Below are 140,106 nucleotides of genomic sequence, written 5' to 3' on the forward strand. Positions count from 1 at the left end.
GGGCTTGGAGCTGGGCAGTGCAATGTGGGCCAGCAGGTGCCTTGGCTGCAGGGTGTTTGGGTGCCATGCTGCTCCTCATGTGTCCTCACTTTCTGCTTCTCCCTTTCCTTCTATCCTAGGTGCTCCTGTGACCCCGAACCATGTCCAGCTGCCAGCCCTGCAACCCTTGCTGCCAGCCCTGTGGCCCCTGCCCGCTGGCCAACAGCTGCAATGAGTGCTGTGTCAGGCAGTGCCAGGACTCCCATGTGGCCATCCAGCCCTCGCCTGTGGTGGTGACCCTGCCTGGCCCCATCCTCAGCTCCTTCCCACAGAACACTGTGGTGGGATCCTCCACCTCTGCTGCTGTGGGGAGCATCCTCAGCTGTGATGGAGTTCCCATTAACTCTGGGGGCTTTGACCTCTCCTGCATCACCAACCGGTACAGTGGCAGCAGATGCCGTCCCTGCTAAATCTACTGGCAACATCCTTGGGCAAGAACCTCCATGACCTGAGGACCTGGTTCTGGGAAGGAGATAGAGCTTTGGGACATTGTAATTAGAGTTTTAAGCCATTGTCTCCTCTCTGCTTTTGCTTTTTCTTTTGCTGTCCATGTCTCCTCAAGCCAGTCCAGTGGAGATTTGCTGTCCTCCCCTCTCTCTGCAAGCGAAGCAGAGGGACATCCCCACTGCTTAGTGGCTGCTCCTCGTGCCCTCTGTGAGCCACTCTGAGTAATTTTTTCTCTACATTCAATAAAGCTGCTTTGCATCCATATTTGGGTCTCTGTGTCCTCCTTCGTTCTGTAACAGCTCCTCCAGCTTGCTCAGGGAAAATAGCTGGAGAAATCAAATGGTGGGATTCCATGTAGTGGATTTTCCTTTGTTCCCTTGGCACTGAAAAGGTCATCCCTGACTTCTCAGCAGCCAAAGGCCATCAGGGGGATTGGCTCTAAATGGTAGCAGGAATGGAGAAGGGAAAAACAATTCCTGTGACCAGCCCACAACCTCATCTCTCCCTTCCCCACCATTCCCTTACCTGGCCTAGTCTCCATGGTATGCAAATAGAAACACAGGCAGATGAGATGCACTCCCTCAGCTCAGGCAGGCAAAGCTGCTGTCCAGACATGCAGGGCTGAGACAATTCACAAGTTGGGATTGATATCAGCCATTCTCAGGGTACATAGTGGTAATTGACTATAGGTTGAGTTTGTGCAAATGACTTAGGGCTCCACTATAAATTCACTTCCTCTTATGGGACAGATGTTATCTGAACATCGTCTTTCCTTTTGAGTGAACCATTGCCCAAAAGTATCAGGTAAAGGATGACAAATTCTGGTGAACAAATGGTCTGCCAGAGACAACCCACAGATCATGAAGTCATAGAATGGTTTGGGTTAGAATGGATTATACACATCATCTAATCCCACCCAGCTGCCAAAATCATAGATGCCTTTATCTAGATCAGAATGTTCCAAGCCCCATAAGTGAGAGACTGGAAGGATTGCTGGCTTAAAATATTTCACGTGATTTTGCATAGAGGAAGAGGCAGCCTGGGCTCTGCCTGAGTGAGGTGATATCTTGATCCATACACCCCACTCTCTGGACCTCTATGCCAACACTTCAGTGGCTGCCAATCCCTGGAAAATCAGAGACAATGCTCCACACCCTACCCCTGCACCCCAGTCTAGCCTCAGAGTGTCCAGATGGCTGGAAGTCCCACTGGGACCCAGAAAAGTTAAAGGGTATTTAATGTGAGACACAAGGCAAACATGTCTTGACCTTACCTGTTCTTGGAATTTCTATAAACTGAACACTATTGGTACCAGAAATGGTAGCTGTGTTTGTTCTTTTCTATTCTTTTTCTGTCTTTCTGTCTTTCTCCTTCTAATTCCCTTTTCAGAACTGTGAGTAAATTAAAACCGGATGTGCTTAGAGTCTGTTAAATTAAATGGATTAAATTAATTATTTGAGAAGTGTTTTGTGTTGATTGGATGATGCATGAAACCTTTTGTCAAAGTTCTTTGATTATCTAAAGTTGCCAGTAAAGGGTTTTTTGATTTTTATGACCTCTTGAGAATATTTTCTTGGTGCTTCTCCCATATGTCTAACTCAGAGTACATGAAAAATCAAAGCCCATTTAAGTGTCACACTGAATGAGATTTTGGGGGCCTTACATTTTAATTGACATGGTGAGCAGGGTACTCTTGAGGTGATGAAGAGATATTTTATATGGAGAGAACTGCTCATTTCAGAATAAAGGAGAAATCCATTTTTACTTGAAACCAATATTCTCCAGCAAAAAAAAAGATCATAGAATCCTGGGTAAAAACTGATCTGATCTGTTATCCATTCACAGAATTGCTAAAAGCTTATGAACCTTGCCCAACCTCATAACGGGGTGTTAAAGGTGGGTAATGTGATTGTTGGCTCTCACAATTAAGGGATGAATATTATGTGTATGTTCAGAGCAGCTTTATTGGTGCATAGTTATGTATTGTGATTTGTTCTCCCCACAGTCCTCTTCCCCCCGCCTTGGACTGTTGCCACTGGACAGTCTTGGTGCTCAGGGCATTTGGGAGGAGGGCAGGCTTCTTACTAGGAGATGTGCCATGACCTGACCTCCAACCAAGTCGCAAAAAAGCAATCTCCTCCAGAAGAAAAGTGGTGAAAAAGGGTTGATGAACAGACTTTGGGAGGGGGCAGGGTTGGCTAATACAACACCAGAGGTATAAAAGGGGGAGTAGCCATTGTGCAGTCACAAAGACTCCCAGTGCTATAGTTTTTCGTTATTCAGACTTCTGTTGTATTTTGTTAGGGTTTAATAAACCTTTGAAATTTTAAAAAGTGAGCGTTACATCTCACAGAGGGATGTGAGCTAAGAAAATTGGCAAAATCTGCAGTTAGCTGTCGAGAAAGCTTGAGCTTTGGCAAAAGATGGGGGAAAACCCCAGCAAGGGAAAAGGTTTGCTATCCTTACCGGTGGAGCTGAGCTCAAGGAGAAATATGTTGTGGAGCAGCAACAGAAAGACCTGATTGAGTTGCAAATTAACTTGGGGGCTGAAACAGTAGCCCACCTCAGGGCAGATCAAGAATAGAATTGCCAGAAGAAGCTAGCCCAAAACCTGAAAAACCAGTTAAACAAACTTGTCCAAAGCCAAAGAGCTTTGGAGTTGCAAATTAACACTGCAGTGTTAATTTGATGGGGAGGATGTGGAGAATGAGTTTTTTTAGCCCTGAGGGAAAGGCGAACCTTCTTGAACACGATGTCACAATCCTCAGCCCTTGTGCGTTTAATGCAGTAAAACCAAACCCTCCATGCATCCTTATCTCCTGTAAAAGCTGAGGAGGCAGAGAGGAGGCAGGACTCCCTGAGCCTGACATCATTCCCCAGATAAGGGGTTTGAGTCAGCAAGGACAACCCTTCTTCACCTACCTTTGCCCCAAACTTTGCTTGCTTGTAAAGACAAAATTAATTTATCAGGAGGCAGAGTACACAGTAATATTATCTCACTCTGCAACAGAATTGGTTATGTTACAAGGGAAAATTTGCAATCGTCCCAAAGAAAATAGAACAGAGAAAGTTTTGAAAATTTCACTTGGGGTTGTCTTGGATTAAGATAATTGAAAGAGCTGGGCACTCTAAAATGAGCAATCTTCCTTTAATTCTAACCAATCCCTTTCCACCAATAAAGAACAAAATATGAGTAGATATATGTGAAAAAAAACCCTGTTTAGTAACAAATGAAACAGCAAAAAATAACAGTAAATTACTGCTACATACAAAATTGCTGAACCTCACATACCCCATGGGAACAAATATGTGAAATTCCAGAAATATCCTTTCCAAGGTAGCTGCATGGCTTGAGGAACAAGGGGAAGATGATATCACATCCTTTCCTTCCAAGATGGCAGGTGACCATGTGGACCTGGGAAAAAAGGGACAGGATACTGGTAAACCCTGCCAGGAAATGCAAGAGTCTGTAGAGCAGTTCTAGTGGCCCATGAAGACTTGCTGGCTCACACAGAGTCTGCACTGCTGCCACTTCCTCCTGCTGTTCATGGGGCTGCCCTGGTGCTGCTGCTGGGCTCTGCTCTGTGCCTGTGGTGAAGGGAAAGGACAGCTCTGTCCACACCAGCACAGGGTGGTTCCAACCCCAGGAACTTGCTCCCTTTTTCACTGCTGGCGAAGTTTTTGAAGTTCATTTCAAAACAGTTTCTAATTGTGAAATGTAGTCTTTACAAGTGGCTATGGTTGTAAATCCAAAGCAACTACCTTCAAAGACAGAATCTCACCTTCACCAAAAGCTGCCATGAAAGAGAAAGAGTCTCTCTTTCTGTATTCTTCTTCCCTGGAGTGGGGGCTAATCCATCTTGACCAGCTTGCCTGGAGCATGGCTGCCTGTGGTGACAGGCAGTACCTGCGAGATTCACCTCCAGGCAGCTCAAAACTGCTACCTGTAGTCTCTCTGAGACAAGGGAACAAAGACAAAAAGAGAACCCAAAAATGAAGAAGCCTCTGCCCAAGCAAGACCAAGAGCCCAGCCAGGCTGTAGACCATAGGGGTGTTTGGTTCACAGGAATGGGGACTGAAACTGCATAGCCTGAATATGGCAGATATTGAGGCCAGGTTGTGATTCACGTCAGCCTCGCATGTCTGGAAGGCAGCTGGACTTTGCCAGGTAATGGAGTGTATGGGGTGCATGTCTCATCTGCCTTTGACCGTGTGTGCTGACCACGGACTGTAGACCAGGTGATGGAGGGGAGGAGAAAGCAGAGGTGAAGTTGTGGGCTGTTCCCAGGACTTTTTTTCCCATCGCTATTGCTATGACACTTCAAAGCCAGGGTCTCCCTGAAGACCATTCTCTGTAGGCTTACCAGGCAAGATTTGGACAGCTCCAAAAGAAAAGGCACGTAGTAAAATTCAAGGCAGGGACTCCCAACATGTGCTTTCTCCAAAGGTTTCCTTGAGTTGACCGGAGGAGTTGCCATGGAAAGAAGGAGGATTTGGAGGCCATGGCTTGGTTGCAAAACAACTTTATTAAGTCTAAAGAAGAAAAGGAGGTGCCTCACACAGAGCACCTGGAAGACCCACTAAGATGCAGTGGAACACCTCTAGGCTGTCCATCTACCTGCCCTAAAGAGGGAGGAAGAGGAAAGGCAACAGGTTCTCCCATGTTGGTCTGGGGAGACACAGATAACAAAAGAAAGAGATAAAGTGGAGAGAGGAGAAGCAGACAGTGGCTGGAAACTCTATTTAAAATGTCCCAAAGATCTATCTCCTTCCCAGAACCAGGTCCTGAGTTCATGGAGGTTCTTGCCCAAGGATATTCCAAGGAGATTTAGCAGGGACGGCATCTGTTGCCACCATAGCAGCTGGTGATGCAGGAGAGGTCAAAGCCCCCAGAGCTGATGGGCACTCCACCACAGCTGAGGATACTGCCAACAGCAGCAGAAGTGGAGGATCCCACGGCAGTGTTCTGTGGGAAGGAGCTGAGGATGGGGCCAGGCAGGGTCACCACCACAGGCGAGGGCTGGATGGCCACATGGGAGTCCTGGCACTGCCTGACACAGCACTCATTGCAGCTGTTGGCCAGCGGGCAGGGGCCGCAGGGCTGGCAGCAAGGGTTGCAGGGCTGGCAGCAGGACATGGCTCGGGGTCACAGGAGCACCTGGCATAGAAGGAAAGGGAGAAGCAGAAAGTGAGGACACATGAGGAGCAGCACTGCACCCAAACACCCTGCAGCCAAGGCACCTGCTGGCCCACATTGCACTGCCCAGCTCCAAGCCCAGGAGCCAGCTGAGCCAAGTGCCAGCCTCTCTCTGTCTGCACAAGACCTTCTCTCCCCTGCTCTCTCCCAGCACAAGCAAGTCCTAGCCCTGGGCTGTGACAGTCCCTGTTAGCTGAAAAAAATGTCTTCAAGCAAGAGCAGCAGGAGAAGAAGGTGGAGAAGAGTTTTCCCACTCACCTGATTCCTGAGGATGAGGAGGTGAGAGAAGTGGATGAGAGCACAGAGACTTGGGCTGCCTTTTATAGCAGTCCTGCACTGCCTCAGGCCTAGCAGTGGCTTTGTGGAAGTAATAATTTTGTGTCCAGCTCATGGCAAATGCAAACCATCCAAGCTAATAATGGGGCTGTGTCCTGGTTTCCTGTATTGCTGCATTTTCATTTCCTGGCTTCAGACGTATGATTTCCTATATGAAAAGCTAATTCTTTAATTGCTGTGATGAGAAGGTCATTGATTTCTGAGGCAGAAAACGTCAACACCAGCAGAATGCTCTGATCAAGGGATGGTGACATCCTTTGTGGGCAGGTGATGTTCACTTGGGTTATTTCTGTTTGAGTTGTTTGTGGTAAAGTTGTCAGGAAAGGGACACCACTCTTCTGCTTCTTGTTCACATGCCTAAGAACTGAAATGTGAGTGGACATGACAGACATTTTGATGTTCTTTCCATCTTCCACTCTTCTTCTTACCTCCTGTTCTCTATGTGTCCCCAGGCCTGTCTAGTGGGGATGTGTTGCCCTCTCTCCCTCAGCATGAGAGGCAGAGGGACACCCTGCAGGATCTCCACTGCATCTTAGTGACTGCTCCTGTTTCTCCCTGAGAGCCACCTCATTTAATTCCATAGATTCATCAAATCCTTTGTCCATCCAAACCTGGGACTCTGAGTCATCCTTGATTCTGTGGCAACACTTCCAGTCTGCATAGTGCAAAAGGTACAGAAGCTGTGGGTGGGAGACCCTGAGTGGATTTTACTTTGTGTCCTTTCCCTTGCAGCTGACAGAGACATCCCTGGCTATTCTGCAGCCAATGGCCATCAGGGAGATCCTGGATGCAGAGTGGCAGCAGTGAACATGAGAAACAATCATCATTGTGAGAGGAACAGCCTGACACCTCATCCCTTCCTTCTCCTCCTTTCCATTACCTGGTCCGTGAGCGTGGTCAAAGGCATGACACCCTTATATCATCTGCACCTCCTCCAGCCCTTCAGTACCTGGCAGGGCCAGCTGCTGTGCAGACATGCAGGGCTGAGGTGATTCAGAAGTTTGGATCAGTATGTGCCACAATCAGGCTGTGCAGAGAAAAGCAATGTGTAACATTTGCCCCTTGTTTCTCTAAGTGTTAAAACAGTGTGGTGGCTTGTAAAAGTTTCCTGAAATTTTTACCTGCCCAGACCTGGGCAGTCTCCCTTGTACCTGACAAGGACCAATCAGTGTCGGACTTTTAAGAATGACTTATTTTTACATCAATGAGAAAGTTTATGTGTCTTTGTGAAACGCATGTAAAGACAAAGAACCCCAGGGAAATCTCTCTTTCCCTTCTGGCCTCTCACAAGGTGACACTGGCCCAGGTCCCTCCAAGCGGCCCGGGAAGGGCAGGGTCGGGCGGGCTCTGATCCAGGGCTCGGGACACCACCGGGCTTTTTTCAACCAGGGGTCCCAATACCCGGGGGAGAAGAGGCTGTTGTTCCCATCCTAGCCCCCAGCACGGGCAGGGAGCCCTGGATCGGCAGCACCCTGCCCTGCTGCTGGCCCGGAGCGGCTCCGAGCGGCCGGGCCGCCCCCGCCCGCACGGCCGGGGCAGAGACAGCCGGGCCCTGCTCTGGCAAAGCCAGCGGCACTCCTGCCTGCTGGGCAGCGTGCAGGGAAGAGCCCCAGCCCGGCGGGAATAAATGCAGGAAATGCCAGGAAACAGCCACGGAGCAAAAACTCATCCCCATTCTCTGGCTGGGCCCTACAATCCTAGCCAGCCCCAGCGTGGCCTTGAAAGATTCTGTATCATAAAACAACTCCCAGCCTGGGCCTGGAAGAGATCACAGAACCATCCGCTGCCCAGGCAATGTATTAACTCTTTCACTGCTCAGAATGACCCTTGCAGACACTTTTTTCTCTCTCCTAAGTGAAAGAAAATGACCAAGATGATGATACACATGGAAACAGCATGAAAACACTGAGGTCAGACAAAGGGAGGAGTGAGATCCCAGTTGAGGGAAGGAGGAGAGGCATGGACTGAAATTTTTCTTTTTTTTTTTTATGCTATGGAGAATAGACTCTTGTTTTCCTATGACACATAAAGAAATGATATGGTGGATTGAATGTTCTAGCTCTAGATATGAGCAGAGGCACTGATGTTAAAGTAAGCAGATGTTGAAATTGGTGTGATCCTGTAAGTTTGAATAGTGAGAAGACTGCTGCTGGTCCCCAGGAAAGAAGAAGAAAAACCTCTGTTTTCAAAGATGAAGTGAGCTTTTATTTGAGCTGTTGTAATCCTTAAAGTATGCCTCATAACTTGTTATGGAACTCAATAATGATTATGAGAAAACTGTGAGTCGAGGAAGGGATTTTTACATAGTGATCAGATCTCCATTCTCTAGGTGGCTGATCAGTGTGACATCAAGGCCACGAGAAGACTGTTTCTTGTGGGGAAATCTCCATAGACTGAAGAGGAAAGACTCCTCTCCCAAGTGAATTGGTGAAAGACTGTTTTGAAGATGGTAAACTGACTGAGTTGTTTTCTGTATTTTTCAGTGTGAAAGAAAAGAAGTGGGGAGGGGGGGGAGGGACAAAAAGTGGTCTAAAGTTTTTTTTTCTGAGTTGTTTTTTTTTCCTTATAGCTTACAGTAATAAAGTTTTTTTTGGGGTGTTTTTCTTTTTTTTTTTTTGGTACCATTTAAAGTTGAGCCTGTTTTGCCTTCTTCTTAATCCTATCTCACAGCAGGAAAATTTCAAATTGGCAAACCAAAACCACTACACTTAATTGGTGTTTCTGTCTGGTTTCAAACTGAAACCAGGACACACAGCTACAACCTCCCTCAAAATGCAATACCACAGAACAAATTTCTTATGCCTGGGAGCACACAAAGTTACCTATAGGATGGGTTTTGCTGTGTGGCTGACTGGCCTACTCTCTGACCAATACTTCTTGGGGGCCCAGTGCCATTGGTAGATTAAGTCCTCTATTACTTGACCAAGAAGGTTTGAAAAAGAGAAAGTGTTGGGCTTATCAGTTGACTGAGGATAGTGATTCTCAAATTACCCTATATAGTGAGAGTGAACTGGTTGCTGCTGCCTTTTGAACACCTGGAGTAAGAGTAGCTTTGAACTATCATACAATAAAGAGAACCATGTGTACTTTAGTTAAAGATACGCATTACACTTCACAAGCATTAACAGCCCTAAGTACAGAAATGACAGAAGCCAGAGAAGCTGCCCTTGAAAATCAAGCAGCAATTGACTGCTTGAGACATAATCAGGGGTGTGAAGAATTTAAAGGGATGTGTTGATTCAATCTTTCCAATAACTCCTGAGTAATAGAAAGAAAAGAAACAATTAAAGAACCCAACCACAAGTGCTACAGAGACAGAAAGACTAGATTTCTCTTGGCTGGTTTTGTGGGTGGAACATCATTTCTCTGTTTTGGGTGGTTAGGATAGTTAAAACAATCTGTTGTACTTACTGTGATGTAATGTAATGTGGTATGATGTTATGTGATGTGGTAGTTATGACCTTTCTCACTTGTTTAATTCAATGCTTACTGCTATGCAGACTATTTCGATATAATAACTGGATATGACACTTTAAAAAAATGGTATTAAAGTCTCAATGTGGGGATTTACTGCTGAACAAATTCCTTTTCTTCAAGAAGTCTTTGCAGCAGTGGGAGATGTTGGAAAATTCTTTTGATTTTAGCACACAGTGTATGATTCTTATATTTATGGTCAATCCTTAGGTTTGTAACAGACATTGCTTAGCACAAATACCAGATGTTAATGTAGCCTAATGCTTCCTCATTTACTTATATCAGAGATTAATATGTTTTAGCCAGTATCTTAGTTCTGAGTACAAGGTTTGTGTGTCAGAGTGAAGAATGATGGAGTAGTATTCTATGACCTGACCACATATTTAGGATACTTTCTCAGAGAAAAGATACCTCAGAAGATCTGGAACCATATCCAGACAAGCTGATGGAAATATTTAACCTATGTGCATGTATTCAAAAAAGTGATGAATATGCATTAGTTCACAGAATACCGTTTACAGAATTAGTTTACAGAATAGAACCTGGTCTGTTATGTTGCTGGGCGTACTTAGAGGAGACATCCCCATGCATCCACCTCTGCTAATAAAAGAAGGTCAGCTTTCTGACACAGGAAGTTGGTTGGAGCATTTATTTCCCAGTTTTTGGTGACAACAAGGCTTTGAGCAGCATGGTCTGGTGGAAGGTGTCCCTGCCCATGGCAGCAGGGTGAACAAGATTGTCTAACATAAACTATGGAATGACTATGATCTATGGCTGTCTATTCAGCAGGGTCCATTTTCCTTTGTCTGTCTTGCAGTCTCCCTTGGGCACAGGTTTGGTCAAATGCTTCAGCTGAGAAGGCATTGCTGGAGAGATTACATCTATCCATACATGGGAGAAATGTGAATTAATAGTGAAGCCGTAAGTCTTCTGCACAAACTCAACCTAAAGTTGTTTACCGCTGCATATCCTGAGTGTAAGGAAAATTAATCCACAAACACCAGAGGTTTATATCCAAAAAGGAGACAGAGGAGTCCTTTTTGCTTTATTCAAATAAAGGGAGAGGCCATGGGACATTCCCCTGGTATCTCTCGAATTTTTGGAGGACGCAGCCTCCGTTTTTATCCTATTTTCCCGGCCTCATTTCCCTCTCTCTTTCCCCAATTGCTGAGGTACTTGAGAGGCACAGACTTCCTGGAAAGCCTGACACATGAGATTCCCCTCTAACCCTTCCTTTTAATTTTTAGTTCTTATAGAATTCATGCCAGGATTGGACTGACCCTAATGGTGCCACTGTTCCAATTTTATGTGTCTCTGCATCTTGGCAGTGCCTTGGGACCCCTGAATTAATGAGGTAATGAAATAAATCTACTCTTTGAATTTCAGCTGTGGTTTGGTGATTTGGACATGTCCATTCACACACCAACCCACTCCTGCTACCCTTTGGATCCTTGGTGCTCCCGATAGCCATTGACTGTGCAGTATCCAGGTATGTTTTTCTAAGTTCCAAGGCAAAAGGGCAAAAAAGTAAAATTCACTGCAGGGTCTATCACCCTGTGCTTCTCCACCTTTTATCCTGAGTAGACTTGCCATGGAAAGAAAGAGAACTTGGAGGCCAAGGCTTGGTTGCGCAATAAATTTAATGACTCAAAAGAGGAAACTGGGGTGGCTTGCAGAGAGCACCAGGAGCAGACAAAAAAAGATACAGTGGAGCTTCTGCAGGGAGTCCATTGCCAAAGAGGGAGGGAGGACAACACGACTCCACTAGGCTGCCCTGAGGAGACATGGGGAGCGAAGGAAAGAAAGAGAACACTAAAAGAAGGGAACAATGCCATGAAACTGTAAAGAAAAAACTCCAAAACTCTGTCTCCTAGCCAGAGCCAGGTTCTGAGGTCCTGAAGATTCTTCCACAAGGATGTTGCCAGCTAAATTAGCAGGGACGACACCTGTTGCCACCATAGCAGCTGGTGATGCAGGAGAGGTCAAAGCCCCCAGAGCTGATGGGCACTCCACCACAGCTGAGGATGTTGCCAACAGCAGCAGAGGTGGAGGATCCCACAGCAGTGTTCTGTGGGAAGGAGCTGAGGATGGGGCCAGGCAGGGTCACCAGCACAGCAGGCGGCTCAATGACCACGTGAGAACTCTGGCACTGCCTGACACAGCACTCATTGCAGCTGTTGGCCAGCGGGCAGGGGCCACAGGGCTGGCAGCAAGGGTTGCAGGGCTGGCAGCAGGACATGGCTTGGGGTCACAAGTGCACCTGGCACAGAGGGCAGAGAGAAGCACAAAGTGAGGACACATGAGGAGCAGCACTGCACTCAAACACTCTGCTGGCTCACATTGCACTGCCCAGCTCCAAGCCCAGGAGCCAGCTGAGCCAAGTCCCCAGCCCCTCTCTGTCTGCACAAAGACCTTCTGTGCCCTTCCCTCTCCCAGCACAAGCAGGTCCCAGCCCTGGACTGTGACAGCCCCTGTCAGCTGAAAGAAATGGTTCTGAAGCAACAGCAGCAGGAGGAGAAGGAGAAGAGTTTTCCCACTCACCTGATTCCTGAGGAGGAGGAAGAGGTGAGAGAAGTAGATGAGAGCACAGAGACTTGGGCTGCCTTTTATAGCAGTCCTGCACTGCCTCAGGCCCAGAGGCACCTTAGTGGAAGTCATAATTTTCTGTCCAGCTCATGTCATATATGTGTCAAATATCCCAGCTAATGGTAGAGGCTGTGTCCTGGTTTCCTGCATTGGTGCCTTTTCATTTCCTGGCTAATTCTGCATGGTTTCCTACATTAAGGGTCATTTCTGTAAGTGCAGGGATGAGGGATTCAAGAATTTCCTGGGCAAAAACAATGCTGAGTGCATTTAGAATGCCTGGAACTTTGGCTTGCAACATCATCTGTGGACAAATGTGTTCATTTGTGTCATTCCTGACAGTTTGTTTTTGTCCAGGTTGTCAGGACATGGGCATCAGTCTCGTGCTTCTTGCCCACATTCCCAAGGACTGCCATGTGAGGGGACATGACATATCATTTTCTCCTGTTTTTTCCATGTCTCCATGATAGTCACTCACTGTTGCACATAGGTCTGCATCTGCTGGGAGGGTTGTACCCTCTTTCTACTTTAACAGTGCTCAGAGAAAAATTGTGTTGTCCTCATTTGGGTCATTGTCTTCCTGTGCAATCTCTGTGCATCCTCTGGAAACACCAGGAGTTGTTGGGGTCTGATCCTTCTCCAGGATACCTGAGTAATGTTCTACTTTTCCACAGTATCTCCTATGTAGAGTTCCCAGAACTTAACATCTTTTCAGTCTGTTCTTGGCTCTTTGCTGACTCTGTGTGAGCATACAGATCTTTGCATTATTCCATGCAGGTGTGTTTGAGCACAAATGCATCATTGGAGTGTTCATGATCTCAGAGAGAAACATGTTCCTTTTGACATCAGGAATGGCACTTGCTGTGGAATCTACAGCTGAATGGTCATGGCTTTAAGCTGGTGGAGAATTAGCACTGTAGTCAGCTTCTGCTTCCTGCACTCTCCAATTCTTGTTTTATGGAAAGGAAGAAAGACCAAGGAAGCCTTTACACTTCTGCAGGTTATCATTCTCTGCATCCCCTTCTGGTGGAATGTTGCTGATGAGTAGGGTGGGACTTAGGCTTCTCCTGTCTGGGCAAATGCCAGATGCAGCCAGATGCTGACTGAGCAGGGCTGAGACCTCCCAGCAACTGGGTCTTGAACAGAAGGAACCCATATCCAGGAACCCAGGTGTTGCTCTGCTGTGAGATGTAGGACAGTTGGATCAACCCACATAGCACAACTGAGTGCTGCTCCCTTCCCTTTAGTGACCTTGCTGGGAACTTTGGCAGATGGTGCTGCCAGGAGGCTTCAACCACATCCAGCATGTTTCCACAGGAGGAGCCCTCAAGCTGAAATTCTAGTTCTTGACCATGAGCAGAGTCACAGCTCCTGCTGTGACACAACTGTGCCTGCATCTGACAACGGACCTCACCAAGCTCAGTTTAGACTCTGACATATGTGTGTCTTCCCAGCTTGACTTGGCACTTTCCTTACCTCCATGAACACTCCTGGCGATCACTGGACATTGTTGAATCTTGAATGCCATCATGAAGCCTCATCCTGACCTTCACTCTCTGACTCATTTCTTGTCTTTCTAATTTGGCTCCAGGCACGTGTAAGACAGAAACCCGAGGCAGAACATGAGCAGGGCATCGTTAAGTTTGTGCACACTTGTAGACCTGGGACCTTACTGGGATTTTGGAGAAAGTTGAGGCGGCTCTCCTGTCTATGGTGTGCAGTGGTTGTGCAGAATAGAGGGCAAAATTTCAACTCTGAACTCCATAAATGCAGTTTTTTGTCACCCTGGGGACCTGCCAGGAAGAATCCTTTGTGAAAGTGCACTGGGAGTTCAAAGAGGCCCAGGGAGAATGTGAAATACTGCAATTCAGATCTCCAGATAAAAACCTTATGGAAATCACCTCAATTAGCTCTGTCTGTTCAACTTGCCACAGACATGAAGTACATCTACCAGGGACTTTAGACTGTTGTATTTTTTGGAACATTTCTTTCCAAATCATACAGCATAATATCTTATTTTAAGATTATTCAAAGTTCCATCTTCCCTTTGTTGAAGCTGAAACTGTTTACATGTTGAATTTGATATTAATTAAATTAAAAATTTTAATACTCTCTTAAACCAGCCTGAACTGGTACTTTCCTTCTGAATTTTTTATTCACCTAAATATACTTTATACTCTCTTGTACCCCTGGTACATGACAAGGTTTTTGTAACAGTGAGGAGATTACAAGAAGATCCCAAACACTGTTCCCATGTTTTACAAAGCCAGGTCCGTACAGCTAAAGAATGGACTCAGTGCTGGCCAAGCCTGAGCTTCTCAGTAACACCAGTCAAGCTTTCATGAAAACATATTTAAGAAAAGGCAAAACACTGCATAGGAAGTGTGGGATGAAGATGAACAGAACCAGTGTGTTACATTAAAAATCCTGCAAACACAAGGATCAGAGAAGAAGGTGGAGGAGGTACCTCTGGTGATGGGAAGGAGATTCTCTGCAGCCCATGGGAGGGGTGGTGGAGCAGATTGACCACCTGCAGCTCATGGAGGACCCCACACCACAGCAGATGGAAATCTGCAGCAGTAGTGTGACCCCTGGAACAGCCTTATCCATAAGGACTGCATCCTGTGGACAGGACTCCCATGGGAGCAGATCTTAAAAGACTTCAGGCTGTAGGATGGTGTAACAGGGCATCTTATCCCCCATAACAGTTTATCTGTTATTTATTAACTGGTCAGATAACTCCAACAGGACAGTCTGAGGCTAAGATCCAGCCAGCCCTGGACTCCTCTCACTGAGAAGGGGTTTAGAGAGGAAGGAGGTCTTCTTGGTACCTCATGACTCAGTGACCAGGCTTCTTTAATAAACTCGGTCTGAAGTTCCCACTCCATCCGAGACAGATCAGCTCATGTTGGTGTAGGGAAAAGTGGGGGAAGGAAGGAGGGACAGAAAGGGACTGTTGTGTTCTTCCCTTTTTTGTTGAATAATTTCTATTCTGAAAGCTTTCTTCTTCTCTTTCCCAGGCACTGATCAGACACTCCCTACTGCACTTCTCCTGATGTTTCTTAGCCTGGACCTCTCTGGTGGCACTCAACCTCCCATTTCTGTCTCTCCAAATTTCTTTTGCAGTGGGCCTTATGGGAATCCCTGTTAGGAAGGGGAGGTAATTTTGATCAAGTGTAGCTAAAACTTGTTTACCACTACAGTGATGTGAATGGCCAAATATTTTCCTTGAGAGGCATTTGACAATTCCTTGGAGTATGCTTCAAATAGCTGAGCAGTGATTACACAAACTCTTAAAGCTCTCTAGTGGTTCTTCCCAGGGATTCAGCGGCCACCCAGGGCTCCTCTGCATGAGCAGTGTCTCAATATTGTACTCTCATGGCTGAAGAGAGTGGTGCTCCTGGGACAAGCAGACTCCCCACTGCCTGCAACTGTTGAGACTGGGCCATCAGAAATTATTTTGGGTTAATGATTCTCTCAGTGATGTCTTTTGATTGAGATCCCACTATCTGCACATTGCTCTGTTGCACCATTGTCATGAAAAAGAAAATCTGCTTCCTTCAAGCCCTGGTCATGAGTACGTTGGTTTTGGGGTCATCTTCACCCCGTGGTTCCCCTGATGACTGGCCCTTTTCAACCAGCAAAGGCATTGCTGAATACAAGTACCTTGATGTAGCTTCCACTGATTCTGATCCAGCTGCCACTCCCACCCCATGTCTGTCAAAGATGAATAAAGTGCTGAAGAAATTGTGGTGAGGAAAGTGTTCTGGTTTAAAAGACAGGTGTTTGACAAGGAAGTATGGAACCTTCATGAAATGGAAAAATGACACTGTCTTTCCAAATTATTATAACTTGGAAATTATGGGGCTTTCATGCAAAGATATGGAAAAAGGAAAGTCACTCTTTACTAGAATATATATATATATATATAAACACACACAAGCAACAACAGCAGCCATACAAACAGAAGGGAAAAACCCAGTAACGGCCTGTTCCTACCCATCAAGCACTTTCCCCTTTGGTGGGCACTGTTGGCTCCTGTCAAGGCAGAGATTCCCTCTCAGCTTCAGGGGGTGCTCTGATGCAAAACTGGGACCTCCCTGGTTGTGATGGTGGCTCAGATGAGGGAAAGGGGCAAAAGGGCTGACTGCCCCAGCACCCACAGGAGCAGTGATCAGTCTTTGACACCATTAAGGGCAGCCTGTACACGCTGGGAAGGGAGGCAGGGCTTTACCACTTTTACCCTACAGAGAAAAGCGCTGGCAGGGGTGTTGATCTGGCTCCCGGCAGCCCTTCATGGGGTGGCCCCAGGGGAGGAAGGGGGAAGGGATGACTTCCACCAGGCATCCAGGTGGACCATACCAGTGTCTCTGTCCCTTGCAAGCAAATGGGCTCACAAGCTGGGAATGGGCAGAGCTCCATGGTAGTATTGAAAAATATAGTGGCACAGGAGAGGTCCAAGGTGAAGAAACACCACATGAGCATCTCTACTCCCAACCCAGCAGAGATGGAACTACCCCCAGTTAATAAATTGATAAAAGCCACACTGCTTCACTACTTCCCTTCCCCCCACAACTCTTTCCTCTCATCTGCTTGTTCCTAGGTGTGTTGGTCAAAGATCCTAGGCCAGGTAATGAAGGAAGGATAGGAAAAGATGAGGTTGTGGGCTGTCCCAAGTCATTGCTCTTTCCCATCCTCATTCCTTAAGCACTTTGGAGCCAAAGTCTCTATTATGGCCTTTGGCTGCCAAGTAGCCTGGGATGTTCTTCATCAGCTCCTAGGGAAAAGGGCACAAAATAAAATCCACTGCAGCCAGCCCCACACATTGCTTTCTCCACCTTTTTTCTGTGCAGACCGGAGGAGCTGTCACAGAACAATAGACGACTCAGAGGCTAGGCTTGAATGCAGCACAATTTTAATAAGTTTAAAGATGAAAAGCAGATGGCTCACAGAGAGCACCTGGAGCAGCCATTAAGTTGGAGTTCCCATATGGTGTTCTCTGCACTGCTTTGGAGAGGAAGGAAGGAAGACAAGACCACACTAGACTGGCCTAGGGAGAGAGGGACATAAAAGGAGTGGAGAGTAGAAGAAGGAAGCGATGGTCCAAAGGTCTAAATACAATGTCCAGAAGCTCTATCTCCTGCCCAAAATCATGCTTTGAGGTCTTGGAGGTTCTTCCCGAGGATATTACTAGCACCTTTAGCAGGGACGACATCTGTTGCCACCATAGCAGTTGGTGATGCAGGAGAGGTCAAAGCCCCCAGAGCTGATGGGCACTCCACCACAGCTGAGGATGTTGCCAACAGCAGCAGAGGTGGAGGATCCCACGGCAGTGTTCTGTGGGAAGGAGCTGAGGATGGGGCCAGGCAGGGTCACCAGCACAGCAGGCGGCTCAATGACCACGTGGGAGCTCTGGCACTGCCTGACACAGCACTCATTGCAGCTGTTGGCCAGCGGGCAGGGGCCGCAGGGCTGGCAGCAAGGGTTGCAGGGCTGGCAGCAGGACATGGCTTGGGGTCACAGGTGCACCTAGCAGAGAAGGAAGGGAGAAGCAGAAAGTGAGGACATACCAGGAGCAGACAACCACCCTGCAGCCAAGGAACCTGCTGGCTCACATTGCACTGCCCAGCTCCAAGCCCAGGAGCCACCTGAGCCAAGTGCCAGCCTCTCTCTGTCTGCGCAAGACCTTCTCTCCCCTGCCCTCTCCCAGCACAAGCAGCATCCAGCCCTGGGCTGTGACAGGCTCTGTCAGCTGAGACCTACAGCCATGAAAGAGCTGGTCTTGAAGCAACAGCAGCATGTGGAGGAGGAGGAGGAGGAGGAGAAGGAGAAGGAGAAGGAGAAGGAGAAGGAGAAGGAGAAGGAGAAGGAGAAGGAGAAGGAGAAGGAGAAGGAGAAGGAGAAGGAGAAGGAGAAGGAGAAGGAGAAGGAGAAGGAGAAGGAGAAGGAGAAGGAGAAGGAGAAGGAGAAGGAGAAAGAAGGAGAAGGAGAAGGAGAAGGAGAAGGAGAAGGAGAAGGAGAAGGAGAAGGAGAAGGAGAAGGAGAAGGAGAAGGAGAAGGAGAAGGAGAAGGAGAAGGAGAAGGAGAAGGAGAAGGAGAAGGAGAAGGAGAAGGAGAAGGAGAAGGAGAAGGAGAAGGAGAAGGAGAAGGAGAAGGAGAAGGAGAAGGAGAAGGAGAAGGAGAAGGAGGCTTCCCACTCACCTGATTCCTGAGGAGGTAAGAGAAGTGGATGAGAGCACAGAGATGTGGGCTGCCTTTTATAGCAGTCCTGCACTGCCTCAGGCCCAGAGGCACCTTAGTGGAGGTAATAATTTTGTGTCCAGCTCATACCAAATGTGCACCATCCCAGCTAATGGTAGAGGCTGTGTCCTGGTTTCCTGCATTGGTGCCTTTTCATTTCCTGGCTAATTCCGCATGCTTTCCTATATGAAGATCCCTTTCCGTAAGTGCTATGATGAGAGGTTCAATGATTTCCTGGGCAGAAAGGTGTCAGCATAGACAGTAGTCTTTATTCAAGGGCTATTGTCATCCCATATATTCCGATGATGTTCACCTGTCTCATTCCTGTGGGTTCGTTTTTGTCCAAGTTGTCAGGAATTAGACATCACACTTGTGCTTCACTTCCACAGGCCTAAGGACTCTACTGTGAGGGGACATGCTCTGTCTCCATAGCAGAGTTCCCAGCTGGTGATGTTTCTTCGCCTTGTATGCATGCATAGATTTTTGTTTAGCTCCATTCAAATATATGTCAGCACATACGTGTGTCAGTCTGAGCCTGGAACCCTCATCCTTAGAGTATGAGTGCAGCTCATGGCCACAGGATTCTCTCCTGGTGTGTCCTTGAGCCCCAGTGAATTGTCAGTTCCACTTATGGAAGGAGCCAATTTACAGCTGAATGGTGCAGCCTTCAACCTTTGCAGAGAAGTGTCCAGAGAGTTAAAACACAGCTCCTTCCTTCTGCACCCTTCCTTTCTTGCTTTATGTTCAGGGAGAAAGGACAATAAATTCTGCTGGCCTCTGAAGGCTGTCATCCCTGAATCCATCCCTTCAGGTGTGGTGTTGCTATCACCAAGCTGGTACACAGCCTCCTCATGTCAGGGCCAATGCAAAATGCACTTCTACAGCTCAGCAACCTGGTGTTAACCCAGAGGTTGAGACCTTTCTACAAGTATGTATTGAACTGAAGGCACTATGTTCATGTGTTGCTCTACTGTGAGGTGTAGGAGAGTTTCTCTGGAGGAGTCAACAGCTTTGAGTCAAACTACTTGGGTTTTCTTGCCCAGGTTTTCTACACCCCCTCCAAAAAACCCTGAATCTCAAGGCCTAGCAATTGTGTTTTGGGAGCTGGAAAATGTGACTTCGGAGAAATGGACAAGTTGCATTTTCTTATGCAGGTCCAGCAGTATTGCACAGAAAGAAATTGTTGTGCACCTACTACAACTCCCCATTCTGCATCCCACTGTGCTGCTTAAGAGTGGAGGAAATAGAAAAATCAGGAATGAAGGAGAGGAAAAGAGTTAAAAAGAAGTGGGAATGGAGTGGAGGCATTTCAGTGTTTTTTTTTTTCCTGATTCTTGCAATAGGATGAATATTCTCCAAGTCTTTTCCTCTGATGGTAATGGGAGTAATCCCACTGTCTTTACCTTAACTCACAACCTTTTCCAAGTTACTTTTCCATGACCCATAAAAGATGGAGAGTGAGACAGCAGCTGGGTGTGTCTGACAGCTGGTTAAGGTCTCTGTTGTTTTGTTAACAATTATGGTTATTAAAAGTGTCTTTAATGTTTTTCATTGACATGGATGTTTTCTGATTTCTATGTGTGGCAGCAGGAGCAAATCTCTTTCTCCCACTGTTCCCCTCAGAGGACATTGGGCAATGCTGTCATTTGGCTTTTGTGCTGTGGGCCTGGGAGCTAGTGGCAGGTTTACAGGCACAGGCAGAACTCAGCACAGCAACCTCCTGCCACAGACACAACTGAACAAATAGACCTTCAAGACTAATGTCAGGCAAAAGCTGTAAAAGGGTGCTGATGGATCTGCTTTCTTTGGCTGCTTCTGGCTATGTTAGAAAACATGTCACATCAGAACACATGACAAAGAAGAAATAGTGGCTTCCTCAGTTGTCTCAATGCCCCTCCACACACTTTTTCCCCCAAAACCATTCATCCCTCTTTACCAGTACTTTCCAACCCATGTGCTCCATGGTCTCTAACAGGTCTTTCAGATAGTCTTAACTGTCTTGTAGCCCCAGATTTCAGAGGTTCAATCATTAGGGCTGCTCCGTATGAGCTCCAGGGTCTCCTGTCCCAGAGGTGCTCTGTCTGATGGGAGCTGGGGGTGACGTGTCTGCAAGACACCCCAGCCCTTCAAATGTGTGCAATGAACGGATGGGGTTGCAGGGGGCACTGCATGGTTGCCAGAGCAGCAGGGGACCTGCCCAAGGTATCCTTGGCTTCCCATGCCCCCTTCTCCAGAACATGGGGGAAGCTGAGGCAGAGACTCTGGGTTCAAGCCAAGGTGATTTCTCCTTCATAGCCATTTTCTGTCTGAGAACTTTTATCCAGCACAGGTTGATCCACAGCAAGTGGAACTCTTCCTTGTATGCTTGAGGACCTCCTGAAACTCCCAGGGCCTCCTGGAGGCAAATCTCTGGTTTTGGTCCACTCTCCATAGATGGGAGAGTTGCTCCTCTCCCACAGCCAGAAGGGGAAATTGTGACAGCCTCCAACACAGTGGGAGTATGGTTTTGGTTCTGTCCTCATGCTCATTTGATCCTGTGAATCCCCTCAGCCCTGCCCTGTCGCAATGGGTGAGGGTGGTAGAGTGCTGTGACCTTCATGGGAAGTGTCTTAGAAGGACACACCAAGGCTCACAGGCAGGTCTGCCTTTGCCCGAGTCATTTCAGCTCCCTTGTAAGAGCTGCTGTGGGTGATGTGGAAGAAAGGGATGGGAATCTTTGTATGGGGTTTCACGTAGATCTTTTATTGTTCTCTCTTGAAGGGGCCCAGGGACAAAGAACTGCCAATGAGGTTTGGGGGATCTGGGATTATAGAGGAAGGACAGGGGGTGGGACAGAGCAAAAGGGCCAATTATCTGAAATTGCAGGGGCAGAACAAAGGGGAAGGGCTGATGGGGTTGTCTTGGTTTGATTTGGGTTTGCTAATTTTAATATATTCAATTTCATTTAGAGATAGGATTTAGGAGCGAAGACAGGGCAGGCTTAAAACTTAAAAGGGTATATAGAAGAAATTTATTAATAACATAGAAAAAAAATGAGAAATTCAGAATAAGATTTCTATATCGTTCCCTCTTCCCCCCCTCACCCTCTATATTTCTTAACAACATACAGAGAACACTTCAGTCAGTTTTCCACTTAAATAATCATTTCAGTTCACTCTAGAGAGAAAAGTTCCTTTTATGGTTTAGGCATAAGGGGTGTCTTCATTTTCACAATTTGAATCTGCCTGGGGGAAAATGTGCAAATTGTGAAACTTCCTCCCATTTCACAGTCTTTCCAGAGCTGTATTATGGGTTATGCCACACACATGGTTATTACTTTTAGGGGCAAGCTGTTCAAAGGCAAAATTTTCTTCATTTCTTTTTCCATTAAATGTCTTCATCCATCTTTCCAGTCTCCAGAACAGAGAGCTGCATTCCCTCAGAGCAAAGGATCTTTTTCCTCAAGAACTTTAACGCCCCCAAGTAGTTTTCCACATTTTAAAGGTATTTCAGTGTATTCCTCTCCTCTCTTAGCCCACAAAAAAGGTTTTTCAGCTACTTATCAGTGGCATCTCTTCAATCTCTTCCCATCTGGAAACTTAGCATTCATGTCACTAACTTCAGTATACTCCTTGCTTTATTCCTCTCATTCACAGGAGCTCAGTAGATCTGCAGTCTTATCCAGGCATTAGAAGGTTAAAATTGCACCCAGAAGGTGAAGCACTGGGCCATGCCATGCTGGCAAACGTGCCAGGGCTTTTCGGGCTGCATGGGCTGTGTGGAGGACATGAAACTGCAAAACCTAGTTGCATTTCCCAGCTGCTTGCACAGCATGGACACCAGAAAAGGTTTTCCTTTCCCCTAGTGACCAGGGCCACCAGCTGAAAACAGGGAGAGGGGGGTTAGGCTGGGTGGAGCCAAGCCGGTGGTTACCTGTTTCTTTGACGGAAGTAAAAAGAGGAAGATTGAATTTACCAGTGTAATTTATGAAAGCGAAATAACTTTTTAATTGGTTACCCGGGCTGTCAGCCACAAAAACAGCCCACCGATTGGTCCCCGCAGCTCACAGAGAAAACTCAGGGAGAGGAAAAAACCCTCCTGTGTTTTCATGCTCCGTGCTCCTCCTCTCAAGCCACCTCTCTCGATGCAAAACCAGCACAGGGTACAGTTTATGCATGCAAATGCAGATCACCCTGGGAAAGATGGGAGGAGGTCTCACAAGGGTTCATTCCCATTGGGAGAGGTGTGAAAATATTGATGTAAGAGCTTTCCCTCCAGGGAAGGGCCACAGCCTCAATCCAGCCTCCTGCCTCCACACTGCCTCTGCGGTTAGAAGCTGGGCAGAAAAAGGCTACTGTGGGGGAGGTGTTTGAAGAGGGCAGGTTGTTGACTATCCCAGGTAATTCCTGTCTCTCGTTCCCTCTTGTGTGACTTCCTGACATAATCATCTCCATATGGTCACAGTTTTTGGGAAGCCAGGGAAGTCTTTGTAAGCTGTAATACAAAAGGCACAAAGTAAAATCTGCAACGGAGTGTCCGCCTTCTTCAAGCTTTTGCCCCAAGATGAATGAAAGAGGTCTCACAAAAGGAAGGAGAAAGCAGAGGGCTGGTTTGGATGCAAAATAACTTTATTAGGAGTCAGGAAGAAAAGGAAGTAGCTGAAAGAGGACACCAGGAGCAGCCACAGGGGTGCAGTGGGGGTTTCCATTTGCTGGGCTTGCAGAGAGATGGAGGGAGGCAAACAAGTCCGACTGGGCTGGCATTGGATGGTGCTGAGAGGAAAGGAAGAGAAGGGAAAAGATTGGAAGAAAACAACAGAAAACCAAGACCACAAATCAAATATTTCAAAGATCCATCTTCAGCGCAGCACCGCATTCTAAAGTCGTAGAGGTTCTTGATCAAGGATGTTGCCAGCAGGTTTAGCAGGGGGGACAACATCTGCTGCCGTAGCAGTTGGTGATGCAGGAGAGGTCAAAGCCCCCAGAGCTGATGGGCACTCCACCACAGCTGAGGATGTTGCCAACAGCAGCAGAGGTGGAGGATCCCACAGCAGTGTTCTGTGGGAAGGAGCTGAGGATGGGGCCGGGCAGGGTCACCAGCACAGCAGGCGGCTCAATGACCACGTGGGAGCTCTGGCACTGCCTGACACAGCACTCATTGCAGCTGTTGGCCAGCGGGCAGGGGCCGCAGGGCTGGCAGCAAGGGTTGCAGGACATGGCTCGGGGTCACAGGTGCACCTGGGATACAAAGAAGGGAAAAGCAGAAAGTGAGGACACATGAGAAGCAGCACTGCACCCAAACACCCTGCAGCCAAAGCACCTGCTGGCACACATTGCACTGCCCAGCTCCAAGCCCAGGAGCCAGCTGAGCCAAGTGCCAGCCTCTCTCTGTCTGCACAAGACCTTCTCTCCCCTGCCCTCTCCCAGCACAAGCAGCTCCCAGCCCTGGGCTGTGACAGCCCCTGTCTGTTGAGACCTACAGCCAGGAAAGAGCTGGTCTTGAAGCAGCAGCAGCAGCAGCAGCAGCAGGAGGAAGAGAAGGAGAAGAGGCTTCCAACTCACCTGATTCCTGAGGAGGAGAAGGAGGTGAGAGAAGTGGATGAGAGCACAGAGACTTGGACTGCCTTTTATAGCAGTCCTGCACTGCCTCAGGCACAGAGGCACCCTAGTGGAAGTCATAATTTTGTGACCAACTCCTGTCAAATGTGCACCATCCCAGCTAATGGTAGGGGCTGTGTTCTGATTTCCTGCAATGTGGCCTCTATTTCCTGGCTTCTGCCATGTGCGTTTATATCTGAAGACTCCTGTAATTGTCGGGATGAGTGCCCTAAAATTTCCAGGATATAAACACATCACAGGAGGCAGAATGCTCAGATCATGGTTTGGTGTCATTCCATGTGTTGCCCGATCCGAAGAAAACACAAACAACCGAAGTCGTTTATGCGGTGCTTTATTGAGGGCCCGGGAGCCTGTGGACTAGCGTCCAGAGACAGAGCCCCATTTGACAGAAAATTCACAGGGTTTTTATATGCTTCTTTACATGATTTCTTCATCTTAACAAATTCTTACTTCATTTTTGATACCTGGTACCATAATCTCTCTGACATTTAAGATTCTGCCAAAAGGCACATTCCCTAGATAAATGGATACACTCCTTAAGATAAGTAATGATTTCTTAACTACACTGCTTACATTACAAAATTTGCTATAAAGTTCATCTGCCGGTTACATGCGGCCTACTAAGCCTTAGCATAACTACTACTAATGTCAACTCATGTCGATTACTAAGGTTTACTATTATTTTAATACAATTTTTTATATCAAAATGGCAACACATGCAGGCAGATGAACCTGTCATTCCTGTGGGTTTGTTTAGGGCAATGTTGTCAAGGCATCACTCTCATTACTCCTGTATAACTGCCCATCTCTCCTACCCTGTACATGCAGAAGGAAACTGGGAAAAAAAAATAAAATTTTTGCCCTACTGTTCTCAGGAAGTGATGGCTGGCAATTCCCTAGGATGCTGGGCTTCCTCATGTGTTGTGGTTGCTGACAAAGGCAAACTTTGGAAATAAGACTGCAGGAATGGGCTCTATGAGGATAGTCCAGTGGCTTCTGCTGTGTCTGACTGAGTCAGGTCCAAGTGTGTCCCAAAAGGACTCAGCACTACCCAAAACTGAGGACATTTGTCACACTGCTACTGACTCTCTGAAAGTGGATTTCGTTAGAACTGATTTGGGCTGGAAAGTCACCTCAAGACCATTTCATTCCACTCCTTCTGCCCTCAACAGATGGGCACTGATGCCACCAAATTAAATCAGTTTTCTCAAAGCTGTGTCCAACCAGGTCTTGCAGAATTGCGGAGTTGAAGAATGAAAAAACCATTCTTGAAAATTTATTACCATGTCTCACCATCCCACTGAGAGGGACATCTTTGTCAGCTCCAAGGGAAAGGGAACAAAGAAAATTGGATTTCAGTGATGGCAATCCTCCTCTTTCTCCACGCCTTTTCCAAAGAGCTAAGTTGAAAAGTTGTCACAACAAGAATAAGTAATCAGAGACTGAGGTTTGAATGCCAAAGAATCTTTATTAACACAAAGAAGAGAAGGATGAGTCTCCCAGAGGTCACCAGGAGCAGCCATTAAGATGCACTGAGGATATGAGATCTGCTGACCTACCAATGGAAGGAGGCCAACAGGTCCCACTAGGCTGGAATTCAGTGGAGGGGACAGGAAAGGAATGGAAGAGATAAATGAGAGGCGTAAGAGCAAAAGGAAACAACAGTCTGAAGCTCTATATCTGATGCCTTAAAATTCCATCTTCATTCCAGCAGTCTGCTCTGAGGTCTTGGTGGTTCTTGGTCAAGGATGTTGTTGGCAGCATCTCTAGCAGGGACGACAACATCTCTCACCATAACCGCGGGTGATGCAGGAGATGTCAAAGCCCCCGGAGCTGATGGGCACTCCCTCAGAGCTGAGGATGCTGCCAACGGCAGCGGAGGTGGAGGATCCCAGCACGGTGTTCTGTGGGAAGGAGCTGAGGATGGGGCCGGGCAGGGTCACCAGCACAGCAGGCGGCTCAATGACGACGGTGGAGCTCTGGCACTGCCTGACACAGCACTCATTGCAGCTGTTGGCCAGCGGGCAGGGGCCGCAGGGCTGGCAGCAAGGGTTGCAGGGCTGGCACTGCTGGCACTTCTCAGGGCACGACATGTCTGGAGCCTGGCGCTGCAGCTGGCACACAGGGCAGGGAGCAAGCAGAGCACACGCACACCTCAGACACAGCCCGCAAGGCACCCCAAACCACACAAGGCCCTGCTGCCTGCCCAGCTCCAGCCTGTGCACGCCCAAACTGGGCATCCTTTGCCTCAGCCCAGCACGCTCCTTGCCAGCTCAGCCAGGCCCAGCCCTGCTCCTGCCTGGGTTCCATGAAAATCAGCAGCTCAGCCCATCCTCAGCCTCTGCCCACAGCACACGCTCTGCCCTCTGCCCACACCACCACCATGGCACAACATTCCCAGATGAACAAGAGGCAGGAAGAAGAACAGGAAAGCTCAGTGCTGTCCTTTAGAGGGAGAAGGAGAAAGGGGTTTGCAACTCACCTGGTTGCCAAGGAGAAGGAGGTGACAGAAGTGGTTGACAGAGCCACGAGTTAGGTTGCCTTTTATCCTGGCCCCACAGTGCCTCAGGGCCCACAGTTCAGGCTGCCTAAGTGACTGTATTCCCACATGATCCCAAATGAACGGAAACAAAACTGGGAACGGTATGGCATGATTTGGTTTTTCCCTCTTCCATGACTCTGCATTTGCTGGCTGACATCATTCCCATTCCCTCAAGGATGTTTCCTATGAGTCCTGGTATGCGAGATTCCAGATTTCCTGTGGGCAAGGATATGGCATTAGGGTTAAAGGATGTGGACTAAGTGTAGAAGGGATTGAAGGGATGTCAGGTGATGCCAGCCCGGGTCATTGTGATGGACATATTTAATGCTGTCAGATTTTTGTAATTCCTGCTCATTAGAAGGGCATCACCTGTTCCCAGCCCTTCCTATGTTTTCCTCAATACGTAAGGGTTCTCTGTGTGGCTTGTCTTCTTAATGAATTCTGTTTTCCCTATTCCTTAGGCTGTACTGTGAATAACAAGATTAATTTTCCCGGTAAAATTTAAAATGTTTAATAAAAAACAAGAAATGACATGCTATAAACCAAAAGTTATATGACAGTGCTTGGCATTCAGCCAAGAGCACACCCTAGCTCAGAAAACACTTCTATCAATGCATCAACATGTTGCATATTCACAGGCTCTCACACATTAATCAAAAACATTCCTTTTACATTTTCTTAGCCGCTCCCCCTTTCATCCTGTAAGTCAACATTTTTTTGTTTCTCTTTGTGGCTGCGTCCTGTCGCGCAATCCCTGAAAACTGATGATCATTAAATTTCTCCCCTGGGGTTCTGTTGTTTGTTGCCACCATCTTCATCCAGATGGGACAATCCAAGAATGTGAAGAATTTCCAGATTATCTTTTACCATTTTTAGTAACTACATGAAAAAACCTCTTACATCACCATGCCATAGTTGAAGAAAAATATACTTATCATACTTCTAAGTTTTGTTAACAGCAGAACTAAAAAAACAATATGCAGACAGCAAAGTTTTCCAACATTATACATATAGTAGTCATTTAAATATTCAATATTATGTAAAATCGTGGGAATAGATATAGGATCATTAAAAGGACAGTAGAAGAGAACAGCATTTTGCTCTGATAGGAATATTATCGCAGAAGAGCACAACCTTTTATATATAATTAAAGGATGTAACTTGGACAAACAAAAGCCATATAAAAGGCTAGCAGGATACCCTCTAAGCTCTGCAAGGCTGAAAAAGCAGAAGTTCTACTAGAAAATGATATTTGGCTTGCTCAAACGTAGCAAATGATGACCAACTACCTAGGAAGGACATCAGCCCCAAGGATAGATACCAAAGAAGCATAGAAGGATTGCTGACAAGAATGGCAACTATGTAAAATAAAGTCCACTTGGGCTCACTTAATGGATATGTAATCAGGGTGTATATGATAAAAAAATCTCTTTACCTGAATGCCTGGTGCACTCAGTTAGAGGATTGATCCCCCGAGTTCCCAAAGGTGGAATGAAGAATTCCTGCTTTCTAATACTCAAAACAGAGTTCTAATTTGCCTGTCTGGCTGATCAAGAATCAATTTTGGCCACTGAGATTGGACAATCTACTTGATCTCCTGTGGATCTGGTGGATCTCTAGCATGCACTGGGACTTTCCTGGGGAAGACCACAGACCCACGGACCAGTCTGGGAAAGAAGTAAGGTGCCATGTGAAAACAAGACCTTCTTTTGGCAATCCTGCATGTATACGATGTGTGCTCTTACAGTTCAGGGCATGAGTTTTTGGCATTCTGGGATGTGATATTTGACTTGGCTTGATCAATTCCTAATAGTTTTGTGTTTGTATTTGTACCAGTATGGTAATAGTTTTGGTCTAGTATTTGGAAATGGATAGTGAACAATCTAAATTGAGCATGGTATATCATCCCCAGGTGGTTAGATTTTTTGGCATCAGAGGAAGTTTGGTGGTTTCTGCATGAACCAGCAAAGGACTCCATAGAAATGTTGTCCTGAATGAGCTCTTTTTTATGTCTGATACCAATACTAACCATGAAACCTCTCAATCCTGCCTGTCTGGGGAGAAGCTGGGTTGAGCATTAAGTGTGAGGGTAGAGGAGGCTGTGGACTATCCCTGGCCTTGCTGTTCTCCATTTGCTGCCATCTTCACCCTCACAGTGATTTCTGTACAGCAGCCAGGGATGTGTTTACCAGCTCCCACGGAAAGGGCAAAAAGTAAAATCCACGGAGGATTGTCCACCCTCAGCTTCCTCTACCATTTGCCCTGCGCTCAATGCAAGAGCTCCCACAGAAGGAAGAATAAAACAGAGGCCATGTTTGGATGCAAAACTACTTTATTGAGACCAAGGTAAAAAAGGCAGAAGCTCACAGGGGAACCAGGGGCAGACATTGAGATACAGCGAGTGTGTCTGTCAGCTGGGCCTGCAGACAGAGGCAAGGAGAGAAGCCAGCAGGTCCCACAAGGCTGGCATTGAGTGGGGCTGACAGGAAAGGAAGGGAAGAGAAAAAGAAGAGAGTGCTAGAAGCAAACAGGAAGCTAGAGACATAAAAGTAATGTTCCAGAGATACATCTTCAGTGCAGCACCACATTCTGAGGTCATGGAGGTTCTTGCCCAAGGATGTTGCCAGCAGGTTTAGCAGGGGGGACAACATCTGCTGCCATAGCAGTTGGTGATGCAGGAGATGTCAAAGCCCCCAGAGCTGATGGGCACTCCGTCACAGCTGAGGATGCTGCCAACAGCAGCAGAGGTGGAGGATCCCACCACAGTGTTCTGAGGGAAGGAGCTGAGGATGGGGCCAGGCAGGGTCACCAGCACAGCAGGCGGCTCAATGACCACGTGGGAGCTCTGGCACTGCCTGACACAGCACTCATTGCAGCTGTTGGCCAGCGGGCAGGGGCCGCAGGGCTGGCAGCAAGGGTTGCAGGACATGGCTCGGGGTCACAGGAGCACCTGGCATAGAAGGAAGGGAGAAGCAGAAAGTGAGGACACATGAGGAGCAGCACTGCACACAAACACCCTGCAGCCAAGGCACCTGCTGGCCCACATTGCACTGCCCAGCTCCAAGCCCAGGAGCCAGCTGAGCCAAGTGCCAGCCTCTCTCTGTGTGCACAAGACCTTCTCTCCCCTGCCCTCTCCCAGCACAAGCAGCTCCCAGCCCTGGGCTGTGACAGCCCTTGTCAGCTGTGACCCACAGCCAGCAAAGACCTGGTCTTGAAGCAGATGCAGCAGGTAGAGGAGGAGGAGAAGTGGTTTCCCACTCACCTGATTCCTGAGGAGGAGGAGGTGAGAGAAGTGGATGTGAGCACAGAGACTTGGGCTGCCTTTTATAGCAGTCCTGCACTGCCTCATGCCCAGAGGCACCTTAGTGGAAGTCATAATTTTGTGACAATCTCATATCAAACATGCACCATCCCATCTAATGGTAGGGGCTGTGTCCTGGTTTCCTGAATTGTGGCCTCTATTTCCTGGCCTCTGAGCTGTGCATTCCTATCTCAACACTTCTGTAAGTGCCGGGACAAGAGCCCCAAGAACTTCCAGGATATAAACACGTCAGAAGAGGCACAGTGCTCGGATCATGGTGTAGTAGCATTCCATGCAGGCACGTGATTCTTCTTGATTCCTCCCTACTGGGTCACCCTTTGGTCAACAGCCCATGCCATTTCTCCACCTCCTTCCTGCTCTTCCCCTCTCTTATGTTTTGCTTCTCTCCAGGACACACAATAAGGACACTTCTCCCAGAAAAGTGCTGCCCTACTTCCCCAGGGTCCCAGCCACATGCTTCTCTTTCTCACCACATGTTCTTACCAATAGTCCTTGGTTGTTTTTACAAGCCCTGCTGGGTTGACTTTGGTTGGATGGCCAGCACCCTCCAGCCACTCTATCACTCCCTCTTCTGATATGAACAAGGAAGAGGAAATAGGAAGGAAAGCAATTAGAATATTAAGATTTGAAGTTTTGCTAAAATATAATCTGAGGATGCTGCATGCACTAGGGCACCGGAAAAAAAAAAAAAAAACCAACCTATTTTTTTTCTCTTTTTCAATCAGAAAATTCTACCTGGCTGCATCCCCGGAAGCAGGGTTTGAGCATATGTAGTGGTGTTAGTTGAAGACAAACATTGCAAATAGCAAATGCCCTGCCTTGATTCTGCTTTCTATTGCTGTTGTGTCTAATTTTATGTCATAAGGCATGGAATATCCCTTTTACTCAGTTTGGGTCAACTCTCTGATGCACTTCCAGGATCTTCCACTACCCCATCTCCTGATGTGGAAGGGATAAACAGTACAAAAGAGTACTACAATCTGGCATCACATGCCCCCTCAGGATACCATGGTTCATTTCTCTTACCCACACTGACACATCCTTGGCCCCAGGAAACCTGGAATCATGCAAGCCAATACTCGGAGTGAGTTATCCTTGGGGAGTGGGAATGATGTTAGCCAGCAAATGCAAAGTTATTGTGAAGGGAAAACTCAACTCATGCCATACCGTTCCAAGAGATGTTTCCATTCATTTGGGATCATGCAGGAATACAGTCACTTAGGCATCACGAGCTACAGGCCCTGAGGCACTGAGGGGCCAGGATAAAAGCCTAACTGGTGGCTCTGTCAACCACTTCTGTCACCTCCTTCTCCTTGGCAACCAGGTGAGTTGCAAACCCCTTTCTCCTTCTCCCTCTAAAGGACAGCACTGAGCTTTCCTGTCTTCTTCCTGCCCCTTGTTCATCTGGGAATGTTGTGCCATGGTGGTGGTGTGGGCAGAGGGCAGAGCGTGTGCTGTGGGCAGAGGCTGAGGCTGGGCTGAGCTGCTGATTTTCATGGAGCCCAGGCAGGAGCAGGGCTGGGCCTGGCTGAGCTGGCAAGGAGCGTGCTGGGCTGAGGCAAAGGATGCCCAGTTTGGGCGTGCACAGGCTGGAGCTGGGCAGGCAGCAGGGCCTTGTGTGGTTTGGGGTGCCTTGCGGGCTGTGTCTGAGGTGTGCGTGTGCTCTGCTTGCTCCCTGCCCTGTGTGCCAGCTGCAGCGCCAGGCTCCAGACATGTCGTGCCCTGAGAAGTGCCAGCAGTGCCAGCCCTGCAACCCTTGCTGCCAGCCCTGCGGCCCCTGCCGCTGGCCAACAGCTGCAATGAGTGCTGTGTCAGGCAGTGCCAGAGCTCCACCGTCGTCATTGAGCCGCCTGCTGTGCTGGTGACCCTGCCCGGCCCCATCCTCAGCTCCTTCCCACAGAACACCGTGCTGGGATCCTCCACCTCCGCTGCCGTTGGCAGCATCCTCAGCTCTGAGGGAGTGCCCATCAGCTCCGGGGGCTTTGACATCTCCTGCATCACCCGCGGTTATGGTGAGAGATGTTGTCGTCCCTGCTAGAGATGCTGCCAACATCATCCTTGGCCAAGAACCACCAAGACCTCAGAGCACGTAGCTGGAATGAAGATGGAATTTTAAGGCATCGGATATAGAGCTTCAGCCTGTTGTTTCATTCTGCTCTTCCTCATGTCATTTATCTCTTCCATTCCTTTCCTGTCCCCTCCACTGAATTCCAGCCTAGTGGGACCTGTGATCCTCCTTCCCTTGGCAGGCCAGCAGGTCACATATCCTCAGTGCATCTTAATGGCTGCTCCTGGTGACCTCTGGGAGACTCATCCTTCTCTTCTTGGTGTTAATAAAGATCCTTTAGCGTTCAAAACTCAGCCTCTGATTTTTTCTTCTTTCTGTGAAAACCCTGGCTCATTGGCAAAGGGGTGAAGGAAGATCAGCACTGCAACTGCTGCATTTCAATTTCTTTTTTTTCTCTTTTCCTTGGGGCTGAGCAATATGTTTCTCTTTGTGTGCATGTTGTGGCATGGTAATAAATTGCCAAGAATTCTTTTTGGATGCCTCAGCACTGAAAATTTGCAAGAGCTGATTGGACACAGCTTTGAGCAAGGTGGTGTAGTGGGGGGCATCAGTGCCCACCTGTTGAAGGGCAGGCGGAGTGGAATGAAATGGCCTTGAAGTGACTTTCCTGACCAAACCATTTCTAATGAAATCCACTTTCACTGTGGCAGCAGCAGTGGGACAAATGTGCTCAGGGTTGGCATTGGTGAATCCCGTTGGGACACACTTAGAGCTGACTCAGTCAGACAAGGCCAGGGCCCCTGGATTTTTCACATAGAGCCCATTACTGCAGCCTTATTTCCAAAGTTTGCCTTTGTGAGTAACCATGACACATGAGGAAGCCCAGCATCCTGGGACATTGCCAACCACCACTCACTGAGAAAAAGATGCCATAAATTTGAATTTTTTTTTCCAAGAATTCTTCTGAATGGGTAAACTTTGGCTTTAGCAAACTGCCTTCAATCAAGCTTCACATTCTTCCTTTTAATTTCATCTTCCCTGTACATTCGAAAACCGGGACTGATAGAGCTGCTTGCTGGGCATCTTCCAGCAGGCCAAAGTCCACCAAGCACAACAGGGAATCCAGCACAGGGCAAGAGCAGAAATGAGCAGCACAAGGGGACATGGATTGTTGACCAAAGACAGACTTATTAGAGGGGCAGCACAACCACAAAGGATACCTGCTGTCCCTGACCCATTCCCATTCTCGGCCCATTCTCGGGCACGTCTACAGGAAGAATGAGAGTGGTGCACAGAGAACTTTGCCAATAATAAACCCAGAGGAATGACACAATTTCATGTCCCTGCATGGAATGACACCAGACCATGATCTGAGCATTCTGCCTACTCTGACGTGTTTATATCCTGGATATTATTTGGCCTCGCATCCCAGCATTTACAGAAGTCTTGAGATAGGAACGCACATGGCAGAAGCCAGGAAATAGAGGCCACAGTGCAGGAAAATGGGGCACAGCCCCTACAATTAGCTGGGATGGTGAATATTTGACATGAGCTCGTCACAAAATTATGACTTCCACTAAGGTGCCTCTGTGCCTGAGGCAGTGCAGGACTGCTATAAAAGGCAGCCCAAGTCTCTGTGCTCTCATCCACTTCTCTCACCTCCTTCTCCTCCTCCAGAATAAGGTGAGAGGGAAAAGTCTTCTACTCCTTTTCCTACTCCTTCTGCTGCTGCTTCAAGACCAGCTCTTTCCTGTCTGCTGATCTCAGCTGACAGGGCCTGTCACAGCCCAGGGCTGGAAGCTGCTTGTGCTGGGAGACGGCAGGGGAGAGAAGATCTTGTGCAGACAGAGAGAGGCTGGCACTTGGCTCAGGTGGCTCCTGGGCTTGGAGCTGGGCAGTGCAATGTGGGCCAGCAGGTGCCTTGGCTGCAGAGTGTTTGGGTGCAGTGCTGCTCCTCATGTGTCCTCACTTCCTGCTTCTCCCTTCTTTCTCTGCTAGGTGCTCCAGTGACCCCGAGCCATGTCCTGCTGCCAGCCCTGCAACCCTTGCTGCCAGCCCTGCGGCCCCTGCCCGCTGGCCAACAGCTGCAATGAGTGCTGTGTCAGGCAGTGCCAGAGCTCCCACGTGGCCATTGAGCCGCCTGCTGTGCTGGTGACCCTGCCTGGCCCCATCCTCAGCTCCTTCCCACAGAACACCGTGGTGGGATCCTCCACCTCTGCTGCTGTTGGCAACATCCTCAGCTGTGGTGGAGTGCCCATCAGCTCTGGGGGCTTTGACCTCTCCTGCATCACCAACTGCTATGGCAGCAGATGTTGTCCCCCCTGCTAAACCTGCTGGCAACACCTCCGGCGACAACCTCCATGACCACACAACATGGTGCTGCACTGAAGATGGTTTTTGGAACAATGAATATGTGCCCTTAGTTTTCTGGTTTTTTGCTTCCACTCTTTTCCCTTCTCTTCCTTTCTTCTCAGCACCACCAAATGCCAGCCTAGTGGGACCTGTTTTTCTCCCTCCATCTCTCTGCAGGCCAGGCAAATGGATACCCCCACTGCACACCTGTGGCTGCTCCTGGTGTCCTCTTTCAGCTACCTACTTTTCCTCTTGACACTCAATAAAGTATTTTTGCATTCAAACCTGGCATTCCACTTTCTCCTTCCATGTCTGCGAACTCCTCCAGTCAGCTCGGGCCAAAATGTGCAGGATGCTTAGGGTGGACACTCCGTGGTGGATTTTATTTTGTGCCTTTTGTATTACAGCTTACAAAGACTGCCCTGGCTTCCCAATAATGGCAACCATATGGAGAAGATGATGTCAAAAGGTCACACCAGAGGCAACAGGAAACACCTATACCTGGGGATAGTCAGCAGCCTCCCCTCTTCAAACACCTCCCTCACATTAGCATTCTTCTGACCAGCTTCTAACCACACAGGCAGTGTGGAGGCAGAAGGTCAGATTGAGCCTGTGGCTCGTCCCTGTAGGTAAAGTCCTTAAGTCAAAACGCTCACAGCTCTCTGTGGAGATAGAGCCCTTGGGTGATCTCTTCCCTTGTTTCAGGTAAGAGAAAAATCTCTTACAGGCTGACACTCATTCCCATATAAATATTCTGCATGCCATTGGCCCATCCACTGTGTTCTGGCAGTGCAGTATCAGAAAAATGGCCCTTTTGCTCTGTCACGTCCCTGCCCTTCCTATATATTACTGGCTCACTCTAATGCAGATGGCAGTTTTATGTCCCTGGATCCTTTAACAGGAGAACAATAAAAGATCTTTGGCAGTTCTATGTCCCTGGATCCCTTAATGAGGGAACAATAAAAGATCTTCATGGAACCCCATTCAAAAATTTCCGTCTCTGTCTTCCACATCGCCCACAGTGTCTCTCACAATAGAGCTGAATTCACTCAAGCAAAGGCAGATCTGCCTGTGTGCCTTGGTGTTTCCTTCTAAGACACTTCCCATGGAAGGACACAGCACTCTGCCACCCTCACCCACCGCAACTGGGCAGGGCTGAGGGGTTTCACAAGATCAACTGAGCATAAGGACATAACAAGAACCATACTCCCACTGTGTTGGAGGCTGCCACTGTTTCCCCTTCTGGCTGTGGGAGATCAGCAACTCTCCCATCTTCCAGCCTCCACCTCCCTGACAGGAACAAATACTTTTCTCCACACACCTCATTATCATTGACAGAAACTTTTTCCCATAGCTTGTAACTCATTACAAAGTCCAGGGTGGCTACATGACACACCCGTGTCCACAGAGCCACCAGAACACTGTAACCTCAAAGCCTTCCCTTTGGGCAGGACCGCAGACCCTGAGAAACAGCTGAGTGCCCCAAGGCTGCCTGGAGGTGGCATCAAGGGCTGGCCTGGCTTTGGGACTGTCCTTGGTGAGACAGGAGTGCCGTGGCCCTGTCCAGGCTGCTGCAGAGAAGGAACAGGGGGCTGAGTGTGTGTGAGTGGCTGGCACTGCTGGGCAGGGCAGTCCCTGCGGGCCTGGCCAGGGCTGGGCTGAGCCGTCAGCTCAGGCACAGCTGTGCACACAGAGCCAGGGGCACTGACACATGGGCAGCCTGCCCAGGTGTGCACAGAGATGAAGGCAGACGCACAGAGCCTGACACACGTGCGCAGGCACACGGCCAGGGGGGTTGCACACAAGTGCTCTGCCCTGAGCACAACCATCCCCGGCCAGGCCAGAGGCTCTCAGGGGCTCTTGCCAGCAGGGCACAAGCACAGGCATGTGCAGATACTGGCACACACTGGGGCACAGCCACACTGCCACACACAGCACTGCACATGGCTGAGCACACGGGCCACAGGCCATAGCAAGGCGTGCCACTGAGGACATGCTGGGGAGCTCTCGTCTTCTCCCACAGTGTATAGGAATTTTTAGTCTAGTACTTTCATCGCCATAGATGACAGAAGGATATTTAGCCCAAGTTCATAGTGTCTTCTCATTCTTTTTCCATCTAGAACCTGACTTCTACTTTACTGACTTTGGTGTATCTTCTCTGGATTTTTCTCCCACTCAAGGGAGGATTGAAGGTCTGCAAGTATTATTAGAGAATTGGAAGGGATAAAGTCTCACATGGAGGATTCAGAGGCTGTGCCAGGCCACACTGGAGCTGTCCAGGATCTCAGGAGACTCAGGCTGTGCTGGGACGGGCTGGCCTCAGAAACAGCAGCGGCTGCTCTGGAAAGGGTGGGAGGAACAGGTGGAGCTCACTCAGCCTCCCTGGGCCCATCCACAGCACCCACTGCCCACGGCCACCCCTCCTCCCTGCCGGACATGGCAGCTTCCCTCCCAGGGCCCGGCCCTGTCCCGCCAGGCCTGCAGAGGAGCCAGGCCAGGCCCTGTGACCTGCACTCCTGACAGAAGAGAAAACAGACCTTGCCTGCCTTTGCTTACTTCAAAATGGGAATTCACAGAGGTGGATCAAATCCTCCAATTGGTTCCTAAGATTGTTAACAACAAACTCAGCCTTCAGTTGGTTCCATTAACTCACACTGGAAGCTCTGAAGGAGAAAACTTCTGTGAATGCTGTCCGTAGATTCCAATTAATGCAAACCCAGCACACCAGGGATGTATTTGTGAGCTCCAATGGAAAAGGCAAAAAGTAAAATCCCCCACGGAGTGTTCACCCTACGCTTGTTCCACCTTTAACCTGGAGAAGAATGGAAGATTTCGCACACGGGGAGGAGAAAGTGGAATGCCAGGTTTGGATGCAAAAAAACTTTATTGAGTGTCAGGAAGAAAAGGAGGTATCTGAAAGAGGAGCAGCCACAGGTGTGCAGTGGGACTGTCCATTTGCCTGGCTTGCAGAGGGATGAAGAGGATCAAAGAGCTCCCACTAGGCGGGCATTGGGTGGGGCTGACAGGAAAGGAAGGAAAGGGAAGTGTGGAAGAAAACAACAGAAAACCAAAGGCACAAATCCATTGTTCCAAAGATCCATCTTCAGTGCAGCACCACATTCTGAGGTCGAGGAGGTTCTTGCCCAAGGATGTTGCCAGCAGGTTTAGCAGGGGGGACAACATCTGCTGCCATAGCAGTTGGTGATGCAGGAGAGGTCAAAGCCCCCGGAGCTGATGGGCACTCCACCACAGCTGAGGATGTTGCCAACAGCTGCAGAGGTGGAGGATCCCACCACGGTGTTCTGAGGGAAGGAGCTGAGGATGGGGCCAGGCAGGGTCACCAGCACAGCAGGCGGCTCAATGGCCACGTGGGAGCTCTGGCACTGCCTGACACAGCACTCATTGCAGCTGTTGGCCAGCGGGCAGGGGCCGCAGGGCTGGCAGCAAGGGTTGCAGGGCTGGCAGCAGGACATGGCTCGGGGTCACAGGAGCACCTGGCATAGAAGGAAGGGAGAAGCAGAAAGTGAGGGCACAGGAGGAGCAGCACTGCACCCAAACACCCTGCAGCCAAGGCACCTGCTGGCCCATATTGCACTGCCCAGCTCCAAGCCCAGGAGCCAGCTGAGCCAAGTGCCAGCCCCTCTCTGTCTGCACAAGACCTTCTGTGCCTTTCCCTCTCCCAGCATAAGCAGCTCCCAGCCCTGGGCTGTGACAGCCCCTGTCAGCTGAGACTAGCAGACAGGAAAGAGCTGGTCTTGAAGCAGCAGAAGCAGCAGCAGGAGGAAGATGAGTAGAGTCTTCCCACTCACCTGATTCCTGAGGACGAGGAGGAGGAGGTGAGAGAAGTGGATGAGAGCACAGAGACTTGGGCTGCCTTTTATAGCAGTCCTGCACTGCCTCAGGCCCAGAGGTACTCTAGTAGAAGTCATAATTTAGTGACCAGCTTATGTCAAATGTGCACCATCCCAGCTAATGGTAGGGTGGTGTCCTGGTTTCCTGAATTGTGGCCTCTATTTCCTGGCTTCTGCCATGTGCATTCCTATCTGAACACTTCTGGAAGCACCAGGATAAGAGCCCTAAAATTTTCCTATATAGGAATACAACAAAGTAGGCAGAATGCTCGGATCATGGTCTGGAGGCATTCCATGAAGGCACATGAAATTGTGTCGTTCCTGTGGCTATGTTTGTGGCAAAGTTGTCCGGGTATCCCTCTTATTATTCTTGTATACCTGCCCATCTCTCCCTCACTACATATGTAGAAGGAAACTGGAAAAAAAAAAACAATTTTGTGCTTTACTGGTCTCAGGAAGTGGTGGCTGGCAATTCCCCAGGAAGCAGAGTTTCCTCATGTTTTGTGGTTGCTGCCAAAGGCAAACTTTGGAAATAAGGCTGCAAGAATGGGCTCTATGAGAAGAGTGCTATGTGTGGCTGAGTTAGCTCTTCCTGTGTCTCGTGAACACTCATAACTGCCCAAGATTGAGCACATTTGTCACACTGCTACTGACTCTCTGAAAGTGGATTCCCTTAGGGATGGGCTGGAAAGTCACTTCAAAGACATTTCATTCCACTCTTTCTGCTTTCAACAGATGGGCATTTATGCCACCAAACTAAACCAGTTTTCTCAAAGCTGTGTCAAACCAGGTCTTGCAGAATTGCAGGATTGAAGAATCAAAAAATCATTCTTGAAAATTTATTACTACGACTCACCACCAGTACAGAGAGGGACACCTTTGTGAGCTCAAAGGGAAAGGGAACAAAGCAAACAGCACTTCACTGGTTGCTGTCCTCCTCTTTCTCCACACCTTTCCCAAAGAGTTGAGTTGAAGAGTTTTCACACAAACAAGGAAAAATCAGAGGCTGAGTTTTGAATGCTAAAGGATCTTTATTAACACCAAGAAGAGAAAGGATGTGGCTCACATAGATGGCACCAGGAACAGACAATAAAGAACACTGGGGATGTGTAATGTCCTGGGCTGTTGAGTTCAGGAGGCCAAGAGGACACATTAGGCTGGCATTGAGTGTTGGGGACAGGAAAGGAATGAAGGAGATAAATGAAGAGGAGGAGGAGAAGAAGGAAACAACAGTCTGAAGCACTAAATTCGATGCATTAAAATTCCATCTTCATTCCAGCTACGTACTCTGAGGTCTTGGTGTTCCTTGGCCAAGGATGTTGTTGGCAGCATCTCTAGCAGGGACGACAACATCTCTCACCATAACCACGGGTGATGCAGGAGATGTCAAAGCCCCCGGAGCTGATGGGCACTCCCTCAGAGCTGAGGATGCTGCCAACGGCAGCGGAGGTGGAGGATCCCAGCACAGTGTTCTGTGGGAAGGAGCTGAGGATGGGGCCGGGCAGGGTCACCAGCACAGCAGGCGGCTCAATGACGACGGTGGAGCTCTGGCACTGCCTGACACAGCACTCATTGCAGCTGTTGGCCAGCGGGCAGGGGCCGCAGGGCTGGCAGCAAGGGTTGCAGGGCTGGCACTGCTGGCACTTCTCAGGGCACGACATGTCTGGAGCCTGGCGCTGCAGCTGGCACACAGGGCAGGGAGCAAGCAGAGCACACGCACACCTCAGACACAGCCCGCAAGGCACCCCAAACCACACAAGGCCCTGCTGCCTGCCCAGCTCCAGCCTGTGCACGCCCAAACTGGGCATCCTTTGCCTCAGCCCAGCACGCTCCTTCCCAGCTCAGCCAGGCCCAGCTCTGCTCCTGCCTGGGCTCCATGCAAATCAGCAGCTCAGCCCAGCCTCAGCCTCTGCCCACAGCACACGCTCTGCCCTCTGCCCACACCACCACCATGGCACAACATTCCCAGATTAACAAGGGGCACAAAGAAGAACAGGAAAGCTCAATGCTGTTCTAGAGAGGGAGAAGGAGAAAGGGGCCTGCAACTCACCTGGTTCCCAAGGAGAAGGAGGTGACAGTAGCAGTTGACAGAGCCACCAGTGCGGCTGCCTTTTATCCTGGCCCCACAGTGCCTCAGGGCCCACAGCTCGTGCTGCATGAGTGGCGATATTCCTGCATGATCCCAAATGAACGGAAACATCTCTGGCAACGGTATGGCATGCATTGCTGTTTCCCTCTACAATGACTTTGCATTTGCTGGATGACATCATTCCCATTCCCTCAAGGACACTTCTTATGAGTGCTGGTATGTGAGATTCCAGGTTTCCTGGGGGCAAAGATGTGTCAGTCTGGTTAAGGTATATGAACTAAATGCAGAAAGGATGGAAAGGATGTCAGATGATGCCAGCCCAAGGCAATCTGGTGGAGTTTTATTATTCTGCCAGATTTTTGTATTTCCTGCTGACTGGTAGGGACTGATCTGCTCCCAGCCCTTCTTATCTTTTGCCCAGCATCTAACAGCTCCACTATGTGACTTTTTTTTTTTAAAGATCCCCCAATGCCCTTCTCCTTAGCCTGCACTGTGAAAAACATTGCTTTCCTTCCCTGAAAAATTAAAAGTGCTTTATCCAGGATAATAAGAGACAAACAATAAACCAAATGATTATACCACCGAGTGCTTGGCATTCAGCCAAAAGCACACCCTAGCTCAGAAAACACTTCTATAATTGCATCAATATGTTGCATATTCCTAGACGGTCGTGACATACTGAAAAGCATTCCTTTTGAGCTCTCATGAATTGCCTCCTCTTTCCATTCAAAAAAATCAACACTTTTTTTGCTTTCCCTTGTGGCTGCGCCTTGTTCTGCAATCCGAGATAATGGATAAAAAAAAAATTTCTTCCCTGGGGCTATGGTGCCCATGACTGACATCTTCATCCAGATAGGATATTCCAAGAAACTAAAGAATGTACTCATTATCTTCTACCATTCTGTATTAGTTACATGGACAAAATTCTTACATCCCCATGCTATAGTCCAAGACAAATATATTTATTATACTATAATTATTAAATTTTCCTAATAGCAGAATTAAACAATGCTATAATCATGCCACAAAATTTTCCTACATTATACATACAGCATTCATTTTAATGTTCGTAGAGGACCTGTAATGTAATACAGGTTTATAACATGCAGCCTCCTTGACACTTGTGCAGCATTGGTGCCCGAGCATGTGGCCTGCTTTGTGTGCTCTGGAGCAGCTCTGCACGAGAGCTCCCCAGCATGTCCTCAGTGCCACACCTTGCTGTGGCCTGTGGCCCATGTGCTCAGTCATGTGCAGTGCTGTGTGTGGCAGTGTGGCTGTGCCCCAGTGTGTGCCAGTATCTGCACATGCCTGTGCTTGTGCCCTGCTGGCAAGAGCCCCTGAGAGCCTCTGGCCTGGCCGGGGATGGCTGTGCTCAGGACAGAGCACTTGTGTGCAACGCCCCTGGCCGTGTGCCTGCGCACGTGTGCCGGGCTCTGTGCGTCTGCCTTCATCTCTGTGCACACCTGGGCAGGCTGCCCATGTGTCAGTGCCCCTGGCTCTGTGTGCACAGCTGTGCCTGAGCTGACGGCTCAGCCCAGCCCTGGCCAGGCCCGCAGGGACTGCCCTGCCCAGCAGTGCCAGCCACTCACACACACTCAGCCCCCAGTTCCTTCTCTGCAGCAGCCTGGACAGGGCCACGGCACTCCCGTCTCAACAAGGACAATCCCAAAGCCAGGCCAGCCCTTGATGCCACCTCCAGGCAGCCTTGGGGCACTCAGCTGTTTCTCAGGGTCTGCGGTCCTGCCCAAAGGGAAGGCTTTGAGGTTAAAGTGTTCTAGTGGCTCTGTGCACACGGGTATGTCATGTGGTCACACTGGAATTTCCTTCTGGGAAAACATTTCTGTCAAACAAAATGAGGCGTGTAGAGAAAGGCCTTTGACGATGTCTGGGAGGTGGAGGCTGGAAGATGGGAGAGTTGCTGATCTCCCACAGCCAGAACGGGAAACCACGGCGGCCTCTACACAATGGAAGCATTGTTTTGGTTCTGTCCTCATTCTCATTTGATTCTCAGAAAACCCTCATCCCTGCCTGTGTGCTTACAAGCTGGACAGAATTAGGCTAATGTGAGCAAGGTGCATGAAGACAGGAGGTTGTGGATTATCTGCAGGCATTCCTGTTTCCTATTCCCTCTCCTACAACCTTTTGACATCATCTTCTCCAGATGTTCACCATTTTGGGGAAGACAGAAATTTCTTCGTGAGTTCCAAGAGAAAAAGAAAAAATTTAAATCCGCCATATTGGGTCCACCATCTCCTTGCTCCATATTTTGTCCTGAGCTGAATGTAAGAGTTCTTACTCAAAGAAGGAGAAAGCATAGCACCAAGTTTTGATGCAAAGCAACTTTATTGAGTGTCATGAAGAAAAGGAGATAGCTGAAAGAGGAGCCCTGGAACACCCACAGTGCTTTCAGTGTTGCTTACCATTTGCATGGCTTGCAGAGGGATAGAGAGAGTCAAACAGGTCCCATTGGGCTGGCTTTGGGTGGGGCTGAGAGGAAAGGAAGGAAAGGGAAGAGTGTGGAAGAAAACAACAGAAAACCAAGACCACAAATCCATTGTTCCAAAGATCCATCTTCAGTGCAGCACCACATGCTGAGGTTGTGGAGGTCCTTGCCGGAGAATGTTGCCAGCAGGTTTAGCAGGGGGGACAACATCTGCTGCCATAGCAGTTGGTGATGCAGGAGAGGTCAAAGCCCCCAGAGCTGATGGGCACTCCACCACAGCTGAGGATGTTGCCAACAGCAGCAGAGGTGGAAGATCCCACCACGGTGTTCTGTGGGAAGGAGCTGAGGATGGGGCCAGGCAGGGTCACCAGCACAGCAGGCGGCTCAATGGCCACGTGGGAGCTCTGGCACTGCCTGACACAGCACTCATTGCAGCTGTTGGCCAGCGGGCAGGGGCCGCAGGGCTGGCAGCAAGGGTTGCAGGGCTTGCAGCAGGACATGGCTCGGGGTCATAGGAGCACCTGGCATAGAAGGAAGGGAGAAGCAGAATGTGAGGACACAGGAGGAGCAGCACTGCACCCAAACACCCTGCAGCCAAGGCACCTGCTGGCACACATTGCACTGCCCAGCTCCAAGCCCAGGAGCCACCTGAGCCAAGTGCCAGCCTCTCTCTGTCTGCACAAGACCTTCTCTCCCCTGCCCTCTCCCAGCACAAGCAGCTCCCAGCCCTGGGCTGTGACAGCCTCTGTCAGCTGAGACCTAAAGCCATGAAAGAGCTGGTCCTGAAGCAGATGCAGCAGCTGTAGAAGAGGCTTCCCACTCACCTGATTCCTGAGGAGGAGAAGGATGTGAGAGAAGTGGATGAGAGCACAGAGATTTGGGCTGCCTTTTATAGCAGTCCTGCACTGCCTCAGGCCCAGAGGCACCTTAGTGGAAGTCATAATTTTGTGACCAGCTCATGTCAAATGCAAACCATCCCAGCTAATGGTAGGGGCTATGTCCTGGTTTCCTGAATTGTGGTCTCTATTTCCTGCCTTCTGCTTTTTGTGTTCCTTTCTGAAGACTTCTGTAAGTGCCGGGATGTGAGGCCCAGGAATTTTCAGGATATAAACCTGCCAGCAGAGGCAGAATGCTCAAATCATGGTCTGGTGGCATTCCATTCAGGCACGTGTACCTGTGTATTTGGGGCAAAGCTGTCGGGGCATCTCTCTCATTACTCTTGAATACCTTTTCATCTCTCCCACCCTGTACATGCTAATAGAAACTGGGAAATGAAAATATTTATGCTTTACTGTTCACAGGAAGTGATGGCTGGCAATTTTTTAGGATGCTAGGCTTCCTCATGTGTTGTGGTTGCTGACCAAGGCAAACTTTGGAAATACTGCAGGCTGCAGGAATGGGTTCTGTGAGAAGAGCCCAGTGGCTTCTGGCATGTTTGGCTGAGTCAGCTCTAAGTGTGGCCCAAGGGGACACAGGACTGCCCATTAGTCACGCTTCTGCTGGCTCTGTGGAAGTGAATTTCATTAGAAATTATTTGGGCTAGAAAGTCACTTCAAGACCATTTCATTCCTCCAGCCCTCAAGAGATGGGCATTGATGCCCCCAAATTAAATCAGTTTTCTCAAAGCTGTGTCCAACCATGTCTGCAGAATTGTAGGGCTGAGCAATCAAAAAAGCATTCTTGAAAATTTATTACCATGACTTAGCACCCCCACAGAGTTGGACATCTTTGTCACCTCCAAGTCTAAAGGAGCGAACAAAATTGCATTTCAGTGATTGTAATGCTCCTCTTCCTCCACGCCTTTGGAAATGAGCAAACTGGTATAGTTGTTACATAAAGAAGGCGATATCAGAGGCTGTAGTATGAATGCAAAAGAACCTTTATTAAGTCAAAGAAGACTGCCCCTTTACAAAGGGCAGCACAAGGCAGCCAGTAAGATGCATATGGGATGTCTGATGTCCTGGCGTGCTGAGGAAAGGAGGGCAACAGATCCCATTAGGCTGGCATTGAGTGTTGGGGACAGGAAAGGAATGAAGGAGATAAATGGAGAGGAGGAGGAGAAAGAAGGAAACAACAGTCTGAAGTTCTATATCCGATGCCTTAAAATTCTATCTTCATTCCAGCTACGTGCTCTGATGTCTTGGTGTTCCTTGGCCAAGGATGATGTTGGCAGCATCTCTAGCAGGGACGACAACATCTCTCACCATAACCGCGGGTGATGCAGGAGATGTCAAAGCCCCCGGAGCTGATGGGCACTCCCTCAGAGCTGAGGATGCTGCCAATGGCAGCGGAGGTGGAGGATCCCAGCACGGTGTTCTGTGGGAAGGAGCTGAGGATGGGGCCGGGCAGGGTCACCAGCACAGCAGGCGGCTCAATGACGACGGTGGAGCTCTGGCACTGCCTGACACAGCACTCATTGCAGCTGTTGGCCAGCGGGCAGGGGCCGCAGGGCTGGCAGCAAGGGTTGCAGGGCTGGCACTGCTGGCACTTCTCAGGGCACGACATGTCTGGAGCCTGGCGCTGCAGCTGGCACACAGGGCAGGGAGCAAGCAGAGCACACGCACACCTCAGACACAGCCCGCAAGGCACCCCAAACCACACAAGGCCCTGCTGCCTGCCCAGCTCCAGCCTGTGCACGCCCAAACTGGGCATCCTTTGCCTCAGCCCAACACGCTCCTTGCCAGCTCAGCCAGGCCCAGCCTTGCTCCTGCCTGGGCTCCATGAAAATCAGCAGCTCAGCCCAGCCTCAGCCTCTGCCCACAGCACACGCTCTGCCCTCTGCCCACACCACCACCATGGCACAACATTCCCAGATGATCAAGGGGCACAAAGAAGGGCTGCAAAGCTCACTGCTGTCTTTTAGAGAGAGGAGGAGAAAGGGGCCTGCAACTCACCTGGTTCCCAAGGAGAAGGAGGTGACAGAAGTGGTTGACAAAGCCAGCTGTTAGGCTGCCTTTTATCCTGGCCCCACAGTGCCTCAGGGCCCACAGCTCGTGCTGCATGAGTGACGATATTCCTGCATGATCCCAAATGAACGGAAACATCTCTGTTGGAACGGTATGGCATACATTGATTTTTCCCTCTACAATGACTTTGCATTTGCTGGATGACATCATTCCCATTCCCTCAAGGACACTTCTTATGAGTGCTGGTATGTGAGATTCCAGGTTTCCTGGGGGCAAAGATGTGTCAGTCTGGTTAAGGGATATGAACTAAATGCAGAAAGGATGGAAAGCATGTCAGGTGATGCCAGCCCAGGGTACTCTGCTGGAGTTTTATTATTCTGCCAGATTCTTGTATTTCCTTCTGACTGGTAGGGACTGATCTGCTCCCAGCCCTTCTTATCTTTTGCCCAGCATCTAACAGCTCCACTATGTGACTTTTTTTCTTTTAAAGATCCCTCAATGCCCTTCTCCTTAGCATGCACTGTGAAAAACGTTGTTCTTCTTCCCCGAAAAATTAAAAGTGCTTTATCCAGGATAATAAGAGACAAACAATAAACCAAAAGATTATACCACCGAGTGCTTGGCATTCAGCCAAGAGCACACCCTAGCTCCGAAAAGACTTCTATAATTGCATCAACATGTTGCATATTCCTAGGTCGTTGTGACATACTGAAAAGCATTCCTTTTGAGTTCCCCTGAACTGCCCCCTCTTTCCATTCATAAAATCAACACTTTTTTTTTTCTTTTCCCTAGTGGTTCTGTCTTGTTGTGCAATCCGAGATAATGGATGAACAATAAATTTCTTCCCTGGGGCTATGGTGCCCATGACTGACATCTTCATCCAGATAGGATATTCCAAGAAACTAAAGAATGTCCTCATTATCTTCTACCATTCTGTATTAGTTACATGGACAAAATTTTTACATCTCCATGCTATAGTCCAAGATAAATATATTTATTATACTATAATTATTAAAATTTGCTAATAGCAGAATTAAACAATGCTATAATCATGCCACAAAATTTTCCTACATTATACATACAGCATTCATTTTAATGTTCGTAGAGGACCTGTAATATAATACAGGTTTATAACATGCAGCCTCCTTGACACCTGTGCAGCATTGGTGCCCGAGCATGTGTCCTGCTTTGTGTGCTCTGGAGCAGCTCTGCACGAGAGCTCCCCAGCATGTCCTCAGTGCCACGCCTTGCTATGTCCTGTGGCCCATGTGCTCAGTCATGTGCAGTGCTGTGTGTGGCAGTGTGGCTGTGCCCCAGTGTGTGCCAGTATCTGCACATGCCTGTGCTTGTGCCCTGCTGGCAAGAGCCCCTGAGAGCCTCTGGCCTGGCCGGGGATGGTTGTGCTCAGGGCAGAGCACTTGTGTGCAACGCCCTTGGCCGTGTGCCTGCGCACGTGTGCCGGGCTCTGTGCGTCTGCCTTCATCTCTGTGCACACCTGGGCAGGCTGCCCATGTGTCAGTGCCCCTGGCTCTGTGTGCACAGCTGTGCCTGAGCTGACGGCTCAGCCCAGCCCTGGCCAGGCCCGCAGGGACTGCCCTGCCCAGCAGTGCCAGCCACTCACACACACTCAGCCCCCAGGTCCTTCTCTGCAGCAGCCTGGACAGAGCCACGGCACTCCCGTCTCACCAAGGACAATCCCAAAGCCAGGCCAGCCCTTGATGCCACCTCCAGGCAGCCTTGGGGCACTCAGCTGTTTCCCAGGCTCTGTGCTCCTGCCCCATGGGGAGGCTTTGAGGTTAAAGTGTTCTAGTGGCTCTGTGCACACGGGTATGTCATGTGGTCACACTGGAATTTCCTTCTGGGAAAACATTTCTGTCAAACAAAATGAGACACGTAGAGAAAGGCCTTTGATGATGTCTGGGAGGTGGAGGCTGGAAGATGGGAGAGTTGCTGATCTCCCACAGCCAGAAGGGGAAACCACGGCGGCCTCCAACACAATGGAAGCATTGTTTTGGTTCTGTCCTCATTCTCATTTGATTCTCAGAAAACCCTCATCCCTGCCTGTGTGCTTACAAGCTGGGCAGAATTCGGCTGATGTGAGCAAGGTGTATGAAGTGCGGAGATTGTGGATTATCTGCAGGCATTCCTGTTTGCCATTCTCTCTCCTACAACCTTTTGTCATCATCTTCTCCAGATGGTCACCATTTTGGGGAAGGCAGAAATGTCTTCGTGAGCTCCAAGAGAAAAGGAAAAAATTAAATCCACCATATTGGGTCCACCATCTCCTTCCTCCATCTTTTGTTCTGAGGTGAATATAAGAGTTCCCACACAAAGAAGGAGAAAGCAAAGTGCCAGGTTTGGATGCAAAACAACTTTATTGAGTGTCATGAAGAAAAGGAGGTAGCTGAAAGAGGACACCAGGAGCAGGCACAGGGGTTACAGTGAGGCTGTCCATTTGCCTGGCATGCAGAGGGATGGAGAGAATCAAAGAGCTCCCACTTGGCTGCCATTGGGTGGAGCTTACAGGAAAGGAAGGAAAGGGAAGTGTGGAAGAAAACAACAGAAAATAAAGACCACAAATCCATTGTTCCAAAGATCCATCTTCAGTGCAGCACCACATTCTGAAGATGTGGATGTTGTTGCCGGAGAATGTTGCCTGCAGGTTTAGCAGGGGGGACAACATCTGCTGCCATAGCAGTTGGTGATGCAGGAGAGGTCAAAGCCCCCAGAGCTGATGGGCACTCCACCACAGCTGAGGATGCTGCCAACAGCAGCAGAGGTGGAGGATCCCACCACGGTGTTCTGAGGGAAGGAGCTGAGGATGGGGCCAGGCAGGGTCACCAGCACAGCAGGCGGCTCAATGGCCACGTGGGAGCTCTGGCACTGCCTGACACAGCACTCATTGCAGCTGTTGGCCAGCGGGCAGGGGCCGCAGGGCTGGCAGCAAGGGTTGCAGGGCTGGCAGCAGGACATGGCTCGGGGTCACAGGAGCACCTGGCATAGAAGGAAGGGAGAAGCAGAATGTGAGGACACATGAGGAGCAGCACTGCACCCAAACACCCTTTAGCCAAGGCACCTGCTGGCCCACATTGCACTGCCCAGCTCCAAGCCCAGGAGCCAGCTGAGCCATGTGCCAGGCTCTCTCTGTCTGCACAGGACCTTTTCTCCCCTGCCCTCTCCCAGCATAAGCAGCTCCCAGCCCTGGGCTGTGACAGCCTCTGTCAGTTGAGACCTACAGCCATGAAAGGTCTTGTCTTGAAGCAGGTGCAGCAGCTGTAGAAGAGGCTTCCCACTCACCTGATTCTGGAGGAGGAGAAGGAGGTGAGAGAAGTGGATGAGAGCACAGAGATTTGGGCTGCCTTTTATAGCAGTCCTGCACTGCCTCAGGCCCAGAGGCACCTTAGTGGAAGTCATAATTTTGTGACTAGCTCATGTCAAATGCAAACCATCCCAGCTAATGGTAGGGGCTATGTCCTGGTTTTCTGAATTGTGGTCTCTATTTCCTGCCTTCTGCTTTTTGTGTTCCTTTCTGAAGACTTCTGTAAGTGCCAGGATGCGAGGCCCAGGAATTTTCAGGATATAAACCTGCCAGCAGAGGCAGAATGCTCAGATCATGGTCTGGTGGCATTCCATTCAGGCACATGTACCTGTGTATTTGGGGCAAAGCTGTCGGGGCATCTCTCTCATTACTCTTGAATACCTTTTCATCTCTCCCACCCTGTACATGCTAATAGAAACTGGGAAATGAAAATATTTATGATTTACTGTTCACGGGAAGTGATGGCTGGCAATTCCTTAGGATGCTAGGCTTCCTCATGTATTGTGGTTGCTGACCAAGGCAAACTTTAGAAATACTGCAGGCTGCAGGAATGGGTTCTGTGAGAAGAGCCCAGTGGCTTCTGGCATGTTTGGCTGAGTCAGCTCTAAGTGTGGCCCAAGGGGACACAGGACTGCCCAACACTGGCCACATTAGTCACGCTTCTGCTGGCTCTGTGGAAGTGAATTTCATTAGAAATTATTTGGGCTAGAAAGTCACTTCAAGACCATTTTATTCCACTCCTCCTGCCCTCAAGAAATGGGCACTGATGCCACCAAATTAAATCAGTTTTCTCAAAGCTGTGTCCAACCATGTCTGCAGAATTGTAGGGCTGAGCAATCAAAAAAGCATTCTTGAAAATTTATTACCATGACTTAGCACCCCCACAGAGTTGGACATCTTTGTCACCTCCAAGTCTAAAGGAGCGAACAAAATTGCATTTCAGTGATTGTAATGCTCCTCTTCCTCCACACCTTTGGAAATGAGCAAACTGGTATAGTTGTTACATAAAGAAGGCGATATCAGAGGCTGTAGTATGAATGCAAAAGAACCTTTATTAAGTCAAAGAAGAAAAGGATGACCTTTACAAAGGGCAGCACAAGGCAGCCAGTAAGATGCATATGGGATGTCTGATGTCCTGGCGTGCTGAGGAAAGGAGGGCAACAGATCCCATTAGGCTGGCATTGAGTGTTGGGGACAGGAAAGGAATGAAGGAGATAAATGGAGAGGAGGAGGAGAAAGAAGGAAACAACAGTCTGAAGTTCTATATCCGATGCCTTAAAATTCCATCTTCATTCCAGCTACGTGCTCTGAGGTCTTGGTGGTTCTTGGCCAAGGATGATGTTGGCAGCATCTCTAGCAGGGACGACAACATCTCTCACCATAACCGCGGGTGATGCAGGAGATGTCAAAGCCCCCGGAGCTGATGGGCACTCCCTCAGAGCTGAGGATGCTGCCAACGGCAGCGGAGGTGGAGGATCCCAGCACGGTGTTCTGTGGGAAGGAGCTGAGGATGGGGCCGGGCAGGGTCACCAGCACAGCAGGCGGCTCAATGACGACGGTGGAGCTCTGGCACTGCCTGACACAGCACTCATTGCAGCTGTTGGCCAGCGGGCAGGGGCCGCAGGGCTGGCAGCAAGGGTTGCAGGGCTGGCACTGCTGGCACTTCTCAGGGCACGACATGTCTGGAGCCTGGCGCTGCAGCTGGCACACAGGGCAGGGAGCAAGCAGAGCACACGCACACCTCAGACACAGCCCGCAAGGCACCCCAAACCACACAAGGCCCTGCTGCCTGCCCAGCTCCAGCCTGTGCACGCCCAAACTGGGCATCCTTTGCCTCAGCCCAGCACGCTCCTTGCCAGCTCAGCCAGGCCCAGCCCTGCTCCTGCCTGGGCTCCATGAAAATCAGCAGCTCAGCCCAGCCTCAGCCTCTGCCCACAGCACATGCTCTGCCCTCTGCCCACACCACCACCATGGCACAACATTCCCGGATGAACAAGGGGCAGGAAGAAGGACAGAAAAGCTCAATGCTGTTCTAGAGAGGGAGAAGGAGAAAGGGGCTTGCAACTCACCTGGTTCCCAAGGAGAAGGAGGTGACAGAAGTAGTTGAGAGAGCCACCAGTGAGGCTGCCTTTTATCCTGGCCCCACAGTGCCTCAGGGCCCACAGCTCGTGCTGCATGAGTGACGATATTCCTGCATGATCCCAAATGAATGGAAACATCTCTGGCAACGGTATGGTATACATTGCTTTTTCCCTCTACAATGACTTTGCATTTGCTGGCTGACACCATTCACTTTCCCTCCAGGGCACTCTTATGAGTGCTTGTATGCGAGATTCCAGGTTTCTTGGTGGTAAAGATGTGTCAGTCTGGTTAAGACATATGAAGTAAATGTAGAAGGTATGCAAAGGATGTCATGTGATGCCAGGCTGCTGCACTCTGATGAAGATTTATTATTCTGCCAGATTTTTGTAATTCCTGCTGACTGGGTGGGCCTCATGTGCTCCCAGCCCTTCCTGTCTTTTGCCCAGCACCAAACAGCTCCCTCTAGGTGACATGTCTTCGTAATGAACCATCTTTACCCACATATTCAGGCTGCAGCCATCATGAGACTCATGTAACACTGGTGCCCGCGCATGTGGCCTGCTTTGTGTGCTCTGGAGCAGCTCTGCACGAGAGCTCCCCTGCATGTCCTCAGTGGCACGCCTTACTATGTCCTGTGGCCTGTGTGCTCAGTCAGGTGCAGTGCTGTGTGTGGCAGTGTGGCTGTGCCCCAGTGTGTGCCAGTATCTGCACATGCCTGTGCTTGTGCCCTGCTGGCAAGAGCCCCTGAGAGCCTCTGGCCTGGCCGGGGATGGCTGTGCTCAGGACAGAGCACTTGTGTGCAACGCCCCTGGCCGTGTGCCTGCGCACGTGTGCCGGGCTCTGTGCGTCTGCCTTCATCTCTGTGCACACCTGGGCAGGCTGCCCATGTGTCAGTGCCCCTGGCTCTGTGTGCACAGCTGTGCCTGAGCTGACGGCTCAGCCCAGCCCTGGCCAGGCCCGCAGGGACTGCCCTGCCCAGCAGTGCCAGCCACTCACACACACTCAGCCCCCAGGTCCTTCTCTGCAGCAGCCTGGACAGGGCCACGGCACTCCCGTCTCACCAAGGACAATCCCAAAGCCAGGCCAACCCTTGATGCCACCTCCAGGCCTCAGCTGTTTCTCGGGGTCTGTGCTCATGCCCCATGGCGAGGCTTTGAGGTTACAGTGTTCTGGTGGCTCTGTGGACATGGAGGAGTCCTGTGGCTTGTCTGGCCTTTGTCCTGAGCCACGAGCTCTGGGAAATGATTTCCGTCAAATAAAATCGGGCATGTGGATACAAGTAATTTACTATGTAAAATCTTGGAGATAGATACAGGGACATTTAAAGGGCAGTAGAAGGCAACAGCATTTTGTTCTGATAAGAGCAGTATTGCTGAACAACACCACCGTTTATATGTACATAAAGGATGTAACTAGGAATACCAGAAGTCACGCAAAAGGCAAGTAGGATACCCTCTCAGCTCTGCATTCTGACAAATCTTCGTTCTTCTTGAGAATGATATTCGGCTTGCTCAAACATAGTAATTTAGGACCAGCTACCTAGGAAGGACATCAGCCCCGAGGAGAGATCTGAAAAAAGCATCGAAGTATTGCTGACAAGAATGGCAACTATGTAAAATAAAGTCGACTTGGGGTCACTAATGGATATGTAATCAGGGTGTATGTGATAAAAAAATCTCTTTACCTGAATGCCTGGTGCACTCAGTTAGAGGATTGATCCCCCGAGTTCCCAAAGGTGGAATGAAGAATTCCTGCTTTCTAATACTCAAAACATTTTTTGCCTGTCTGACCGATCAAGAATCAATTTTGGCCACTGAGATGGGACAATCTACTTGATCTCCTGTGGATCTGACGGATCTCTAGCATGCACTGGGACTTTCCTGGGGAAGACCACAAACCCACGGACCAGTCTGGGAAAAGAACTAAGGTGCCATGTGAAAACAAGACCTTCTTTTGGCAATCCTGCATGTATATGATGTGTGCTCTTGCAGTTCAGGGCATGAGTTTTTTGGCATTCTGGGATGTGATATTTGACTTGGCTTGATCAATTCCTAATAGTTTTGTGTTTGTATTTGTACCAGTATGGTAATAGTTTTGGTCTAGTATTTGGAAATGGATAGAGAACAATCTAAATTGAGCATGGTGTATCATCATGGTTAGATTTTTTGGCATCAGAGGAAGTTTGGTGGTTTCTGCATGAACCAGCAAAGGACTCCATAGAAAAGTAGTCCTGAATGAGCTCAATTTTATGTCTGATACCAATACTAACCATGAAACCTCTCAATCCTGCCTGTCTGGGGAAAAGCTGGGTTGAGCATTAAGTGTGAGGGTAGAGGAGGCTGTGGGCTATCCCTGGCCTTGCTGTTCTCCATTTGCTGCCATCTTTGCCCTGATAGTCATTTCTGTAGAGCAGCCAGGGATATGTTTACCAGCTCCCACGGAAAGGGCAAAAAGTAAAATCCACGGAGGATTGTCCACCCTCAGCTTCCTCCACCATTTGCCCTGCGCTCAATGCAAGAGCTCCCACAGAAGGAAGAATAAAACAGAGGCCATGTCTGGATGCAAAACTACTTTATTGAGACCAAGGTAAAAAAGGCAGAAGCTCACAGGGGGAACCAGGAGCAGACACTAGGATACAGTGAATGTGTCTGTCAGCTGGGCCTGCAGACGGAGGCAAGGAGAGAAGCCAGCAGGTCCCACCAGGCTGGCATTGAGTAGGGCTGACAGGAAAGGAAGGGAAGAGAAAGAGAAGAGAGTGGCAGAAGGAAACAGGAAACTAAATGCATAAAAGCAATATTACAAAGATCCATCGTCGTTCCAGCAGCATGTTGTGAGTTAGTGGAGGTTCTTGCCCAAGGATGTTGCCAGCAGGTTTAGCAGGGGGGACAACATCTGCTGCCATAGCAGTTGGTGATGCAGGAGATGTCAAAGCCCCCAGAGCTGATGGGCACTCCGTCACAGCTGAGGATGCTGCCAACAGCTGCAGAGGTGGAGGATCCCACCACAGTGTTCTGAGGGAAGGAGCTGAGGATGGGGCCAGGCAGGGTCACCACCACAGGTGAAGGCTGGATGGCCACATGGGAGCTCTGGCACTGCCTGACACAGCACTCATTGCAGCTGTTGGCCAGCGGGGTGGGGCCGCAGGGCTGGCAGCAAGGGTTGCAGGACATGGCTCGGGGTCACAGGAGCACCTGGCATAGAAGGAAGGGAGAAGCAGAATGTGAGGACACAGGAGGAGCAGCACTGCACCCAAACACCCTGCAGCCAAGGCACCTGCTGGCCCACATTGCACTGCCCAGCTCCAAGCCCAGGAGCCAGCTGAGCCAAGTGCCAGCCTCTCTCTGTCTGCACAAGACCTTCTCTCCCCTGCCCTCTCCCAGCACAAGCAGCTCCCAGCCCTGGGCTGTGACAGCCCCTGTCAGTTGAGACCTGCAAGCAAGAAAGAGCTGGTCTTGAAGCAGCAGCAGGAGGTAGAGGAGAAGTGGTTTCCCACTCACCTGATTCCTGAGGAGGATGAGGAGGTGAGAGAAGTGGATGAGAGCACAGAGACTTGGGCTGCCTTTTATAGCAGTCCTGCACTGCCTCAGGCTCAGAGGCACCTTAGTGGAAGTCATAATTTTGTGACCAGCTCGTCAGATGCAAACCATCCCAGCTAATGGTAGGGGCTATGTCCTGGTTTCCTGAATTGTGGCCTCTATTTCCCGGTTTCTGCCGTTTGCGTTCCTATCAGAAGACGTCGGTAGATGCCGGGATGCGAGGCCCCAGAATTTCCTGGATATAAACACGTCAGAAGAGGGACAATACTCGGATCATGGTCTGGTGGCATTCCATGCAGGCAATTGATTCCTCCCTACTGGGTCAGCCTTCGGTCAACAGCTCATGCCTGTTTGTCCCTCACTTACTTTTTCTTCCCCTATCTTGTGTTTTGCTTCTCTCCAGGAGCCACAATAAGTTCACTTCTCCCAGAAAAGTGCTGTCCTACCTCCCCAGGGCCCCAGCACATGCTACTCTTTCTCCTCACATGTTCTTACTGACAATCCTTGGTTGTTATTACCAGCTGTGCTCGGTTGACATTGCTTGCATGGCTAGCACCCTCCTGCCACTCTATCACTCCCCCTTCTGAGGTGAACAAAGAAGAAAAAATGGGAAGGAAAACAATTATAATATCTGGATTTGAATATTCGCTAAATTATAATCTGTAGATGGTGCATGCACTAGTGCACTGGAAAAACCTATTTTTTTTCTCTTCTTCAATCAGAAATTTCTATCTGGCCACTTCCCTGGATGCAGGGCTTGAGCACATGTACTGGTGTTCCTTAAAGGCAAACATTGGAAATACCAAATGCCCAGACTAGTTTCTCCTTTCTGTTGTAATTGAGTGAAAGTTCATGTCATAAGCCATGTAATATCCCTTTTACTCAGTTTGGGTCAACTGTCTGATGCACTCCCTGGATCTTGCCATCCCCCAGCTCCTGATGGGGAAGGGAATGTGGAGAGACAGGGCTGATGGTGTGTGAGCCCTGCTCAGCAGGAGCCAAAGGACTGAGTGTTACCAGCACCTTTGGAACACCCAGCACAGAGCACAGCCCTGCCAGGGCTGCTGTGGGGAACATGAACTGCATGTCAGCCAGAGCCAACACACCCACAAGCCTTGGCTGGCTCCAGGGGCATCCAGCTCTCTGTGTTTGAGACATTCCCATCAGCCCTTATCTCCCAGATTTGTCCACTGGGATGGGACACAGTCTCTTCCTGGCCAGGCCAATGCTACCACTCAGACTGGTGCTGAGTGAGGTGGGGACCAAAACTTACAACAAAAAAATGAGGGGATGGACCTGAAGGGATCAGGGTACAGATATAGTCCTGCTCTGAGTGGTAGCATAGATGTCATGGGTGACACTGGGATAGACAAAAAGCCGTGGACAATTTTAAGTGTTTCAGCACCAGAAATTCCAGAAAATATTGTCTTAGCTCTCCTTGCTCAGCCACTAATTTGTAACGTTCTACATTGCTTCTACTCCAATCATTACATATATAACTTCTATCCTTAGGTTTGATTTTTAATTCACTTCAGGTCCTGCAGAAGCAGAGGTGCTCTGAACAATGAGATGTGGTCATGGAAAGCTCCAACTATCAGTCCATAGAGGCCAAACCCCATTGTACTGAGTACCAGGAATGAACACAGTGTTGTCTCCAGGCTCCGTGGATTCAATGCTCTTGCCCTCTATTCCCTTCAGCAGACACTCAAAGAATCAAGGTCCTGGCATTCAGCTTTTTCCTGCTCTAATCCCCAAACCTCCTGCTCACCCAGACATAAGAGCAAGCTCTGAAACTGGGCTACCAATCATTAATGTGTCCCCATAAATCCCCAAGGATTCCTCCAGGGAAGTCAGGTGCCCCAAGCACAGCTCCAGCAACATCTTGGTGGCCCCTGAGGCTCTGGACTGCAGTCAACACTTGGACTAGGAAGCACTATCCAAGACTTCTACTTTCCTTGCTAGGATCCAGGATATTGTTGTCTCTTGACATCACTCACAATGCAGCAATGCATGAATCCAATTGCTCAGTGTGTAGTTACACACAAGGACTTTCCCCTGTGCAAAACACGCCACATGTAGGACAGCAGCACTCGGGGATGTGTTCACACAAGTGCACAAGCACATGGATGTGCAGACACTCACAGACACTGTGGTTCAGGCAGGAGTGCAGCAAGAACCTCAGAGACTCTGCAGGCAGAGATAGAATCCAAAGATATTTAAAGAAAAGGAAAAGGCACACGGTAAAAAGGGAGCGAAAGGGTGATCAGAGAAACATGGTAGGGCCAGAAAGGATAAGGCCCTTCAAGATAGAAGGAACATAAAAAGTACAATAAAGGACCAGAGTCTGGCATTGCCTCGCACCTCAGGATAACGTGGTTCATTTCCCTTCTGCCCACAGTGACACATCCTTGGCCTCCAGAAAACTTGGAATTTCACATACCAGCATGAAGATAAAAATTTTCCTAGAGGAAATGGGAATGCTGTCAGCCAGCAAGTGCAAAGTCATTGCAAAGGGAAAAACCAACTCATGCCATACCGTTCCAACAGTTTTGTTTCCGTTCATTTGGGATCATGCAGGAGTATCGTCACTCATGCAGCATGAGCTGTGAACCCTGAGGCACTGTGGGGGCAGGATAAAAGGCAGCCTCACTGGTGACTCTGTCAACCACTTCTGTCACCTCCTTCTCCTTGAGAAGCTGGTGAGTTGCAGGCCTTTTCTTCTTCTCCCTCTAAAGGACAACCTTTAGCTTTCCAGCCCTTCCTCCTGTCCCTTGTTCTTCTGGGAATGTTGTGCCATGGTGGTGGTGTGGGCAGAGGGCAGAGCGTGTGCTGTGGGCAGAGGCTGAGGCTGGGCTGAGCTGCTGATTTTCATGGAGCCCAGGCAGGAGCAGGGCTGGGCCTGGCTGAGCTGGCAAGGAGCGTGTTGGGCTGAGGCAAAGGATGCCCAGTTTGGGCGTGCACAGGCTGGAGCTGGGCAGGCAGCAGGGCCTTGTGTGGTTTGGGGTGCCTTGCGGGCTGTGTCTGAGGTGTGCGTGTGCTCTGCTTGCTCCCTGCCCTGTGTGCCAGCTGCAGCGCCAGGCTCCAGACATGTCGTGCCCTGAGAAGTGCCAGCAGTGCCAGCCCTGCAACCCTTGCTGCCAGCCCTGCGGCCCCTGCCCGCTGGCCAACAGCTGCAATGAGTGCTGTGTCAGGCAGTGCCAGAGCTCCACCGTCGTCATTGAGCCGCCTGCTGTGCTGGTGACCCTGCCCGGCCCCATCCTCAGCTCCTTCCCACAGAACACCGTGCTGGGATCCTCCACCTCCGCTGCCGTTGGCAGCATCCTCAGCTCTGAGGGAGTGCCCATCAGCTCCGGGGGCTTTGACATCTCCTGCATCACCCGCGGTTATGGTGAGAGATGTTGTCGTCCCTGCTAGAGATGCTGCCAACAGCATCCTTGACCAAGAACCACCAAGACCTCAGAGCACGTAGCTGGAATGAAGATGGAATTTTAAGGCATCGGATATAGAACTTCAGACTGTTGTTTCCTTCTGCTCTTCCTCCTCTTATTTATCTCTTCCATTCCTTTCCTGCTCCTTCCACTCAATGCCAGCCTTATGGGACCTGTTGGCCTCCTTTCCTCAGCAGGCCAGGACATCAGACATCCCCACTGTACTTTAGCGACTTCCTTATGCTGCCCTCTGGGAGCGTCATCCTTTTTTCCTTTGACTTAATAAAGCTTCCTTTGCATTCAAAATTCAGCCTCTGATTTCTCCTTCTTTCTGTGAAAAATCTTCTATTTTGCTCATTGGCAAAGGGGTGGAGGAAGATCAACACTGTAACTGATCCAGTGCAATTTTGTTTTCCCTTTCCCTTGGGGCTGACCAATATGTTCCTCTTTGTACGAGTGTTGAGGAATGGTAATGAATTGTCAAGAATTATTCTTCGATGCCTCAACATTGGAAGATTGCAAGAGCAAATTGGACACAGCTTTGAGCAAGCTGGTGTATTGGGTGGCATTAGTGCCCACATTTTGAAGGGCAGGAGGAGCGGAATGAAATGGCATTGAGGTGGCTTTCCTGATCAAATCATTTGCAATGAAATCCACTTTCACAGAGGCAGTAGCAGTGCTCAGGGTTGGCATTGGTGAATCCCCTTGGGACACACTTAGAGCTGACTCAGTCAGACAAGGCCAGGGCCCCTGGGTTTTTCACATAGAGCCCATTACTGCAACCTTATTTCCAAAGTGTGCCTTTGTGAGCAACCATGATACATGAGGAAGCCCAGCATCCTAGGGAATTGTCAACTATCATTTCCTGTGAACAGTAAAGCATAAATATTTTCATTTCCCAGTTTCTTTCAGCATGTACCATGCGAGAGAGAGAGACAGGTATACAAGAGTAATGAGAGGGATGCCCTGACAGCTTTGCCGCAAATAAACCAACAGCAATGACACAGGTTCATGGGCCTGCATGAATGCATCCAGACCATGAACCGAGCATTCTGTCTACTCTGACGTGTTTGTATACTGGAAATTATTTGGCCTCTCATCCCAGCACTTACAGAAGTCTTCAGATAGGAACGCAAATGACAGAAGGCAGGAAATAGAGGCCACAATTCAGGAAACCGGGACACAGCCCCTACCATTAGCTGGGATGGTGCACATTTGACATGAGCTGGTCACTAAATTATGACTTCCACTAAGATGCCTCTGGGCCTGAGGCAGTGCAGGACTGCTATAAAAGGCAGTCCAAGTCTCTGTGCTCTCATCCACTTCTCTCACCTCCTCCTCCTCGTCCTCAGGAACCAGGTGAGTGGGAAGCCTCTTCTCTTCCTGCTGCTACTGCAGGTGCTTCAAGACCAGCTCTTTCCTGCTTGCAGATCTCAAATGACAGGGGCTGTCACAGCCCAGGGCTGGGACCTGCTTGTGCGCTGGATGAGGGCAGGGGAGAGAAGGTCTTGTGCAGACAGAGAGAGGCTGGCACTTGGCTCAGCTGGCTCCTGGGCTTGGAGCTGGGCAGTGCAATGTGGTCCAGCAGGTGCTTTGGCTGCAGGGTGTTTGGGTGCAGTGCTGATTCTCATGTGTCCTCACTTTCTGTTTCTCCATTCCTTCTATCCTAGGTGCTCCTGTGACCCTGAGTCATGTCCTGCTGCCAGCCCTGCAACCCTTGCTGCCAGCCCTGCGGCCCCTGCCCGCTGGCCAACAGCTGCAATGAGTGCTGTGTCAGGCAGTGCCAGAGCTCCCACGTGGCCATTGAGCCGCCTGCTGTGCTGGTGACCCTGCCTGGCCCCATCCTCAGCTCCTTCCCACAGAACACTGTGCTGGGATCCTCCACCTCTGCAGCTGTTGGCAACATCCTCAGCTGTGGTGGAGTTCCCATCAGCTCTGGGGGTTTTGACCTCTCCTGCATCACCAACTGCTATGGCAGCAGATGTTGTCCCCCCTGCTAAACCTGCTGGCAACATCCTTAGGCAAGAAACTCCACAACCTCAGAACATGGTGCTGCACTGAAGATGGATCTTTGGAACAATGGATTTGTGCCTTTGGTTTTCTGTTTTTATTTCCCACTCTTTTCCCTTCTCTTCCTTTCCTCTCAGCACCACCCAATGCCAGCCTAGTGGGTGCTCATTGCCTCTCTCCATCCTTCTGCAAGTCAGGCAGATGGACAGCCCCACTGCACCCCTGTGGCTGCTACTGGTCTCCTCTTTCATCTGCCTCCTTTTCCTCCTGAAGTTCAATAAAGTCGTTTCGCATCTAAACCTGGCATTCCACTTTCTTCTTCTTTGTGTGCGAACTCTTACGTTCTTCTCTAGGTTAAAGGTGGAACAAGAGTAGGGTGAACACTCCGTGGGGGATTTTACTTTTTGCCTTTTCCATTGGAGCTCACAAATACATCCCTGGTGTGCTGGGTTTGCATTAATTGGAATCTACAGACAGCATTCACAGAAGTTTTCTCCTTCAGAGCTTCCAGTGTGAGTTAATGGAACCAACTGAAGGCTGAGTTTGTTGTTAACAATCTTAGGAACCAATTGGAGGATTTGATCCACCTCTGTGAATTCCCATTTTGAAGTAAGCAAAGGCAGGCAAGGTCTGTTTTCTCTTCTGTCAGGAGTGCAGGTCACAGGGCCTGGCCCGGCTCCTCTGCAGGCCTGGCGGGACAGGGCCGGGCCCTGGGAGGGAAGCTGCCATGTCCGGCAGGGAGGAGGGGTGGCCGTGGGCAGTGGGTGCTGTGCCTGGGCCCAGGGAGGCTGAGTGAGCTCCACCTGTTCCTCCCACCCTTTCCAGAGCAGCCGCTGCTGTTTCTGAGGCCAGCCTGTCCCAGCACAGCCTGAGTCTCCTGAGATCCTGGACAGCTCCAGTGTGGCCTGGCACAGCCTCTGCATCCACCATGTGAGACTTTATCCCTTCCAATTCTCTAACAACACTTGCAGACCTTCAATCCTCCCTTGAGTGGGAGAAAAATCCAGAGAAGATACACCAAAGTCAGTAAAGTAGAAGTCAGGTTCTAGATGGAAAAAGAATGAGAAGACACTATGAACTTGGGCTAAAAATCCTTCTGTCATCTATGGCGATGAAAGTACTAGACTAAAAATTCCTATACACTGTGGGAGAAGACGAGAGCTCCCCAGCATGTCCTCAGTGGCACGCCTTGCTATGGCCTGTGGCCCGTGTGCTCAGCCATGTGCAGTGCTGTGTGTGGCAGTGTGGCTGTGCCCCAGTGTGTGCCAGTATCTGCACATGCCTGTGCTTGTGCCCTGCTGGCAAGAGCCCCTGAGAGCCTCTGTGCTGGCCGGGGATGGTTGTGCTCAGGGCAGAGCACTTGTGTGCAACGCCCCTGGCTGTGTGCCTGCGCACGTGTGCCGGGCTCTGTGCGTCTGCCTTCATCTCTGTGCACACCTGGGCAGGCTGCCCATGTGTCAGTGCCCCTAGCTCTGTGTTCACAGCTGTGCCTGAGCTGACGGCTCAGCCCAGCCCTGGCCAGGCCCGCAGGGACTGCCCTGCCCAGCAGTGCCAGCCACTCACACACACTCAGCCCCCAGGTCCTTCTCTGCAGCAGCCTGGACAGGGCCACGGCACTCCTGTCTCACCAAGGACAGTCCCAAAGCCAGGCCAGCCCTTGATGCCACCTCCAGGCAGCCTTGGGGCACTCAGCTGTTTCCCAGGCTCCGTGATCCTGCCTCAGGAGGAGGCTTTGAGGTTACAGTGTTCTGGTGGCTCTGTGGATATGGCTGAGTCCTGTGGCTACTCTGGCCTTTGTCCTGAGCCATGAGCTCTGGGAAGTGGTTTCTCTCAAACAGAATGGGATGTGTGGAGAAAAGTGTTTGTTCCTGTCTGGGAGGTGGTGGCTGAAAGATGGGAGAGTTGCTCCTCTCTCACAGCCTGAAGGGGAAACAGTAGCAGCCTCCAATACAGTGTTGTTGGTTCTGTCATGCTCATTTGATGTTGTTAAACCACTCAGCCCTGCTCTGTCCAGGTGGGTGAGGGTGGTCGAGTGCTGGGTCCTTCCATGGGAAGTGTCTTAGAAGGACACACCAAGGCACACAGGCAGGTCTGCCTTTGCCTGAGTGACTTCAGCTCTCTTGTAAGAGTCACTGTGGGTGGAAGAAAGAGACCAAAATTTTTAAATGGGGTTCCATGAAGACCTTTTAAACTTGTCTCATGAAGACATCCAAGGACATAGAACTGCCATCTGTGTTTGAGAGATTCAGGAATATATAGGAAGGGCAGGAGGTGGGAGAGAGCAAAAGGGCCATTTATCTGATACTGCACTGGTAGAACACAGTGGACAGGCCAATGGCATGCACAATATTTATATGGGAATGAGCATCAGCCTGTAAGAGATTTTTCTCTTACCAGGAACAAGGGAAGAGATCACCCAAGGGCTCTATCTCCACAGAGAGGTGTGAGCATTTGGATTTAAGGATTTTCCCTCCAGGGAAGAGTCACAGCCTCAATCCAACGTTCTGACTCTACACTGCATGAGTGGTTAGAAGCTGGGCAGAAGAAGGCTAATGTGAGGGAAGTGTTTGATGAGGGGAGGTTGATTATCCCCAGGTATAGGTGTTTCCCATTGCCAGTCATGTGAACTTTTGACATTATCTTCTCATGATGGTCGCCATTTTAGGGTAGTCAGTGTAGTCTTTGCAAGCTCCAATACAAAAGGCACAAAGTAAAATCCACCACGGAGTGTGCACCCACAGCATCCTGCAAATTTGGCTTGAGCTGAATGGAAGAGTTCCCACAAAATGAAGGAGAAAGCAGAGGGCCAGGTTTAGATGCAAAAGAATTTTATTGAGTCTCAGGAAAAAAAGGAGGTAGCTGAAAGAGGACACCAGGAGCAGCCACAGGTGTGCAGTGGGGCTGTCCATTTGCCTGGCCTGCAGAGATATGGAGAGAGGCAAACAGGTCCCACTGGACTGGCATTGGATGGTGCAGACGGGAAAGGATAAGAAGGAAAGGGAGTGGAAGAACACAACAGAAAAGCAAAGGCACAAATCCATTGTTCCAAAGATACATCTTCAGTACAGCACCGTCTTCTGAGGTCATGAAGGTTCTTGATCAAGGATGTTGCCAGCAGCTTTAGCAGGGGGGACAACATCTGCTGCCATAGCAGTTGGTGATGCAGGAGAGGTCAAAGCCCCCAGAGCTGATGGGCACTCCACCACAGCTGAGAATGTTGCCAACAGCAGCAGAGGTGGAGGATCCCACGGCAGTGTTCTGTGGGAAGGAGCTGAGGATGGGGCCGGGCAGGGTCACCAGCACAGCAGGCGGCTCAATGACCACGTGGGAGCTCTGGCACTGCCTGACACAGCACTCATTGCAGCTGTTGGCCAGCGGGCAGGGGCCGCAGGGCTGGCAGCAAGGGTTGCAGGACATGGCTCGGGGTCACAGGAGCACCTGGAATAGAAGGAAGGGAGAAAGACAAAGTGAGGACACATGAGGAGCAGCACTGCACCCAAACACCCTGCAGCCAAGGCACCTGCTGGCCCATATTGCACTGCCCAGCTCCAAGCCCAGGAGCCAGCTGAGCCAAGTGCCAGCCTCTCTCTGTCTGCACAAGACCTTCTCTCCCCTGCCCTCTCCCAGCACAAGCAGCTCCCAGCCCTGGGCTGTGACAGCCTCTGTCAGCTGAGACCTACAGCCAGGAAAGAGCTGGTCTTGAAGCAGCAGCAGGAGGAAGAGGAGAAGAGGCTTCCTACTCACCTGATTCCTGAGGAGAAGGAGGTGAGAGAAGTGGATGAGAGCACGGAGACTTGGGCTGCCTTTTATAGCAGTCCTGCACTGCCTCAGGCCCAGAGGCATCTTAGTGGAAGTCATAATTTAGTGACCAGCTCATGTCAAATGTGCACCATCCCAGCTAATGGTAGGGGCTGTGTCCTGGTTTCCTGCACTGTGGCCTCTATTTCCTGGCTTCTACTATGTGCATTCCTATCTCAAGACTTCTGTAAATGCTGGGATGAGAGGCCAAAAATTTCCAGGATATAAACATATCAGAGTAGGCAGAATTCTCAGATCATTGTCTGGATGCATTCCATGCAGACACATGAAATTGTGTCATTCTTCTGGGTTTCTTATTTTCAAAGTACTCTGTGCATGACTCTCATTCTTCCTGTCGAGGTAGCCGTTTCTCGCATCTCTCTGTTACATCCCCCAAGTTTTTCTGTGCAGCCTTTTTACCCAGGCTATTTTGGGAATGGGTCAGGGACAGCAGGTATCCTTTGTGGTTGTGCTGCCCCTCTAATAAGTCTCTCTTTGGTCAACAATCCATGTTCCCTTTTGCTGCTCATTTAGGCTCTTGCCCTGTCCTGGATTTCCTGCTGTTCTTGGTGACTTTGGCCTGCTGGATGATGCCCAGCAAGCAGCTCTATCTATCCCAGTTTTCGAATGTACAGAGAAGATAAAATCTAATGGAAGAATGTGAAGCTTGACTGAAGGCAGTTTGCTAAAGCAGAAGTTTACCCATGCAAATAAATTCTGGGGAAAAAAAAATCAAATTTATGGCAACCTTTTCTCAGTAAGTGATGGTTGGCAATGTCCCAGGATGCTGGGCTTCCTGCTGTGTCATGGTTGCTCACAAAGGCACACTTTGGAAATAAGGTTGCAGTAATGGGCTCTATGTGAACAATCCAGGGGCCCTGGCCTTGTCTGACTGTTTCAGCTCTAAGTGTGTCCCAATGGCATTGACCAATACCAGCCCTGAGCACAGTTGATCCACTGATGCTACTTCATTAGAAATGGTTTGGCCACCCACTACACCAATTTTGTCAAAGCTGTGCCAAACCATGTCTTGCACACTTTCAGTGTTCAGGCATCCAAAAATTATTCTTGACAATGTCTTACCATGCTCACCACACTCACACAGAGAGGAACATCTTGTTCAGCCCCAAGGGAAAGGGAACAAAGAAAATTGCACTGCTATGTTTGCAATGCTCTCCTTTTTCCATCCCTTTGACAATGAGTAAGCTGGAATTGTTGTTACAATTAAGTTAAGGAGAAATGAGAGGCTGAGTTTTGAATGCTAAAGAACCTTTATTAAGTCAAAGAAGAAAAGGGTGAGGCTCCCAGAGGGCAGCACAAGGAAGCCACTAAGGTACAGTGGGGATGTCTGATGTCCTGGCCTGCAGAGGGCAGGAGGCCAACAGGTCCCACTGGCATTGAGTGGAGGGGACAGGAAAGGAATGGAAGAGATAAATGAGAGGAGGAAGAACAGAAGGAAACAACAGTCTGAAGCTCTAAATCCAATGCCTTAAAATTCCATCTTCATTCCAGCAACGTGCTCTGAGGTCTTGGTGGTTCTTGGCCAAGGATGTTGTTGGCAGCATCTCTAGCAGGGACGACAACATCTCTCACCATAACCGCGGGTGATGCAGGAGATGTCAAAGCCCCCGGAGCTGATGGGCACTCCCTCAGAGCTGAGGATGCTGCCAACGGCAGCGGAGGTGGAGGATCCCAGCACGGTGTTCTGTGGGAAGGAGCTGAGGATGGGGCCGGGCAGGGTCACCAGCACAGCAGGCGGCTCAATGACGACGGTGGAGCTCTGGCACTGCCTGACACAGCACTCATTGCAGCTGTTGGCCAGCGGGCAGGGGCCGCAGGGCTGGCAGCAAGGGTTGCAGGGCTGGCACTGCTGGCACTTCTCAGGGCACGACATGTCTGGAGCCTGGCGCTGCAGCTGGCACACAGGGCAGGGAGCAAGCAGAGCACACGCACACCTCAGACACAGCCCGCAAGGCACCCCAAACCACACAAGGCCCTGCTGCCTGCCCAGCTCCAGCCTGTGCACGCCCAAACTGGGCATCCTTTGCCTCGGCCCAACATGCTCCTTGCCAGCTCAGCCAGGCCCAGCCCTGCTCCTGCCTGGGCTCCATGAAAATCAGCACCTCAGCCCAGCCTCAGCCTCTGACCACACCACCACCATGGCACAACATTCCCAGATGAACAAGGGGCAGGAGGAAGATCTGGAAAGCTCAATGCTGTTCTAAAGAGGGAGGAAGAGAAAGGGGCTTGCAACTCACCTGGTTCCCAAGGAGAAGGAGGTGACAGAAGTGGTTGACAGAGCCACCAGTGAGGCTGCCTTTTATCCTGGCCCCACAGTGCCTCAGGGCCCACAGCTCGTGCTGCATGAGTGACGATATTCCTGCATGATCCCAAATGAACGGAAACCTCTGTTGGAACGGTATGGCATGAGTTGGTTTTTCCCTCTGCCATGACTTTGCACTTGCTGGCTGACAGCATTCCTATTCCTTCAAGGATAACTTACTCTGAGTGCTGGCATGCTTGATTTCCATGATTTCCTAGGGACAATGATTTGTCAGTGTGGGTAAGAGAAATGAACCATGGTAACCAGAGGGGGCAGGTGATGCCAGACTCTGGTCCTCTTTTGTATTTTTTTGTTCCTTCTATCTTGAAGGGCCTCATCCTTTCTGGCCCTACCATGTTTCTCTGATCACCCTTTCGCTCCCTTTTTACCGTGTGCCTTTTCCTTTTCTTTAAATATCTTTGGATTCTATCTCTGCCTGCAGAGTCTCTGAGGTTCTTGCTGCACTCCTGCCTGAACCACAGTGTCTGTGAGTGTCTGCACATCCATGTGCTTGTGCACTTGTGTGAACACATCCCCGAGTGCTGCTGTCCTACATGTGGCGTGTTTTGCACAGGGGAAAGTCCTTGTGTGTAACTACACACTGAGCAATTGGATTCATGCATTGCTGCATTGTGAGTGATGTCAAGAGACAACAATATCCTGGATCCTAGCAAGGAAAGTAGAAGTCTTGGATAGTGCTTCCTAGTCCAAGTGTTGACTGCAGTCCAGAGCCTCAGGGGCCACCAAGATGTTGCTGGAGCTGTGCTTGGGGCACCTGACTTCCCTGGAGGAATCCTTGGGGATTTATGGGGACACATTAATGATTGGTAGCCCAGTTTCAGAGCTTGTTCTTATGTCTGGGTGAGCAGGAGTTTTGAGGATTAGAGCAGGAAAAAGCTGAATGCCAGGACCTTGATTCTTTGAGTGCCTGCTGAAGGGAATAGAGGGCAAGAACATTGAATCCACGGAGCCTGGAGACCACACTGTGTTCATTCCTGGTACTCAGTACAATGGGGTTTGGCCTCTATGGACTGATAGTTGGAGCTTTCCATGACCACATCTCATTGTTCAGAACACATCTGTTTCTGAAGGACCTGAATTGAACCAAAAATCAAAGCTAAGGATATCAGCTATACATACAATGGTTGGAGTAGAAGCAATGTAGAAAGTTAATAATTAGTGGCTGAACCACTAGAGGTAAGGCAATATATCAAATGTCTGATATTGTTGTTTCAGGATGGGTAGATGGGATATTGTTAAAGTGAAGAAACTGTAACAGGATCTGGGCCCTGAAAGCAGCTGGAACCAGGCTGAACAATTGCCAAGGGGCCAGAGAGGCTGGCAACAGGACAAAGGTCAAAAGTTGAAAATGAGGAAGACTCCCTGTCTTCATCTTAGAAGACCACTGACCCATTTCAAACACCAAAATTTAAGGAAAGAACTGTTCAAGAATAAAAGGACTTTGAGTTAATTTTAATACGAAGTGGGAGTAGTTGGGGTTAGGCAATGTATATGTTTAGGTGTTTTGGGTAATTATATGAATATGTAAGACTTTGGTGGATACAAGGCAAGAGCCCCATGTATTTTGCACATCCCTTAGGAGATTTCTCCCGGGTGTGCGGGGTGTCATAATAATCATACAACTTTCTAACTTTAACTAGTTGGAGAGTCTTTGCTTTTGCATCAGAAGGGCCATGCCTGGTCACTGCTCTGTGTGGAGAGTCAATTGGTCTCTGCATGGTATGAGGAAGAAAGGCCATTCCTAGTACCTTTGTCTACTTCTTCAGAAAGGGATCAGAGTTTGGCCTAAAGAAACATGTTCTGTGCTGCCTGGAAAAGTGAGTCAGCCTTGTGTCAGAGAAGTGTCAATCCTCAAAGGGACAAATTTCCATCCATTCCCATGTGAAGTTGCAGAGAGTTGCCTGACTCAGGTGTCCCACTACAGCTTTTCCTCTTTGGCAGCTCTCACCCAGAGCACTCTCTTTTTCCAAATCACATCTGATTAAATGCCTCCATTATGGAGGGAAATGGATTTGTTTCACCTACCACAACTGTCCAACACTACCCATAAGGGTTAATGCAGACTGTATCAATCTCTGCCACTCCCTGGAAGGAGGTAGTGTGAAGATTGGTGTTGGCTCCTTCTCCCAAGGAGTCAAAGCTCTTGACTGTCCCACTGCCCCCCAGAACATCCATCCTACCACTCAGAGCAAGACAATATCTGTACCCTGATCCCTCCAGTTCCATCCCCTCATTTTCTGTTGTAAGATTTTGGTCCTCATCTCACTCAGAACCAGTCTGAGTGGTAGCATTGGCCTGGCCAGGAAGAGACTGTGTCCCATCCCAGTGGACAAATCTGGGAGATAAGGGCTGATGGGAATGTCTCAAGCACTGAGAGCTGGATGCCCCTGGAGCCAGCCAAGGCTTGTGGGTGTGTTGGCTCTGGCTGACATGCAGTTCATGTTCCCCACAGCAGCCCTGGCAGGGCTGTGCTCTGTGCTGGGTGTTCCAAAGGTGCTGGTAACACTCAGTCCTTTGGCTCGTGCTGAGCAGGGCTCACACAGCATCAGCCCTATCTCTCAACATATCCTACACATAAGGAACTGGGGTAGTGGAAGATCCATGGTGTGCATCAGACAGTTGACCCAAACTGAGTAAAAGGGATATTACATGGCTTATGACATGAACTTAGACATAACACCTACAGAAAGGAGAAACTAGTCTGGGCATTCGTTATTTGCAATGTTTCTCTTCAAGGGAAACACTACTACAAGTGCTCAAGCCCTGCATCCCGAGAAGTGGCCAGATAGAAATTTCTGATTTAAGAAGCCAAAAAAAGGGGGTTTTTTTCCCAGTGCCCTAGTGTATGCACGATGTTCAGATTATATTATAGCGAATATTCAAATTCGTATATTCAACCTGATTTCCTTCACATTTTCTCTTCCTTGTTCACCTCAGAAGGAGGAGTGATTGAGTGGCTGGAGTGTGCTGGCGATCCAGTCAGAGTAAACCCAGAACAGCTGGTAATAACAACCAAGGATTGTCAGTAAGAACATGTGGTGAAAAAGAGCAGCATGTGGCTGGGGCCCTGGGGACGTAGGGCAGCACTCTTCTGGGAGAAGTGTCCTTGCTGTGATTTCTGGAGAAAAGGAAAACACAAGAGAGGGGAAGAGCAGGAAGGAGGAGGAGAAACGGGCATGGGCTGTTGACTGAAGGCTGACCCAGTAGGGAGGAATCAAAACGTATCACCCACCTGCATGGAATGACACCAGACCATGATCTGAGAATTCTGCCTAATCTGACGTGTTTATATCCTGAAAATTTTTGGCCTCTCATCCCAGCACTTACAGAAGTCTTCAGATAGGAACGCAAACGGCAGAAGCCAGGAAATAGAGGCCACAGTGCAGGAAACCAGGACACAGTCCCTACCATTAGCTGGGATGGTGCACATTTGACATGAGCTGGTCACTAAATTATGACTTCCACTAAGATGCCTCTGGGCCTGAGGCAGTGCAGGACTGCTATAAAAGGCAGCCCAAGTCTCTGTGCTCTCATCCACTTCTCTCACCTCCTCCTCCTCCTCAGGAATCAGGTGAGTAGGAAACCACTTCTCCTCTTCCTCCTGCTGCTGCTTCAAGACCAGCTCTTTCCTGGATGTAGGTCTCAGCTGACAGGGGTTGTCACAGCCCAAGACTGGGAGCTGCTTGTGCTGGGAGAGGGCAGGGGAGAGAAGGTCTTGTGCAGACAGAGAGAGGCTGGCACTTGGCTCAGCTGGCTCCTGGGCTTGGAGCTGGGCAGTGCAATGTGGGCCAGCAGGTGCCTTGGCTGCAGGGTGTTTGGGTGCAGTGCTGCTCCTCATGTGTCCTCACTTTCTGCTTCTCCCTTCCTTCTATCCTAGGTGCTCCTGTGACCTCGAGCCATGTCCTGCTGCCAGCCCTGCAACCCTTGCTGCCAGCCCTGCGGCCCCTGCCCGCTGGCCAACAGCTGCAATGAGTGCTGTGTCAGGCAGTGCCAGAGCTCCCACGTGGCCATTGAGCCGCCTGCTGTGCTGGTGACCCTGCCTGGCCCCATCCTCAGCTCCTTCCCACAGAACACCGTGGTGGGATCCTCCACCTCTGCAGCTGTTGGCAACATCCTCAGCTCTGGTGGAGTGCCCATCAGCTCTGGGGGCTTTGACATCTCCTGCATCACCAACTGCTATGGCAGCAGATGTTGTCCCCCCTGTTAAACCTGCTGGCAACATCCTCGGACAGAAACTTCCACATACTCAGAGCATGCTGCTGGAATGAAGATGGACCTTTAGAACATTTCTTTTATGCCTTTAGCTTCCTGTTTGTTTCTACCACTCTCTTCTCTTTCTCTTCCCTTTCTTTCCTGTCAGCCCCACTCAATGCCAGCCTAGTGGGACCTGCTGGCTTCTCTCCTTGCCTCCGTCTGCAGGCCCAGCTGACAGACACATTCACTGTATCCTAGTGTCTGCCCCTGGTTCCCCTGTGAGCTTCTGCCTTTTTTTCCTTGGTCTCAATAAAGTAGTTTTACATCTAAACATGGCCTCTGTTATATTCTTCCTTCTGTGGGAGCCCTTGCATTGAACAAATGGTGGAGGAAGCCGAGGGTGGACGATCCTCAGTGGATTTTACTTTTTGCCCTTTCCGTGGGAGCTGGTAAACACATCCCTGGCTGCTGTACAGAAATCACTGTGAGGGTGAAGATGGCAGTAAATGGAGAACAGCAAAGCCAGAGATAGCCCACAGCCTCCTCTACCCTCACACTTAATGCTCAACCCAGCTTCTCCCCAGACAGGCAGGATTGAGGGGTTTCATGGTTAGTATTGATATCAGACATAAAATAGAGCTCATTCAGGACAACATTTCTATGGAGTCCTTTGCTGGTTCATGCAGAAACCACCAAACTTCCTCTGATGCCAAAAAATCTAACCACCTGGGGATGATATACCATGCTCAATTTAGATTGTTCACTATCCATTTCCAAATACTAGACCAAAACTATTACCATACTGATACAAATACAAACACAAAACTATTAGGAATTGATCAAGCCAAGTCAAATATCACATTCTAGAATGCCAAAAACTTATGCCCAGAACTGCAAGAGCACACATCATATACATGCAGGATTGCCAAAAGAAGTCTTGTTTTCACATGACACCTTACTTCTTTCCCAGACTGGTCCGTGGGTCTGTGGTCTTCCCCAGGAAAGTCCCAGTGCATGCTAGAGATCCATCAGATCCACAGGAGATCAAGTAGATTGTCCCATCTCTGTGGCCAAAATTGATTCTCGATCAGCCAGACAGGCAAATTAGAACTCTGTTTTGAGTATTAGAAAGCAGGAATTCTTCATTCCACCTTTGGGAACTCAGGGGATCAATCCTCTAACTGGGTGCACCAGGCATTCAGGTAAAGAGATTTTTTATCATATACACCCTGATTACATATCCCTTAGTGAGCCCAAGTGGACTTTATTTTACATAATTGCCATTCTTGTCAGCAATCCTTCTATGCTTCTTTGGGATCTATCCTCGGGGCTGATGTCCTTCCTAGGTAGCTGGTCCTCAATTGCTACGTTTGAGCAAGCCAAATATCATTTTCTAGTAGAACTTCTCTTTGTCAGGCTTGCAGAGCTGAGAGGGTATCCTGCTTGATTTTTGCATGACTTTTGTTTGTCCAAGTTACATCCTTTAAATATATATAAGAGGCTGTGCTCTTCTGCGATACTGTTCCTATCAGAGCAAAATGCTGTTCTCTTCTACTGACCTTTTAATGTCCCTATATCTATCTCCATGATTTTTTGTAGTATTGAATATTGAAACGAATGCTATATGTATAATGTTGGAAAACTTTGCTGTCTGCATATAGTTTATTTTAGTTCTGATATTAACAAAACTTAGAAGTATGATAAGTATATTTTTCTTCAACTATGGCATGGTGATGTAAAAGGTTTTTTCATGTAGTTACTGAAAATGATAAGAGATAATCTGGAAATTCTTCACATTCTTGGATTGTCCCATCTGGATGAAGATGGCGGCAACAAAAAACAGAACCCCAGGGAAGAAATTTAATGATCATCAGTTTTCAGGGATTGCGCGACAGGACGCAGCCACAAGGAGAAACAAAAAAATGTTGACTTACAGGATGAAAGGGGCAGTGGTTAAGAAAATGTAAAAGGAATGTTTTTAAATACTGCATGAGAGCCTGTGAATATGCAACATGTTGATGCATTGATAGAAGTGTTTTCTGAGCGAGGGTATGCTCTTGCTTGAATGCCAAGCACTATGTCTTATAACATTTGGTTTACAACCTGTCATTTCTTGCTTTTTATTAAACATTTCAAATTTTACCAGGAAAGTGAACTTTGTCATTCACAGTGCAGGGCAAGGAGGAAAGCAAAGAGGGATCATTAAGAAGACATGCCACATAGTGGAGGCATTAGGTGTTGAGGAAAAGACTGAAATAACTGAGAGAAGATGAGACCCTTCAAAAAACCAGGAATTACAAAAATATGGCAGCATTATAAATGTCCATCACAATGACCCGGGCTGGCATCACCTGACATCCTTTCCATCCCTTATACATTTAGTCCATATCCCATTCCCATATTGACACATAATTGCCCCTAGGAAACCTGGAATCTCACATACCAGCACTCATAAGAAGTGGCCTTGAGGGAACGGGAATGACGTCAGCCAGCAAATGCAAAGTCATGGCAGAGGGAAAAAGCAACTCATGCCATACCGTTCCAACAGAGGTTTCCGTTCATTTGGAATCATGCAGGAATACTGTCACTCATGCAGCACGAGCTGTGGGCCCTGAGGCACTGTGGGGGCAGGATAAAAGGCAGCCTCACTGGTGGCTCTGTCAAACACTTCTGTCACCTCCTTCTCCTTGGGAACCAGGTGAGTTGCAAGCCCCTTTCTCTTCCTCCCTCTTTAGAACAGCATTGAGCTTTCCAGATCTTCCTCCTGCCCCTTGTTCTTCGGGGAATGTTGTGCCATGGTGGTGGTGTGGTCAGAGGGCAGAGCGTGTGCTGTGGGCAGAGGCTGAGGCTGGGCTGAGCTGCTGATTTTCATGGAGCCCAGGCAGGAGCAGGGCTGGGCCTGGCTGAGCTGGCAAGGAGCGTGTTGGGCTGAGGCAAAGGATGCCCAGTTTGGGCGTGCACAGGCTGGAGCTGGGCAGGCAGCAGGGCCTTGTGTGGTTTGGGGTGCCTTGCAGGCTGTGTCTGAGGTGTGCGTGTGCTCTGCTTGCTCCCTGCCCTGTGTGCCAGCTGCAGCGCCAGGCTCCAGACATGTCGTGCCCTGAGAAGTGCCAGCAGTGCCAGCCCTGCAACCCTTGCTGCCAGCCCTGCGGCCCCTGCCCGCTGGCCAACAGCTGCAATGAGTGCTGTGTCAGGCAGTGCCAGAGCTCCACCGTCGTCATTGAGCCGCCTGCTGTGCTGGTGACCCTGCCCGGCCCCATCCTCAGCTCCTTCCCACAGAACACCGTGCTGGGATCCTCCACCTCCGCTGCCGTTGGCAGCATCCTCAGCTCTGAGGGAGTGCCCATCAGCTCCGGGGGCTTTGACATCTCCTGCATCACCCGCGGTTATGGTGAGAGATGTTGTCGTCCCTGCTAGAACAACATCCTTGGGCAAGAACCTGCAGAATCTCAGACCTGCTGCTGGAATGAAGATATAGTTTTGGAACACTGGATTTAGACTTTTTGACTATTACTTCCTTCTCCTACTCTCTCCTCTCTCTCCCCTTCCCTTCCTTTCCCCACCACCCAATGCCAGCCTAGTGCGACTGTCTGCTCCCCCTCTATTTGTCTCTCTGTCTCCAGGCGAGGCCGCTGGACGCGCCCTTTGCATCTTTGTGGTTGTTCCCGATGCTGTCTGTGACCTACCTGCTTTTCTTCTTCAGACTCAATAAAGTTCTTTTGCATTCAAATGTGGGCCATGGATTTCTCCTTCTTTCTTGCACAACTCTTGCAGTCGCCTCCGGAGTGCCATGAATAAACAGAGAGTGAGATTGATATCTATGTGTTTTCCATGTGCCCTTTTCCCTTGGAGCTGATAAAAAGACATCCTTGACAATGAGGGTGGTGAAGTACTAGAAAAATTGCTCCGAGAAATTTTGTATTTCTCATTCCATGAAATGTTCAGGGCAAAATTGCTCAGGAATTAGAACCACTTGGTTTGGTGGATGTAGTCAATGCCACATTTGTGGGGTGGCTGTGGATTTGAAAATGACATAAAAATACTATTTAGCTCCCCTTGCAGCCCAAATGTTTTACTTCACTGAGTTGCCCCACTTGAACAACCACAACACCATGGGGGAAAGGGAAAGAGTAAAATTTTTTACATACTACATGGAGGAGGTTGAAGCAACGCTGGGGCAGAGATGCAATAGTAGGAACATTGTTCCCCTTAGGCTCAGTCCTTGCTGGCACAGCTCCTCTTTGCTCCCGTGCCCAAGGTCATCTGTGAGAGGGCCACCAAGCCTCTCTAAACACCAGCATTGTTTCTACACAGATTGTGCTTCTTCAAACACAGAATAAAACAACAGTAGGCATCCTTTATAGTTTCTTTCGATTCAACTGGAGCTGACTTTGTCACACGAGGGGGGAGCCACTGAAATGTTTTCCTGAATCCCAATTCTTTCAGCCTCCTGCCCTAGATGACAAACTTCAGCACTTTGTCACAAGAGGGAAGGTCCATCACTGTGTGAAAAACAATTGAATAAATAAAATGTCTAACAGCCACACTGTGGTACAGGCTTAATACAAGGTGAACGTAGCTTTTAATAACCTTAGAAAAATGGTAATAGTGGTCCTTCTGTAATGATGGAAATTGCCCGTTTTCCTCCTTGAAAGAGGAGCTGTGTTTTTGCCTTTGGGTCCTGAATGATGTGGCGCTGCTTTCCTGGACACAGTTGCCAGGAGATCTGCAAGTCCTGCTGCTTGAACACTAAAAAGAGTCCATAGATTTTCACTGCCCCACTGCCACCCAGAACATCCTTGCTACCTCTCAGAGCAGGACAATATTTGTACCCTGATCCCTCCAGTTTCATCCCCTTATTTTCTGTTCTAAGATTTTGGTCCCCACCTCACTCAGCACCAGTCTGAGTGGTAGCATTGGCCTGGCCAGGAAGAGGCTGTGTCCCACCCCAGTGGACAAGTCTAGGAGATAAGGGCTGATGGGAATGTCTCAAACACAGAGAGCTGGATGCCCCTGGAGCCAGCCAAGGCTTGTGGGTGTGTTGGCTCTGGCTGACATGCAGTTCATGTTCCCCACAGCAGCCCTGGCAGGGCTGTGCTCTGTGCTGGGTGTTCCAAAGGTGCTGGTAACACTCAGTCCTTTGGCTCGTGCTGAGCAGGGCTCACACAGCATCAGCCCTGTCTCTCAACATTCCCTTCCCCATCAGGAGCTGGGGGATGGCAAGATCCAGGGAGTGCATCACACAGTTGACCCAAACTGAGTAAAAGGGATATTACATGGCTTATGACATGAAATTAGAAAGAAATGCAACAGAAAGGAGAACCAAGGCTGGGGATTTGTTATTTGCAATATTTGTCTTCAAGGAATACTACTACATGTGCTCAAGTCCTGCTTCCTGGGATGTGGCCAGTTAGAACTTCCTGATTGGATGGAAAACAACTAAAAAGAAGTGGCATCTTTCTTGTGTTTTTTTCTGGTTTACTATTGTGCACACGATGTTTTGATAATGTTGTAGTAAAAATACATATTGTAACATTCTAGTTGATTTCCTTCCTATTTTCTCTTCTTTGTTAAGATCTGAAGGGGGAGTGATAGGGTTGCTGGACTGTGCTGGCCATCTAGCCAAGGTCAACCCAGCACAGCTGGTAATAACAACCAAGGATTGTCAGTAAGAACATGTGGTGAGAAAGAGCAGCATGTGGCTGGGGCCCTGGGTAGGTAGGGCAGCACTTTTCTGGGAGAAGTGTCCTTACTGCGGGTCCTGGAGAGAAGCAAAACACAAGACAGGGGAAGAGCAGGAATGAGGACGAGAAATGGGCACAGGCTGTTGACCGAAGGCTGATCAAGTAGGGAAGAATCAAGAAGAATCACGTGCCTGCATGGAATGCCACCAGACCATGATCCGAGCATTCTGCCTCTTCTGACGTGTTTCTATCCTGATAATTCTTGGGGCTTTCATCCTGGCACTAAAACTAAAAGGCTCTCAAAGACAGAAACCAAAAATGAAAAGGTAGCAAAGTAGGAAACCAGGACACAGCCCCTACCATTAGCTGGGATGGTGCACATTTGACATGAGCTGGTCACAAAATTATGACTTCCACTAAGGTGCCTGTGGGCCTGAGGCAGTGCAGGACTGCTATAAAAGGCAGCCCAAGTCTCTGTGCTCTCATCCACTTCTCTCACCTCCTCCTCCTCCTCAGGAATCAGGTGAGTGGAAAGCATCTTCTCCACCTGCTGCTGCTGCTGCTGCTTTAAGACCAACTCTTTCCTGGCTGTAGGTCTCAACAGACAGGGGCTGTCACAGCCCAGGGCTGGGAGCTGCTTGTGCTGGGAGAAGGCAGGGGAGAGAAGGTCTTGTGCAGACAGAGAGAGGCTGGCACTTGGCTCAGCTGGCTCCTGGGCTTGGAGCTGGGCAGTGCAATGTGGGCCAGCAGGTGCCTTGGCTGCAGTGTGTTTGGGTGCAGTGCTGCTCCTCATGTGTCCTCACTTTCTGCTTCTCCCTTTCCTTCTATCCCAGGTGCTCCTGTGACCCCGAGCCATGTCCTGCAACCCTTGCTGCCAGCCCTGCGGCCCCTGCCCGCTGGCCAACAGCTGCAATGAGTGCTGTGTCAGGCAGTGCCAGAGCTCCCACGTGGCCATTGAGCCGCCTGCTGTGCTGGTGACCCTGCCTGGCCCCATCCTCAGCTCCTTCCCACAGAACACCGTGGTGGGATCCTCCACCTCTGCTGCTGTTGGCAACATTCTCAGCTGTGGTGGAGTGCCCATCAGCTCTGGGGGCTTTGACCTCTCCTGCATCACCAACTGCTATGGTGGCAGCAGATGCCGTCCCTGCTAAAGTTGCTGGCGATATCATTGGGCAAGAACTTTGAAGAACTCAGAATGTAGTGCTGGAATATCGCTGGAATCTTTTGAACATTAAGTTTATTTTGCTCACTTACTGTTGCCCTCTCCCACTCTGTTCCCTTTCTCTTGTAAACCTTTCCTATCAGCACTGCCTAGAGGGACCTGTTGGCTTCTCTCCCTCCCTCTCTCTGCAGGCCATGCAGTGGGACTCCCCCACTGCTCCCTAGTGGGCTCTTCAGCTGCCCTCCGTGAGCCTCCTCATGTTCTTCTTTTGACTCAATAAAGTTGCTTTGCATCCAAGCCTTAGACTCTGATTCTCTTTTCATCTGTGGCAACTTCTTCCAATAAGCTGAGAAGAAAATGCAGAGAAGAAGAGGTTGGGGCTCACTACAGTGCAGTTTCCTTTTTGCCCTTTCTTGTGTGAGCTGATGAAGGCATCCCTGGCTCCTCCATAGAAATGGCTGTCAGGGTGAAGAGGACAGGGAGTAGAAAACAGCATGGCCTGGGATAGCCCACAGCCTCTGCTCTTCTCACACCATCCTCACCTTTAATGTTTATCCCAGGTTCTGTCCAGATAGACAGTACTAAAGGGTTTCATGGTTAGTATTGGTATCAGCCACACAGAAGAGTTGATTTGGTACAATTTTCTATGGAGTTTATTGCTGGTTCATCCATCATGGCCAAACTTCTTCCATTGTCAGACAAGGGAACCAAGTGTGGCAGTTATTACAATGGCTCCTTTAAGTTTTCCACTACCCATTTCCAAAGATCTTGTGGTTCGATACAGGCCTCGAGTCTCAAGGACTGAACAGGCAGACAAGCATGGCAAAAAAAAGCTGGATCACTTAGTCAGGTGAGCCACTGAATGCTCAATTTGAGACTGGGGATCTGTGAAGAGATGGGACCCTTGTGCCTGAAGGAATTAGAAAAATCTGGCAGCATTGAAAATTCCCAGAGACTGCAAAAGGCTGGCATGACCATCTCTTTGAATCCCCTCTGTGTTTGATTTCTGCCTTCTGCATACACTGACACATCCATATCCACGGAAATCATGGACTCGTACATACCAACGCTGAGGAGTGTTTGTTATTGCAATGACGAAAGCCAGGAAATGCAAAGTCATGGCAGAGGGAAAAATCAACTCATGCCATACCGTTCCCAGAGATGTTTCCGTTCATTTGGAATCATGCAGGAATATCGTCACTCATGCAGCACGAGCTGTGGGCCCTGAGGCACTGTGGGGCCAGGATAAAAGGCAGCCCAACTGGTGGCTCTGTCAACCACTTCTGTCACCTCCTTCTCCTTGGGAACCAGGTGAGTGGCCGACCCCTTTCTCCTTCTCACTCTAAAGGATAGCATTGAGCTTTCCAGCCCTTCTTCCTGCCCCTTGTTCATCTGGGAATGTTGTGCCATGATGGTGGTGTGGGCAGAGGGCAGAGCGTGTGCTGTGGGCAGAGGCTGAGGCTGGGCTGAGCTGCTGATTTTCATGGAGCCCAGGCAGGAGCAGGGCTGGGCCTGGCTGAGCTGGGAAGGAGCGTGCTGGGCTGAGGCAAAGGATGCCCAGTTTGGGCGTGCACAGGCTGGAGCTGGGCAGGCAGCAGGGCCTTGTGTGGTTTGGGGTGCCTTGCGGGCTGTGTCTGAGGTGTGCGTGTGCTCTGCTTGCTCCCTGCCCTGTGTGCCAGCTGCAGCGCCAGGCTCCAGACATGTCGTGCCCTGAGAAGTGCCAGCAGTGCCAGCCCTGCAACCCTTGCTGCCAGCCCTGCGGCCCCTGCCCGCTGGCCAACAGCTGCAATGAGTGCTGTGTCAGGCAGTGCCAGAGCTCCACCGTCGTCATTGAGCCGCCTGCTGTGCTGGTGACCCTGCCCGGCCCCATCCTCAGCTCCTTCCCACAGAACACCGTGCTGGGATCCTCCACCTCCGCTGCCGTTGGCAGCATCCTCAGCTCTGAGGGAGTGCCCATCAGCTCCGGGGGCTTTGACATCTCCTGCATCACCCGCGGTTATGGTGAGAGATGTTGTCGTCCCTGCTAGAGATGCTGCCAACAACATCCTTGGCCAAGAACCACCAAGACCTAAGAGCAGACTGCTGGAATGAAGATTGATTCTTTAAGGCATCGGATTTAGAGCTTCAGACTGTTGTTTCCTTCTTCTCTTCCTCTTCTCATTTATCTCTTCCATTTCTTTCCTGGCCCCTCCACGAAATGCCAGCCCAAGGGGACCTGTGGGCCTCCTTCCTTCCCTCAGCAGGCCAGGACATCAGACATTCCCACTGTATCTTAATGGCTGCTCCTGGTGCCCTCCATGAGCCTTCTCCTTCTCTTCTTTGGACGCAATAAAATTCTTTTGCATTCAAACCTCTGATTTCTCATTCTTTCTCTGACAACTATTCAACTTAACTCTTTGGAAAAAGGGTGGAGAATGAGGAGGATTGCAACTTCTGAAGTGCAATTTTCTTTGTTCCCTTTCCCTTGGAGCTCACAAAGATGTCCCTCTCTGTGGGGATGGTGAAGGTATGATACTAAATGGTCAAGAATGGTTTTTTGATTGTTCAACCCTGCAATTCTGTAAGACCTGGTTGGACACAGCTTAGAGCAAACTGATTTATTTCGGTGGCATCAGTGCCCATCTGTTGAGGGCAGGAGGAGTGGAATCAAATGGCCTTAAAGTGACTTTCCAGCCCACATCAGTTCTAATGAAATGCACTTTCACAGAGTCAGCAGAAGTGTGACAAATATGCTCAGTGTTGGGCAGTCCTGTGTCCCCTTGGGGCACACCTTAGAGCTGACTCAGCCAAACATGGCAGAAGCCACTGGACTCTTCTTATAGAATCCATTCCTGCAGCCTTATTTCCAAAGTTTGCCTTTGTCAGCAACCACAAGACATGAGGAAGCCCAGCATCCTAGGGTATTGCCAGCCATCACTTCCTGAAAACAGTAGGGCATAATATCTATTTTTTTCCTGATTTGCCTTCAGCATGTACAGCAGGAGAGATGAGCAGGTATACAAGAGTAATGAGAGGGATGCCATGAAAGCTTTGCCACAAATGAACCCACAGGAATGACACAGGTTCATGTGCCTGCATGGAATGCATCCAGACAATGATCTGAGCATTCTGCCTACTCTGACGTGTTTATATCCTGGAAATTTTTGGTCTTCTCATCCCAACATTTGCAGAAGACTTCAGCTAGGAATACACATGGCAGAAGCCAGGAAATAGAGGCCACAGTACAGGAAACCAGGACACAGCCCCTACCATTAGCTGGGATGGTGCACATTTGACATGAGCTGGTCACAAAATTATGATTTCCACTAAGGTGCCTCTGGGCCTGAGGCAGTGCAGGACTGCTATAAAAGGCAGTCCAAGTCTCTGTGCTCTCATCCACTTCTCTCACCTCCTCCTCCTCCTCAGGATTCAGGTGAGTGGGAAACTTCTTCTCCTCCTCTTCCTTCTCCTCTGCTGCTGCTGCTTTAAGACCAGCTCTTTCCTGGCTGTAGGTCTCAACTGACAGGGGCTGTCACAGCCCAGGGCTGGGAGCTGCTTGTGCTGGGAGAGGGCAGGGGAGAGAAGGTCTTGTGCAGACAGAGAGAGGCTGGCACTTGGCTCAGCTGGCTCCTGGGCTTGGAGCTGGGCAGTGCAATGTGGGCCAGCAGGTGCCTTGGCTGCAGAGTGTTTGGGTGCAGTGCTGCTCCTCATGTGTCCTCACTTTCTGCTTCTCCCTTCCTTCTATGCCAGGTGCTCCTGTGACCCCGAGCCATGTCCTGCTGCCAGCCCTGCAACCCTTGCTGCCAGCCCTGCGGCCCCTGCCCGCTGGCCAACAGCTGCAATGAGTGCTGTGTCAGGCAGTGCCAGAGCTCCCACGTGGCCATTGAGCCGCCTGCTGTGCTGGTGACCCTGCCTGGTCCCATCCTCAGCTCCTTCCCACAGAACACCGTGGTGGGATCCTCCACCTCTGCTGCTGTTGGCAACATCCTCAGCTGTGGTGGAGTGCCCATCAGCTCTGGGGGCTTTGACCTCTCCTGCATCACCAACTGCTATGGCAGCAGATGTTGTCCCCCCTGCTAAACCTACTGGCAATATCCTTGGTCAGGAACCTCCTCGACCTCAGAATGTGGTGCTGCACTGAAGATGGATCTTTGGAACAATGGATTTGTGCTCTTAGTTTACTGTGGTTTTCTTCCACATTCTTCCTTTTCTTCCTTTCCTCTCAGCGCCACCCAATGCCAGCAAAGTGGGAGATTTTTACCTCTCTCCATCCCTCTGTAGGCCAGGCAAATGGACAGCCCCACTGCAACCCCTGTGGCTGCTCCTGGTGTCCTCTTTCAGCTACCTCCTTTTCTTCCTGACACTCAATAAAATTCTTTTGCATCCAAACCTGGCATACCATTTTCTCCTTCTTTGTGTGAGAACTCTTGCATTCAGCTCAGGCCAAAAGATGCAGCAAGCTGAGGGTGGACCCACTGTTGTGGATTTTAATTTTTTCCTATTCTCTTGGACCTCACAAACATATTCCTGTCTTCCCCAAAATGGTGAACATCTGGAGAAGATGATGTCCAAAGGTTGTAGGAGAGGGAATGGGAAACAGGAATGCCTGCCGATAATCCACAACCTCCTCACTTCATACACCTTGCTCACATCAGCCGAATTCTGCCCAGCTTCTAACCACACAGGCAGAGAGGAGTGGTTTCTGAGAATCAAATGAAAATGAGGACAGAACCAAAACAACAATTCCATTGTGTTGGAGGCTGCTGTGGTTTCCCCTTCTGGCTGTGGGAGATCAGCAACTCTCCCATCTTCCAGCCTCTATCTCCCAGACATCGTCAAAAGCCTTTATCTACATGCCCCATTTTGTTTGACAGAAACCTTTCCCCAGGAGAAAAGTCCAGTGTGACCACAGGACTCAGCCATATCCACAGAGCCACCACAACACTGTAACCTCAAAGCCTCCATGTGAGACAGGAGCACAGAGCCTTGGAAACAGCTGAGTGCCCCATGGCTGCCTGGAGGTGGCATCAAGGGCTGGCCTGGCTTTGGGATTGTCCTTGGTGAGACGGGAGTGCCATGGCCCTGTCCAGGCTGCTGCAGAGAAGGAACTGGGGGCTGAGTGTGTGTGAGTGGCTGGCACTGCTGGGCAGGGCAGTCCCTGCGGGCCTGGCCAGGGCTGGGCTGAGCCGTCAGCTCAGGCACAGCTGTGCACACAGAGCCAGGGGCACTGACACATGGGCAGCCTGCCCAGGTGTGCACAGAGATGAAGGCAGACGCACAGAGCCCGACACACGTGCGCAGGCACACGGCCAGGGGGGTTGCACACAAGTGCTCTGTCCTGAGCACAACCATCCCCGGCCAGGCCAGAGGCTCTCAGGGGCTCTTGCCAGCAGGGCACACGCACAGGCATGTGCAGATACTGGCACACACTGGGGCACAGCCACACTGCCACACACAGCACTGCACCTGACTGAGCACACAGGCCACAGGCCATAGCAAGGCGTGCCACTGAGGACATGCTGGGGAGCTCTCGTGCAGAGCTGCTCCAGAGCACACAAAGCAGGACACATGCTCGGGCACCAGTGTTACATGAGTCTCATGATGGCTGCAGGCTGAATATGTGGGCAAAAATGGTTCAGCAAGAAGACATGTCACATAGAGGGAGCTGTTTGGTGCTGGGCGAAGACAGGAAGGGCTGGAAGCACATGTGGCCCACGCAGTCAGCAGGAATTACAAAAATTTGGCAATATTATAAATCTCCACCAGAGTATGCCAGCCTGGCATCACCTGACATCGTTTGCAAACCATGTACATTTACTTCATATCCCTTACCCACACTGACACATCCATGCCCCCAGGAAACCTGGAATCTCACATACCAGCACTCCTAAGAAGTGCCCTTGAGGGAATGGGAATGATGTCAGCCAGTAAGTGCAAAGTCATTGCAGAGGAAAAAACCAACTCATGCCATACCGTTCCAGTAGAGGTGTTTCCGTTCATTTGGGAATCATGCAGGAATATCGTCACTCATGCAGCACGAGCTGTGGGCCCTGAGGCACTGTGGGGCCAGGATAAAAGGCAGCCTCACTGGTGGCTCTGTCAACCACTTCTGTCACCTCCTTCTCCTTGGGAACCAGGTGAGTGGCCGACCCCTTTCTCCTTCTCACTCTAAAGGATAGCATTGAGCTTTCCAGCCCTTCTTCCTGCCCCTTGTTAATCTGGAAATGTTGTGCCATGATGGTGGTGTGGGCAGAGGGCAGAGCGTGTGCTGTGGGCAGAGGCTGAGGCTGGGCTGAGCTGCTGATTTTCATGGAGCCCAGGCAGGAGCAGGGCTGGGCCTGGCTGAGCTGGGAAGGAGCGTGCTGGGCTGAGGCAAAGGATGCCCAGTTTGGGCGTGCACAGGCTGGAGCTGGGCAGGCAGCAGGGCCTTGTGTGGTTTGGGGTGCCTTGCGGGCTGTGTCTGAGGTGTGCGTGTGCTCTGCTTGCTCCCTGCCCTGTGTGCCAGCTGCAGCGCCAGGCTCCAGACATGTCGTGCCCTGAGAAGTGCCAGCAGTGCCAGCCCTGCAACCCTTGCTGCCAGCCCTGCGGCCCCTGCCCGCTGGCCAACAGCTGCAATGAGTGCTGTGTCAGGCAGTGCCAGAGCTCCACCGTCGTCATTGAGCCGCCTGCTGTGCTGGTGACCCTGCCCGGCCCCATCCTCAGCTCCTTCCCACAGAACACCGTGCTGGGATCCTCCACCTCCGCTGCCGTTGGCAGCATCCTCAGCTCTGAGGGAGTGCCCATCAGCTCCGGGGGCTTTGACATCTCCTGCATCACCCGCGGTTATGGTGAGAGATGTTGTCGTCCCTGCTAGAGATGCTGCCAACAACATCCTTGGCCAAGAACCTGCAGAATCTCAGACCTGCTGCTGGAATGAAGATATAGTTTTAGAACACTGGATTTAGACTTTTTGACTATTACTTCCTTCTCCTACTCTCTCCTCTCTCTTCCCTTCATTTCCTTTCCCCACCACCCAATGCCAGCCTAGTGCGACTGTCTGCTCCCCCTCTATTCCTCTCTCTGTCTCCAGGCCAGGCCGCTGGACACGCCCTTTGCATCTTTGTGGTTGCTCCCGGTGCTGTCTGTGACCTACCTGCTTTTCTTCTTCAGACTCAATAAAGTTCTTTGGCATTCAAACATGGGCCATGGATTTCTCCTTCTTTCTTGCTCAACTCTTGCATTCACCTCTGGAGTGCCATGAATAAGCAGAGATTGAGATTGATATCTATGTGTTTTCCATGTGCCCTTTTCCCTTGGAGCTGATAAAAAGACATCCCTGACAATGAGGGTGGTGAGGCACTGGAAAAAGTTGCTCCGAGAAATTTTGTATTTCTCATTCCGTGAAATGTTCAGGGCAAAGTTGCTCAGGAATTAGAACCACTTGGTTTGGTGGATGCAGTCAATGCCACTTTTGTGAGGTGGCTGTGGATTTGAAAATGAAATAAAAATGCTATTTAGCTCCTCTTGCCGCCCAAATGTTTTACTTCACTGAGTTGCCCCACTTGAACAACCACAACACCATGGGGGAAAGGGAAAGAGTAAAATTTTTTACATACTACATGGAGGAGGTTGAAGCAACGCTGGGGCAGAGATGCACTAGTGGGAGCATTGTTCCCCTTAGGCTCAGTCCTTGCTGGCACAGCTCCTCTTTGCTCCCGTGCCCAAGGTCATCTGTGAGAGGGCCACCAAGCCTCTCTAAACACCAGCATTGTTTCTACACAGATTGTGCTTCTTCAAACACAGAATAAAACAACAGTAGGCATCCTTTATAGTTTCTTTCGATTCAACTGGAGCTGACTTTGTCACACGATGGGGGGAGCCACTGAAATGTTTTCCCTGAATCCCAATTCTTTCAGCCTCCTGCCCTAGATGACAAACTTCAGCACTTTGTCACAAGAGGGAAGGTCCATCACTGTGTGAAAAACAATTGAATAAATAAAATGTCTAACAGCCACACTGTGGTACAGGCTTAATACAAGGTGAACGTAGCTTTCAATAACCTTAGAAAAATGGTAATAGTGGTCCTTCTGTAAAGATGGAAATAGCCCGCATTCCTCCTTGAAAGAGGAGCTGTTTTTGCCTTTGGGTCCTGAATGATGTGGCGCTGCTTTCCTGGACACAGTTGCCAGGGGATCTGCAAGTCCTGCTGCTTGAACACTAAAAAGAGTCCATAGATTTTCACTGCCCCACTGCCACCCAGAACATCCTTGCTACCTCTCCGAGTAGGACAATATCTGTACCCTGATCCCTCCAGTTCCATCCCCTTATTTTTTGTTTTAAGATTTTAGTCCCCACCTCACTCAGCACCAGTCTGAGTGGTAGCATTGGCCTGGCCAGGAAGAGGCTGTGTCCCATCCCAGTGGACAAGTCTAGGAGATAAGGGCTGATGGGAATGTCTCAAACACAGAGAGCTGGATGCCCCTGGAGCCTGCCAAGGCTTGTGGGTGTGTTGGCTCTGGCTGACATGCAGTTCATGTTCCCCACAGCAGCCCTGGCAGGGCTGTGCTCTGTGCTGGGTGTTCCAAAGGTGCTGGTAACACTCAGTCCTTTGGCTCGTGCTGAGCAGGGCTCACACAGCATCAGCCCTGTCTCTCAACATTCCCTTCCCCATCAGGAGCTGGGGGATGGCAACATCCAGAGAGTGCACCAGACAGTTGACCCAAACTGAGTAAAAGGGATATTACATGGCTTATGACATGAAATTAGAAACAAATGCAACAGAAAGGAGAACCAAGGCTGGGGATTTGTTATTTGCAATATTTGTCTTCAAGGAATACTACTACATGTGCTCAAGTCCTGCTTCCTGGGATGTGGCCAGCTAGAACTTCCTGATTGGATGGAAAACAACTAAAAAGAAGTGGCATCTTTCTTGTGTTTTTTTCTGGTTTACTATTGTGCACACGATGTTTTGATAATGTTGTAGTAAAAATACATATTGTAACATTCTAGTTGATTTCCGTCCTATTTTTTCTTCCTTGTTAAGCTCAGAATGGGGAGTGATAGGGTTGCTGGACTGTGCTGGACATCTAGCCAAGGTCAACCCAGCACAGCTGGTAATAACAACCAAGGATTGTCAGTAAGAACATGTGGTGAGAAAGAGCAGCATGTGGCTGGGGCCCTGGGTAGGTAGGGCAGCACTTTTCTGGGAGAAGTGTCCTTACTGCGGGTCCTGGAGAGAAGCAAAACACAAGACAGGGGAAGAGCAGGAATGAGGACGAGAAATGGGCACGGGCTGTTGACCGAAGGCTGACCCAGTAGGGAGGAATGAAGAAGAATCACGTGCCTGCATGGAATGCCACCAGACCATGATCCGAGCATTCTGCCTCTTCTGACGTGTTTCTATCCTGATAATTCTTGGGGCTTTCATCCTGGCACTAAAACTAAAAGGCTCTCAAAGACAGAAACCAAAAATGAAAAGGTAGCAAAGTAGGAAACCAGGACACAGCCCCTACCATTAGCTGGGATTGTGCACATTTGACATGAGCTGGTCACAAAATTATGACTTCCACTAAGGTGCCTGTGGGCCTGAGGCAGTGCAGGACTGCTATAAAAGGCAGCCCAAGTCTCTGTGCTCTCATCCACTTCTCTCACCTCCTCCTCCTCCTCAGGAATCAGGTGAGTGGAAAGCATCTTCTCCACCTGCTGCTGCTGCTGCTGCTTTAAGACCAACTCTTTCCTGGCTGTAGGTCTCAACAGACAGGGGCTGTCACAGCCCAGGGCTGGGAGCTGCTTGTGCTGGGAGAAGGCAGGGGAGAGAAGGTCTTGTGCAGACAGAGAGAGGCTGGCACTTGGCTCAGCTGGCTCCTGGGCTTGGAGCTGGGCAGTGCAATGTGGGCCAGCAGGTGCCTTGGCTGCAGGGTGTTTGGGTGCAGTGCTGCTCCTCATGTGTCCTCACTTTCTGCTTCTCCCTTTCCTTCTATCCCAGGTGCTCCTGTGACCCCGAGCCATGTCCTGCAACCCTTGCTGCCAGCCCTGCGGCCCCTGCCCGCTGGCCAACAGCTGCAATGAGTGCTGTGTCAGGCAGTGCCAGAGCTCCCACGTGGCCATTGAGCCGCCTGCTGTGCTGGTGACCCTGCCTGGCCCCATCCTCAGCTCCTTCCCACAGAACACCGTGGTGGGATCCTCCACCTCTGCAGCTGTTGGCAACATCCTCAGCTGTGGTGGAGTGCCCATCAGCTCTGGGGGCTTTGACCTCTCCTGCATCACCAACTGCTATGGTGGCAGCAGATGCCGTCCCTGCTAAAGTTGCTGGCGATATCATTGGACAAGAACTTTGAAGAACTCAGAATGTAGTGCTGGAATATCGCTGGAATCTTTTGAACATTAAGTTTATTTTGCTCACTTACTGTTGCCCTCTCCCACTCTGTTTCCTTTCTCTAGTAAACCTTTCCTATCAGCACTGCCTAGAGGGACCTGTTGGCTTCTCTCCCTCCCTCTCTCTGCAGGCCATGCAGTGGGACTCCCCCACTGCTCCCTAGTGGGCTCTTCAGCTGCCCTCCGTGAACCTCCTCATGTTCTTCTTTTGACTCAATAAAGTTGCTTTGCATCCAAGCCTTAGCCTCTGATTCTCTTTTCATCTGTGGCAACTTCTTCCAATAAGCTGAGAAGAAAATGCAGAGAAGAAGAGGTTGGGGCTCACTACAGTGCAGTTTCCTTTTTGCCCTTTCTTGTGTGAGCTGATGAAGGCATCCCTGGCTCCTCCATAGAAATGGCTGTCAGGGTGAAGAGGACAGGGAGTAGAAAACAGCATGGCCTGGGATAGCCCACAGCCTCTGCTCTTCTCACATCATCCTCACATTTAATGTTTATCCCAGGTTCTGTCCAGATAGACAGTACTAAAGGGTTTCATGGTTAGTATTGGTATCAGCCACACAGAAGAGCTGATTTGGTACAATTTTCTATGGAGTTTATTGCTGGTTCATCCATCATGGCCAAACTTCTTCCATTGTCAGACAATGGAACCAAGTGTGGCAGTTATTACAATGGCTCCTTTAAGTTTTCCACTACCCATTTCCAAAGATCTTGTGGTTCGATACAGGCCTCGAGTCTCAAGGACTGAACAGGCAGACAAGCATGGCAAAAAAAAGCTGGATCACTTAGTCAGGTGAGCCACTGAATGCTCAGTCAGAGACTGGGGATCTGTGTAGAGATGGGACCCTTGTGCCTGAAGGAATTTGAAAAATCTGGCAGCATTGAAAATTCCCAGAGACTGCAAAAGGCTGGCATGACCATCTCTTTGAATCCCCTCTGTGTTTGATTTCTGCCTTCTGCATACACTGACACATCCATATCCACGGAAATCATGGACTCGTACATACCAACGCTGAGGAGTGTTTGTTATTGCAATGACGAAAGCCAGGAAATGCAAAGTCATGGCAGAGGGAAAAACCAACTCATGCCATACCGTTCCCAGAGATGTTTCCGTTCATTTGGAATCATGCAGGAATATCGTCACTCATGCAGCACGAGCTGTGGGCCCTGAGGCACTGTGGGGCCAGGATAAAAGGCAGCCCAACTGGTGGCTCTGTCAACCACTTCTGTCACCTCCTTCTCCTTGGGAACCAGGTGAGTGGCCGACCCCTTTCTCCTTCTCACTCTAAAGGATAGCATTGAGCTTTCCAGCCCTTCTTCCTGCCCCTTGTTCATCTGGGAATGTTGTGCCATGGTGGTGGTGTGGGCAGAGGGCAGAGCGTGTGCTGTGGGCAGAGGCTGAGGCTGGGCTGAGCTGCTGATTTTCATGGAGCCCAGGCAGGAGCAGGGCTGGGCCTGGCTGAGCTGGCAAGGAGCGTGCTGGGCTGAGGCAAAGGATGCCCAGTTTGGGCGTGCACAGGCTGGAGCTGGGCAGGCAGCAGGGCCTTGTGTGGTTTGGGGTGCCTTGCGGGCTGTGTCTGAGGTGTGCGTGTGCTCTGCTTGCTCCCTGCCCTGTGTGCCAGCTGCAGCGCCAGGCTCCAGACATGTCGTGCCCTGAGAAGTGCCAGCAGTGCCAGCCCTGCAACCCTTGCTGCCAGCCCTGCGGCCCCTGCCCGCTGGCCAACAGCTGCAATGAGTGCTGTGTCAGGCAGTGCCAGAGCTCCACCGTCGTCATTGAGCCGCCTGCTGTGCTGGTGACCCTGCCCGGCCCCATCCTCAGCTCCTTCCCACAGAACACCGTGCTGGGATCCTCCACCTCCGCTGCCGTTGGCAGCATCCTCAGCTCTGAGGGAGTGCCCATCAGCTCCGGGGGCTTTGACATCTCCTGCATCACCCGCGGTTATGGTGAGAGATGTTGTCGTCCCTGCTAGAGATGCTGCCAACAACATCCTTGGCCAAGAACCTGCAGAATCTCAGACCTGCTGCTGGAATGAAGATTTAGTTTTGGAACACTGATTTTAGACTTTTTGGCTATTAATTCCTTCTCCTGCTCTCTCCTCTCTCTTCCCTTCCTTTCCTGTCCCCACCACCCAATGCCAGCCTAGTGGGACTGTCTGCTCCCCCTCTATTCCTCTCTCTGTCTCCAGGCCAGGCCGCTGGACCCGCCCTTTGCATCTTTGAGGTTGTTCCCGCTGCTGTCTGTGAACTCCCTGCTTTTCTTGTTGAGACTCAATAAAGTTCTTTTGCATTCAAACTTGGGCCTTGAATTTCTCCTTCTTTCTTGCTCAACTCTTGCAGTCTCCTCAGGAGTGCCATGAAAAAGCAGAGAGTGAGACTGATTTCTATGTGTTTTCCATGTGGCCTTTCTCTTGGATATGATAAAGAGACATCCCTGACAATGAGGATGGTGAGACACTGGAAAATGGTTCCCTGAGAAATTACATATTTTCCATGCCATTAAGTGTTCAAGGCAAAATTACTCAGGAATTTTAAGCACTTCATTTGCTTGATGCAGTCAATGCCACTTTTGTGGGGTGCCTGTGGATTTGAAAATGAAATAAAAATGCTATTTAGCTCCTCTTGCCGCCCAAATGTTTTACTTCACTGAGTTGCCCCACTTGAACAACCACAACACCATGGGGGAAAGGGAAAGAGTAAAATTTTTTACATACTACATGGAGGAGGTTGAAGCAACGCTGGGGCAGAGATGCACTAGTGGGAGCATTGTTCCCCTTAGGCTCAGTCCTTGCTGGCACAGCTCCTCTTTGCTCCCGTGCCCAAGGTCATCTGTGAGAGGGCCACCAAGCCTCTCTAAACACCAGCATTGTTTCTACACAGATTGTGCTTCTTCAAACACAGGATAAAACAACAGTAGGCATCCTTTATAGTTTCTTTCGATTCAACTGGAGCTGACTTTGTCACACGAGGGGGGGAGCCACTGAAATGTTTTCCCTGAATCCCAATTCTTTCAGCCTCCTGCCCTAGATGACAAACTTCAGCACTTTGTCACAAGAAGGAAGGTCCATCACTGTGTGAAAAACAATTGTATGAATAAAATTTCTAACGGCCACACAGTGGTCCAGGAATAAGCAGGGGTGAAACTAACTTTCAATAACCTAAAGAAAAATGGTAATAGTGCTCCTTCAGCAAAGATGGAAATTGTCCAAACTCCGCCTTGAAGAGGAGTGGTGTTTTTGCCTTTGGGTCCTGAATGATGTGGTGCTGCTTTCCTGGACACAGTTGCTGGGAAAACCTTGATCAGGGGGATCTGCAAGTCCTGCTGCTTGAACACTAAAAAGAGTCCACAGATGTTGACTGTCCCACTGCCACCCAGAACATCCATGCTACCACTCAGAACAAGACAATATCTGTATCCTGATCCCATCAGGTCCTTCCCCTCATTTTTTGTCGTAAGATTTTGGTCCCGACCTCACTCAGCACCAGTCTGAGTGGTAGCATTGGCCTGGCCAGGAAGAGGCTGTGTCCCATCCCAGTGGACAAGTCTAGGAGATAAGGGCTGATGGGAATGTCTCAAACACAGAGAGCTGGATGCCCCTGGAGCCAGCCAAGGCTTGTGGGTGTGTTGGCTCTGGCTGACATGCAGTTCATGTTCCCCACAGCAGCCCTGGCAGGGCTGTGCTCTGTGCTGGGTGTTCCAAAGGTGCTGGTAACACTCAGTCCTTTGGCTCGTGCTGAGCAGGCCTCACACAGCATCAGCCCTGTCTCTCAACATTCCCTTCCCCATCAGGAGCTGGGGGATGGCAAGATCCAGAGAGTGCATCAGACAGTTGACCCAAACTGAGTAAAAGGGATATTACATGGCTTATGACATGAAATTAGAAACAAATGCAACAGAAAGGAGAACCAAGGCTGGGGATTTGTTATTTGCAATATTTGTCTTCAAGGAATACTACTACATGTGCTCAAGTCCTGCTTCCTGGGATGTGGCCAGTTAGAACTTCCTGATTGGATGGAAAACAACTAAAAAGAAGTGGCATCTTCCATTTTTTTCTGGATTACTGCTTTGTTCAAAATCTTTTGATTATGTTAGAGCAAATATTCAACTTTTAATAGTCTATTTCTTTTCCTTTCTATTTTCTCTTCGTTGTTAAGCTCAGAAGGGGGAGTGATTGAGTGCCTGGAGGGTGCTGCCCATCCAACCACGGTCAATCCAGCACAGCTGGTAATAACAACCAAGCATTGCCAGTAAGAACATGAGGGGAGAAAGAGCAGCATGTGGCTGGGGCCCTGGGTAGGTAGGGCAGCACTTTTCTGGGAGAAGTGTCCTTACTGCGGGTCCTGGAGAGAAGCAAAACACAAGACAGGGGAAGAGCAGGAATGAGGACGAGAAATGGGCACGGGCTGTTGACCGAAGGCTGACCCAGTAGGGAGGAATGAAGAAGAATCACGTGCCTGCATGGAATGCCACCAGACCATGATCCAAGCATTCTGCCTCTTCTGACGTGTTTCTATCCTGATAATTCTTGGGGCTTTCATCCTGGCACTAAAACTAAAAGGCTCTCAAACACAATGCTCGGAAACCAAAAATGAAAAGGTAGCAAAGTAGGGAAGCAGGACACAGCCCCTACCATTAGCTGGGATGGTGCACATTTGACATGAGCTGGTCACAAAATTATGACTTCCACTAAGGTGCCTGTGGGCCTGAGGCAGTGCAGGACTGCTATAAAAGGCAGCCCAAATCTCTGTGCTCTCATCCACTTCTCTCACCTCCTCCTCCTCCTCAGGAAACAGGTGAGTGGGAAACTTCTTCTCCCTCTACCTTCTGCTGCTGATTCAAGACCAGACCTTTCCTGGCGGTGGGTCTCAACAGACAGGGGCTGTCACAGCCCAGGGCTGGGAGCTGCTTGTGCTGGGAGAAGGCAGGGGAGAGAAGGTCTTGTGCAGACAGAGAGAGGCTGGCACTTGGCTCAGCTGGCTCCTGGGCTTGGAGCTGGGCAGTGCAATGTGGGCCAGCAGGTGCCTTGGCTGCAGGGTGTTTGGGTGCAGTGCTGCTCCTCATGTGTTCTCACTTTCTGCTTTTCCCTTCTTCTATCCCAGGTGCTCCTGTGACCCCGAGCCATGTCCTGCAACCCTTGCTGCCAGCCCTGCGGCCCCTGCCCGCTGGCCAACAGCTGCAATGAGTGCTGTGTCAGGCAGTGCCAGAGCTCCCACGTGGCCATTGAGCCGCCTGCTGTGCTGGTGACCCTGCCTGGCCCCATCCTCAGCTCCTTCCCACAGAACACCGTGGTGGGATCCTCCACCTCTGCTGCTGTTGGCAACATCCTCAGCTGTGGTGGAGTGCCCATCAGCTCTGGGGGCTTTGACCTCTCCTGCATCACCAACTGCTATGGTGGCAGCAGATGCCGTCCCTGCTAAAGTTGCTGGCGATATCATTGGACAAGGACTCTGAAGAACTTAGAATGTAGTGCTGGAATATAGATGGAATTTTTTGAACATTCCATTTATGTTGTTCTCTTCCAGTTGCCCTGTCCCACTCTGTTCCCTTACTCTAGCATACCTTTCCTATCAGCACTGCCTAGAGGGACCTGTTGGCTTCTCTCCCTCCCTCTCTCTGCAGGCCATGTGGAGGGACTCCCCCACTGCTCCCTAGTGGGCTCTTCAGCTGCCCTCCATGAACCTCCTCATGTTCTTCTTTTGACTCAATAAAGTTGCTTTGCATCCAAGCCTTAGCCTCTGATTCTCTTTTCATCTGTGGCAACTTCTTCCAATAAGCTGAGGGGAAAATGCAGAGAAGAAGAGGTTGGGGCTCACTACAGTGCATTTTCCTTTTTGCCCTTTCTGTGTGAGCTGATGAACGCATCCCTGGCTCCTCCATAGAAATGGCTGTCAGGGTGGAGAGGACAGGGAGTAGAAAACAGCATGGCCTGGGGTAGCCCACAGCCTCTGCTCTTCTCACACCATCCTCACATTTAATGTTTATCCCAGGTTCTGTCCAGATAGACAGTACTAAAGGGTTTCATGGTTAGTATTGGTATCAGCCACACAGAAGAGCTGATTTGGTACAATTTTCTATGGAGTTTATTGCTGGTTCATCCATCATGGCCAAACTTCTTCCATTGTCAGACAATGGAACCAAGTGTGGCAGTTATTACAATGGCTCCTTTAAGTTTTCCACTACCCATTTCAAAGATCTTGTGGTTTGATACAGGCCTCGAGTCTCAAGGACTGAACAGGCAGAAAAGGACGGCAAAAAAGCTGGATCACTTAGTCAGGTGAGCCACTGAATGCTCAGTCTGAGACTGGGGATCTGTGAAGAGATGGGAACCTTGTGCCTGAAGGAATTTGAAAAATCTGGCAGCATTGAGAATTCCCAGAGACTGCAAAAGGCTGGCATGACCATCTCTTTGAATCCCCTCTGTGTTTGACTTGTGCCTTGTGCACACACTGACACATCCATATCCACGGAAATCATGGACTCATACATACCAACACTCAGGAGTGTTTGTTATTGCAATGACGAAAGCCAGGAAATGCAAAGTCATGGCAGAGGGATAAACCAACTCATGCCATACCGTTCCCAGAGATGTTTCCGTTCATTTGGAATCATGCAGGAATATCGTCACTCATGCAGCACGAGCTGTGGGCCCTGAGGCACTGTGGGGCCAGGATAAAAGGCAGCCCAACTGGTGGCTCTGTCAACCACTTCTGTCACCTCCTTCTCCTTGGGAAACAGGTGAGTTGGAGGCCCATTTCTCTTCTTCCCTCTCTAGGACAGCGTTGAGCTTTCCAGCCCTTCTTCCTGCCCCTTGTTAATCTGGCAATGTTGTGCCATGGTGGTGGTGTGGGCAGAGGGCAGAGCGTGTGCTGTGGGCAGAGGCTGAGGCTGGGCTGAGCTGCTGATTTTCATGGAGCCCAGGCAGGAGCAGGGCTGGGCCTGGCTGAGCTGGCAAGGAGCGTGCTGGGCTGAGGCAAAGGATGCCCAGTTTGGGCGTGCACAGGCTGGAGCTGGGCAGGCAGCAGGGCCTTGTGTGGTTTGGGGTGCCTTGCGGGCTGTGTCTGAGGTGTGCGTGTGCTCTGCTTGCTCCCTGCCCTGTGTGCCAGCTGCAGCGCCAGGCTCCAGACATGTCGTGCCCTGAGAAGTGCCAGCAGTGCCAGCCCTGCAACCCTTGCTGCCAGCCCTGCGGCCCCTGCCCGCTGGCCAACAGCTGCAATGAGTGCTGTGTCAGGCAGTGCCAGAGCTCCACCGTCGTCATTGAGCCGCCTGCTGTGCTGGTGACCCTGCCCGGCCCCATCCTCAGCTCCTTCCCACAGAACACCGTGCTGGGATCCTCCACCTCCGCTGCCGTTGGCAGCATCCTCAGCTCTGAGGGAGTGCCCATCAGCTCCGGGGGCTTTGACATCTCCTGCATCACCCGCGGTTATGGTGAGAGATGTTGTCGTCCCTGCTAGAGATGCTGCCAACAACATCCTTCATCAAGAACCACCAGGGCACACTGCTGGAATGAAGATTGATTTTTTAAGGCATCGGATGTAGAGCTTCAGATTGTTATTTCCTTTTCTCTTCCTCCTCTCTCATTTATCTCTTCCATTTTTTTCCAGCCCCCTCCACTCAATGCCTGCCTAGTGGGACGTGTTGTCCTGCTTCCCTCAGCAGGCCAGGACATCAGATATCCCCACTGCATCTTAGTGGCTTGTTTGTGCTGCCCTCTGGGAGCCCCATCCTTTCCTTCTTTGACTTAATAAAGCTTCTTTTGCATTCAAAACTCAGCCTCTCCTTTCTCCTTCTTTCTGTTCCAACTGTTCCAGCTTGCTCCTTGGCAAAGGGATGGAAGAAGAGCATTGCAAAAGCAGCAGTGCGATTTTCTTTGTTCTCTTTCCCTTGGGGCTGAACAAGATCTTCCCCTTTGTGTGAGTGTGTTGAGGCATGGTAATAAATTGTCAAGAATAATTTTTGGATGCCTAAACACTGAAAGTGTTCAAGACATGGTTTGACACAGCTTTGTGAAAACTGGTGTAGTGGGTGGTCAAACCATTTCTAATGAAGCAGCAGCAGTGGAACAACTCTGCTCAGGGTTGGCATTGCTGAATCCCCATGGGACACACTTAGAACTGACAGAGTCAGACAAGGCCAGGGCCCCTGGATTCTTCACATAGAGCCCATTACTGCAACCTTATTTCCAAAGTGTGCCTTTGTGAGCAACCACGACACATGAGGAAGCCCAGCATCCTGGGACATTGCCAAACATCACTTACTGAGACAAGGATGTCATAAATTCGGGGTTTTTTTCCAAGAATTCTTCTGCACAGCTGAAGTTTTGCTTTAGCAAAGTGCCTTCTATCAAGCTTCACATTCTTCCATTTAATTTTATCTCCTCTGTACATTCGAATAATGGGATTGATAGAGCTGCTTGCTGGACACCATCAAGCAGACCAAAGTCACCAAGCACAGCAGGGAATCCAGCACAGGGCAAGAGCAGAAATGAGCAGCACAAGGGAGCATGGATTGTTGAACAAAGAGGGACTTATTAGAGGGGCAGCACAACCACAAAGGATACCTGCTGTCCTTGATCCATTTCCAAAATAGGCTGGGTAAAAGACAGCACAGATAATCTTGGGGGATGTAACAGAGAGACGCAGGAGGCACCGGTACGTCTACAGGAAGAATGAGAGTGATGCATAGAGAACTTTGAAAATAAGAAACTCAGGGGAATGACACAATTTCATGTGCCTGCATGGAATGCATCCAGACCACGACCGGAGCATTCTGCCTACACTGATGTGTTTATATCCTGGAAATTATTTGGCCTCTCATCCCAGCACTTACAGAAGTCTTCAAATAGGAACGCACATGGCAGAAGGCCGGAAATAGAGACCACAGTGTAAGAAACGAGGATACAGCCCCTACCATTAGCTGGGATGGTGCACATTTGACATGAGCTGGTCACTAAACTATGACTTCCACCAAGATGCCTGTGGGCCTGAGGCAGTGCAGGACTGCTATAAAAGGCAGCCCAAGTCTCTGTGCTCTCATCCACTTCTCTCACCTCCTCCTCCTCCTCAGGAATCAGGTGAGTGGGAAGCATCTTCTCCACCTGCTGCTGCTGCTGCTGCTGCATTAAGACCAGCTCTTTCCTGGCTGTAGGTCTCAGGTCTCAGCTGACAGAGGCTGTCACAGCCCAGGGCTGGGAGCTGCTTGTGCTGGGAGAGGGCAGGGGAGAGAAGGTCTTGTGCAGACAGAGAGAGGCTGGCACTTGGCTCAGCTGGCTCCTGGGCTTGGAGCTGTGCAGTGCAATGTGGGCCAGCAGGTGCCTTGGCTGCAGGGTGTTTGGGTGCAGTGCTTCTCCTCATGTGTACTCACATTCTGCTTCTCCCTTTCCTTCTATGCCAGGTGCTCCTGTGACCTGAGCCATGTCCTGCAACCCTTGCTGCCAGCCCTGTGGCCCCTGCCCGCTGGCCAACAGCTGCAATGAGTGCTGTGTCAGGCAGTGCCAGAGCTCCCACGTGGTCATTGAGCCGCCTGCTGTGCTGGTGACCCTGCCTGGCCCCATCCTCAGCTCTTCCCCACAGAACACCGTGGTGGGATCCTCCACCTCTGCTGCTGTTGGCAACATCCTCAGCTGTGGTGGAGTGCCCATCAGCTCTGGGGGCTTTGACCTCTCCTGCATCACCAACTGCTATGGCAGCAGATGTTGCCCCCCCTGCTAAACCTGCTGGCAACATCATAGGGCCAGAACATCCAAGACCTCTGGACATGATGCTGTACTGAAGATGGATCTTTGAAATAATGGATTTGTGCCCGTAGTTTTCTGTTGCCTTCTTCCACTCCCTTCCCTTCTATTCCTTTCCCATTAGCACCACCCAATGCCAGCCCAGAGGGACCTGTTTGCCACCCTCCATGTCTGTGCAGGCCAGGCAAATGGACAGCCCCATTGCACCCCTGTGCCTGCTCCTGGGCTCCTCTTTCAGCTACCTCCTTTTCTTCCTGAGACTCAATAAAATTCTTTTGCATCCAAACTTGGCCTTCTCCATTCTCTGTCCTTGTGTGCGAACTTCACCATTCAGTTCATGGCAAAGGCATAGGATGCTGATGGTGCACACTTCGTGGTAGATTTTACTTTATGCCTTTTGTATTAGAACTCTTAAAGACTGCCCTGGCTTCCCAAAAAAGGTGACCATCATGAGAAGATGATGTCAAAAGGTCACACCACAGGCAATGGGAAACACCTATACCTAGGGATAGGCATCAACCTCTTCTCATCAAACACCTCCCTCACATTAGCCTTATTCTGCCCAGCTTCTAACAACACAGTCAGTGTGGATTGAGGCTGTGGCTCTTCTCTGGAGGGAAAGTCCTTAAGTCCAAATGCTCACACCTCTCTGTGGAGTCCTTCTAAGACACTTCCCATGGAAGGTGGCAGCACTCTACCACCCTCACCACCGTGACAGGGCAGGGCTGAGGGGTTTCACAGCATCAATGGAGCGTAAGGTCAGAACCAAAACCACTGTGTTGGAGGCTACTATTGTTTCCCCTTCTGGCTGTGGGAGAGGAGCAATTCTCCCATCTTCCAGCCACCACATCCCAAACTGCAAAAAACACTATTCTCCACAAACCTCTTTGTGTTTGACAGAAACCTTTTCCCATAGCTCTTGGCTGAGGAAAAGTCCAGTGTGACCACAGGGCTCCCCCATGTCCACAGAGCCACCAGAACACTGTAACCTCAAAGCCTCCCCATGGGGCAGGAGCATGGACCCTGGGAAACAGCTGAGTGCCCCAAGGCTGCCTGGAGGTGGCATCAAGGGCTGGCCTGGCTTTGGGATTGTCCTTGGTGAGACGGGAGTGCCGTGGCCCTGTCCAGGCTGCTGCAGAGAAGGAACTGGGGGCTGAGTGTGTGTGAGTGGCTGGCACTGCTGGGCAGGGCAGTCCCTGCAGGCCTTGCCAGGGCTGGGCTGAGCTGCGAGATCAGTCTGATTCTGGGGGTCTGTGAAGAGATGGGACCATGGTGCCTAAAGGAATTTGAAAAATCTGAGAGCATTAAAATTTTCCGGGGACTTCCCCAGACTGGCATGACCTATCTCCTTTGAATCCCCTCTGTGTTTAATTTGTGTCTTCTGCATACTCTGACACATCCATATTCACAGAAATCATGGACTCGTATCATACCAACACTCAGGAGTGTTTGTTATTGCAATGATGTAAGTCAGCAAGTGCAAAGTCATTGTATAAGGAAAAACCTACTCATGCCATACCGTTCCCAGAGATGTTTCCGTTCATTTGGGATCATGCAGGAATATCGTCACTCATGCAGCACGAGCTGTGGGCCCTGAGGCACTGTGGGGCCAGGATAAAAGGCAGCCTCACTGGTGGCTCTGTCAACCACTTCTGTCACCTCCTTCTCCTTGGGAACCAGGTGAGTTGCAAGCCCTTTTCTCTTCTTCCCTCTCTAGGACAGCATTGAGCTTTCCAGCTCTTCTTCGTGCCCCTTGTTCATCTGGGAATGTTGTGCCATGGTGGTGGTGTGGGCAGAGGGCAGAGCGTGTGCTGTGGGCAGAGGCTGAGGCTGGGCTGAGCTGCTGATTTTCATGGAGCCCAGGCAGGAGCAGGGCTGGGCCTGGCTGAGCTGGGAAGGAGCGTGCTGGGCTGAGGCAAAGGATGCCCAGTTTGGGAATGCACAGGCTGGAGCTGGGCAGGCAGCAGGGCCTTGTGTGGTTTGGGGTGCCTTGCGGGCTGTGTCTGAGGTGTGCGTGTGCTCTGCTTGCTCCCTGCCCTGTGTGCCAGCTGCAGCGCCAGGCTCCAGACATGTCGTGCCCTGAGAAGTGCCAGCAGTGCCAGCCCTGCAACCCTTGCTGCCAGCCCTGCGGCCCCTGCCCGCTGGCCAACAGCTGCAATGAGTGCTGTGTCAGGCAGTGCCAGAGCTCCACCGTCGTCATTGAGCCGCCTGCTGTGCTGGTGACCCTGCCCGGCCCCATCCTCAGCTCCTTCCCACAGAACACCGTGCTGGGATCCTCCACCTCCGCTGCCGTTGGCAGCATCCTCAGCTCTGAGGGAGTGCCCATCAGCTCCGGGGGCTTTGACATCTCCTGCATCACCCGCGGTTATGGTGAGAGATGTTGTCGTCCCTGCTAGAGATGCTACCAACAACATCCTTGACCAAGAACCACCAGAGCACACTGCTGGAATGAAGATTGATTTTTTAAGGCATCGGATGTAGAGCTTCAGATTGTTATTTCCTTTTCTCTTCCTCCTCTCTCATTTATCTCTTCCATTTTTTTCCAGCCCCCTCCACTCAATGCCTGCCTAGTGGGACGTGTTGTCCTGCTTCCCTCAGCAGGCCAGGACATCAGATATCCCCACTGCATTTTAGTGGCTTGTTTGTGCTGCCCTCTGGGAGCCCCATCCTTTCCTTTTTTGACTTAATAAAGCTTCTTTTGCATTCAAAACTCAGCCTCTCCTTTCTCCTTCTTTCTGTTCCAACTGTTCCAGCTTGCTCCTTGGCAAAGGGATGGAAGAAGAGCATTGCAAAAGCAGCAGTGCGATTTTCTTTGTTCTCTTTCCCTTGGGGCTGAACAAGATGTTCCCCTTTGTGTGAGTGTGTTGAGGCATGGTAATAAATTGTCAAGAATAATTTTTGGATGCCTAAACACTGAAAGTGTTCAAGACATGGTTTGACACAGCTTTGAGAAAACTGGTGTAGTGGGTGGTCAAACCATTTCTAATGAAGCAGCAGCAGTGGAACAACTCTGCTCAGGGTTGGCATTGCTGAATCCCCATGGGACACACTTAGAACTGACAGAGTCAGACAAGGCCAGGGCCCCTGGATTCTTCACATAGAGCCCATTACTGCAACCTTATTTCCAAAGTGTGCCTTTGTGAGCAACCACGACACATGAGGAAGCCCAGCATCCTGGGACATTGCCAAACATCACTTACTGAGACAAGGATGTCATAAATTCGGGTTTTTTTTCCAAGAATTCTTCTGCACAGCTGAAGTTTTGCTTTAGCAAACTGCCTTCTATCAAGCTTCACATTCTTCCATTTAATTTTATCTCCTCTGTACATTCGAATAATGGGATTGATAGAGCTGCTTGCTGGACACCATCAAGCAGACCAAAGTCACCAAGCACAGCAGGGAATCCAGCACAGGGCAAGAGCAGAAATGAGCAGCACAAGGGAGCATGGATTGTTGAACAAAGAGGGACTTATTAGAGGGGCAGCACAACCACAAAGGATACCTGCTGTCCTTGATCCATTTCCAAAATAGGCTGGGTAAAAGACAGCACAGATAATCTTGGGGGATGTAACAGAGAGACGCAGGAGGCACGGGTACGTCTACAGGAAGAATGAGAGTGATGCACAGAGAACTTTGAAAATAAGAAACTCAGGGGAATGACACAATTTCATGTGCCTGCATGGAATGCATCCAGACCACGACCGGAGCATTCTGCCTACACTGATGTGTTTATATCCTGGAAATTATTTGGCCTCTCATCCCAGCACTTACAGAAGTCTTCAAATAGGAACGCACATGGCAGAAGGCCAGAAATAGAGACCACAGTGTAAGAAACGAGGATACAGCCCCTACCATTAGCTGGGATGGTGCACATTTGACATGAGCTGGTCACTAAACTATGACTTCCACCAAGATGCCTGTGGGCCTGAGGCAGTGCAGGACTGCTATAAAAGGCAGCCCAAGTCTCTGTGCTCTCATCCACTTCTCTCACCTCCTCCTCCTCCTCAGGAATCAGGTGAGTGGGAAGCATCTTCTCCACCTGCTGCTGCTGCTGCTGCTGCATTAAGACCAGCTCTTTCCTGGCTGTAGGTCTCAGGTCTCAGCTGACAGAGGCTGTCACAGCCCAGGGCTGGGAGCTGCTTGTGCTGGGAGAGGGCAGGGGAGAGAAGGTCTTGTGCAGACAGAGAGAGGCTGGCACTTGGCTCAGCTGGCTCCTGGGCTTGGAGCTGTGCAGTGCAATGTGGGCCAGCAGGTGCCTTGGCTGCAGGGTGTTTGGGTGCAGTGCTGCTCCTCATGTGTACTCACATTCTGCTTCTCCCTTTCCTTCTATGCCAGGTGCTCCTGTGACCTGAGCCATGTCCTGCAACCCTTGCTGCCAGCCCTGTGGCCCCTGCCCGCTGGCCAACAGCTGCAATGAGTGCTGTGTCAGGCAGTGCCAGAGCTCCCACGTGGTCATTGAGCCGCCTGCTGTGCTGGTGACCCTGCCTGGCCCCATCCTCAGCTCTTCCCCACAGAACACCGTGGTGGGATCCTCCACCTCTGCTGCTGTTGGCAACATCCTCAGCTGTGGTGGAGTGCCCATCAGCTCTGGGGGCTTTGACCTCTCCTGCATCACCAACTGCTATGGCAGCAGATGTTGCCCCCCCTGCTAAACCTGCTGGCAACATCATAGGGCCAGAACATCCAAGACCTCTGGACATGATGCTGTACTGAAGATGGATCTTTGAAATAATGGATTTGTGCCCGTAGTTTTCTGTTGCCTTCTTCCACTCCCTTCCCTTCTATTCCTTTCCCATTAGCACCACCCAATGCCAGCCCAGAGGGACCTGTTTGCCACCCTCCATGTCTGTGCAGGCCAGGCAAATGGACAGCCCCATTGCACCCCTGTGCCTGCTCCTGGGCTCCTCTTTCAGCTACCTCCTTTTCTTCCTGAGACTCAATAAAATTCTTTTGCATCCAAACTTGGCCTTCTCCATTCTCTGTCCTTGTGTGCGAACTTCACCATTCAGTTCATGGCAAAGGCATAGGATGCTGATGGTGCACACTTCGTGGTAGATTTTACTTTATGCCTTTTGTATTAGAACTCTTAAAGACTGCCCTGGCTTCCCAAAAAAGGTGACCATCATGAGAAGATGATGTCAAAAGGTCACACCACAGGCAATGGGAAACACCTATACCTAGGGATAGGCATCAACCTCTTCTCATCAAACACCTCCCTCACATTAGCCTTATTCTGCCCAGCTTCTAACAACACAGTCAGTGTGGATTGAGGCTGTGGCTCTTCTCTGGAGGGAAAGTCCTTAAGTCCAAATGCTCACACCTCTCTGTGGAGTCCTTCTAAGACACTTCCCATGGAAGGTTGCAGCACTCTACCACCCTCACCACCGTGACAGGGCAGGGCTGAGGGGTTTCACAGCATCAATGGAGCGTAAGGTCAGAACCAAAACCACTGTGTTGGAGGCTACTATTGTTTCCCCTTCTGGCTGTGGGAGAGGAGCAATTCTCCCATCTTCCAGCCACCACATCCCAAACTGCAAAAAACACTATTCTCCACACACCTCTTTGTGTTTGACCGAAACCACTTCCCATAGCTCTTGGCTGAGGAAAAGTCCAGTGTGACCACAGGGCTCCCCCATGTCCACAGAGCCACCAGAACACTGTAACCTCAAAGCCTCCCCATGGGGCAGGAGCATGGACCCTGGGAAACAGCTGAGTGCCCCAAGGCTGCCTGGAGGTGGCATCAAGGGCTGGCCTGGCTTTGGGATTGTCCTTGGTGAGACGGGAGTGCCGTGGCCCTGTCCAGGCTGCTGCAGAGAAGGAACTGGGGGCTGAGTGTGTGTGAGTGGCTGGCACTGCTGGGCAGGGCAGTCCCTGCAGGCCTTGCCAGGGCTGGGCTGAGCTGCGAGATCAGTCTGATTCTGGGTGTCTGTGAAGAGATGGGACCATGGTGCCTAAAGGAATTTGAAAAATCTGAGAGCATTAAAATTTTCCGGGGACTTCCCCAGACTGGCATGACCTATCTCCTTTGAATCCCCTCTGTGTTTAATTTGTGTCTTCTGCATACTCTGACACATCCATATTCACAGAAATCATGGACTCATATCATACCAACACTCAGGAGTGTTTGTTATTGCAATGATGTAAGTCAGCAAGTGCAAAGTCATTGTATAAGGAAAAACCTACTCATGCCATACCGTTCCTAGAGATGTTTCCGTTCATTTGGGATCATGCAGGAATATCGTCACTCATGCAGCACGAGCTGTGGGCCCTGAGGCACTGTGGGGCCAGGATAAAAGGCAGCCTCACTGGTGGCTCTGTCAACCACTTCTGTCACCTCCTTCTCCTCGGGAACCAGGTGAGTTGCAAGCCCTTTTCTCTTCTTCCCTCTCTAGGACAGCATTGAGCTTTCCAGCTCTTCTTCGTGCCCCTTGTTCATCTGGGAATGTTGTGCCATGGTGGTGGTGTGGGCAGAGGGCAGAGCGTGTGCTGTGGGCAGAGGCTGAGGCTGGGCTGAGCTGCTGATTTTCATGGAGCCCAGGCAGGAGCAGGGCTGGGCCTGGCTGAGCTGGCAAGGAGCGTGCTAGGCTGAGGCAAAGGATGCCCAGTTTGGGTGTGCACAGGCTGGAGCTGGGCAGGCAGCAGGGCCTTGTGTGGTTTGGGGTGCCTTGCGGGCTGTGTCTGAGGTGTGCGTGTGCTCTGCTTGCTCCCTGCCCTGTGTGCCAGCTGCAGCGCCAGGCTCCAGACATGTCGTGCCCTGAGAAGTGCCAGCAGTGCCAGCCCTGCAACCCTTGCTGCCAGCCCTGCGGCCCCTGCCCGCTGGCCAACAGCTGCAATGAGTGCTGTGTCAGGCAGTGCCAGAGCTCCACCGTCGTCATTGAGCCGCCTGCTGTGCTGGTGACCCTGCCCGGCCCCATCCTCAGCTCCTTCCCACAGAACACCGTGCTGGGATCCTCCACCTCCGCTGCCGTTGGCAGCATCCTCAGCTCTGAGGGAGTGCCCATCAGCTCCGGGGGCTTTGACATCTCCTGCATCACCCGCGGTTATGGTGAGAGATGTTGTCGTCCCTGCTAGAGATGCTACCAACAACATCCTTGACCAAGAACCACCAGAGCACACTGCTGGAATGACTGATTTTCTAAGGCATCGGATGTAGTGCTTCAGGCTGTTGTTTTCTTCTTCTTTTCCCCATCTCCATTTATCTTTTCCCTTCCTTTCCTGTCCCCTCCACTCAATGCCAGCCTTATGGGACCTGTTGGCCTCTTTCCCTCTTCAGGCCAGGACATCAGACTTCCCCAATGCATCTTGGTGGCTACTCCTGGTTTCCACTCTGAGCCTCCTCCTTTTCTTCTTTTACTCAATAAAGTTCTACTTGCATTCAAATCCATATTTTCTGATTTCTCCTTCTTTCTGGGACAACTGTTCCAGTTTGCTCTTTGGCAAAGAGGTGGTGGAACAAGAGCATTGCAATCTCTGCAGTGCAATATTCTTTGTTCCTTATTGTTGCTGTAAGGCTAGGAAGCAGCAGAAGAATACAGCAGCAGAGGATTCGTCCAGAAAATTGGACAATCTATTTATTGCAGAAGTAATCACATTTTTATAGACTGGTTTGCAGAACCAAGAATTGAATTAAGCTCATTGGTCCAAGGTAGGTAACAGCTCTTGTAAACCTTCTTCTACCTAAACTTCATGTTTCTCATGCACTCCTCCTGTCCACAGCTGCAGTTGCTAGGTTTTTTTATTAATTCTTTCCTTTCTGTTTTTGTTTGTGTAACTTGGGAAAACTCAAACTGTTTGTTTCCCATGACTCTCACTAATACCCACACCTTACCCCTTGCAGCTGACAAAGGTGTCCCTCTCTGTGAGGGTGGTCAGACATTGGATCAAATTGCTTAGAATGCTTTTGAATACCTCAACCCTGGAAGTTTAGCCAGACCTGGCTGGACACAGCTTTGAGCAAACTGGTTTATTTGGTGGTATCTGTGCAATCCTGTTGAGGGCAGGAGGGGTGTAATCAAATGTTCTTTAAGAGTCTTTCCTGCCCACACCATTTCTAATGAAATCCACTTTCATAGAGGCAGTAGCAGTGTGACAAATACTGTCATTGTAGGGCAGTGATGAGTCCCCTTGGGATACAGTTAGAGCCAACTCAGTCAGACAATGCAGTAGCCTCTAGATTCTTCTTCATACAGCCCATTCCTGCAGCCTTATTTCCAACATTTGCCTTTGTGAGCAACCACAACACATGAGGAAGCCCTACTTCTTGGGAAATATCCAGGATGCACTTCATGAAAACAGTAGGTCATAATATCTTCTTTTCCCCAGTTAACTTTTGCATTCTCAGGGAGGGAGAGGTGGGCAGGTATACAAGAATAATGAGAGTCATGCCCAGAGAACTTTACCACAAACAGACCCACAGGAATGACACAGTTTGATGTCACATGCCTGCATGGAATGCATCCAGACCATGATCCGAGCATTCTGCCTCCTCTGACGTGTTTATATACTGGAAATTCTTGGGGCTCCCATCCCAACACTTACAGGAACGCAAATGGCAAAAGGCAGGAAGTAGAGGCCACAATTCAGGAAACCAGGACACAGCCCCTACCATTAGCTGGGATGGTGCACATTTGACATGAGCTGGTCACAAAATTATGACTTCCACTAAGGTGCCTCTGGGCCTGAGGCAGTGCAGGACTGCTATAAAAGGCAGCCCAAGTCTCTGTGCTCTCATCCACTTCTCTCACCTCCTCCTCCTCCTCCTCAGGAATCAGGTGAGTGGGAAGCATCTTCTCCACCTGCTGCTGCTGCTGCTGCTTCTGCTGCTTCAAGACCAGCTCTTTCCTGGTAGTAGGTCTCAGGTCTCAGCTGACAGGGGCTGTCACAGCCCAGGGCTGGGAGCTGCTTGTGCTGGGAGAGGGCAGGGGAGAGAAGGTCTTGTGCAGACAGAGAGAGGCTGGCACTTGGCTCAGCTGGCTCCTGGGCTTGGAGCTGGGCAGTGCAATGTGGGCCAGCAGGTGCCTTGGCTGCAGGGTGTTTGGGTGCAGTGCTGCTCCTCATGTGTCCTTGCGGGGGTGTGGAGCCGCTTGTGGAGGAATGGCGAGGGGATTAGCCAGACAATCTATGTGATTGATAAAGCATAATCCCACTTTATTGAGAGCATCAGACAGTTTTAAAGCCCAAAATAGCATAAATCAGCATTATTCATATTAGTACAATCTTATTGGTTTTTACTATGTACGCATTCTCTTATTATTGGTTATTGCAAGTGTGAGATAATCACGACTACTGAATTTCTAGTCAAAAAGCATACGTGCTACCTCGCTGCTCATCTTGGCTTCTACTTCCCTTATTCTTATACTTATTGTTATATAGCATCCGTCCCAGGGTTATACCTTGCTTGCTACATGCTTCCCTGGAAGTTAAGGCCTTGATTGAACAATGGACATATGTATTCTTATCGACTAACTCTGCAAATTATGCTAGCTGTATTGCTTTTGCAAAAGTCTCTTAAAAGGAAACACTGCTGCTCAGCAAAATCTGCTTAAGAGCAAGGCCTAGCTACTACTTAGCAGGAGCTGGTCTCCTGCAACAAGGCCTCAGCCGAGCCATATCCACATTTGTGTCCATGGCTTTCTAACCAATTCTCAACATGTCCTCATTTTCTGCTTCTCCCTTCCTTCTATGCCAGGTGCTCCTGTGACCCCAAGCCATGTCCTGCTGCCAGCCCTGCAACCCTTGCTGCCAGCCCTGCGGCCCCTGCCCGCTGGCCAACAGCTGCAATGAGTGCTGTGTCAGGCAGTGCCAGAGCTCCCACGTGGCCATTGAGCCGCCTGCTGTGCTGGTGACCCTGCCTGGCCCCATCCTCAGCTCCTTCCCACAGAACACCGTGGTGGGATCCTCCACCTCTGCTGCTGTTGGCAACATCCTCAGCTGTGGTGGAGTGCCCATCAGCTCTGGGGGCTTTGATCTCTCCTGCATCACCAACTGCTATGGCAGCAGATGTTGTCCCCCCTGCTAAACCTGCTGGCAACATCCTCAGGAAAGAACCTCCATGACCTCAGAACGTGGTGCTGTACTGAAGATAGAATTTTGGGAAAACGCATGTAGGGCTTCTGACTGTTTTTTTCTTCTTCTCCTTTCTTCTCTTTCTTGCATTGCTTTCCAGGAGGTAACACTCAATGACAGGCTATTGGGACCTACTGGTTTCTGTGCCTCCCTCTCTCTGCAGAACAACAGATGATCACTCCCACTGCACCTTAGTGTCTGCTCCTGGTGCTCTCAGAATCCACTCCTTGCTTAGATCCAATAAAGTTTTTTGCATCCAAGGCTTGGACTCTGATTCTCTTTCCATCCATGTCAACTTTTTCAGTGAGCTCAGGGCAAAAATTGGAAGAAGCTGAAGTTGTCACTCCGTACAGGGGATTTTACTTTGTGCCATTTCTATTGGGGCTCACAAACATATCCCTCACTACTCCACTGCAACTACCATGGAAGGAAGATGGTTCCCAAACTTTACAGGAAGGGTGGGTGAAAGGGGGTGGATGGGGATCAGAAGTGCTTGTGGATAGCCCACAATCTCTTGTTTTCTGGCACTTCACTCACATTTACTGCTCTGCCCAGCTGCTCTCCAGACACACAGGACTGAGGGGTGTCAAGGCTTAGGTTTGGCATCACCCACACAGGAGAGCTGATTGGGTTGGACTGTTCTGTGAAGATGTTTGCAGGTGAATGTACCAATGAAGGAAGCTGTAATCCCAGGAGGAGCCTGCGTCAGAAAAGATTTCTTGCAGAAATGTCCACTGGACTTGAGAGACAGCCAGAATGGAACCAGTCCTGCTGGCAGGATTTCTTCCCCTGTTGGGGAGTTGCCCTTGAGTATTCTGTTCTTGAACAAGTGTATCCCTTGGAAATGATCCTCTCTTTCCATGGGACTACTAGAATGAAAGAGGCCCCATCCTTTTCCTTGCAATCCTTGAACTGCTGAAAATCCGGATGGAGTTTTCCAAAACTTTTGCTTCTGAGAGAGAAAGGCTTCGCACCTTCACTCATAGCACAGGTTTTCCAGCTCTTTGGTCATCTCTGATATATGCAGGAGGATTGCAGTGGCTGCTGGATTGATATTTGACAGCCTCTGAGACAGACTCACCTAGAAAAACTGCATGAAGATGCATCTTTAGGCAAAACACTCTGGTGCCTTTCTGAAGAAGCAAAAGAAGGATGTGAGACTGGCATCCGAAAAACCGAGAAATGAGCTTCAAACACACCTGGTTCCCAACGAGAAGGAGGTGACAGAAGTGGTTGACAGAGCCACCAGTTAGGCTGCCTTTAATCCTCAGGGCTCACAGTCTGTGGTGTCACAAGTAAGTAACAAATTTCCAGCACAATTCAAATGAACAGAAACATCACCTAGAATGGTAGAGCATGAGTTGGTTTTTCTCTCTACAATGACTTGGCATTTCCTAGCTTACATCATTTCCATTCCCTCAAGCATACTTCTTCTGAGGGCCGGTATGTGAGATTCCAGGTATCCTGGGGGCACAGATGTGTCAGTGTGAGTAAGAGACATGAACTGAGTGCAGAAGGGATGCAAAGGATGGCAGGTGATGCAAGCCTGGGGCACTGAGGTGGAGATTTATAATGCTGCCATATTTTTGTATTTCCTGCTGACTAATAGGGCCTGATCTGCTCCCAACCCTTCCAGTCTTTCGCTCAGAAACAAACAGCTCCACTTGTGGAGCTCCACTTGTATACCTTGTCTTTTTTCTGAACCCTCTTTGCCCTCCTCCTCAGCCTGCTCAGTTCTTGAGACTCGTGTAGCATTGGTGCCCGCGCATGTGTCCTGCTTTGTGTGCTCTGGACCAGCTCTGCACGAGAGCTCCCCAGCATGTCCTCAGTGGCACGCCTTGCTATGGCCTGTGGCCCGTGTGCTCAGCCATGTGCAGTGCTGTGTGTGGCAGTGTGGCTGTGCCCCAGTGTGTGCCAGTATCTGCACATGCCTGTGCTTGTGCCCTGCTGGCAAGAGCCCCTGAGAGCCTCTGGCCTGGCCGGGGATGGTTGTGCTCAGGGCAGAGCACTTGTGTGTAACCCCCCTGGCCGTGTGCCTGCGCACGTGTGCCGGGCTCTGTGCGTCTGCCTTCATCTCTGTGCACACCTGGGCAGGCTGCCCATGTGTCAGTGCCCCTGGCTCTGTGTGCACAGCTGTGCCTGAGCTGACGGCTCAGCCCAGCCCTGGCCAGGCCCGCAGGGACTGCCCTGCCCAGCAGTGCCAGCCACTCACACACACTCAGCCCCCAGTTCCTTCTCTGCAGCAGCCTGGACAGGGCCACGGCACTCCAGTCTCACCAAGGACAATCCCAAAGCCAGGCCAGCCCTTGATGCCACCTCCAGGCAGCCTTGGGGCACTGAACTTTTTCCCAGGCTCTGCGCCCCTGTCTCACGGGGAGGCTTTGAGGTTGCATGTTCTGGTGGCTCTGTGGACATGGGGGAGTCCTGTGACTACTCTGGACTTTGTCCTGAGCCACGAGCAATGGGAAAAGGTTTCTGTCAAACAAAATGAGGCATGTGGAGAAATATTTGACCATATCTGGGTGGTGGAGGCTGGAAGATGGGAGAGTTGCTCATCTCCCAGAGACAGAAGGTGAATCTGTGACAGCCTCCAACATGGTGGCACTATGGTTTTGGTTCTGACCTTATGCTTAGTTGATCCTGTGAAACCCCTGAACCCTGCCCTGTTGCAGTGGGTGAGGGTGGTAGAGTGCTGTGTCCTTCCATGGGAAGTGTCTTAGAAGGACACACCAAGGCGCACAAGGCAGGTCTGCCTTCAACTGAGTGATTTCAGCTCCCTTGTGAGAGACACTTCGAATCAGGGCAGAAAAGGATGGGAGTGTTCTTGCAGGGTTCCATGTGGATCTTTTATTGTTCTCTCACAAAAAGGTCCAGGGACAAAGAACTGCCAAATGCCTTTGAGGGAAATGGAATTACATACGAAAGGCAGGGGACTGGGATGAGCAACAGGGTCAATTAGCTGAGGTTACCTAGGCAGAACAAAGTTGAAGGGCCAATGGGATACAGAGTATTTATATGGAAATGAGTGTCACTGTGGAAGAGATTTTTCTCTTCTAATGAACAAGGGAGGAGATCACCCAAGGTTTCTTTCCCCTGGAAGACAGGTGTGAGCATTTTGGCTTAAGAGCTTTTCTTCCAGGGAGAGACAATACCTCAATCCGGCCTTGTGCCTCCACACTGCCTCTGGAGTTAGAAGATGGGTAGAAGAAGCCTAATGTGAGGGAGGAGTTTGCAGAGAGGACTATGTGGACTCTCCCCATGCATTGCTATTTCCCATTCCCACTTGAGCGACTTTTTGACATAATCTTCTCTGTATATTCACTATTTTCAGAAAACCAGGGCTGTGTTTGTGAACTCCAGCAGAAAAGGCATAAAGTAAAATCCACCACAGAGTCTCCACCCTCAGCTTCCTGCACCTTTTACCCTGAACTGAATGAAAGAGTTCTCACAAAAGAAAGAAGAGAGCAGAGGGCCAGGTAGGATGCAAAACAATTTTATTGAGTGTCAGGAAGAAAAGGAGGTAGCTGAAACAGGACACCAGGAGCATCAACAGGGATGCAGTGGGGCTGTCCAATTGCCTGGTCTGCAGAGAGATGGAGAGAAGAAAACAGGTCCCACTGGGCTGGCATAGGGGAGTGCTGACAGGAAAGGAATAGAAGGGAAGAGAGTGAAAGAAAACAACAGAAAATCAAGGGCACAAATTCATTGTTTCAAAGATCCATCTTCAGTACAGCACCACATTCTGAGGTCATGGAGGTTCTTGCCCAAGGATGTTGCCAGCAGGTTTAGCAGGGGGGACAACATCTGCTGCCATAGCAGTTGGTGATGCAGGAGAGGTCAAAGCCCCCAGAGCTGATGGGCACTCCACCACAGCTGAGGATGTTGCCAACAGCAGCAGAGGTGGAGGATCCCACCACGGTGTTCTGAGGGAAGGAGCTGAGGATGGGGCCAGGCAGGGTCACCAGCACAGCAGGCGGCTCAATGGCCACATGGGAGCTCTGGCACTGCCTGACACAGCACTCATTGCAGCTGTTGGCCAGCGGGCAGGGGCCGCAGGGCTGGCAGCAAGGGTTGCAGGGCTGGCAGCAGGACATGACTCAGGGTCACAGGAGCACCTGGGATAGAAGGAAGGGAGAAGCAGAAAGTGAGGACACATGAGGAGCAGCACTGCACCCAAACACCCTGCAGCCAAGGCACCTGCTGGCCCACATTGCACTGCCCAGCGCCAAGCCCAGGAGCCACCTGAGCCAAGTGCCAGCCTCTCTCTGTCTGCACAAGACCTTCTCTCCCCTGCCCTCATCCAGCGCACAAGCAGCTCCCAGCCCTGGGCTGTGACAGCCCCTTTCTGCTGAGACCTACAGCCAGGAAAGAGCTGGTCTTGAAGCAGCCGGAGAAGGAAGAGGAGGAGAAGAGGTTTCTCACTCACCTGATTTCTGAGAAGAAGGAGGTGAGAGAAGTGGATGAGAGCACAGAGACTTGGACTGCCTTTTATAGCAGTCCTGCACTGCCTCAGGCCTACAGGCACCTTAGTGGAAGTCATAATTTAGTGACCAGCTCATGTCAAATGTGCACCATCCCAGCTAATGGTAGGGGCTGTGTCCTGGTTTCCTGCACTGTGGTCTCTATTTCCGGCCTTCTGCCATGTGCATTCCTATTTGAAGACTTCTGTAAATGTTGGGATGAGAAGACCAAAAATTTCCAGGATATAAACACGTCAGTGTAGGCAGAATGCTCAGATCATGGTCTGGATGCATTCCATGCAGACACATGACATCAAGCTGTGTCATTCCTGTGGGTCTGTTTGTGGCAAAGTTCTCTGGGCATCACTCTCATTATTCTTGTATACCTGCTCTGGGATAAATAGATATTTTTGCCCTTCTGTTTTCAGGAAGGGATAGCTGGCAATTTCCCAGTAAGCAGGGCTTCCTCATGTGTTATGGTTGCTCACAAAGACACACTTTGGAGATGAGGCTACAAGAATGGGCTCTCTGAAAATATTCCAGTGGTTCCTGCATTGTCTGTCTGAGTCAGCTCCAGCGGTGTCCCAAGGGTACTGAACAGTGCCCAATACTGAGCACATTTCACACACTGCTGCTGCTTCTGTGAAAGTGGATTTAATTAGAAATGGTTTGGCCTGGAAAGACACTGCAAGATTGTTTCAGTCCCCTCCTGCTACGGTATGCAGATGGGCACTGATGCCACCTGCTAAAACAGTTTGCTCACAGCTGTGTCCAACCAGGTCTTATACACTTCCAGTTCTGAGGCAAGCAAAAACCATTCTTGATAAATTATTACAATGCCTCAGTACCTTCACAGAGAGGAAAATCTTTGCCATATGCAAGGGATAAGGAAGAAAGAAAATTAGCGTGCAGGGATTCAGTGCTGTGCATTGCCCAGGCTTTGCCAATGAGGAAACTTGAAAAGTTGTCACAAAAAGAAATAACAAAGAGAAATACGAGGGTGAGATTGGAAGGAAAAACCACTATATTGACTTAAAGAAGAAAAGGAGGAGGCTCAAGGAGGAAGGTAAAGGTAATCATAAAAAATGCAGTGGCAATGTCTGACATTGTAACGTGACAAGAGAAAGAGACCAAGAGGTCCCACTAGACTGATATTGAGTTGCAGGGGACAGGAAGGGAATGGAAAAGATAAATGAGTGGATGAAGAAAGAAGGAAACAATAGTCTGAAGCTCTATATCCGATGCCTTAAAATTCCATCTTCATTCCACCAACGTGCTCTGAGGTCTTGGTGGTTCTTGGCCAAGGATGTTGTTGGCAGCATCTCTAGCAGGGACGACAACATCTCTCACCATAACCGCGGGTGATGCAGGAGATGTCAAAGCCCCTGGAGCTGATGGGCACTCCCTCAGAGCTGAGGATGCTGCCAACGGCAGCGGAGGTGGAGGATCCCAGCACGGTGTTCTGTGGGAAGGAGCTGAGGATGGGGCCGGGCAGGGTCACCAGCACAGCAGGCGGCTCAATGACGACGGTGGAGCTCTGGCACTGCCTGACACAGCACTCATTGCAGCTGTTGGCCAGCGGGCAGGGGCCGCAGGGCTGGCAGCAAGGGTTGCAGGGCTGGCACTGCTGGCACTTCTCAGGGCACGACATGTCTGGAGCCTGGCGCTGCAGCTGGCACACAGGGCAGGGAGCAAGCAGAGCACACGCACACCTCAGACACAGCCCACAAGGCACCCCAAACCACACAAGGCCCTGCTGCCTGCCCAGCTCCAGCCTGTGCACGCCCAAACTGGGCATCCTTTGCCTCAGCCTAGCACGCTTCTTGCCAGCTCAGCCAGGCCCAGCCCTGCTCCTGCCTGGGCTCCATGAAAATCAGCACCTCAGCCCAGCCTCAGCCTCTGCCCACAGCACACACTCTGCCCTCTGCCCACACCACCACCATGGCACAACATTGCCAGATGAACAAGGGGCAGGAGGAAGAGCTGGAAAGCTAAAGGCTGTCCTTTAGAGAGAGGAGGAGAAAGGGGCCTGCAACTCACCAGCTTCTCAAGGAGAAGGAGATGACAGTAGTGGTTGACAGAGCAACCAGTGAGGCTGCCTTTTATCCTGGCCCCACAGTGCCTCAGGGCCCACAGCTCGTGCTGCATGAGTGACGATATTCCTGCATGATCCCAAATGAACGGAAACAGCTCTGGGAACAGTATGGCAAAAGTTCGTTTTTCCCCCTGCCATGACTTTGTATTTCCTGGCTTATGTCATTGCAATAACAAACACTCCTCAGCGTTGGTATGTACGAGTCCATGATTTCCGTGGATATGGATGTGTCAGTGTGTGCAGAAGGCACAAATCAAACACAGAGGGGATTCAAAGAGATGGATCATGCCAGCCTTTTGCAGTCTTTGGGAATTTTCAATGCTGCCAGATTTTCCAAAATCCTTCAGGCACAAGGGTCCCATCTCTTCACAGATCCCCAGTCTCAGACTGAGCATTCAGTGGCTCACCTGACTAAGTGATCCAGCTTTTTTGCCGTCCTTTTCTGCCTGTTCAGTCCTTGAGACTCGAGGCCTGTATCAAACCACAACATCATTGAAAATGGGTAGTGGAAAACTTAAAGGAGCCATTGTAATAACTTCCACACTTGGTTCCATTGTCTGACAATGGAAGACGTTTGGCCATGATGGATGAACCAGTAATAAACTCCATAGAAAATTGTACCAAATCAGCTCTTCTGTGTGGCTCATACCAATACTAACCATGAAACCCCTTAGTACTGTCTATCTGGAATGAACCTGGGATAAACATTAAATGTGAGGATGATGTCAGAAGAGCAGAGGCTGTGGGCTATCCCAGGCCATACTGTTTTCTACTCCCTGCCCTCTTCAACCTGACAGCCATTTCTATGGAGGAGCCAGGGATGCCTTCATCAACTCACACAGAAAGGGCAAAAAGGAAACTGCACTGTAGTGAGCCCCAACCTCTTCTTCTCTGCATTTTCCCCTCAGCTTAATGGAAGAAGTTGTAACAGATGTAAAGAGAATCAGAGGCTAAGGCTTGGATGCAAATCAACTTTATTGAGTCAAAAGAAGAACATGAGGAGGTTCATGGAGGGCAGCTGAAGAGCCCACTAGGGAGCAGTGGGGGAGTCCCACTACATGGCCTGCAGAGAGAGGGAGGGAGAGAAGCCAACAGGTCCCACTAGGCAGTGCTGATAGGAAAGGTATGCTAGAGCAAGGAAACAGAGTGGGAGAGGGCAACAGGAAGAGAAAAACATAAATGGAATGTTCAAAAAAATTCCATCTACATTCAAAGTTCTTCAGAGTCCTTGTCCAATGATATCGCCAGCAACTTTAGCAGGGACGGCATCTGCTGCCACCATAGCAGTTGGTGATGCAGGAGAGGTCAAAGCCCCCAGAGCTGATGGGCACTCCACCACAGCTGAGGATGTTGCCAACAGCAGCAGAGGTGGAGGATCCCACCACGGTGTTCTGTGGGAAGGAGCTGAGGATGGGGCCAGGCAGGGTCACCAGCACAGCAGGCGGCTCAATGGCCACGTGGGAGCTCTGGCACTGCCTGACACAGCACTCATTGCAGCTGTTGGCCAGCGGGCAGGGGCCGCAGGGCTGGCAGCAAGGGTTGCAGGACATGGCTTGGGGTCACAGGAGCACCTGGGATAGAAGGAAAGGGAGAAGCAGAAAGTGAGGACACATGAGGAGCAGCACTGCACCCAAACACCCTGCAGCCAAGGCACCTGCTGGCCCACATTGCACTGCCCAGCTCCAAGCCCAGGAGCCAGCTGAGCCAAGTGCCAGCCTCTCTCTGTCTGCACAAGACCTTCTCTCCTCTGCCTTCTCCCAGCACAAGCAGCTCCCACCCCTGGTGTGACAGCCCCTGTCAGTTGAGACCTACAGCCATGAAAGAGCTGGTCTTGAAGCAGCTGAAGCAGCAGCAGGTGGAGAAGATGCTTCCCACTCACCTGATTCCTGAGGAGGAGGAGGTGAGAGAAGTGGATGAGAGCACAGAGACTTCGGCTGCGTTTTATAGCAGTCCTGCACTGCCTCAGGCCCAGAGGCACCTTAGTGGAAGTCATAATTTTGTGACCAGCTCATGTCAAATGTGCACCATCCCAGCTAATGGTAGGGGCTGTGTCCTGGTTTCATACTTTGCTGCCTTTTCATTTCTGGTTTCTGTGTTTGAGAGCCTTTTAGATTTAGTGCCAGGATGAGAGCCCCAAGAATTATCAGGATAGAAACACGTCAGAGGAGGCACAATGCTCGGATCATGGTCTGGTGGCATTCCATGCAGGCACGTGATTCTTCTTCATTCCTCCCTACTGGGTCAGCCTTCTGTCAACAGCCCGTGCCATTTCTCCACCTCCTTCCTGCTCTTCCCCTGTCTTGTATTTCGCTTTTCTCCAGAAATCACAGCCAGGACACTTCTCCCAGAAAAGTGCTGCCCTACCTCCCCTGGGCCCCAGCCCCATGCTTCTCTTTCTTACCACATGTTCTTACTGACAATTCTTGGTTTTTATTACAATCTGTGCTGGGTAGACCTTGGTTGGATGGCCAGCACCCTCCAGCCACTCAATCACTCCCCCTTCTGAGGTGAACAACAAAGAGAAAATGGGAAGGAAAAGAAATAGACTATTAAAAGTTGAATATTTGCTCTAACATAATCAAAAGATTTTGAACACAGTAGTATACCAGAAAAAAAGGAAGATGTCACCAATTTTTTTTCTCTACTTATAATCATAAATTTCTATCTGCCCACATCCCAGGAAGCAGGGCTTGAGCACATGTACTGGTGTTGCTTGAAGACAAATATTGCAAATAACAAATGTCTAGCCTTGTCTCTTCCTTTCTCTAGCTCTTCTTTAAAATTTCATGTCACATGGCATGAAATATCCTTTTACTCAGTTTGGGTCAACTGTCTGATGCACTCCCTGGATCTTGCCATCCCCCAGCTCCTGATGGGGAAGGGAATGTTGAGAGACAGGGCTGATGCTGTGTGAGCCCTGCTCAGCACGAGCCAAAGGACTGAGTGTTACCAGCACCTTTGGAACACCCAGCACAGAGCACAGCCCTGCCAGGGCTGCTGTGGGGAACATGAACTGCATGTCAGCCAGAGCCAACACACCCACAAGCCTTGGCTGGCTCCAGGGGCATCCAGCTCTCTGTGTTTGAGACATTCCCATCAGCCCTTATCTCCCAGATTTGTCCACTGGGATGGGACACAGCCTCTTCCTGGCCAGGCCAATGCTACCACTCAGACTGGTGCTGAGTGAGGTAGGGACCAAAATCTCAAAACAAAAAATGAGGGGATGCAACTGAAGGGATCAGGATACAGATATTGTCTTGCTCTGAGTGGTAGCATGGATGTTCTGGGTGGCACTGGGACAGTCAAGATCTGTGCAATCTTTCTAGTGTCCAAGCAGCAGGACTTGCTGATCCCACGATCAAGGTGTTCCCAGCAACTGTGTCCAGGAAAGCAGCACCACATCATTCAGGACCCAAAGGCAAAAACACCACTCCTCTTTCAAGGAGGAAATTGGGCAATTTCCATCTTTGCAGAAGGACCACTATTTCCATTTTTCTTAAGGTTATTGAAATTTACGTTCACCCCTGTCTTAAGCCCTGGACTACTGTGATGCTGTTAGAAATTTAATTCATCCAATTGTTTTTCACACAGTGATGGACATTCCCCCTTGTGTCAAAGTTCTGAAGTTTGTCAGCTGGGGCAGGAGGCTGAAAGAATTGGGATTCAGGGAAAACATCTCAGCGACTCCTGCCATGTCTGACTGTGACTGATCCAACAGTATCCAAATAAACTATAAAGGATGCCTAGTGCTGTTTTATCCTCTGCCTGAAGAAGCACAATCTGTTTAGAAACAATGCTGGTGTTCAGGGAGGCTTGGAGGCCCTTTCAGAAATTATATTGGGCACGGGAGCAAAGAGGAGCTGTGCCAACAAGGACTGAGCCTAAGGGGAACAATGCTCCCACTAGTGCATCTCTGCCCCAGCGTTGCTTCAACCTCCTCCATGGAGTGAGATGCCTTGCCACCAGAGTTTTGTGGTTGTTCAAGTGGGGCAATTCAGTCAACTCAAACATTTGGGCTGCAAGGGGACCTAAACAACATTTTTATTTCATATCCAAATACACCACACAAAAGAGGCATTGCCTGCATCCACCAAACCAAGTGCTTCAAATTCCTGAGCAATATTACCTTGAACACTTCATGAGATGGAAAATATGTAATTTCTCAGGGCATCATTTTCCAGTGCCTCACCACCCTCATTGTCAGGGATGACCCTTTATCAGCTCCAAGGGAAAGGCCACATGGAAAACACATAGAAATCAGTCTCACTCTCTGCTTTTTCACTCCTAAGGAGACTGAAACAGTAGTGCAGGAATGAAGTAGAAATCCAAGGCCCACCTTTGAATGCAAAAGAACTTTATTGAGTCTGAAGAAGAAAAGCAGGTAGGTCACAGACAGCAGCGGAAGCAACCACAAAGATGCAAAGGGCGGGTCCAGCGGCCTGGCCTGGAGACAGAGAGAGGAATAGAGGGGGAGCAGACAGTCGCACTAGGCTGGCATTGGGTGGTGGGGACAGGAAAGGAAGGGAAGAGAGAGGAGAGAGCAGGAGAAAAAAGTAATAGCCGAAACGTCTAAAGCCAGTATTCCATAATTGTATCTTCATTCCAGCAGTGTCCTCTGGTGGTTCTTGGTCAAGGATGTTGTGGGCAGCATCTCTAGCAGGGCCGACAACATCTCTCACCATAACTGCGGGTGATGCAGGAGATGTCAAAGCCCCCGGAGCTGATGGGCACTCCCTCAGAGCTGAGGATGCTGCCAACGGCAGCGGAGGTGGAGGATCCCAGCACGGTGTTCTGTGGGAAGGAGCTGAGGATGGGGCCGGGCAGGGTCACCAGCACAGCAGGCGGCTCAATGACGACGGTGGAGCTCTGGCACTGCCTGACACAGCACTCATTGCAGCTGTTGGCCAGCGGGCAGGGGCCGCAGGGCTGGCAGCAAGGGTTGCAGGGCTGGCACTGCTGGCACTTCTCAGGGCACGACATGTCTGGAGCCTGGCGCTGCAGCTGGCACACAGGGCAGGGAGCAAGCAGAGCACACGCACACCTCAGACACAGCCCGCAAGGCACCCCAAACCACACAAGGCCCTGCTGCCTGCCCAGCTCCAGCCTGTGCACGCCCAAACTGGGCATCCTTTGCCTCAGCCCAGCACGCTCCTTCCCAGCTCAGCCAGGCCCAGCCCTGCTCCTGCCTGGGCTCCATGAAAATCAGCAGCTCAGCCCAGCCTCAGCCTCTGCCCACAGCACACGCTCTGCCCTCTGCCCACACCACCACCATGGCACAACATTCCCAGATGAACAAGGGGCAGGAAGCAGGGCTGGAAAGCTCAATGCTGTCCTTTAGAGAGAGGAGGAGAAAGGGGCCTGCAACTCACCTGGTTCCCAAGGAGAAGGAGGTGACAGAAGTAATTTGCAGAGCCACCAGTGAGGCTGCCTTTTATCCTGGCCCCACAGTGCCTCAGGGCCCACAGCTCGTGCTGCATGAGTGACGATATTCCTGCATGATCCCAAATGAATGGAAACATCTCTGGGAACAGTATGGCATGAGTTGGTTTTTCCATCTGCCATGACTTTGCTTTTGCAGACTTAAATCTTTGCAATAACAAACACTCCTGAGCGTTGGTATGTACTAGTCCATGATTTCTGTGGATATGGATGTGGAAGTGTATGCAGAGGACACAAATCAAACATAGAGGGGATTCAAAGGAGATAGGTCATGCCAGCCTGGGGCAGTCGCAGGGAAATTTTAATGCTCTCAGATTTTTCAAATTCCTTTAGGCACCATGGTCCCATCTCTTCACAGACACCCAGAATCAGACTGATCTCGCAGCTCATCCCAGCCCTGGCAAGGCCTGCAGGGACTGCCCTGCCCAGCAGTGCCAGCCACTCACACACACTCAGCCCCCAGTTCCTTCTCTGCAGCAGCCTGGACAGGGCCACGGCACTCCCGTCTCACCAAGGACAATCCCAAAGCCAGGCCAGCCCTTGATGCCACCTCCAGGCAGCCTTGGGGCACTCAGCTGTTTCCCAGGGTCCGTGCTCCTGCATCAGGGGGAAGGCTTTGAGGTTACAGTGTTCTGGTGGCTCTGTGGACATGGGGGAGCCCTGTGGTCACACTGGACTTTTCCTCAGCCAAGAGCTATGGGAAAAGGTTTCTGTCAAACACAAACAGGTGTGTGGAGAATAGTGTTTTTTCCAGCTTGGGAGGTGGTGGCTGGAAGATGGGAGAATTGCTCCTCTCCCACAGCCAGAAGGGGAAACAATAGTAGCCTCCAACACAGTGGTTCTGGTTCTGACCTTACGCTCCGTGGATGCTGTGAAACCCCTCAGCCCTGCCCTGTCACGGTGGTGAGGGTGGTAGAGTGCTGCCACCTTCCATGGGAAGTGTCTTAGAAGGACTCCACAGAGAGGTGTGAGCATTTGGACTTAAGGATTTTCCCTCCAGAGAAGAGCCACAGCCTCAATCCAGTCTTCTGCCTCCACACTGCCTGTGTGGTTAAAAGCTGGACAGAAGAAGGCTAATGTGAGGGAGGTGTTTGGTGAGGGGAGGTTGATGACTATCCCCAGGTATAGGTGTTTCCCATTGCCTGTCGTGTGACCTTTTGACATCATCTTCTCATGATGATCATCTTTTTTGGGGAGTCTTTGTGAGTTCTAATCCAAAAAGCATAAAGTAAAATCTACCACGAAGTGTGCACCATCAGCATCCTACGCCTTTGCCGTAAACTGAATGGTGAAGTTTGCACACAAGGACAGAGAATGGAGAAGGCCAAGTTTGGATGCAAAAGAATTTTATTGAGTCTTGGGAAGAAAAGGAGGTAGCTGAAAGAGGAGCCCAGGAGCAGGCACAGGGGTGCAATGGGGCTGTCCATTTGCCTGGCCTGCAGAGACATGGAGGGTGGCAAACAGGTCGCGCTGGGCTGGCATTCGATGGTGCTGATGGGAAAGGAAGAGACAGAAAGGGAGCAGAAGAAGATAACAGAAAACTACAGGCACAAATCAATTATTTCAAAGATCCATCTTCAGTACAGCATCATGTCCTGAGGCCATGGAGGTTCTGGCCCTGTGATGTTGCCAGCAGGTTTAGCAGGGGGGGCAACATCTGCTGCCACCATAGCAGTTGGTGATGCAGGAGAGGTCAAAGCCCCCAGAGCTGATGGGCACTCCACCACAGCTGAGAATGTTGCCAACAGCAGCAGAGGTGGAGGATCCCACAGCAGTGTTCTGTGGGAAGGAGCTGAGGATGGGGCCAGGCAGGGTCACCAGCACAGCAGGCGGCTCAATGACCACATGGGAGCTCTGGCACTGCCTGACACAGCACTCATTGCAGCTGTTGGCCAGCGGGCAGGGGCCGCAGGGCTGGCAGCAAGGGTTGCAGGACATGGCTTGGGGTCACAGGAGCACCTGGGATAGAAGGAAGGGAGAAGCAGAAAGTGAGGACACATGAGGAGCAGCACTGCACCCAAACACTCTGCAGCCAAGGCACCTGCTGGCCCACATTGCACTGCACAGTGCCAAGCCCAGGAGCCACCTGAGCCAAGTGCCAGCCTCTCTCTGTCTGCACAAGACCTTCTCTCCCCTGCCCTCTCCCAGCACAAGCAGCTCCCAGCCCTGGGCTGTGACAGCCCCTGTCTGTTGAGACCTACAGCCAGGAAAGAGCTGGTCTTGAAGCAGCTGAAGCAGGATAAGGGGAAGGAGAAGAGATTTCCCACTCACCTGATTCCTGAGGAGGAGGAGGAGGAGCTGAGAGAAGTGGATGAGAGCACAGAGATTTGGGCTGCCTTTTATAGCAGTCCTGCACTGCCTCAGGCCCAGAGGCATCTTGGTGGAAGTCATAATTTAGTGACCAGCTCAAGTCAAATGTGCACCATCCCAGCTAATGGTAGGGGCTGTGTCCTGGTTTCCTGCACTGTGGTCTCTATTTCCGGCCTTCTGCCATGTGCGTTCCTATTTGAAGACTTCTGTAAGTGCTGGGCTGAGAGGCCAAAAATTTCCAGGATATAAACACGTCAGAGTAGGCAGAATGCTCCGGTCATGGTCTGGATGCATTCCATGAAGACACATGACATTGTGTCATTCCTCTGGGTTTCCTATTTTCAAAGTTCTCTGTGCATCACTCTCATTCTTCATGTAGACATGCCCGTCTCTCCTGCGTCTCTCTGTTACATCCCCCAAGATTATCTGTGCTGTCTTTTACCCAGCCTATTTTGGAAATGGGTCAGGGACAGCAGGTATCCTTTGTGGTTGTGCTGCCCCTCTAATAAGTCCCTCTTTGGTCAACAATCCATGCCCCCTTGTGCTGCTCATTTCTGCTCTTGCCCTGTGCTGGATTCCCTGCTGTGCTTGGTGACTTTGGTCTGCTTGATGGTGTCCAGCAAGCAGCTCTATCAATCCCATTATTCGAATGTACAGAGGAGATAAAATTAAATGGAAGAATGTGAAGCTTGATAGAAGGCAGTTTGCTAAAGCAAAACTTTACCCGTGCAAAAGAATTCTTGGAAAAAAAACCACATTTATGACATCCTTATCTCAGTAAGTGATGTTTGGCAATGTCCCAGGATGCTGGGCTTCCTCATGTGTCGTGGTTGCTCACAAAGGCACACTTTGGAAATAAAGTTGCAGTAATGGGCTCTATGTGAAGAATCCAGGGGCCCTGGCCTTGTCTGACTCTGTCAGTTCTAAGTGTGTCCCACAGGGATTCAGTAATGCCAACCCTGAGCAGAGTTGTTCCACTGCTGTTACTTCGTTAGAAATGGTTTGACCACCCACTACACCAGTTTTCTCAAAGTTGTGTCAAACCATGTCTTGAACACTTTCAGTGTTTAGGCATCCAAAAATTATTCTTGACAATTTATTACCATGCCTCAGCACACTCACACAGACAGGAACATCTTGTTCAGTCCCAAGGGAAAGGGAACAAAGAAAATTGCACTGTTGCTTTTGCAATGCTCTTCTTCTTTAATCCCTTTGCCAAGGAGCAAGCTGAAACAGTTGGTACAGAACTAAGGAGAAAGGAGAGGCTGAGTTTTGAATGCAAAAGAAGCTTTATTAAGTCAAGGAAGAAAAGGATGAGCCTCCCAGAGGGCAGAACAACGAAGCCACAAAAGTACAGTGGAGAGGTCTCATGTCCTGGCCTGCTGAGGGAAGGAGGCCAACAGGTCCCACTGGGCTGGCATTGTATGGAGGGGGCAGAAAAGGAATGGAAAAGACAAATGACAGGAAGAAGAACAGAAGGAAACAACAGTCTGAAGCTCTATATCCGATGCCTTAAAAAATCAATCTTCATTCCAGCAGTGTGCTCTGGTGGTTCTTGGCCAAGGATGTTGGTGGCAGCATCTCTAGCAGGGACGACAACATCTCTCACCATAACCACGGGTGATGCAGGAGATGTCAAAGCCCCCGGAGCTGATGGGCACTCCCTCAGAGCTGAGGATGCTGCCAACGGCAGCAGAGGTGGAGGATCCCAGCACGGTGTTCTGTGGGAAGGAGCTGAGGATGGGGCCGGGCAGGGTCACCAGCACAGCAGGCGGCTCAATGACGACGGTGGAGCTCTGGCACTGCCTGACACAGCACTCATTGCAGCTGTTGGCCAGCGGGCAGGGGCCGCAGGGCTGGCAGCAAGGGTTGCAGGGCTGGCACTGCTGGCACTTCTCAGGGCACGACATGTCTGGAGCCTGGCGCTGCAGCTGGCACACAGGGCAGGGAGCAAGCAGAGCACACGCACACCTCAGACACAGCCCGCAAGGCACCCCAAACCACACAAGGCCCTGCTGCCTGCCCAGCTCCAACCTGTGCACGCCCAAACTGGGCATCCTTTGCCTCAGCCCAGCACGCTCCTTCCCAGCTCAGCCAGGCCCAGCCCTGCTCCTGCCTGGGCTCCATGAAAATCAGCAGCTCAGCCCAGCATCAGCCTCTGCCCACAGCACACGCTCTGCCCTCTGCCCACACCACCACCATGGCACAACATTCCCAGATGAAAAAGGGGCAGGAAGAAGGGCTGGAAAGCTCAATGCTGTCCTAGAGAGGGAGGAAGTGAAAGGGGCCTGCAACTCACCTGGTTCCCAAGGAGAAGGAGGTGACAGAAGTTATTGACAGAGCCACCCATGAGGCTGCCTTTTATCCTGGCCCCACAGTGCCTCAGGGCCCACAGCTCGTGCTGCATGAGTGACGATATTCCTGCATGATCCCAAATGAACGGAAACATCTCTGGGGACAGCATGGCATGAGTAGGTCTTTCCTCATAAAATGACTTTGCGTTTCCGGACTTACATCATTGCAATAACAAACACTCCTGAGCGCTGGCATGCACGACTCCAAGATTTCTGAGGATATGGATGTGTCAGTGTATGCAGAAGACACAAATTAAACACAGAGGGGATTCAAAGGGTATAGGTCATGCTAGTCTGGGGCAGTCTCCGGGAAATTTAAATGCTCTCAGATTTTTCAAATTCCTTCAGGCACAAGGTTCCCATCTCTTAACAGAACCCCGGAATCAGACTGATCATCTAGTGTCTCACCTGACTAAGTGATAAAGCTGTTTTGCCCTCATCATCTGCCTTCTCAGTTCTTGAGACTCATGTAACACTGGTGCCCGCGCATGTGTCCTGCTTTGTGTGCTCTGGAGCAGCTCTGCACGAGAGCTCCCCAGCATGTCCTCAGTGGCACGCCTTGCTATGGCCTGTGGCCCGTGTGCTCAGCCATGTGCAGTGCTGTGTGTGGCAGTGTGGCTGTGCCCCAGTGTGTGCCAGTATCTGCACATGCCTGTGCTTGTGCCCTGCTGGCAAGAGCCCCTGAGAGCCTCTGGCCTGGCCGGGGATGGTTGTGCTCAGGACAGAGCACTTGTGTGCAACCCCCCTGGCCGTGTGCCTGTGCACGTGTGCCGGGCTCTGTGCGTCTGCCTTCATCTCTGTGCACACCTGGGCAGGCTGCCCATGTGTCAGTGCCCCTGGCTGGGTGTGCACAGCTGTAGAAATGCTGGACAGTGCTTCCTGCTCCATGATTTGATAGAAGTCCAGGCCTCAGTGTGCCCATTGTAGGTTCTGCAGTTTGACTTGGGACACTGGGCCTCCCTGGCTGCTCAGATCACTTCTCCTCCAGTTGGTTCCAAAGACCCTGGTCATTGTTTCACATGGAGAATGAAATTATCTCTGCCCAGACTGCACAAGTGAAGGCATTGCACACTCTGCTTTTCCTTCTTCAGAAAGGCATTTGATAGTTTTTTCTTCATGGCATTCTTCTAGGAGACCCAACACTGTCTGTGAAATGTGTTTGCAGCTCAAAGGGAATAGGTACAAAACAAAATCTGCTGCATATTTTTTCACCCTCTGCTTTTACCAGTTTTTCCCCTGAGCTCACAGGAAGGGTTCCCAGAGAAGGAAGAAAAACATGGAGCCATCAGTTTGGATGCAAAAGCAATTTTATTGAGTTTAAGAAGAAGATGACGAGGCTGACAGAGGGCACTAGGAACAGCCACTACAATGCAGTAGGGATGTCTGTCTGCTTGGCCAGCAGAGATAAAAATGCCAACAGGTCCCACAGGGCTGACATTGGGTGGAGGTGAAAGAACAGAGGGAAGAGAAAGGGTAGATATTGCCAAAAAGCAAGAAAAAGCAAACAGCCTAAATATACAACATTCCAAAGATCCATCTTCAATTCAGTACCGTGTTCTGAGGCCTTTGACTCCACACCCTAATGTTCTAAAGGGCACTTCCAGCAGATTTAGCAGGGACGACATCTGCTGCTACCATAGCAGTTGGTGATGCAGGAGAGGTCAAAGCCCCCAGAGCTGATGGGCACTCCACCACAGCTGAGGATGTTGCCAACAGCAGCAGAGGTGGAGGATCCCACCACGGTGTTCTGTGGGAAGGAGCTGAGGATGGGGCCAGGCAGGGTCACCAGCACAGCAGGCGGCTCAATGGCCACGTGGGAGCTCTGGCACTGCCTGACACAGCACTCATTGCAGCTGTTGGCCAGCGGGCAGGGGCCGCAGGGCTGGCAGCAAGGGTTGCAGGGCTGGCAGCAGGACATGGCTTGGGGTCACAGGAGCACCTGGCATAGAAGGAAGGGAGAAGCAGAATGTGAGGACACACGAGGAGCAGCACTGCACCCAAACACCCTGCAGCCAAGGCACCTGCTGGCCCACATTGCACTGCCCAGTGCCAAGCCCAGGAGCCAGCTGAGCCAAGTGCCAGCCTCTCTCTGTCTGCACAAGACCTTCTCTCCCCTGCCCTCTCCCAGCACAAGCAGCTCCCAGCCCTGGGCTGTGACAGCCCCTGTCAGCTGAGACCTACAGCCAGGAAAGAGCTGGTCTTGAAGCAGCAGCACCAGCAGCAGCAGCAGCAGGTGGAGAAGATGCTTCCCACTCACCTGATTCCTGAGGAGGAGGATGAGGAGGTGAGAGAAGTGGATGAGAGCACAGAGACTTGGGCTGCCTTTTATAGCAGTCCTGCACTGCCTCAGGCCCAGAGGCACCTTACTGCAAATCATAATTTTGTGAGCAGCTCATGTCTAATGTCCACCATCCCAGGTAATGGTAGGGACTGTGTCCTGGTTTCCTGCACTGTGATGTCTTTATTTCCCATCTAATTCTATGTGCTTTCCTCTCTGAAGTCTTCTGTAAGTGCTACGATGAGAGGCTGAAGAATTTTCAGGATATAAACACAACAGCTTAGGCAGAATGCCCAGATGATGGCATTGCATGTGGTCAGTTGATGTGAACCTGTGGCATGTCAGTGTTGTTTTTTGGTGCTAAAATTTTCAGGGAATGTGAACTGCTCTCATTCCTGTATATAAATTGCTTTCATGTGAGGGGATATTAAGCATCCTTTTCTGTTTTTCTCTTTGACTCTCTGTGCCAGTCAGTCATTGCTGGACTGACCCCATTGATACATCAAACACTGCTCTCAGGAAAATTCAGCCAGTCTCATTTGCCTCAACCTCTTCCTGTGCAGTCTCTGTTGGTCAGCTGTGAACACCAGCAAGGAGTCTGTGACCTTGTCTTTGACTGGTATACCTGGGTCCTCTCCTGACAGAATTGCTCCCAACATTTCTTCAGCAGAGTTCTGAGTTTCTGGTATTTTTACGGCCTTCTATGAATATAGTGAGTTTTGCATGGCTATATGCAGGATTGCATAAGCCCAAATGAGTCTGTGAGTGTGTCTGTGTGTGTGATCCTCATCCTGAGGGCAGGATTCTCTCAGTCAAGAGGGAGCAGAGGGGAACTCCAGCATCAGCTGGCATCACCACACTGGGAAACCACCCACTGTCTCTCCTTTTGAGTTTTCATTAAAATCAAGCTTCCTGGCAAAATGTTTTGGCCACTGCCAGATGCAGCCTTTCATCTGCAGGAGCTCCAACTGCCTGCTCTGATTCCTGCCAAGTTCTGCTGTTTGCTATCAGTGTTTCCAGGCAATCTGCAGCCTTCCTTTCCCCAGAGGCTTACATTCCTGGAAAGGTCACTTTCTACACCTGAACCCAGTCTCTAAGCCAGTTCCTTCACTCCTGCTCCCTCCATGCCCTGGAATCACTTTTACCACATCAGGCTACTACTGAGAATTTTCTGAGCAGATGCAAGGCCATATTCAAACTGATTCCAGAGGTAGGCAGGAAAGTTTTATCTCTTCCTCCTGTGTTTCCTGGACTTCCCATTTCTCCTACTATTGCCTGAGAGCTCTTGTGCTGAATTGAAACTTTGCAGCTCCTGTTCACTGCACTGCAGAAACAACTAGACAGAGTAAACTAGTAAAGGAGTGTTCCAAACTGAATATTTTTTGGCATTTACTGGAAAGGACCAGATGGAAATGCTGTCCCTGATGCATCCCAGGATACAGCTGGCCTTCCAAGAAAGAAAGATCACCGGTCCTGGCTCTGGCATCAATCCTCCAGCTGATGCAGTATCCAGGGTCCTGGGTTTTGTGGGGCTGCCTTTTTATAGAAGTGCTTCCCCACCTTGGAGCTAAGTTTCCCACTTCCATGCAAACTAGTTATCAAGTGCAGTTTGTTCTTCTAGACATTTCTAGAAATTGGTCAGAGGGCTTTGGGGGTCTTTGGTGGTCTCAATCCTCTGCATTTTGTTGGCCTTTGGTCCATGTCCACTTCTCCACCTCATTCCCACTCTTGCCTTGTGCTGTGCTTCTCTCCAGCAGCCAGAAAAAGGACATTTGTCCCAGAAAAGTACTGTCCTACCTCCATATGGCCCCTTCTCCAGCCACATCCCATTTGTTCTCACAGTGTCTTCTTACCAAGAACCCTCAGATGACTTCACAGCCATCAAACTGTGGGTTTGAGAGGCAAGTCCCTCATCTTCTAATGCTCCTACACCAGTGAGATAGACACATATGGTGTCTGTGCCATGAACTCTGGGCAGGAAGAGCCTAGGAGGAACCAAACAAGATCCATGGGGTATTGTGTGCCTGAGCTGCTATTTTGAGCCCAGATGTGCATTCAGGAGTTCCTGAAGATGCTGCGAGAAAAAACAGGATTGTGGCTGAAAGAGGGATCATATAGAGGTAGGCAGCTTGATACTGGGACAAACATCCTTGCTGTAATTCCTGGAGAGAAGCACAACACAGGACAGCACAAAAACAGGAATGAGGTCACAAAGTGGGTATGGACTGTAAGGGGGATGTGGGGGACAGGGGGAATCAAGGCCCCCAAAGATCCCTGAAGCCTCCAACCCATTTCCAGAAAGGTCGGAAAGAACAGACTGAGTATGAGAACTCATTTGCATAGAAAGCAAGCAAGAAACCTATCTTTGGGACAGAGAAAAGGTACCCCCCCCAAGTCAGAGCACTGTCCTCATGTTGCATTCCACTGTGGAGAACTCTGAGGAGTACTTTCAAAACTAAATGGACTAGAACAAAATTAAGTCAACTGAGACAACATTGTATCTGAGAACAGTTTTTTGGTAATGAAAGAACAACAACAAAAAACAAAAAAGGAGTTGTCCTACTAATGAGGGCTAGAAAAAGAGGAAGGAAAAGGAAAAGGATGGGGACACGGAGACAGAGAGAGGGAAGACAGTGCAAAAACAGGCATTAACATGAGAAGATGGGGGAGTGCCATTGACATCCACACTGCAGGGCTGTGTGGAGGCTGCCAGGGAGCCTGTGCAGCTTTTGGCGAGGGGCAGCTCCACAGGCACAACTCCCCTCACATTGGGCAGCCAGACGCCAGGTGAGTGGGGAATGGGCAGGAGGTGCAGTGTTGGAGTCAGTGAGTCACAGGTCTTTCTGAATTCTTCAGAGAGAAATCAGAGGGCAGGGATTGAATTAAAGTGGTGTGGATGCATTGAAGTATATTAAGCCACACACACATAAAGTAGGTGTTTAAGCAGGAGTAAGTTAGTAATTTTAGGGTGAGTTCAAATGCTTTTAATAAGTGAAAAATTTCAAATGCCAAAGTTGCAGTGCGAGTTCTAGTGAAAGTTGAAAACATCCTGATGTTTTCAGTAGAGGCTCCCAGATCACAGTTGTAGACAATACTTAGACATAATAGAGCTATAGTAAGAATATTGCTTACATTTTTCAGATAGAATAAAATGGGTTGTATGCGTAGTTTATACGTTACTTAGTGCACTAAGAAACTAGAATTCTAATATGTTAAGGAGTGGTGGTCTGAGTTTGCATCCTAGCTTGTTAGGAAAATCCTATTTAAGGGTATGTATTGGGGAGAGTTGGTGCTTCTAGCCATCTGCTCATTGCCACTGCCTCTTGCCATTTGCTTTTGCTTTTGCTACTGCTTTTGCCATTGCCTTTTGAGACTGGTGTGCTTTGTAATAAATAACCTTTCTAGCAACTATTAGCTACTTGCTTATTTAAGATAACTCAACGAAGTTGGAGCCAAGAGCTTCAGAGGTTTAATAACCTCACAGTGCAGGACCCTGGACAAAGTCGTGGCAGGCTGGATCAGAGGCAGGCAAGGCTGGATGCAGATGGCTCAGGCAGGAATACAGGGACAAAGGAGGGCAGGCACCAGACAGGAACACAGTGAGGCAGGACAGGCGGCAACTGGGATGGGCAAAGGAGTAGGGCAGGACACAGGCTACACACGAGGTTCAGAGGTCACCTGGTGTCCCACCAAGATGAGTATGCGAGGGCGAACAAGGGCCAGCAAGGATAGGAGAGCCAAAATGCAGGCTGGAACCAGGGGAAAAAGGAGAAAAAAACGAGCTAGAGCCAGCATAAAGAAGCAGACCTCAGTAGGCTGGAGTCAATGCAAAAACACAAAAAATCAAAAGGCCCAGACTCAAAAAGCCCAGACTCAAAAATGCCCCTAAAAGACAAGATTCAAAAAGCCAAACCAAAAACCCCGAAGTCAAAAAACCCTAAAAGCCCCAGAGCTTGTGATCCAGTTACTTTTATGCTCCCTGGCTCCTCCTAAAGTATGCCTGCTGACAGGAGACCATTGGCCCAGTCCAACATTTCTGTGGCAGTCTGTTGGTGGAGACTTTTTTGCCATCTGATTGGAGAACCTCTCTGGAGGCTACAGTGTCTTTGGTGTTCCCCTGCTGATTGCCACCCCACAGTGAGACATGAAATGGTTGCCAGCTGAAATGTCCCCAGAGACAAGGCTTTCTTCCATCTTCTTCTAGTTGATTCCTGTGGCACATGCAACCTGTGATGGCTAACAGCTCGCCTGGAGGCTTCACACTCGTAAGTTACCCTGACCAGCCTATACCAGTAAAGGAAAGAAATAAACATCTCTATGAAAAAGAGAGAGGTGGAGAGACACAAATACAAACAGTGGACTCCAGCCAATACCTGATGAGCATGTATGCAGGCTGCTATTGGCCAGTGAGCTGGGTGGTAACAAAACTGTAACCAATCAGGACCAAACCTGGGGATTTTGAAAACCCTATAAAAGAAAGCTGTAAACAATAAAATTTGCTATTGCCACATGAACCTTGGGGTGTCATGTCGTGTCCATCTCAACTGCGACACAAACCCTTCCCCACATGACTCTAACAACCAGTATTGAAACAGGAATCAAGATTAAATTGGTTCCTCACACTTCAGGACCTTGGACATCCAATGGACTGAACTGGCACAGCTGGATGGATGCTGAAACCAAGACTACCACTCCAGCAGCTGGATCAACACTGAAACTGGGACTGAGATCTCACTCACTGGATCAACTCTGAAACTGGAACTGACGTCATATCAGCTGGATGGAAGATGGAACCAGGGCTGATCTCTTTTTCTCTCTCTTTCCCTCTCTTTCTTTCTCTTTTTACCTCATTAATTCATCTCTCCCTCTTTAAATTCTCTCTTCCCTTTCACCAAACCCCTTAATCCAAAACACACGGCCATTGTTTATATAGTAGGTCTGGGATTGCTATAACATACCAATCTCTACACCAAGTGTTTAATTTTCTAATAAAACTTTTTAATTGTTCATGGAGCCTCTGACCTCTGCCATTCCTTTTGACCTTGTGCATTTAAGAACCCTGAGTGTTTCCTTTGTCTTAATGGTGTGACTCTATGGTCTGGTCAACTTTATTGGCAGATGCTGACTTCAACTTCTGCATCACCTCAGCCCTGCATGTCCGGACAGCATCTGACTCCTGTCAGGGGCTGAAGGACTCTATGAGGTACCTATCAAATCTGCCTTTGACCACATGGGGTCTAGTATGGGTAATACAGGGGAGGAGAAGGAAGAGATGCGGCTCTGGGTTGTTCTCAGACATTGCTGTTTCCCTTTTTCATTCCTGCCACCCTTTGGAGCCATCTTTTCCCTGTTTGCCATTGGCTGTGGAGTAGCCAGGGATGTACTTCAGCAGCTCCAGAGGAAAAGGCAGAAAGTTAAATCCACTATAGAGTGTCTCACACTCTGCACCTCCACCTTTTACCCTGAGCAGACTGGAAGAGTTGCCATGGCAAAAAAAAGGAAAATCTGGAGGCCAAGACTCGGATGCAAAACAACTTTATTGAGTGTAAAGTGGAAAAGGAGATGGCTCACAGAGGCCAAGAGGAGCAACCACTAAGATGCAGTGGAGCTCCTGCAGGGTGTGTATCTGCCTGCCCTGCAGAGGGAGGGAGGGCAACATGTCCCCACTAGACTGGCTTGGGAAGACACATACAGTGAATAAAAGAGAGGGGACAGTAGAAGAAGGAAAGAGTAGCCTGCAGCTCTAAATACAATGTCCCAAAGCTCTATCTCGGCCCAGAACCAGGTTCTGAGGCTGTGGAGGTGCTTGCCCAAGGATGTTGCCAGCAGATTTAGCAGGGACGACACCTGTTGCCACCATAGCAGTTGGTGATGCAGGAGAGGTCAAAGCCCCCAGAGCTGATGGGCACTCCACCACAGCTGAGGATGTTGCCAACAGCAGCAGAGGTGGAGGATCCCACGGCAGTGTTCTGTGGGAAGGTGCTGAGGATGGGGCCAGGCAGGGTCACCACCACAGGTGAGGGCTGGATGGCCACATGGGAGTCCTGGCACTGCCTGACACAGCACTCATTGCAGCTGTTGGCCAGCGGGCAGGGGCCACAGGGCTGGCAGCAAGGGTTGCAGGGCTGGCAGCAGGACATGGCTTATGGTCACAGGAGCACCTGGCACAGAAGGCAGAGAGAAACAGAAAGTGAGGACACATGAGGAGCAGCACTGCACCCAAACACCCTGCAGCCAAGGCACCTGCTGGCCCACATTGCACTGCCCAGCTCCAAGCCCAGGAGCCAGCTGAGCCAAGTGCCAGCCTCTCTCTGTCTGCAGAAGACCTTCTCTCCTCTGCCCTCTCCCAGCACAAGCAGCTCCCAGCCCTGGGCTGTGACAGCCCCTGTCAGCTGAGACCTACAGCCAGGAAAGAGCTGGTCTTGAAGCAGCAGCAGCAGGAGGAGGAGGAGGAGAAGAGTTTTCCCACTCACCTGATTCCTGAAGAGCAGGTGAGAGAAGTGGATGAGAGCACAGAGACTTGGGCTGCCTTTTATAGCAGTCCTGTACTGCCTCAGGCCCAGAGGTACCTTAGAGGAAGTCATAATTTTGTGTCCAGCTCATGTCAAATGTGCACCATCCCAGCTAATGGTAGGGCTGTGCCCTGCTTTCCTGCATTGCTGCATTTTCATTTCCTGGCACATGCTATATTCTTTCCCCCTTGAGGGTTTTTCTAAGTGCTGAGAGGACTCAAGTATTTCCGGGATGTAAACACATCAGGACCTGCAGAATGCTTAGATCAAGGGCTATTGGCATTCTATATGGTCAGTTGATGTGAGTCTGTGTCATTCCTGTGGGTTTGTTTGTGACAAAGTTGTCAGGAAATGGGCACCCCTTTTGGGCTTTTTGCCTAAGGACTGCCATGTGACACATGCTGTGTCAGCAGAGACCCCAGCTGCTATATTTTCTTGTCTTTATATGAGTTCTTCCAGTCGGACCATGAACTGATCATCTTATGCTGGAGTGTTGCTGGTGACTGAGATGGGACACATGTTCCTCCTCTCCAGAGCAATGCCGGATGCACTTTTACAACTCATCTGCCTGGTGCTGAGTGAGGAAGTGGTTGCATCTCACATCAAATGGGTGTTGGACTGAAGGGACTGGGGCCTGGGCTGTGCAGTATTGTGAGATGTAGAACAAACTCTCTGTGTGGTACAGGGGAAGTCAAACATCTTTGAATCAAACTCCTTTCATGTTCAAGCACCAGGACCTTCACACCCTCCCAAAAATGCCTAGCAACTGCACCTGGAAGGGTAGGAAAGTGTGATTTTTTTTTTTTTCTAGGCTAACTGCCAAAATCCTGTTGCTTTTTCATGATCACACTTTAAATTTCATGTTAAAGTAGATCTTTGCCCAAAAAATAACTGTTGTGTTCTGACTGCAACCCTTCATTCTGTATCCCACTGTGCAGATGAAACATGAAGGAAATAGCAGAGAACCAGGGATGAGGAAGTTGCATGAGTGAAAAAGAGTTGGAGGTGAAGTTATTTTAGTGGTTTTTCACAGTCTTGCTTTGTTTTGTTTGTAAAATGTGGAATAAATGTTCCCCAAATCAGGCAATTGGTAAGCAATCCCTCTTTACCTCAACCCATATTTTTCTGAGGGAAAGACCTCTTCCTCTCAGAGAAGACAGATACTGCTCTTCCAGCATAACCTTGCAGTGCACCATGCAGCCCCAGATGTTCATTGCTCACATTTTCAGGGCTGAGGCATCCTGCAGACAGCACATTCCCAACTCTTGTCTCACAGAGCACCTCTGGGAGAAGAAAGGTTATTCACATGGGCTGGCAAGATGACACGGACAAGCCACCTCCAGTTCCTGCCATGGTACTGGAAAGAGAGCACCAACAGCGCTCCCTGCTGCCCCTGGGGGATCATTGCACCCGCCTTGCCCAGCCGGGAGCCAGCAGCGCCCCTGCTGGCTGTGCCTGGAACTGCACCCAAGGGGGAAGTGCCTGCAGCCCAGAGCAGCTGGGACTGGGATCTGCTGCTGTTTGATGCTGCTGCCAGCGCTGTTGTTTTTTTGCCTTGTTATGCATACACATGCTGGTAAAGAATTGGTGTTCCTTTGTCTGAAAGCTCCTTAATTTCAAAGTTATAATAATTCAGAGGGAAGGGGGTCACATTCTCTATTGCATGGGATGTTCCCACATTTCTTGGCAGATATCTGTCTTTCAAACCAAGACATCTCAAAACTAAGATATTGGCTAGTACATATTTATCACTGATATAAGTAAATAAAAAGGCATTAGCTGACACAAGACTTATCAGTCACAGATGTAGGGAGTTAACACAAGGTCAGATTAATCTCTTGTATTTGTACTAAGCAATGTCTGCTACAACACTAAGCATTAACCATGAATATAGAAATTATACGCTATGTTCTAGGGTCAAAAAAATTTTCGAGCATCTTCCCCCATTACTGCAAGAACTCCTTTAAGAAATATAACTTTTTCAGTGACAAATCCACCCCTTTGTTTTTCTTTAAAGTGTCATGTCCAGTTACTATACTGATCCAGTCTGTGCAGCAGTAAGCACTGAATTAAACAAGTGATTACAGACATGAGTACCACATAACATCATGACAAGTGCAAGAGATTATTTTAACCATACTAAGTTTAGGAGTGTGGGGCCAGGCAAGAAAAATCTAGTCCTTCTGTCTCTAGCATTTGTGGCTAGTTTCTATAGTTGTTTCTTTCTTTCCTGTTAGTCAGGAGTTCTTGGAAAGATTGAATAACACATCTCTTTAAATTCTTCACATCCCTGATTATCTCAACACCAAGTAGTTAATTGCTGCTTGATTTTCAAGGGTAGCTTCTCTGGCTTCTGTCATTTCTTTACTTAGGGCTGTTAATGCTTGTGAGGTGTAACTTATATCTTAAACTAAAGCACACATGGTTCTCTTTATGGTATGATAGTTCAAAGCTACTCCAACTCCAGGTGTTCAAAAGGCAGCAGTAACCAGTTCACTCTCACTATATAGGGTAATTTGAAGATCACTATCCTCTGTCAACTGATAAGCTGAACTGTTCTCTCTTTGATGTTTCAAACCTTCTTGGTCAAGTAAGAGAGGAGTTAATCTAGCAATGGCAATGGGCCCTGGAGAACTATTGGCCAGAACATGAGAGCAGGCCAGTCAGCCACACAGCAAAACCCATTCTATAGGTAATTTTGTGTGCTCCCAGGCATAAGAAATTTGTTCTGTAGTATTGCATTTTAAGGGAGATTGTAGCTGTGTTAGATGTTAACTCTTAGAGAAACAACAGAAAAATGTTACACATTGCTTTTCTCTGCACAGCCTGATTGGGGCACACACTGATCCCAACCTGTGAACCACCTCAGTCATGCATGTCTGCACAGCAGCTGGGCCCTGCCAGGTACTGAAGGGCTGGAGGAGGTGCAGATGATATAAGGGTGTCATGCCTTTGACCATGCTCATGGACCAGGTAATGGATAGGAGGAGAAGGAAGGGATGAGGTGTCAGGCTGTTCCTCTCACAATGATAATTGTTTCTCATGTTCACTGCTGCCACTCTGCATCCAGGATCTCCCTGATGGCCATTGGCTGCAGAATAGCCAGGGATGTCTCTGTCAGCTGCAAGGGAAAGGACACAAAGTAAAATCCACTCAGGGTCTCCCACCCACAGCTTCTGTACCTTTTGCACTATGCAGACTGGAAGTGTTGCCACAGAATCAAGGATGACTCAGAGTCCCAGGTTTGGATGGACAAAGAATTTGATGAATCTATGGAATTAAATGAGGTGGCTCTCAGGGAGAACCAGGAGCAGTCACTAAGATGCAGTGGAGATTCTGCAGGTTGTCCCTCTGCCTCTCATGCTGAGGGAGAGAGGGCAACACATCCCCACTAGACAGGCCTGGGGACACATAGAGAACAGGAGGTAAGAAGAAGAGTGGAAGATGGAAAGAACATCAAAATGTCTGTCATGTCCACTCACATTTCAGTTCTTAGGCATGTCAACAAGAAGAAAAAGAACAGAGCCCCTTTCCTGACAACTTTACCACAAACAACCCAAACAGAAATGACACAAGAGAACATCACCTGCCCACAAGGGATGCTGCTGGCACTTGATCAGAGCATTCTGCCTGTATTGACGTCTTTCTGCCCTGGAAATCCTTGGGCTTATCCTCCCGGCACTTACAGAAGTCGCTCATCATATAGGAAAGCACGTGGAATTAGCCAGGAAATGAAAAGGATGCAATATAGGAAACCAGGACACAGACCCATTATTAGCTGAGATGGTTCATATTTGACATGAGCTGGACACAAAATTATGACTTCCACTAAGGTGCCTCTGGGCCTGAGGCAGTGCAGGACTGCTATAAAAGGCAGCCCAAGTCTCTGTGCTCTCATCCTCTTCTGTCACCTCCTCCTCTTCAGGAATCAGGTGAGTGGGAAACCTCTTCTCCTTCCCCTCATCCTGCTGCTGCTGTTTCAAGACCAGGTTTCCTGGCTGTAGGTCTCAGCTGACAGGGACTGTCACAGCCCAGGCCTGGGAGCTGCTTGTGCTGGGAGAGGGCAGGGGAGAGAAGGTCTTGTGCAGACAGAGAGAGGCTGGCACTTGGCTCAGCTGGCTCCTGGGCTTGGAGCTGGGCAGTGCAATGTGGGCCAGCAGGTGCCTTGGCTGCAGGGTGTTTGGGTGCAGTGCTGCTCCTCATGTGTCCTCACTTTCTGTTTCTCTCTACCCTCTGTGCCAGGTGCTCCAGTGACCCCAAGCCATGTCCTGCTGCCAGCCCTGCAACCCTTGCTGCCAGCCCTGCGGCCCCTGCCCGCTGGCCAACAGCTGCAATGAGTGCTGTGTCAGGCAGTGCCAGAGCTCCCACGTGGTCATTGAGCCGCCTGCTGTGCTGGTGACCCTGCCTGGCCCCATCCTCAGCTCCTTCCCACAGAACACTGCCGTGGGATCCTCCACCTCTGCAGCTGTTGGCAACATCCTCAGCTGTGGTGGAGTGCCCATCAGCTCTGGGGGCTTTGACCTCTCCTGCATCACCAACTGCTATGGTGGCAACAGGTGTCGTCCCTGCTAAATCTGCTAGTAATGTCCTGGATAAGAACCCTCCACGACCTCAGAAACTGTTTTGGGCAGGAGATAGAGCTTCTGGACATTGTATTTAGACCTTTGGACCATCGCTTCTTTGTTCTACTCTCCACTCCTTTTCTGCCCCTCTCTCCCCCCGGCCAGTCTACTATTGACTTGGCATCCTTCATCCTTCTCCAGAGCAGTGCAAAGAGCATTACATGCGAGCTCCATCTTAATGGCTGCTCCTGGTGCTCTCTGTGAGCCATCTGCTTTTCTTTTTTAACTTATTAAAGCTGTGCTGCATTCAAGCCTCAGCCTCTGAGTCGTCTATTGTTCTGTGACAGCTCCTCCAGTCTGCACATAAAAAAGGTGGAGAAAGCAATGTGTGGGGCTGGCTGCAGTGGATTTTATTCTGTGCCCTTTTACCTTGGAGCTGATGAAGAACATCCCAGGCTACTCGGCAGCCAAAGGCCATAATGGAGACTTTGGCTCCAAAGTGCTTAAGGAATGAGGATGGGAAAGAGCAATGACTTGGGACAGCCCACAACCTCATCTTTTCCTATCCTTCCTTCATTACCTGGCCTAGGGTATGTGGCCAGCATACCTGGGAACAAGAAGATTAAACCCAAACCTCACACAGTCCCTCAGCACCTGGGCCCAGGTGCTGTCCAGACATGCAGGGCTGAGGTGAGTCACAAATTAGGATTGGTAACACACTCAGTCGATTCAATGCAGTCTCCATCCCTGTGAACCCAACACCTCCAAAAGGATCTAATGTTTTATTCCAGGTGTCCATCTTCCCTGGGCAAATGACTTGTGGCTTCACTACTAATGACAACATTTAGGAATGTTTCCAGCTGTACTTGAAAATTTCTGGTTAGTCCCACTTCCTCCAGTTAGACATGAAGCCTTGGAGTTGCTACCTAAAACAGAGGCTAGACAAAATTAAGAGAATAAAAGCAGGTATTTATTAAAAGCATTCGATAGATACACCTTGGGCAGTCAGAAGACTCAGAGAGGGGCTACACCCAAGAGTGACAAAGGTCACGAGTTTTTCATACTGTCGTAAGTTTGGTCTATTTACATATCTGGAGTTAATCCTCCAATTACAGTTTCAGGTAATGAGGTCATATACCCCTAGTTTGCCCCCCCCCCCTACACTATTGTTTATATTTTTTGGGGCCTGAGACAGTGAGATATCCTTGAGTCCCTAGCCTAGAGAGGAATTGTTTTGTCTGACCAAAATGTGAAGACAGTAACTAATACTCTGTCTGGAGTTCAGAGTTATACACTAAAGAATTGCAGGATTACAAATACTTGAAAAATATAAAAGCTAAAATCCTAAGGCATCAGACACACCTGCCACAAACATTCAGTTTCAGTCTGGGAGGACTCACCGGGGCAAAGAGGTCTGTGAAGAAGCCAGAGATCACAGCAGACTTGATGGAATTGTTGGGCCACCACATGGAAGTCCCAAAATCAGCCCCCAGTCTCGTCACTCATCTCTGCCCTTGGCACAGCCAAGGAGGGAAACTGGCACAGCTCCTTCACTCACAAGCTGGTGCTGCCCTTGGGGCTGGTGTTGCCAGCCAAGTGATCCATGGAAGGCTGGCAGCAGCCCCAGAGATAGAGGCTAGGAGTGTGGAGCAACCAAGAGCTGCAGCTCAAACCTGAGACCTGGAGGGACCAGCAGGAGCAGAACTGCTTAGAGCAATTCTGGTGATATGGGAGTGTGAGCAGGGATTCCCCCTGGTATCAAGGGACTATCACCAGTCTTCCCCAGTCATAGACACTGTCTTTTCTATTCCTTGAGACTATACCAAATGTCACCAGGAATGGAAATGTATATGTTTCTGCAGGAAACAACATAATGCTAAAATCATGGAGTTATGAGGTCATAGAATGGTCCAGGTTTGGAAAGGATGCTTACTGGAGTTGCTGTTTGGGTCCCTGGCTCAGTCATGGTGTTCTCACACGTGGTTTAAGTCTCTGTCTCAACCACTGCATTCTCAGATGCAGTTTGGATCCCTGGCTCAGTTGTGGCATTCCCAGAGATGGTTTGGTCCCTGCCTTAACCACAGTCCTCAGACTGAAATGAGTTACAATTTGACCAGCACAGGTCAAGCCAAAAGCTGTTGGTTTTCACTGGGGTAGGCAAGGCACCCTTCTGTCAGCTCTGATACCAATTTACCAGGAGTTTTAGCCTGCTGAAGTGTAAAATCTCAGGATATGGGAGGTGATAACTGCTCTGAGCATTGCCCAAACCCTTTCACACACCCTGTCACTCAGGGCACCAGCCACCTCAGGGCATATTTCACTATTGGTTCACCCAAAAGTTATCTCCTCTCACACCAGGATGACACTGGATTCCACAAACCTGACAATAAGCCCACAGTGTTAATTAGCACAGCTGTTAATTAAGCAGTTCAGTTGAAGGTAAACAAGGACTTGGGGAGTGTGCAAAACAAAAGAACTCCTTTCATTCAGGGATGGGAAGATGGATGTGTATTCCCTCTTCCTCTCCACTCCGCTGCTCCCAGCACAGCAAGGGCATTGCAAAGCACCCAGCCTTTAATCCTATCAAAGTGTTCCTAAGCTTTAGATGTCAGAGCACCTATCACAGCTAAGGCTTAAACCATAACAGTCTAAATAAACATCTGAGTTGTGCATCAGGCAACTGATCTGCAGCCCTTACTCAGGACACTGGGGAGAGGTGTTTCAGGTATCTCTGCAGGTGTCTGTCCTGGTGATCTGGTGTAGGAGGCAATGAATCACCCATGGGAAGTGCCACTTTCTTTGCATGGATGAAGGAAAGGACTGAAAGGAATGCCTTTGATATACTACACATAGCTTTACCATTCCAGTGGGGACATCTGAAAGGAATCAGTCTCATAAACCTCCTTTTCGTGTCATAAGTGAGCAGAAACTGTGCTCCAAGATAGAGCTTGTCTGAGCTAATTGTGACTTTTCTGATATTTATTTGGAGACATA

The 140,106-nt window shown here is 50.0% G+C and overlaps 5 protein-coding genes, 1 long non-coding RNA gene and 6 pseudogenes across 13 annotated transcripts; 6 read left to right on the plus strand and 6 right to left on the minus strand.

Moving 5' to 3' along the window:
* Window positions 1-4,993: 4,993 nt before the first annotated feature.
* On the minus strand, window positions 4,994-81,315 carry LOC306812780 (feather keratin Cos1-2 pseudogene; annotated as a pseudogene). Its single transcript, XR_013777856.1, has 3 exons — window positions 81,305-81,315; window positions 5,942-6,585; window positions 4,994-5,644 (listed from the first exon to the last, which is right to left on the minus strand). The product of XR_013777856.1 is annotated as a feather keratin Cos1-2 pseudogene (transcript).
* LOC306812778 (feather keratin Cos1-1/Cos1-3/Cos2-1 pseudogene) lies at window positions 39,323-40,055 on the minus strand (annotated as a pseudogene). The gene is made up of 2 exons: window positions 40,039-40,055; window positions 39,323-39,670 (listed from the first exon to the last, which is right to left on the minus strand). The product of its transcript is annotated as a feather keratin Cos1-1/Cos1-3/Cos2-1 pseudogene (transcript).
* LOC306812777 (feather keratin Cos1-1/Cos1-3/Cos2-1 pseudogene) lies at window positions 44,699-45,431 on the minus strand (annotated as a pseudogene). The gene is made up of 2 exons: window positions 45,415-45,431; window positions 44,699-45,046 (listed from the first exon to the last, which is right to left on the minus strand). The product of its transcript is annotated as a feather keratin Cos1-1/Cos1-3/Cos2-1 pseudogene (transcript).
* LOC306812775 (feather keratin Cos1-1/Cos1-3/Cos2-1 pseudogene) lies at window positions 50,099-50,831 on the minus strand (annotated as a pseudogene). The gene is made up of 2 exons: window positions 50,815-50,831; window positions 50,099-50,446 (listed from the first exon to the last, which is right to left on the minus strand). The product of its transcript is annotated as a feather keratin Cos1-1/Cos1-3/Cos2-1 pseudogene (transcript).
* Window positions 64,997-65,991, minus strand: LOC306812772 (feather keratin Cos1-1/Cos1-3/Cos2-1-like). Its single transcript, XM_079327641.1, has 2 exons — window positions 65,858-65,991; window positions 64,997-65,514 (listed from the first exon to the last, which is right to left on the minus strand). The coding sequence occupies exons 1-2, from the start codon at window positions 65,963-65,965 to the stop codon at window positions 65,167-65,169; spliced, it is 456 nt and encodes a 151-aa protein (XP_079183767.1). The 5' UTR covers window positions 65,966-65,991; the 3' UTR covers window positions 64,997-65,166.
* On the plus strand, window positions 72,819-73,551 carry LOC306812776 (feather keratin Cos1-1/Cos1-3/Cos2-1 pseudogene; annotated as a pseudogene). The gene is made up of 2 exons: window positions 72,819-72,835; window positions 73,204-73,551. The product of its transcript is annotated as a feather keratin Cos1-1/Cos1-3/Cos2-1 pseudogene (transcript).
* On the plus strand, window positions 78,125-79,022 carry LOC306812769 (feather keratin Cos1-1/Cos1-3/Cos2-1-like). Its single transcript, XM_079327638.1, has 2 exons — window positions 78,125-78,291; window positions 78,660-79,022. The coding sequence occupies exons 1-2, from the start codon at window positions 78,142-78,144 to the stop codon at window positions 79,005-79,007; spliced, it is 498 nt and encodes a 165-aa protein (XP_079183764.1). The 5' UTR covers window positions 78,125-78,141; the 3' UTR covers window positions 79,008-79,022.
* Window positions 81,316-82,971: 1,656 nt separating the features above from the next.
* Window positions 82,972-83,856, plus strand: LOC306812771 (feather keratin Cos1-1/Cos1-3/Cos2-1-like). The gene is made up of 2 exons (XM_079327640.1): window positions 82,972-83,096; window positions 83,465-83,856. Exons 1-2 carry the CDS (start codon window positions 82,989-82,991, stop codon window positions 83,810-83,812), a joined length of 456 nt encoding a protein of 151 aa, XP_079183766.1. The 5' UTR covers window positions 82,972-82,988; the 3' UTR covers window positions 83,813-83,856.
* A 4,492-nt stretch (window positions 83,857-88,348) lies between these two features.
* Window positions 88,349-89,303, plus strand: LOC306812767 (feather keratin Cos1-1/Cos1-3/Cos2-1-like). The gene is made up of 2 exons (XM_079327635.1): window positions 88,349-88,563; window positions 88,932-89,303. Exons 1-2 carry the CDS (start codon window positions 88,414-88,416, stop codon window positions 89,277-89,279), a joined length of 498 nt encoding a protein of 165 aa, XP_079183761.1. The 5' UTR covers window positions 88,349-88,413; the 3' UTR covers window positions 89,280-89,303.
* Window positions 89,304-98,025: 8,722 nt separating this feature from the next.
* On the plus strand, window positions 98,026-99,433 carry LOC306812766 (feather keratin Cos1-1/Cos1-3/Cos2-1-like; the record flags this gene model as incomplete). 2 transcript variants are annotated; one of them, XM_079327634.1, is made up of 3 exons in its annotated part: window positions 98,026-98,200; window positions 98,596-98,717; window positions 99,086-99,433. In XM_079327634.1, exons 2-3 carry the CDS (start codon window positions 98,610-98,612, stop codon window positions 99,431-99,433), a joined length of 456 nt encoding a protein of 151 aa, XP_079183760.1. In that variant the 5' UTR covers window positions 98,026-98,200; window positions 98,596-98,609. The 2 variants fall into 2 exon arrangements, with proteins under 2 accessions (XP_079183760.1, XP_079183759.1); XM_079327633.1 differs by lacking the exon at window positions 98,026-98,200 and having other exon boundaries at window positions 98,503-98,717.
* A 23,556-nt stretch (window positions 99,434-122,989) lies between these two features.
* LOC306812779 (feather keratin Cos1-1/Cos1-3/Cos2-1 pseudogene) lies at window positions 122,990-123,722 on the minus strand (annotated as a pseudogene). The gene is made up of 2 exons: window positions 123,706-123,722; window positions 122,990-123,337 (listed from the first exon to the last, which is right to left on the minus strand). The product of its transcript is annotated as a feather keratin Cos1-1/Cos1-3/Cos2-1 pseudogene (transcript).
* An 11,592-nt stretch (window positions 123,723-135,314) lies between these two features.
* LOC306812792 lies at window positions 135,315-135,769 on the plus strand. The gene is made up of 2 exons (XR_013776901.1): window positions 135,315-135,523; window positions 135,621-135,769. It is a non-coding gene; the product is annotated as an uncharacterized lncRNA (long non-coding RNA).
* The last annotated feature ends 4,337 nt before the right edge of the window (window positions 135,770-140,106 follow it).

The sequence above is a fragment of the Erithacus rubecula genome (assembly GCF_903797595.1).
Source record: "Erithacus rubecula genome assembly, chromosome: 27".
In the NCBI taxonomy this organism is placed as follows: domain Eukaryota; kingdom Metazoa; phylum Chordata; class Aves; order Passeriformes; family Muscicapidae; genus Erithacus; species Erithacus rubecula.

Bases quoted from the DNA above. Each gene is read 5' to 3' on its own strand.
- LOC306812771 (XM_079327640.1), top strand. From the start codon at position 82,989: ATGCAGCACGAGCTGTGGGCCCTGAGGCACTGTGGGGCCAGGATAAAA. The intron at 83,097-83,464 runs GTGAGTGGCCGA...CCTGTGTGCCAG, and splicing joins TCCTTCTCCTTGGGAACCAG to CTGCAGCGCCAGGCTCCAGA.
- LOC306812769 (XM_079327638.1), top strand. From the start codon at position 78,142: ATGTTTCCGTTCATTTGGAATCATGCAGGAATATCGTCACTCATGCAG. The intron at 78,292-78,659 runs GTGAGTGGCCGA...CCTGTGTGCCAG, and splicing joins TCCTTCTCCTTGGGAACCAG to CTGCAGCGCCAGGCTCCAGA.
- LOC306812767 (XM_079327635.1), top strand. From the start codon at position 88,414: ATGTTTCCGTTCATTTGGAATCATGCAGGAATATCGTCACTCATGCAG. The intron at 88,564-88,931 runs GTGAGTGGCCGA...CCTGTGTGCCAG, and splicing joins TCCTTCTCCTTGGGAACCAG to CTGCAGCGCCAGGCTCCAGA.
- LOC306812772 (XM_079327641.1), bottom strand. From the start codon at position 65,965: ATGCAGCACGAGCTGTGGGCCCTGAGGCACTGTGGGGCCAGGATAAAA. The intron at 65,515-65,857 runs GTGAGTTGCAAG...CCTGTGTGCCAG, and splicing joins TCCTTCTCCTTGGGAACCAG to CTGCAGCGCCAGGCTCCAGA.